The sequence below is a fragment of the Oxyura jamaicensis genome, chromosome 22 (genome assembly GCF_011077185.1).
Source record: "Oxyura jamaicensis isolate SHBP4307 breed ruddy duck chromosome 22, BPBGC_Ojam_1.0, whole genome shotgun sequence".
NCBI classification, from domain to species: Eukaryota; Metazoa; Chordata; class Aves; order Anseriformes; family Anatidae; genus Oxyura; species Oxyura jamaicensis.
In genome coordinates this window covers 3,814,714-3,945,039 of record NC_048914.1, presented here as the reverse complement: position 1 = coordinate 3,945,039, position 130,326 = coordinate 3,814,714, and the positions used below count along the sequence as shown (strand labels likewise).

The 130,326-nt window shown below is 53.5% G+C and overlaps 6 protein-coding genes, 2 long non-coding RNA genes and 1 other non-coding gene across 14 annotated transcripts in view; 5 read left to right on the top strand and 4 right to left on the bottom strand.

The window, feature by feature from the left end:
- The window catches only part of RNF122 (ring finger protein 122), a 7,005-nt gene extending 565 nt beyond the window's left edge, over window positions 1–6,440 (top strand). The window contains exons 2-7 of one of the 2 annotated variants that reach the window (XM_035345158.1): window positions 3,989–4,145; window positions 5,060–5,105; window positions 5,472–5,513; window positions 5,803–5,885; window positions 5,959–6,087; window positions 6,129–6,440. In XM_035345158.1, the coding sequence (XP_035201049.1) occupies window positions 3,989–4,145; window positions 5,060–5,105; window positions 5,472–5,513; window positions 5,803–5,885; window positions 5,959–6,073 (443 nt within the window). In that variant the 3' untranslated portion in view covers window positions 6,074–6,087; window positions 6,129–6,440. Of the gene's footprint in view, window positions 1–3,988; window positions 4,146–5,059; window positions 5,106–5,471; window positions 5,514–5,802; window positions 5,886–5,958; window positions 6,091–6,128 lie in introns of both variants that reach the window. The other variant, XM_035345157.1, reaches the window with a different exon arrangement.
- Window positions 6,441–6,668: 228 nt separating this feature from the next.
- LOC118177544 lies at window positions 6,669–6,763 on the bottom strand. The gene has a single exon (XR_004755843.1). It is a non-coding gene; the product is annotated as a small nucleolar RNA U13 (small nucleolar RNA).
- Window positions 6,764–7,135: 372 nt separating this feature from the next.
- Window positions 7,136–10,281, top strand: TTI2 (TELO2 interacting protein 2). 2 transcript variants are annotated; one of them, XM_035345150.1, is made up of 7 exons: window positions 7,136–7,831; window positions 8,111–8,297; window positions 8,493–8,585; window positions 8,903–9,084; window positions 9,169–9,283; window positions 9,746–9,910; window positions 10,144–10,281. In XM_035345150.1, the coding sequence occupies exons 1-7, from the start codon at window positions 7,209–7,211 to the stop codon at window positions 10,222–10,224; spliced, it is 1,446 nt and encodes a 481-aa protein (XP_035201041.1). In that variant the 5' UTR covers window positions 7,136–7,208; the 3' UTR covers window positions 10,225–10,281. The 2 variants fall into 2 exon arrangements, with proteins under 2 accessions (XP_035201041.1, XP_035201040.1); XM_035345149.1 differs by having other exon boundaries at window positions 9,169–9,312; window positions 9,748–9,910.
- Window positions 10,255–13,486, bottom strand: MAK16 (MAK16 homolog). Of its 2 annotated transcripts, none has more exons than XM_035345152.1 (10): window positions 13,400–13,486; window positions 13,143–13,192; window positions 12,811–12,920; window positions 12,634–12,698; window positions 12,338–12,489; window positions 11,991–12,045; window positions 11,834–11,908; window positions 11,388–11,506; window positions 11,142–11,189; window positions 10,255–10,877 (listed from the first exon to the last, which is right to left on the bottom strand). In XM_035345152.1, the coding sequence occupies exons 1-10, from the start codon at window positions 13,412–13,414 to the stop codon at window positions 10,778–10,780; spliced, it is 789 nt and encodes a 262-aa protein (XP_035201043.1). In that variant the 5' UTR covers window positions 13,415–13,486; the 3' UTR covers window positions 10,255–10,777. The 2 variants fall into 2 exon arrangements, with proteins under 2 accessions (XP_035201043.1, XP_035201042.1); XM_035345151.1 differs by having other exon boundaries at window positions 11,399–11,506.
- Window positions 13,487–14,522: 1,036 nt separating this feature from the next.
- On the bottom strand, window positions 14,523–22,330 carry SLC18A1 (solute carrier family 18 member A1). 2 transcript variants are annotated; one of them, XM_035345147.1, is made up of 16 exons: window positions 22,053–22,330; window positions 20,955–21,149; window positions 20,414–20,774; window positions 20,176–20,234; window positions 19,802–19,885; window positions 19,604–19,696; window positions 19,376–19,465; window positions 18,378–18,421; window positions 18,208–18,268; window positions 18,022–18,117; window positions 16,395–16,473; window positions 16,239–16,290; window positions 15,947–16,010; window positions 15,750–15,869; window positions 15,420–15,553; window positions 14,523–15,138 (listed from the first exon to the last, which is right to left on the bottom strand). In XM_035345147.1, exons 2-16 carry the CDS (start codon window positions 21,076–21,078, stop codon window positions 15,025–15,027), a joined length of 1,575 nt encoding a protein of 524 aa, XP_035201038.1. In that variant the 5' UTR covers window positions 21,079–21,149; window positions 22,053–22,330; the 3' UTR covers window positions 14,523–15,024. The 2 variants fall into 2 exon arrangements, with proteins under 2 accessions (XP_035201038.1, XP_035201039.1); XM_035345148.1 differs by lacking the exon at window positions 22,053–22,330 and having other exon boundaries at window positions 20,955–21,414.
- A 2,869-nt stretch (window positions 22,331–25,199) lies between these two features.
- Window positions 25,200–34,133, top strand: ATP6V1B2 (ATPase H+ transporting V1 subunit B2). The gene is made up of 14 exons (XM_035345101.1): window positions 25,200–25,355; window positions 27,381–27,436; window positions 27,789–27,887; window positions 28,537–28,630; window positions 28,729–28,806; window positions 29,309–29,448; window positions 29,569–29,670; window positions 30,032–30,129; window positions 30,376–30,499; window positions 30,930–31,080; window positions 31,447–31,529; window positions 31,625–31,729; window positions 32,205–32,334; window positions 32,457–34,133. Exons 1-14 carry the CDS (start codon window positions 25,238–25,240, stop codon window positions 32,597–32,599), a joined length of 1,521 nt encoding a protein of 506 aa, XP_035200992.1. The 5' UTR covers window positions 25,200–25,237; the 3' UTR covers window positions 32,600–34,133.
- A 5,047-nt stretch (window positions 34,134–39,180) lies between these two features.
- LZTS1 (leucine zipper tumor suppressor 1) lies at window positions 39,181–54,879 on the bottom strand. The gene is made up of 4 exons (XM_035345105.1): window positions 54,715–54,879; window positions 43,582–44,072; window positions 42,546–43,367; window positions 39,181–41,638 (listed from the first exon to the last, which is right to left on the bottom strand). Exons 2-4 carry the CDS (start codon window positions 43,930–43,932, stop codon window positions 40,970–40,972), a joined length of 1,842 nt encoding a protein of 613 aa, XP_035200996.1. The 5' UTR covers window positions 43,933–44,072; window positions 54,715–54,879; the 3' UTR covers window positions 39,181–40,969.
- Window positions 54,880–64,598: 9,719 nt separating this feature from the next.
- On the top strand, window positions 64,599–72,774 carry LOC118177427. 2 transcript variants are annotated; one of them, XR_004755793.1, is made up of 3 exons: window positions 64,599–64,698; window positions 66,773–66,881; window positions 72,607–72,774. It is a non-coding gene; the product is annotated as an uncharacterized LOC118177427 (long non-coding RNA). The 2 variants fall into 2 exon arrangements; XR_004755794.1 differs by lacking the exon at window positions 72,607–72,774 and adding an exon at window positions 67,968–68,379.
- A 31,264-nt stretch (window positions 72,775–104,038) lies between these two features.
- On the top strand, window positions 104,039–108,261 carry LOC118177428. Its single transcript, XR_004755795.1, has 2 exons — window positions 104,039–104,199; window positions 107,797–108,261. It is a non-coding gene; the product is annotated as an uncharacterized LOC118177428 (long non-coding RNA).
- The last annotated feature ends 22,065 nt before the right edge of the window (window positions 108,262–130,326 follow it).

The window sequence follows — 130,326 nt, the reverse complement described above, 5'->3', positions numbered from 1 at the left end:
CCCCCCCACCCCCGTGTCCATGTCAGCAGTGTGGGCATCGCTCCACGAGCCCCCAGACAGGGCCCTGGCCCCCTGCTCTCCTGCCAGCCCCCCAAAATTCCCGGGAACGTGGTGCTGAGCTCGCCCGTGGCAGGGGGCGAATTCAGACAAGCCTGTCTGAGTTTAAGAAGAGGTCGGGCTGTGCACTTCGGCACACGGTCTAAACTTTTGGGTAGAGCTGTGCGGGGCCAGGAGTTGGACTTGCTGATCCTTGTGGGTCCCTCCCAGCTCGGGATATGCCACGGTTCTGAGTCTAGTTGGGTGGCTGGGCACGAAGTGGATCGCTGTCTGAGCAAGGAGCTGGGAAGCTGTGCTGGGAATTCCACCGTCAAAGCCCTGCCTCAGCAACAAAGGCCGGGTTATTTTAATTTGCGAAAGGGTTGCAGCCTTTGAAGCTCAGCGTGCAACCAGTGGCTCCCTCTCCTGCAACGCGCACCTCGGATGCTCTCGTGCGGCCTGGGGGGCGAGCAGCAGTTAGCCTGGCCTCGTGGGGAGGGCAGGGGGTTCCTTCGGTGCTGTAAACGCTCCTCAGCAGAAATTGGCAGTGTAAAGGAAACATCCCCGGTAAGAGCTGGGGGCTCTTAGAGTGGCTGCAGCTCTCCCCGGGTCCCCAGGGCTCGGAGGACAGAGCCCGCCCTTGTGCGGAGTCCAAGGCGTGGGTTTGGGAGGCCGGCCGTGGGCATCTGGCTCGGGCGTCTTGGCTTCGAGCCCTGACCTCACAAGTCTTCAAATCAGCGGAGTGCAGCAAAATCGCTTATCTGCCTGCTGCTGAGGACCCTTGCAAGAACAGGGGCCGCTGGTGTGAGTAACTCCGATACCCAGTAAAGAAATGAAATTTTCGCCATTAATAGGAACGTTCCAAACGTCTGAACAGAAGGAACGCGCTGTGCTGGCATGGAATTGCAGCTCCTTGCACATCACAACTCCTCCTGTTGCTCAGCTGTAGTTTGGGGCGCTTTGCAGGTAACTTGGTCTGGTGGGGACCTGGTTATCCCCCGCCGTGAGCCGCTTGGCGCAGGGGAGACTTTTTGCAGGAAGCCCATTCCTGCATCACAGCAAAAACGACATGGAAGCTGCATTCAATTTTGTGATGCAAAGCCCACGGCTTTTGTGTGGGAGTGGAAAGAATTGTTTTATTTAATGACCTGCTGAGTTTTCCATTCGTGGTATTGAACAAGAATTGGGGTGAGGGAGAAGCTCTGCTCAGCAAAAACCCTGTGCCTGCGCGGAGCTTGTGTCTGTCCTGGTTTAAAACCCTGCACGCTGCTGTGTCGCGGTGGTCGAAGGTGTGCTGTTCGACCCCGAATGCTGCAGGGCCTCCTGCCTTCAGCCTGGCACTTGGCAGGACACGGAGCTGGATGTGCGGGGCATTTTTTGGACCATGCATCCATTCTTTGGTTGTTTGGGGGCAGAAATGACCCCCAGGGCTCTCAGGCGCATTCCCGGTGGCGTTGCAGCATCAGGGCTGTAATCGGACAGGGGCGCAGTTAGGCGTCTGGTTTTCCTCTGTAGTTTTCCTCCAGGCCCGTGAGACATCGCTGGGACCTTGAGAAGTGTCACCGCTCCCGGCTGCGTGTCCCAGAGGAGTTAATCCAGGCTGGGGGAGCAGGATGGGGCCACCCCTCGCTGGCCCCAGCACCGGGTGCTGTTATTTGGGCCAGCTCCGCACCGAAATCCGCCGGGCAGCCTAAATCTGCCGGCGTCTGCAGGGGTTGGAGGAGGAGGTGGCGCAACCCCAGTGCCCCGACAGGTCGGACTGCACCTTCCCTGCTTGCACCGGGGAGCTTTTGCTGCTGGCGTGAGAAAACACCCTGCTGGCAGGGCGCAGCGCCTTCCTGAGCGTCCTTCTCGCAGCGAGAAGGGTGGAGAAAGTCAGCGTGCATCGGCAGCCCTTCTGCAGATGTCCAGCCATCTCTCTTCTCCTTTTTCAACTAAATCATTGTTGCAGCATGCCACTCTTAAGGCTCCTGGCTCCAGGTGCAAAACCGGCCCCGGGTGGACTTAGGCTGGTGACAGGGGTTGTTTCGGTGTGGGTTTGGTGCCCCTCAGGCCTTCATTGGATTAAAACCAGCTTCGCTCTGTTCCTCCCGAGCTAAAAATATGAAAGCCTTTGTCAGAAGGGGGTTGTGCTAATTCAAACCATAGCCGAGCCAGCACCCACCCTGCTGCCAAAATCTCGCTGGGGGGAGCTGGAAGGGGCCGGCCAGGGTCGGGAGGACCTGGATTAGGGGAGGGGGTCGCATCTCCCCCCTGGGACCCGCTGCTCAAGGGCTTCCCCTGGCAGCAGCTTCGCCTCCCAGCCCGTGGCTCTGCCCGGGGGCCGTGCTGCCTGGAGTTCGTGAGGGCTGGAAAGCTTCTTCAGCAGGAATGAGCCTCGCTGAGCTGGTGAGCCTAAAATTAGCCTTGCCAGCTGTGTTGCGGCTGGCGGGGACGTGTTAGACCAGCTCCTCTTCGGTACAGGGCCAGGACTTGTTGCTTCTCTTCTTCCACCTCGCCTTTTCCCCCTGCTGCTGCTTTTGCTGCCCCTCGGGTGCCTGTGCAAGGGGCTTTTAGGCACAGCTACAGCCACCAGTGGGGGACGTGGCCGTGAAACAGAGCAGGGTGCAGGCACACATACAGGGCACGAGGTCTGGGTGCGATGCTCAGGGGTTGCCACCTCCGTCCCACCACGCACACCAGCATTACCTCATTGACTTGTTTTTTTTTTTTCTATTTCTATTTTCCGAGCATTTCCCAATCATTTCCAGTAGGGAAATGGAAAAAACAAAACAAAACTTTCTTATTGTCCTCCTCTGCACCAGGTGGTCTCGAGAGCAGAAGGCTGGGAGAGCAGGACCCGACAAACAAATCCTCCCTTTCCCGCTGGGTGGGTGGGTGAGGAGGCAGATGTGGCGTGTCCAGCGATGACAGGAGGCCAGCAAGCGGCTCCGCGCAGGAAAACCCCATTTCCTACAGCCCAGACGCTTGCCTGCTGCCTGCGCCGGCCGCACAGCAACAAAGCGTGGCTCCCAGAGCCTCTCTCCAGCCATGCAGGGTTTGGCCAACACACCACGTGTAAATTCCGAGTAAATTCAACGTGCACGAGGAAGCAGGCACTCGGCAAAAGCCCAGCCGGGAGCACCACGGGGCTGGGGGCATCGGTGTGCACCACCAGCCTCCACTGCTCCCCTGGGACCTCGCTGCTCGTGCAGAGCTTTCTAAAGCTGTGCCGGGCTCCCTTCCTGTCTCTGCTCTCCCGGTGGAAAACAATTTTCATCCTCTCATGAGAAACAGGCGGAGGGTTTTAGCGGGCTGTAATTAAAGCCAGAAGTGTTTCTGTAGGAGCTTTTTGATGAGCTCGCCTGGCACCCTCTGTTCCTGCACTGCGCATCAAGGGCAGATGCTCCGCAGAGCACAGCCGGGGCCTCCGCTCTCCTTTGAAGTCCCGTGTGAGCAAGATCTGATGGGAAATCAAAGCTCCGGCTTTTGTGGGGTCAGCACAATTTGGAAACAAGCAGCAGCGCTCACTCGGTGCCAGACTTTGCATCAGCTGCCAGGAGCGGCAGGGGCAGTGGGCTTGGTGCTTCCCCGTGCCCGTGTCCCCCTTTGCTGGGTGGGCACCCTGCTGCTCTCCCCGTGCTGCCACCACCCCTCTGCCACCCTCCTGCTTGATTTGGTCGCTGTGCCACCCAGCACAGCCCCAGCACTTCTCCAGGGGCTGCTCCGGCTTTGCCAGCTCCGTCCCTCCCTAAATCCCCTCCTGGCTCCCCCGTATCTGTATGGGGATGGAGACGTGGGGCCGGGGCCTCCTTTCCTTCCAGACACCGGGACTCTGCCTCGCGTTGGTGCTGCTGGAGAAGGGTTTTGTGACCGTGGAAGCGCAGAGGTGGCTGCAGCCAGTGCTGGTGCTGCTGCAAGGGGCTCTCCTCCTCTTCCATTCTAACCGCTGACTTCTCTTTCCTCCCCCAAGGGTGCTCCTGCGGTCTGGGGCTGATTTATACCAGTAAACCCTGCACGATGCCCCCCATCACGTTCCAGGACCTGCCACTCAACATCTACATGGTCATTTTTGGCACCGGCATCTTCGTCTTTGTGCTCAGCCTCATCTTCTGCTGCTACTTCATCAGGTGAGCGGGGCACCCACCATGGGGCCGTGGCAGCGGGTTGGTGTCCCCGGGGCCATCCCCGTCCCGTCGGTGCCTCCACCTTGGGCTGCCTCACCCCGGGGACACCCCCAGCCCTTCCCCGCGCCCCATTGTTCTGCCCCACACCACAGGAGCCTCTCGCCACGAGGATCTGACCCCGGAGCGGGGCCAGGCGCGATCGCAGCCCCCGTGGTCCCCGCAGTGGAGCAGGGCAGGAAGCGCAGGAAGGGGCTCCTGTTTTGCAGGGGACCTGTGTGGAGGGACGCATTGTGTCGGGCAGGGGGAGGAGCGGCGCCGCACGGCGGAGGATGTCTTTCCATTGCCCTCCCTGCTCAGGCAGGGCTATTTTTAAACTCGGAGGCAGCAGCTGGCGTTTCTGTGGGCCTCGAGTCCTTCGCTGCGGGATGCCCCAGCTCTCTGCTGCCATCCCCGGCATCTCCCAGCCGTTCTGGGGGCTGCAGGAGGATGTCTCGGTGCCTGGCGTGGAGGAGAAGTGAACGCAGCGAGCGAGTGGGCCCCTGCCCCCTGTGCCTTGCCAGGTCTCTGGCTTTCCCCAGCACCCTCGCCTCGGCCAAGGTCGCGGCAAGGCTGGGAGCTGCCGGCGGGCGAGCGCTGGAAATAGAGCGCTTCCTGCGCCACCAACGACTTCCTAAGGCAAACAATCGGGGCCGCCGGCTGTTATCGCTCCCTGCTGCCGAGTCCTGCCGGCTCCCCAGCGCTGCGGGACCGGGTCCTGCCCAGCACGGCTCATCCCCAAATCCCATCCCTGGGCCGAGGAGGCTGGGCAGGGCTGCGCCGCCCTGGTGCCTCTGGAAACGTCAGGGTCGTGCTGCTCGGAGGTGGCTCTTGAGGGTGCTGTAAAGCTCACGGTGCCTTTTTCTCTCTTCCCTCTTTAGCAAACTGCGGCACCAGGCTCAGAGCGAGAGATTTGGGTACAAGGAGGTAAAGTTGTGGCTGTTTCCTACACACACCCGCAGTGATGTGGGGCCGAGTGGGAGGTGGGGATGAAGCAGGGAGTGGTGCTTCTCGTCCTCAGCTGACCTGAGATATTCAAAGGCAGCATGACGGGACACACTGCTGCTGTGCTTGAGCTCCACCTGCCCTTGCCTGGCTCATTTTGGCTCCCTTTGGCAAAATCCCGATGGGATCCAGGAGCCCTGCTTGGGGTGGTTGATGAGCAGCCTGGACATGCGGCTGCTGCCCGTCCAGCCTGGACTTTTGCCAGCTCAGTGCTTGCTGCAGTGAAACCCACTGCCCAGATCAGTCCCGGCTGCTCCTGATCCTCATCTGTCTCCTTTTCTCCCACAGGTGGTTTTGAAAGGCGATGCCCGGAGGCTGAACGTGCATGGGGTGAGCGCAGAACCCCCCCCCCCGGGGCTGAGCGGGGGCTCACGGGGATGGTGCTTTGGGTCCCCATTGCTCCACGAGGTGGGACAGGGACGTGCCAGCACCGCATGGCAGCAACAGCATGGGTTGGAAATCAGGAGGGCAACTCCCTGCTAGAAGTACCTGGGAAGAGGCCCCACCGCCCTGGGGTTTCCCTGGCCACAGCACTGTAGCAGGAGTGGGGCTGCAGGTGAGCATTGTATAGGGTCCTGTGTGTTTGCGCCCTCCCTCACCCCCGTCTCGTCTCCCACAGCAGACCTGTGCCGTCTGCTTGGAGGATTTCAAGGTGAAGGAGGAGCTGGGGGTGCTGCCATGCCAGCACGCCTTCCACCGAAAGTGAGTACAGCGGCAGAGGGGAGTGGGGATTTCCTCCCCCGGGGTTTTTCAGCCTCACGTTTCCCCCCTGCAGGTGCCTGGTGAAGTGGCTGGAGGTGCGCTGTGTGTGCCCCATGTGCAACAAGCCCATGGCGGGGCCGGCACAGCCCCGCGCAGGCATCGGCACGCTCCTGGACGAGCTGGTGTGAGCGGCCCCGCTCCCTGCCGGCTGGATCCCACACGTGGCATCGCTTGGCTCCACATTGTGGGGAAATGAACGCTTTGTCTCGAAGGATTCGGGATTTCGGAGCTGGGATTTTTAACTCGCGGGGCATTGCGTTGGTTTTGGGGGGCGGTTGGTTTTTATGCTGCCCCTGGACGTGCTCCGCTGGGACTGCCTGGGCTTGCCCACGGAAGGCAGAGCCCAGGGCATGGGCAGGGCTGCGCCCCCCCTGCTCCCCCTTCGCTGCGCAGAGTATTTTTGTACCTGACCCCCTCCGGACTCTTGAGGCTCCCCGTTTTTGGGAGGGAGCGCACAGCTTTGTGTACAGCAGTGATTAAACACATGGTTTCTCAGCCGGCGTGGGCTGCGGGCACTTGGGGGGGGATCGGGGGCATTTCGGGGGGAGCCTGGGAGGGTGCCTGGGGCAGCTCGGGGTCGGGTACGCGCCCCCCGCGAACAGGGGACCGGGTTGGGTGGGGTCACGCTAAACCCCCTCGGCCTTCCCACGCTCCCCATCAGCCCTTTTTTTGCACCAACAAATCCTAAAATGACGCCATCGCTGACGGTCACGACCCCCCGGCGCTCAGAAGGGACTGTGCCACGTCGTAACGCAGGGCGCACACGTCACGCAGCCGCGTGCCGCTCCCATTCATCATGCGCTATGAACCGGAAGGATCGTGAAGGCCTTTGCCGCGCCTGCACCCGGCACCGCGCCACTGATCTCAGGGTCAGGGCGAGCTGCGGCTCCCCACACCGCTTCCGCTTTTTTCGAGCTCAACCCGGTGCGCACCGGAGCTCCGCGCTCGCTGCTTCTCGTTTTGAGCCTTTTCGGGGCCAAAAAGCCCCGCTATCTCGCCGCTCCGTGCCTCGTTACCCATGCTAATTTATTCATACAGGGCCACGCCTACTTTTATCCGCGCTTACGGCAGTGGGGGGTTTGCGACAGCTGCGTACTTGGCGGCGGCGGCGCGCTTTACGGCGGCGGGTTGTGTGTGAGGGGAACGCTGAGAAGCGTCGCGGCTTGTCCCTGCTGAGGGGCACGGGGGGGGCTTAAAGAGCTCAGGGGGCCCTTAAAGGGTTTGGGGAGCGCTTAAGGGGCTCGGGGAGCTGGGGGAGGGGTCATGGAGCTCCCCGGCTTCGTGCAGCCCCCTCAGCTGTCCGGGGAGCGGCCGCCCCCAGCCCCGCCGCCGGCCGAGCGGGCGCTGCGCCAGCCCGGGCCGCTCACCCCCGAGGGTCCCGGGGCTCTCGGTGAGCTGGGGGCGCTCCTGGAGGCCGCGGGCAGCCGCCGGCTGTTCGGGGACGTGAGCCCCGCCACGCTGGGCGAGCTGGTGGCCTCGCTGAGCCGCTTCGCGGCGCCTCCCGAGCAGCAGCAGGAGGCTGCCGAGCTGCCCGGCAAGGACAGTGCGTACGAGGCTGTCGCTGAGCGAGCAGCAGAGGTGGGCGCCGTGCTCCTGCGCCTCCTCGCCAAGCTGGAGGCTGCTAGGACTGAGGAGACTCTGGGTGACGCCGCGGTGGTTCCGATCCTGCGCCGTGTGGCAGCGCCCGTCTATGTTTTCGCTGTAACGCACGTTGTGGATGGGCCCTGGACGAGTGCGAGGTCTCGGTCGGTGGCCAGGGAGCTGCTGGAGTCACTGGTTCAGGCTGCGGACTGCGGGTCGGTGGCGGAATTTCTGCGGGGGAAGAAGGAGGATGAGGAGGGGAGATTCACAGCGGTGATGGGGCTCCTGAAGCAGGAATTGACCAAGTGAGTAGGAAGGGGAGGGCAGCAGTGGAGCGGGTGGCGTGTTTGGCTGGTCTCCAGGGAGGAAATATGGGAAGCTTTTGAGAAATGTGCTGGTGCAGCTGTGAGTGCACATGTTACAAGCACTAGGTGATAAACGTGGGACCAAGAACTTTACAAACACCCCGATAATAGGGCGGGAGGAAGGGAAATCAGAGCTCACCGTCAGCCTAGAGGTACAAATTGTAGGAAATGAGAATTCTGCAGTCCCAACATTCACTGACCTTGTGTTTGTGTTTCTAGAGACACTTGGAAGCGTAACCCTGCCATGAAGCACGTCTTCTCCTGGACGCTGCCTCACATCACGCGTCCCTGGCTCAGCCACTACCTGGAGAGCGTCCTCCCCCCGTCACTGCTCATCTCGGACGATTACCGTGAGGAGAACAAGATCCTGGGTGTGCGCTGCCTGCATCACATCGTTCTCAACGTGGTAAGGGGCTGGGAAGTCACATCCCTCCGTGGGTGTTGTTTGAAGGAAGGGGGGTTGGGTGCCTGTTGGATCTCTTAACTTCTGTTCCTGGTTCTTATGTTAACCTGGTGACTTTGCCCCATGCTCAATAGCACGAGGCAAGCGTGCAGCGAAGGCGATGCACGGGAATCATGTTGTTGCTCTCTCTTGTTGCAGCCAGGTGCTGATCTGTGCCAGTTCAACAGGGCTCACGTCGTGTACCACGCCCTCTACAACCACCTCTACTCACGAGAGGCCCCCCTCATCCAGGTAGGGCAGCAGAACTTAATTCTTACACGCCTCGCAGTGTTGTGTACCAATCCTACAAGGGACGGGCAGCTGAAGGCATGAGGAGGAGCGCTCATGGGCACTCCAGGTGTAGCTTCAGGCCGTTAACAGCCGATGCCTGCAGCCAGGATTAACTCAGTGGATTGCAGGGACTGCTCAAAGGAGGTGGCAGCCCTGCTGAACAGGGTCTGCCTCAGGGGACGCAGGCTGTAGCAGTCTGCCGGGTCAGCGGTGGGGGCTGGAAGCTGCTGTGGGAGGGCTGCTGAGGACCACCCCTGTCCTGTCCTGTCCTGCCCCAGGCAGTGCTGCTGTGCCTGCTGGACTTGCTGCCGGTCCTGGAGAGAGCGCAGCGGCGGCAGCAGGCCAGAGCTCCCACCCGCTGCGACGAGGTGCTGCAGCTGCTCCTGACCCACATGGAGGCAGAGCACCGCCTGGCGCTGCGGCGCCTGTACGCCAACACCCTGCCTGCCTTTGTGCAGAGGTGAGAGCAGCACCCACAGCCCGCGGGGCTGTGATTTATCCCTGGTGTTTATTCCCCTCCTCAGTTTGTGCTTTGTGGCGGCAGGCTTGGCATCCTGGTGGCGCGGCACCTGAAGAGGCTGGAGCGAGTGATCGTGGGCTACCTGGAGGTCTGCGATGGCCCCGAGGAGGAAGCCAGGCTGGGAATCCTGGAGACACTGAAATGCACCATAGAGCACGCTTGGCCCAGGTACTGGTCTGGGGTGAAAGATGCTTTAAGAAGGGTATCATAAATGGTTCTTTCAGAGCCAAAGTTACTGTTATTTGAGCAGGAGGCCCTTGAGGGGGAGGTCTCTGACAGGGAACAATCATTCGCGTTACCGCTTTCCTGGGAAAACCTTGCCCAGAAGTGCAGCTGGGCCCTCATGCTTCTAGAGCAGGAAAAAGTCCGGTGAAAATAACTTTGGCTAAAAGCTGAATCGACGTTCTCTACACGGAGGAGCTGTGGGATAATCCGTGCTGCTAACTAGGGCCCTGTGCTGGCAGCTGGTGTTATGCCATCTCCATTTCCCTCCCAGCCCAGCTGCAGTTTAGCTTCATGTGGCTGGAACTGCTGAGCAGGGCCGTGCTTTACCCGGCTCACAAAGGATTTACAGGAAGCTGCACGTGCTGATTCCCTTTTCAGGATGCCATGCAGGCTCCCTGTGCTCCTTAAGGCGCTGCTGAGGATGATGTGGGATGTCCACACTGACCAAGGCCCAACGCCGGAGCCAGTGAAAGCTGCCCTGCTGCAGGGGGCCACCGAGTGCCTCATCCTGCTGGATCGGTGCTCCGAGGGGCAGGTGAAGGTGAGCTGGGGGCCTGGCGCTGCTCCATCTCTGCTCTCTGCCCCCTTAAAGGAAGCAGCAGTGCCAGCTTCCACCCCCTCCAAGGTTACTGCCTGACCTAACTGATGGGTGGCATTCTGTATGACAACAGGTACCACGATTTGTATCGCTCCCTGCCAACAGACCACGGGGCGGGGGCGGTAATGCTGCAAACCTCGGTGTGCCAGGGCACTGGCAACTGCTTTCTGTTCCAGATCCTGCTGGAGGGCGTTTACAGCAGCTGCGAGGAGAGCTGCGTGCGGGACTGCCTCAGGAAAGTACGAGAGAACACGTGAGCACGGCCGATCCGGTGCTCACCGGCTTTGTACAGTAAAATATTTTATTTATTTTAAGTTGTCTTTCTCATCTCTGCCCCGTTAGCCTCATACCTGCCCCAAACGAGGCTTGCTTCTGTCTCTCCGAGCTGCTTGTGGGCGCTCCAGCTTCAGAACACAGCAGCAGCGTTCTGAGGGCAGGTTCTTTCCTGGAGCAGCCTGAGCTGAGCCTCACGTGGTTGTGGGGAGTCTTCTTCCTTAAAATTGCACTTGGTGCAGAGCTGTACAAAGTTACTGCAGTTACCTCGGGTCAGGACGGAAACCCTGACATCCTGAAACCCTCACTTCCTTTTAAAAAAAGAAAACTGTTAGTCTAGAACCTTGGAAAAGTAACTTCTGATGGCTGTGCTCAGCGGGGTGAAGCTGGAGGAGTTCTAGAGGGCAGACGTGGCGTGCTGCCATTCAGTAAATGCCAGGCCCAGAGGGAGTCAGGATGCCTTAGTCTTGGCGGCTGGCTCCGTTTCCTTTTCATACTCGATTTCAAGGTGGGGACGTTTTCTTCTGGTTGGTCCTTTCAGGGGAGTTTTTCCCTTAGATTTGGAGTGCGCTTTCTTCTCTGTTTCTTCCTCATCTTCCTGCTCCTCTTCACTGCTTGTCTCCAACTTATCCATGTCCTGAGAAAGGAAGAGGCAGGTGTAGTATCAAAGCACACTCACTAAACCTCCGCTTAGTGCAAAATTATCTTGTGTGTCCGATCCCACTTTGTAGTTCCTGGTCCCAGCTGGTGAGCCAGAGAGGCTGGGGTGCAGCGGAGCAGCCTGACTCGTGTTCCACAAACCCGATTTCACCAGCCCTCAGCCATCACCAGAGGCTCCAGGCTGGTGGAGGTCACTTTCAAACAGCTTCGCCTGACAGCTTGCACCTGGTGCTGCACCTACCTCAAAGTCACTGAGGTCGCTGTCATCTGCTTCCACAAACTCTCTTTCCTGTAAGAAATGAAGTCGGGAGCTAGGACGTGCACGCTGAGCACGGTAACATCGCAGCTCACACCACGGCAGCCCTCGAGGCCCCCGCCTGCGCGCGCACACACGATTTTCCTGAGTTCTGTTCTCCTCCCCCGGTGCCACTCACAGCGAGGTGCTCAGCCCGCAGCTGGCCGTGCACTGCTGCTTCCCCCCCACAGCATCGCCGTTACCTCCTCATCCTCTTCCTTCTCCACCTCGGACTCGCTCTCGCTTTCTGCATCTTGCTGCTGCAGAGCTTTGTCGAAGGCGTGAATGGGGAAGTTGTAAATGTCTCCGTACTGAAAAGGAAAATGCTCTGTAAGGTACTGAGGGGCAACACGCGGCGGTGGTGGGGTCACCTGAGGCCTGCAGGGGTGCTACAAAGCCAGGCTCAACTGGAGGTTCGCCCCTTGCCTAATTCTGAAGTACGCACTGTCATGGAAAAGGTAATTCTCTATTCTAAAAACATTCACACGTCAGGGAAACCAAGGGGCTCTGCGTTTTGGGGAGCAAGTTCTCCGCCCTGCTCCAACCCCACTCCGCAGTCACCCCCTGCCCTCCTCCTGCTGCTGGAGAAGCAGCAGGACAGAGGGCGGTGGGAGCAGTTTTCCGGGGGTGATCCTTACCGTGTCCTGCTTCAGTCTCTCCAGCAATTCCTTCTCGATGGCGTTGTCCAGCTGAGCAGCGACCAGGGCTTTCTCCTAACAGAGCAAAGAGGCCTCGTGTCAGCACGCTCAAAGAACGGAAGGAACAGGAGGAGATCACACGGAAGAGTCACGTTACCTCTCTTCTTTTCTCCCGCCTTTCAATCTTTCTGCTTAGGGGAACGATTTTCCTCCTGCAAGGAAGAAGAACAGCTTGGGGAATCTTTGAGCTTCCTCTGTAGCTGGTGAGCAAATGCTCGCTCGGGGCGACAGCCGGCGGCTGCATCCTCAGAAACGGGGCTGCGACTGGTTCGGGTGCACCTGTAAAAGCACCTCACCCCGCAGTTCCACCAGTTCTCACTGGGTTTGTTTACAAGCCTGCCAAAACCTCCAGCCTGCAAACAGCAAGTGCCTGGAGGTGCGCTAGAGCCAGGAAAGGGGCTCCGCATGCGGAAAACCAACGCGACTGCTTGCAGCAGCGCTTACTGTCGCTTCAGCGTCAGCTTCCGGATGCGGATGAGGTACTGCGTTATCTTGGTGAACCGCTGCTTGCATTTGTGCCGGATGAAGCGGGGCCAGTAGATGAGATTCTCGTCTATCTCCTCCAGCGCTTTCTCATAGTTCTTGCTCAGCAGGACCTGGGAGGAAAAAGGGCCAGGGTTGAAAGCCGGAGCAGGGACACTTCTGTGTTTGGGAGGAGGAGCCCAATCGCCCCCATCTCCTGCTGCCTCTCGGTGCAGGAGGTCAGAGCGCACGCGGCCAGCAGCCTGCTCGCAACTCACCCGCTCCCAGAGACGACTGGGAAAAGGCGCCCGCTCGATCGTCTTCATGTAGAGGTAACAGCGGCCTGGAGGGAAGAGGACGGGAGGAAGGTGACCCCCCTGAACCCCCGACTGCGTGGGGGGACAGAGCCAGGCTCTCACCCCAGGTGAGTCCCCCGAGGCAGGAGCCCAGCTCACCTTTCTCCTCCCTGACGGTGGCGTACTGGCTGTTGGCCAGCGGGCAGGAGGAGCGGTTGCAGAGCCCGGTCAGGTTGTACTCATTGCGGCAGAAGCTCTGCGTCTTCGTCCTGCGAGGGAGAGCCACGAGGCGACCTGAAGCACTGCCCTGTGCTGTGCCACCCGCCACACCGCACAGAGCTGTCACACCTGGCGGTGGCACAGGGACAGGGGAGACACAGCTCACAGCGTGATGGCACCTCGGGGCACCCAAATTCCCCCCCCCCCCCCTCCCCAGACATCAGCCCCTGAGGCCGGCGCTGGGTTCTGCTGCCCGTCCCGCACACGCTCACCTGATCTTGTAGGAGCAGAACTGCTTGTTCCCCAGCGTGTCCCAGACAACCTGCGGGGACAAAACCCCAATCAGGGACCCCCCCCCCGCGGCCCCCCGCCCCCCCCCCCCCCCCCCGCGCCCCCCCCCCCCGGGGGGGGGGGAGGGGGGCGCTGCCCCGGCCGGACGCAGCCGACCCAACGGCGAGGCGGGCGCTGATTGGCTGCGGCGCGCCTGCCTGGCGGCGGCGGACGGGACCGAAGCAAGCGGCGGACTCACGTCGTCCGAGTGCATGCTGCTGCTGCTGCCGCGGCCGCGCGGCCATCACCGGAAGGGGCGGGGCGAGCGGAGTCTCGCGAGAGCGGCTGGAGGTTGCCATGGCGACGGGTGGTGGGCTGTCATGGCGGCGGGTTGCCATGGCGACGGGGCCGGGGCAACACAAAATGGCGGCTGCCGCTGCTGCTGACAGCAAACGCTTTCCTTTTATTCTTGGCAAGGCAGGGAAGCAGGTGGAAGATAAAAATAGACATTTTTGTTTAGCGCAGGCTTAGCCTTAGTCATTTCCAGTCAGCCTAAGAAATACAATTTCATCCCGTAATTGCAAGGCGAGGGTTTCACACTGTGAACGTGGGGTTCCCTGACAATAGCCTTGTGACCTTTGGTAATGAGTCATGAGGCACCAAGTGATGATTAATTGTTATTATCCCGTTGTCCCCTGGCAAGAGCACTGTGCTGCTGGGGCTCCAGAGCTGAGTTAACTGTTCTTTCTGGCAAGTGAAGTCACCTTTCATACACACCTGCTCGTTCAACACAGAAATTAGTTCATAACCTGCCAACCGTGATGCCAGGCAAGTTACAAGTTTCGAGATTTCACTGGCAAAGAAAAGATCATATGAATTCCTTTGATGGGTGTATAATTATTTGGTGACCTTTATTACCTAACTCTCTCTCATTACATCGCTTCCATATTAAAGATTATTATACTTCGTTAGCATAGTAAACAGTACAGCTGTTCCCTTTATAAACTCGGGGCTGGGAAATTGAAAAATGGCAATTAAATCAACTTACTGCACTGCTTGTTGCAATGGATGGGGGTCACAAACAGCACGTTACCCCATCTCACCCACAGAAGTGAGCTAAGTAGCTTTGTTGAATCTTTGATTTTAAAGCTGCTTTCAGCCTTATTTGTACCTGAATTTCTTAAAGAGATCTTAAATGTCATGAATGGTAGAAGGAACACAAAAGAAGCCATAAACAGTACATAAATGGCAAAACACATAAAGCTATGCCGAGACAACAATGAACTTTTTTAGCTGTCTTCAGACGAGCACAGAGCACTTTAACAGTACAAAGATATCTTTATTGGCAGACTGTCAGTGACACAGGTGGAGAATGCCCTGTTGTTACAGAAAGGTTTCACAATGGGAATTGCAGTGGAATTCTGGAGAAAGAAGTGTTGCTGCTGATTTCATTTTGGTTTTCTCTGGTGCTTTTCTTTCAAGAGCAGTAAGCACTTTAAAGATATTTACAAATACCACAGGACTCATTTGGGAGAGGTGTTGATCTTATTCCCCACTACGTGGGCAGACTGTGCCCAGGACAGTGTTGTTTTGCAGGATGATGCAGTTCATTTCATCTTCACAAGTTCTTTACAGATGAGATGTAATTTGGGTGACTTGTCTGGAAGTCACATAGCAAAGGAGCAGCACAGCTAAACAGACAGAGCCTCCAAAGCCTGTGTCCCTGGTCCCTGATGTGGGTTACATGGCCTGGAGAACAGGAGAACAATACAGCCCACGTTTGTCCTGTGTCATTAGTCTTGGGGAGTCGGGGTTATTCCTGGGTGCTATCACATCCATGGCTGTAAACTTAAGCTTCAAACAGGACATGCATCCTTGCTCTTGCTATTCCTCATTTTCTGCCTCCACGTCACTGCCATCTGTGAGAGGGAAATCTCGCAGGGGCTTCTGAGTGGTATAGCTTTTGGTTTGCATGGGGCATTCCTGGTTTAAGATGGCCTGGATGAAGGAGAGAAGTCAAGCTTCAGTAAAAAGGGTGATTAATAATTAATGGGAGCATTACTACTTTTAGAGAAAGCCAACGCAGCCAACACCTTTTGCCCAGGGAGTTAGGAGAAAGACCATAGCTCCAAACCCCTGAGCGTACTGTCCCTTCATTGAGGGCACAGTAGAGCCCAAAAGGGAGGACACAGTCCCTGACAAATTTATTCTGATTTGCCGCAAGCCTCTGGATTATAAAGCCCCTATACTTTAAGGGAATAAAGTATACTTAAACTCACGATCTTCTCCTCCCTGGCAGGAGGGCTGCGCAAGTACCAACAGAGAGGGGCGTAAGCAATGTTGATAACTCCAATGATGACCATCAGCCAGGGAAACCCAATAGCTCGTACAATTGCACCACCCGTGGATGGACCTGCACATTTAAACAGTAAATAAAAAAAAAACCTCAAATGACAGAAAAAGAGTAAAATTTGCCTTTCCGGTTTGGAGGGGGATCTGTAACTGTGGCAGATGGGCTGCAGACTCAGCTGCTGCCAGTGAACAGGGGGCAGAGAGGGGGTGATAAACGGGGGAAGATGCACCCCAAGTGGGTCAGAGTTGGGCCATACCAATTGCAAAGCCCATGCAGAAGGCAACATCAGCTATGGCGTAGACATTGCCGTAGACGGAGGTGTGGCGAAGGTCCACGAGGTAGCCCATAATCGGCATCATGGAGGAGTCCACCATTCCTGCCCAAAGCAAGGACAGCCTCGTCAGTCATCGCCTTCTCCGAGCTGCCTCTGCAGACCGAGCGCTGGCAGCTTACCTATGGCAAAGCCCAGCCCGCCGTTTGGGCCGATCAGCCCGTAAATGCTTTTGGCCAGAGGCACCTTTGAGAAGAAAGAGAGAACCACGTGAATGAGGCCAGAAGGGCTTGAGGGGAGGGGGCATAGCCTGGACCTGTGAAACAGACCCACGGGTGCACGCTCTGGACATCTGGTTGCAGATTATGGGGCTTTGCTGTCCCCTCCCTGCGGAGGGGATCGTCCATGCTCTCCCCCACGCACCCCTGCTGATTCTTCTACAGAACGCTCTCAGAATTGTCTTGTGCTACTCACACAAAGGAGACTGATTCCCACCACGGCCATGCCAATCAGGGAGCACAGCCACCTGCAACGAGGCCGCAGTTAGCACAGCGCGATGCTCTCAATGTCACAGCAGCATGAACAGAGCCCCAAACCAGGGCTGCTCCGAAATCTTCATTTTCCACTTACCGACCCATTTTGTTAGCCAGGACCCCAAAGAGGTTGGTGCCGATGAGGTAGGATATGCTGGCAGGAAGGAACGCCATCCCTAGGAGAGAGAGAGAATAAAAAAGAGCGTGTAATCCTCCAGGAAATACGGGGAACTGGCAAGAATTTGCAAAAGCGTTCCCTTCACTGACTGCCTCTCTCATCTGGGGAACATGATGGGAGCCAGGCATGGCAAAATAGTGCCCGGCACGTGTGCTGTGGTGCTTTCACCATCCTCTGTTGCCATCACCCTTTGTGCCACCCTCTCTGGTGCCCCCGTGAAGCCAGAGGGAAGCACGGGGAGCGCATTTGCCTCCTGCATGGCTGAGGCTCTGTGGCCCACCAAGGTGCCATAAGTCACCCAGATCTGAGACAACCAGCAGCAAAATCAGAACTGTTCAGCCCCCCCCCCCCCAGCTTTCAGCTTTCTCTCCTGTCAGATCTTCTTCCTCTTCCACCTCTCCCCCCTTGCTTCTGCTTTTGGCTCACCAAATACAGAGGAATAAAAGAACTGCTTTAAGTGTAAAGCCCAGTGATCATCATGTAGTCAAAAGTAAATATTTGCTCTGCGAGCTGATTTACCAGTTGTTTATTTTTAATATACTCTCCTGCCGACTAGGAATAAAACCCACCACCTGTATTTCACTAAGACAACTTCCTTATTGGAACACACCGATTTATGTTTAATTTTCTTCCCCCTCTTTAACAGCTACAGAACACAGTTAAACCTGTCACCCCAAAGATTCCCCTCGAGCTCAGCAGCGACGGGAGCAGCCCTGAGCGCGGTTGCCTTGTGCAGTTACCAGCAGCGAGGCTGCAGCTGGCAGCCCTGGGATGCTGCCTTACCCTCGCCCACCCTTGCCCCTCCACTTGCTCAGGCGAAGCATTACGAGCTATATTGGGATGGATGCTCCTGCCCGAGCGGAGAATAACTCGATTAGGAGCTTTCTCGGCCCTGCTGCTCCCAGGCTACAATTCAATTTGGGACCTAAGTGTAGCCCGGGGCATCCCCCAGGTCATTCCCCAGCCAGTTGGGTTTTATAACAATTAGTTTTTATTTTTGTGGCAAAGACAGACAATGCTATCTCCATATCACATTTTCGAGGCAGCTGGCAATTAGCATGTACCATCCTGCCCTCTGTGGGACTCTCGAAATGGCCTTGTTTTACTCAGGACTGCCTCTGCAAAACCCATCTGGCTGCCATGATTCCAGCCCAGCACGCCACGATTATCTGCCCTGCAGAACAGAGGATTCGACAGGCTTCCTGTGCACGAAACTGCCTTTCTTCCACCGTTATTGCTGTTGTGGGGAGTCTGATTCTATACAATTTTTTCAGTAATAGGGAAAAGCACATTGTATAGCTACCACTAAGGACATTTCCAGCTGAAACTGGAGCAGCGCACAGCCTGGGATCGCTCACTGTGTGCAGCTGAGGGTATATGTTTTCTTCTTTTTAAAATGATATAAGAGATTATTCAATCCATCTCGCAGTGCAAAATGATACGTGAGATTATTCAAGCTGTCTCGCAGTGCCAAAGCCAGACCTGCTCTAGCTGAACTCTATCAAACAGCCGTCGAGGAGCGAGGACGGCAAAGCGAGGCGCCTACCGAGCTGCCATTTCGGGGAGCACATGGTTTGCATCATCCAGATGGGCAAGGTGGGTTCGAGCATGGCCACCCCCATGTTGGAGAAGCAGAGGGCTCCTGGTGGGGACAAGAGGGAGAAACGCTCTGCTTCGGGCTGCTCCTGCTGCCGTCCGGGTGCGGAGAGGCGCGCGGTGCCATCGCCCTTACCCGCAGCCACCAGGATGTAGGGGTCCCGCAGCAGGGTGAACACCGGCGTGCCCTGGGTGCTCTGGTGGAGACGGGGGGGTTACAGAAGCCGTGGGCAGCTCGTGCCCCCCCACCCATGCTGCTCATAGCACCTGCCGCGGGATTAGGCACACACACGCGTCTGTACTCACCTCGGGGGAGATCTTGGAGGGCTGCAGAATGCAAAGCTGCAGAGCTGGGAAGGAAACGCTGCTGTTAGCCTAATTCTGGGGGTGGCAGCGCTTCCGGCCACGTCTCCCCCTGCCTGTTCCTTCAGCGGGGTGCTGACCGTCGGCAGAGCCCCCGGGGATGCGGGAGCTGTGCCTGTAGGACACCGTGGGGGGAGCTGGGTGCCAGCCCTGCCCCTGTGGGAGCTCGCATCAGCTGAAGTGGGAGCAGAAGCCAGCGAGCGTGCTACAAGTGGTTTATCCACGCCCGAAACAGATCTGGAAATGCTCACGGTCGGGCCCAGAGCTGCCCACCATCAAGCCACAAATGGAGCACGGCAGAAATTAGACGTGGAAAAGAATAGGATGAAGAAAAAGAAGTTTCAAGTGTGGGGAACCTATACTTCATTTTCCAAAGGCTCTTACATGCTTCATTAAACGTGTCTTACGTTACATCTAGGCAAAGATGGTAACTGTGACTGTAATTTAATTAGCTTAATGCTTTCCACTAAAAATGCACACTTCTGCTATCTCTAACTTTGCTGTTGCACTCTGAATGCTGCCACGGCCTGGATTTATTGTACCTCTGTCTGGGAAAGAACACGGATCCCCGTTCACACTGACAAAGTCCGATCCCTTTGTGGCACGGTGAAGAGGCTGCAGACAGCACCACGTGTGCCTTCTACAGAGCGCACTCCGTTCAGAGAGCTTTACTGAGCGTGCTATTCAAGCCATTAAAGCAATCAAAGGGTTTATTAAGTAATGAGGGACTAATTCTTACTGTACTGCTATGTCATGCATCTGGTGGTAGAAAACATATGATTTAGCAATAATGGAATAACCGGTGCTGATGATAGCAACCATGCTGCATTAATTTGCCTCTGCCTTCACACGAGCCCTGTGAGATCCTTCCCGAGATGGCAGCGTTTGTGTCTGCCAGGGGCTTTGGGTTTTTGGTTGGATTAAACCACTTGGCTCCTCACCTCCATCCAGCAGGGCTAAGAATGCCAGGACCAGGAAGGGAGAGGCTTTCCCCGTGAATTCGTACATCACGCTTCCGAAGGGGGCCCCGACTGCAAGGGAAAGGCTGCGTCACGCAGTGTCAGGCGTCCAGCCCCTGAAGCAGAGGGGCCAGGCATGCCCGTGGGGCTGAGCTGGGGATGCTCAGCCCAACAAAAGCAGTGGTGAAAAGCCCAGCAAAGTGTCCTTACTCAGCACACCCAACGCCAAGCCTCCGAGAGCGATGCCCATGGCGTTGCCCCTCTCGAAGTCGTCCGTGTAGATGCTGGCCAGCATGCCCAAGCCTGGGGGCAGAGAGAACCCGAGACAATCACTCAACCAAAGGGATCTAACGCAGACACTGTGGGCAGGAGCCAAGGCTGGGTGTAGCAGTGAGCTAAAACACTCACCTGCGACTGATGAGAATGAGGAACCGACGCCTTGGAGAGCTCGGGCAATGAACAGCAAGGTGTAGGTGCCGGAGAAGGCAAACACTGCAGAGGAAGGAGAAACAGCATCAGGCAGAGCTGCAGATCCAAAACCCTGCCAAGGGTGACAGCAGCCTCTGCTTGCCCCCCAGCCCGGGTGCCGCTGGGTGCAGGGTGCTGCTCGTCCATTCCTGTCTCCAGTTTCTGAGGCTGCTGCTCTGCTCTCTCTCGTTTCTCATGCATGGGCACACAGCCGGTGCGTTTTCTCCCGTGCTGCTTTTATTTCAGATCAGTAGCTGCGGCAAGGGCCCAGCATCCTGCTGCGTGCGAAGTGCAGACCGGAGGGCAATACTCACTGACTGTGGAGAGGAACATGATGATGAAGCCGATGAACATGGGGATGTGGTATCCTATCCTGGAACGGGAGAAAAGAGGCAGGATCTCACCGAGGATTGCTCTTTTCCTGGTGGAGACCTGGCCTGGCTGCCCAGCCTTACCACGCACGTCTCTGGGGATCTGTAAGCATCTCCTGAACGTGTGGATGGGGAAACAGGCCATCCCCAAAGGGCTGTGCTGAGCAGGTCTCAGACGTACCTGTTGGTCAGGAGACCCACAAAGGGGTTGACCAGCAGCTGGACGAGAGCCTTGGAGGCAAAGAGCAGCCCCACGCGGACGTTTTCGTTGGCAAGGAACTCCTCGCCCTGCAGGCAGCCGCTCGGTGGGGGTGAGGGGCTCGTGGTGGGCTGCAGCGAGTGCCCGCTCGTGGTCCCATTCAGCGGCTCTGCGGTGCTGGAGGAGCCTGAGACGGTCACGGTGCTGTTGTCAAAATAGGAGAACACGGAGGAGAAAGGAGAAGCCTCCACGGCTGAAGGAGCCGACTCAGGCTGGCGAGGGGCAGCAGAGCTGTTAGCACCTTTGTACTCTGTTGTATACAGGAAGGTGGGGATGATCGGTACTGGAAAAAAAAAGCCAGGGAAGGGGGGAGTTAGTGATTTTAGTTGGTTTTGTGGCAGCTGAACTGGATGCTGGCTCGATGCCGGTGCCCTGGCAGCCCCCTCCCCTCCCAGCACAGGCTGGAGGCCAACCGCAGCCGTCCCCACGTGCAAGACCCCCCCGAGGCGGCACGGAGCCCTACCCACGACCGTCAGCAGCATGTTGTCCAGCAGCAGTGCCACGAACACCACCGCCAGCACCAGCCTCCGCGACGCCCTGGCCTCCACCAGCCAGCGCCGGGGCGCGGGGACGGCATCCGGGGGCATCGCCGGGGGTCTCGGTCCTCTGGCTCCTGCCGCAGCCCTCCTGGTGCTCAGGGCTGTGGGTGTCCTGACACCTTAGAAGGAGAAGCGGTGGGTTAGCACCTCCCGAGAGCTCAAGGCTTCTCCCTCTTGCCTAAGATCTCTCAGCATCTGTGCCCTGCGAGTGCCGGTTTTGCTATCAAAAACCATATTTTCATCAATCTCACATTTAAAGTCAAGGCCAAGAGACGCAGCGCTCTATAGCCCCTTTCCACTCTCCTGAGACATCTCGTCCCTGCTTCAAGGCATCACTTAAGTCGTCTTTCAAAGCACAAATCAGGCCAGTAGCTTATCTGTGGTAATCTCTACATCTTTTCTTCCCTGTTTGTTCTTTGGAGATTAAATTAGGTCTCAAAGAAAATTCATTTACCTTGTGTGTCTTTTCATTTGACCTAATTGAAATGTCATGGCAAGATACAGGACTTGAAAGCCTAACATATGTGATTAAGATCAGGGCTTCAGAGGGGCTGAGAGAAGATGACTTGCTCGGTCACACTGAAAACATCAGGCAGAAATCTGTGCTAAACCAACCAACCAATTAGCCCCTTACGCTTTTATAGCTGGTAGCAACTTGAGCAGCTAAGCGGCAAAACGAACAGAGCTGAGCCTGAGCTATCATTCTTTCCAGTACTCCTGTGGTTTCCTGAAATCCCAGGCAATGTTATCTATCAATTTTCAGTAGTAATAAGAATAAAAAAAACAACAGAGCAAAACCTCCAGACCCTCCATCATCTGATCTGAGTGCCGCACGAGTCACTAAGCTGGTAAGAGCAAAAACAAAATGATAGAATGAACGCAAGAGGGTAGGTCTCTGTCTAAAGCAACAGGGAGGGAGAAGGAGTAAGGAAGCACAGAAAATAAAGAGAAGCGGAGTAAAGAAGCCCCCAGATTGCAAGGCACAATCCTGTTGCACGGAGCAGGGCGAAACAACCCCTTACCCCTGGGTGCATCCCGGAGCGAGGAGCTGGCAGCGGCGGGCGGCGGAGTGCTCTGGAGCTGCTGCTCCCGCAGGATTTATCACTGCCTTTTATCAGAAGAGGATATGAGTGTCCCTCTTCCATGGAGATGTAATTAGGACCTCAAACAAGTTTCCTTCAGCCCTGCAGCTCCCCCTGCGTCAGAGCAGGACCGGAGGGACGGGGGGAGAGGCGGCAGCATTTATCTCAGGAGCATTTAGCCAGGCTCTCAGTGATGCTCAGCTCCCTGCCAGCCCGGGGCTGAGCACACTGAGCCCGCTGCCTGGGGACCCTCTGTTCTGTGGGGCAAGCCTGCTCTGCCCCCGTGGGATAGCAGCATGTGGATTCATGGCTGGGAGGAAAGGATAACGTTGTTAAATGGCCCCAGGAAACATTTTTTTTAAAAACAGGTCACAGTCTAGGTCTTGGACTACCCTCCAGTGACTGCTGGCCATTTTCTCACTGCCCAAAGCTGCGAGGTGCATGTGTCCTCTCCCCAGCTTTGGCTTCGTGTTGCATATCCTGGGATAAAGGCAGGCAGATGTCAGCAGCAAGACCTGCTGCACCCTGGGGATTTTGAGCTAATGGTCATCAGTCACTGGGGGAGCCCGATAGGAAGAAAGAGAGGGGTTGCATCCCTTCTCCCCCAGCAGGCAGGTGCTGAAGGAGCCGCACCAGGGTGGGACTCCCTGTGCGGGTGGGAGATGCTTCTGCAGGACACCCAGATGGAAAGGCAGCAGCTGTGGGTTTTGTGGAGGCTTCACAGTGAGCTCTGCTTCGCTTTACAACCTACAAAGGGAGGGAAAAGAGCCGCGTGTCGAACAGTCCCCGCAGCTGCTTGTACAAGAGCTTCTCCTGTGGGAGGTGGTACAAGCAGCTCCCTCCAAGGGATCGCTTCTCAGCTTATTTTTCCCTTTTTCTGCTGAATGTTTTTAACATCAGAAGGAGAATAAACCGAGAGAAAACTCTTCCTCAGAAGGAAGGTAGAAATACCTGGTTCCCTGGCCCTCAGGCTGTGGCTGGTCCTCAAGGCACTGCCAAGCTGCCTTTATCCACAATGCAAATCATTTCAGGATTTCCAAAACTAAAAGTGTGATGGTAAGCGCTCGTAGTGGACGGAAGTACTTTTAAGGCCAGAATCCACTGATCCAGGCCACGATCCCTGGGCAGCTGTGGTCCAAGCAGTTGTGGTCCCTCTGCATCCGATGGATGCTGGCAGCGGCGAGCCCCCAGCACAGCCTTCCCCTGAATTTTCCCCCCCCCCCCCCCGCTTCATCTCCAGGGACAGGAGCCAGCTATTGCTCAGACTAACAAGGCTGATTTCCCGTAAGCAAAGCTGGATGGAAAATTATGTCCATGCATGACTGAGGTACTGCAAATATTATTTAAAATGTTATCTCTTGTCTTCCATCATTTCTATCTTCTTAAACTTTTGACATAAAGCTCCTTCATTTCTTTTTTAAACCCAAACTGAGACCATCATCCATTCAGGATACAGAGATTTACTGCAGGAAAAGAAAATAAATCCCAAACAGATTCACCTTTTCTCTGTTGACATGTAAATCTGCCACCAAAGCTATTTGTCTGGCTTCTGCATGGCCCCAAACGATTGCCAATAACGTGAGAACAGTGCATCCCACCACGGAATTCCCTGGTTGGGCATTACAGCAGAAGCTGACGCCTTCAAATACGTTTTGTGGGCTGAGAGCTGAACATCCAGGCCTGGAAATTACTTCCCAAGTATCTGCAGAGCAGGCAGCGGATGAGCAGTGCACCACCACCATCTACTGAGGGAGCTCAGAACTGCTCGGCTGCACTTGGGCTTTGGGGAGAAAATACTCCAGGCTCTCCTTCGGGTGAAGAGGGGCTTGTGGGGACGTTGTTGTTGTTATCCCATTCTCCTGTGGGCCCCAAGGTCAGGCACCGTCTCGTTTGGCCGATGTCGTGTCGCTTGCTCGGCAGAGCTGGTGGGAAACCTTGCTCAGACGTGCTTTGGACGCATCTCCACGTGCCCGTCAGCTTTTTCCAGGCAGTTCTCTTGGAGTATTTCTTTTTGTAACCATGATGTATGTTTTCCATGATTTTTTTCTTTCAAAAACTGTATGGAAACAAAATGAGTGCGGCCTGAGGTTAAAAAAAAAAGCTTGCAAATAACCCACTATCTTCTTTATTAAAGCAAAGGTCTGGGAGCAAGGCTTTTTTTCTCTAATTCTTCTTTTTCTAGTTATTCTTTCTCTAATTCTCTTTTTTCCTTCTTTCTCTAGTTATTCTTTCTCTAGTTATTCTTTCTTTAATTCTTCTTTTTTCCTTTTTTATATTTTTCTTTATTCTTTCCCTAATTATTCTTTTCCTTTTCCTTTTTTTAATTTCCTTTTCCTCTTCCATTTTTCCCTTTTCCTTTTTTCACTTTCCTCATCCTTTTTTTCTTTCCCTTTTCCTTTTATCCCTTTCATTTTCTTATTTCTCTTCCCTTTCTCTTCCTTTTTTCCTTTTCCTTTCCATTTTTCTTTTTCCCTTTTCCTCTTCCCCTTTTCCTTTTCTTTTTCCCCTTCCTTTTCCTCTTCCTCTCCTTTTTTCCTTGCTCCCCCTTTCCTTTTTCTCTTCACTTTTTCCTTTCCCCTTTTCCTTCCATTTTCCTTTTCCTTTTCCTTTTTCCTTTTTTAAAATTTCCTCTTTTTTATTTCATTTATTTTTTCCTTTATTTCCTTTTCCTTTATATTTTTCCCTTTTTCCTATTTTTATTGCCTTTTATTTTTTCCTTTATTTCTTTTCCCTTTAATTTTTCCTTTTTTTCCCATTTTTCCTTTTTTCCTTTTTTATTTCCTTATATTTTTCCCCTAATTTCCTTTTCCTTATATTTTTCCTTTTCTTCCTTTTTCTCTTTTTAATTTCCTTTTATTTTTTCCTCTATTTCATTTTCCTTTTTATTCTTTTTCCTTTCCCTCTTTTTCATTTCCTTTTATTTTTTTCCTCTCTTTCATTTTCCCTTCTTTCTCCTTTTTCCTTTTCCTCTCTTTCATTTCCTTTTCTTTTTTTTTCCTTGCTTTCCTTTTCTTTCTCCTTATTCCCCTTCCCCCCCCCCCCCCCCCCCCCCGCGGCCGGCCCCTCCCTCCCCTATATGGCCGCATGCGCAGCGCGCGGGGCCCGGGCGGCGCAGGACGCGCAAGATGGCGGCGGTGCGGGCGGCGGCGGCGGGCCGGGGGCTGCCCAACGGCGCCGGGCTCGGCGGGGCCCGCGAGCAGGCGGCGGTCCTGGTGCGGGACTTCGTGAGCCAGCCGCGCCTCAGTGAGTGGTGCACGGCCTTTCAAAGGGGGCCGGGGATCGGGGGTTGGAAGGAAGGAGGGGAGCCGCGGGGCTTGGTAACGTCGCGGGGTGCTGCGGGAGGCGGCTGGGTGCGGGGCGAGCCGGGCCCGTGAACGCTGCGAGCGCTCCCTAGGCCGTGCTGTGTATTTCCTGAACGCTTCCATCTGGTGTAAAATCCAAACTGATCCTCAAATGTCCTTCTCCCGCAAGCCTGCTGCTCTGCTTGTCCCTGCAGTGAAAGCTTCAGTCAGGGCTGGAGCCGCCGTGGCTTCCTGCACGATTCGCGTTTTGTGCTGCAGGTTTGGCTTTTGCCCAAAATGCCGCTGCTTTCGTCCGCATGTGGGAAATGCGGTATTTGGGTGCCTTTTGGGTTGTCATGGTGCGGGTCGGTCCCCCTGGGGGTGGGGGTTTGGAGTCAGCGGCGCGCTGCTCCCAGGGGGGCTCGGTGCTGTTTGGCCTCAGGGGATGTTTTCTCGTGGTCAAAGCAAAGGAAAAGGAGGAAGAAGCGCTCACAAGACCGTCATGGGGTGAGATGTGTTGCTCAAGACAATGCTTCCCACTTCTTGCTGTGCTGACAGCCCTCGCAGGCCATGCAGAGGCCTCTCCTCAGGCTGAAGCCTTTAATTCTCCTTGCTCGGGTGAAGGGAGCAGCCCGTTGTGCTTTTGATTAAAGCAGTTTTTGTAATAAAATCCTGCCAAACAAGCACTAAAACTGAAATGGGGGATTCCAGCCTTGGGCCTCCTTGTGTGCCCCATCACCCGCAGACCTTATCTAAAGCAGCTTTGATTGTTGCACCTAAGAGATTATATTGCAACAGTTCAAGCACTTTGCTTAGGTGTAAATAAGGCTCTGTTGATGGTCAATACAACACGAGGTGTGTGTGCCCAGCCTGGGCAATGCTGCGGGCTGCCTACGGCAGGGAGTTCCTGCAGCTTGGCCTCGGTGGGATTTGGGAATTTTCTGTGGCACCCATTTCCTATGCCTTGTAGCATGACCAGGGGTGGGTGCCGCTGTCTTTCGTGTGCTGTAAATGGCTCCACTTGCTCATTTTTCCCCCCAGGGACGAGTGATTAACAATTGCTCTGGGTCACTGCTCCCTTGTGACCCTGGTAACGCTCTGACTCGGCGGTACTTCTGCCTGGATCAAGTGATGCTGGGGTGCTCGTGTGTCCTTGGAGCAGGGCAGGATTTTTCACTGTTTCCACAGCTTTTCTGCGGTGCTGATAGCAGAGTAATGAATTCTAACTTCTGGGCACACTGCTACCTCAGAAAGCTGCATATAGTGCTTGTACTTGAGCTGCTGATGTTTAAGGCATGAGCCTAACGCTACACCAGTGAGCTGCGGCCTTGTATCCGGTGTCAGTCCTTAAATCAACCCAGAATAGCCCAAGAGTAGGAGGAGTTTGGCTAAAGCAGAGTTCAATTTTTTATGGTATAATCCATTGACCCTTCCTGGGAGACAGAAAAGGTTTCATCTCAGCAGTAATGTTTTCAGTGTGCCAAAAAAAAGTGCAACTTCTATTATAAATTCTGCTGGTCAGTGTTTAAACGCAAGACCTGCTTGCTTGGCTACTCACAGGCTTTCATCTGGGCAATTTCAGCGTCATGGGGCAGGACTCTTCTGTGGTTAAAAAATAAATGTTTCTCTGTTTTAAAATGTCGGCTTTACGTTGTAGTGGTGTTTCTGGTGGCAGGGTGAACTTCAGCAGCGTTCTGGTTATCCCCAGATACAGGCTTGCATCAATGAATTTGTGGCAGATGAGAAAATAGAAGAATCCTGTACCTTAAAGTTACCTCCGCTGCTTTGTGAGTAGTGGCAAAATGCTGGCAACACAGCTCAGCACCGAATCCTTCTTGTGGAGCTCATAATAAGCAGAGAAGCAACGTAGAGCTGGGCCCATAATCTGCAAAACTGTGGCCTGTGATAAGAATGAGACTTTGAGAACTTGATGTGGGCTATTTCCAATGTTTTGAGGAAGTACCTGACTTGTGGCTCTTTCTTCCAGCTTATAAAACTGTTTCGGGTGTGAATGGTCCCCTGGTTATCTTGGATCAAGTTAAGGTAAATACAAAGATTCTTAATGAAGTTGTTGAGGGATATTTTCCAGAATAAGCTGTAAGAGCTTATGCAGACTGTTGTGAAATTTGTGAGCAATTTAAATGCTAGATATGCTTTTGACTGCTGAAATAAAAGAAAATAAGCACGTTGGTATTAAAGCTAAAGAGTTGTCCCAGTGCCAGAAGAAAGGGATGAGTAGCTGAGGCTGTTGAGGAGAAGGAAAGGAAATGTTCCAGTTCTACCAAATTCCCCCATATATAAACATATATAATCACTGTTCTTGATCATTTTGTTATAATGCCATTTAAAAGGGAACTATAAACAGTTTTAATGGATCTTTCTTGCTCATTTTCAGTTTCCTAGATACGCAGAGATTGTCCACTTGACTCTTCCTGATGGCACAAGAAGAAGTGGACAGGTTCTGGAAGTCAGTGGCTCCAAAGCTGTTGTTCAGGTAAGACGTGGGGCTGTATTGTCCCTGAATGCAACAGAAAAATATTTTATTAATCACTGTGTTTGAACTTTGTCAGATGTCTTGGGATGCATTTTTTGTACTGTAAGTAAAAAAATAAAAAAAAAAATCCACTTATTCCAAGTGCAAATGGTATGAATAATTTTAGAAGACTGCAAACTGGAGCGGAGAGTGACATCTTTTTCTGTTTGCACTCCCTCAACATCCGGATTCCCTTGCAGGTAGATTAAGGGAATCACACTATGTTTGTATAGCATTAGGTTCAGGATCAGCTCCTCTGATATGTAGATGCAGGTATGTCTTCTAGGCAGCTGTTTCTTGTTAATAACAATTCTTCTCATCTGAAGAACTTTACCCTGTTGGCAAAGGAAAATACTTGAGATCAAAAGAATGGCACTGGGTTTGTTGGTTGCTGCTGATACACCTCATGAATTTTGTTTAAAGTAGGTTTTTATGTCATGTTTTGTACTAGTGAGCTGCTTCTGAAATCCTCTGCTAGCAGGGGACTGCCTTGCTTTTTTTCCCTCCAGCTGATCAAATTCTCAAGCTGTGAAGCAGCATTCCAGTGCGTTATTTTGTGAAGCACAATACTACTTTTTCTTGTGCTTTCTTTTTCCTGGTACTTTTACAGGTATTTGAGGGAACTTCAGGTATTGATGCTAAGAAAACATCTTGTGAATTTACTGGGGATATTCTTCGAACCCCTGTCTCTGAAGATATGCTTGGTAAGTACTTGTCTTGCTTTGAAGAGTGGACAGACTTACCACCCACTGACTTATTTTTGCAGTAACTTACACTTCTATTTCATTGCTGCTTCTTGTAGGCAGGGTATTTAATGGATCAGGAAAACCTATAGACAGAGGCCCCATTGTTTTGGCTGAAGATTTCCTTGACATAATGGGTATGTTAATCCATTTCTGGTATGAAGTTGCATCTGTTGTTTCTGTTTTCTGAATGTTACAATAGATTTGGGTTTGAACATAGGATCTGAATGTTAGAAGGAGTTTAATCTTTATTTTTCTGTGTGGCATCAAACTCAAATCAAATTCATATAAGTGCAGGTGGTTAGGCTAGAAGAAGGTAACTGTCTTTAGTTATGTCTGAAACCTGTTCAGAGGAGTGCATGTAGACTCTTAACTATATAGCCTCTAGAGATAAAAAGGTAATAACCTGACAGACTCTTCTTCAAAGCACACTTAACGTTCACATGAATGTAGAATGCCAGAGACTTGAGATCAGCAAAAGGCTCAGATTTGACCAGGTACATCTACAGATTTGTGGGCGTAAAGGTGGGGTTTCCAGCTTCTGACTTGAGCCTTAGATCAGTACTGAAAATCAGTGATAGCTTGATCAAGGTTCAAACGTGTATATGGAATAACATGTGTTCTCTGAAAACATAACAGGTCAGCCAATTAATCCCCAGTGTCGAATTTATCCAGAAGAAATGATCCAGACTGGCATTTCTGCTATAGATGGTATGAACAGTATTGCCAGGGGGCAGAAAATCCCAATATTCTCAGCTGCTGGCTTGCCCCACAACGAGGTGGGTATTCAGTGCTGTTCTTAAAACCGCTAAAGCATTTTGCATTTCACAGGGTTTAAAAATAAGCAAGTTAAATCCCGCATCAAATATGCAGATGGACTAATAAGCTTTCTCCTTTAGATTGCAGCTCAGATCTGTCGCCAAGCTGGCTTGGTGAAGAAATCCAAAGATGTGATGGACTACAGTGAAGAAAACTTTGCCATCGTGTTTGCTGCTATGGGTGTAAGTCAATATTATTGGAGGAAAATGATGCTCAAGTAATAAGACAGTGCTGCAAGTAGCTGAACATTACTTTTTTTTGAAAGTGTTCTGGGCAAGTTGTGTGTAACTAAACAATAATAAATTGGCTGAAAGGCTGAAAATCTCAAATAGATGGTAGCGCTGTAACTGAGTGATTCTTGGTCAGAGAAAAATAGTAAACTTTGTCCCTTGGATGGATTTCTGCAGAAATAATTCATGAGTTGGGATTGCAGGGGAGTCTTCGTGGTATAAAGAGCCTTGCTTATGGGTTAGTAATGAGGTGTTTAGACCTGAAGGATGCTAAAATCTGGTCTGGAACTGATGCTTTAATATTATGATTCAGGTGAACATGGAAACTGCTCGGTTCTTCAAATCGGACTTTGAGGAAAACGGGTCCATGGACAATGTGTGCCTGTTCTTGAATTTGGCCAACGATCCAACGTAAGTTACCTGTGTTGGCTGGGAAAAGGCTGAGAAGAACAAATGAACCGGAGGCCAGAGCCTCACTGTTGACCTGCCAGGTGTCACTTAGGTTGACGTTTTGCAGCTAAGTGGAATTTGCAGTGCTGGTGCTCCAGTTGGTGCATGTAGCAGACTTCTCAGGGGGTTTTAATGTATATAGCTTAAAACTGTTACTTTGTGGCCTTAAAGTACCTGTCACAAATAGGCTGTGCTGTTCTGTTTCAGCATTGAACGCATTATCACACCTCGTCTAGCTCTAACAACAGCAGAGTTCTTGGCATATCAGTGTGAGAAGCATGTGCTGGTCATTCTGACAGATATGAGCTCCTATGCTGAAGCTCTGCGAGAGGTATGCATTTATTAACTCGTATGCTGGGTGCCGGCAGAAAGGGCTTGTTGTATAAAGTGAATATTAAATTGTGCTCAAGCTGTTACAATTAGTATTCCTTACAATGTTCTTAAATTAGCCAGTGAGGCTTTTAGTTCCACATTTATTGCCTAGAATTACATTCAGCAGTCAAAAAGCTATTGCTTTTTTCATAGCTAAACTTATTTGACTAGTGGCATTCAGCAGCTTAATAGCTTCTGATTTGCCTTGGCACCTTGTCTTGTCATACACAGCTGGGGTGACATATTTCTCTTAAGAGTGGTTTATGTGGCTGTATTTCAGTATCACCTGTGAGAACAGGTACTTCAAGTGACTAGTATGGATTAATTAGGGGAGATGGCAGGTCTGTGCCAGTGATCTGGCTTCCTCAAATGCTTCTCTTGACTCTCAGGTTTCAGCGGCTAGAGAGGAAGTCCCTGGCCGTCGTGGCTTCCCCGGTTACATGTACACTGACTTGGCTACCATATACGAGCGCGCTGGGCGTGTGGAAGGCAGGAATGGCTCCATTACTCAGATTCCTATTCTTACCATGCCCAATGATGGTGAGTTATTTTCAAATGTTTTCAATAACGAGCACTTTAAAGGATTCCTTTAGACCAGACTGCCCTATTTCTGATGCGCAGTAAGACAGGTCTGTGGCCTTTAGCTTTTCATTTGGGTAGTGCAGTTGTTGGCTGTCTTCTCTGTATGGTTAAGAGAAATACTTTGCCCATTTAAGACTTCAGGACGGTTCTCCAGCTCTGTCAGGAGAACTTACAGCTCTTGCATAAGAGCACTTACTGATATATGGGGGTACTAACGGATGGCATTTTACTTTGGAAGTTATTTGTGTTTGAAAAAGCTGGCACATCACTGCTAGAATGAATATAAAAGGTCTGAAAGCTGTCAAACCATTTTTTTTCCCAAAGATATTACTCATCCTATCCCTGACTTGACTGGATACATCACTGAGGGACAAATCTATGTGGACAGGCAGCTGCACAACAGACAGGTGTGTACCACAGTGGGTGGAACCTGTTTAAGATCACTTCTGTGCTTTTTGAAGTATTACTGATTTTTGAGGGGATGTATTTTTCTCTTTTTCAGATTTACCCACCCATTAATGTCTTGCCCTCCTTGTCTCGACTGATGAAGTCAGCTATTGGAGAGGGCATGACAAGGAAGGATCATGCAGATGTATCCAACCAACTGGTATGTAAAAACCCCTTCAGAGAAGCAGAGGAATATTTCAAATGCATCTCTCACTAAGCAGCCAAACACTTGTGGCCCAGAACACTCCTGGGGCTGCTTTAAAGCACTGAGTGATTAGTGGGACCCTTATTTGGGTTTTGAATAGAAATGTTTGCATGGGTGCTGTGGAACCCTGTGAGTCACCTTCACGAGATTCTCTGCGGCACGAAATGTGTGTGCTGTATGATATGCAGGAACTGCTGAGTGTTTGATGTTGTATAAATTGTTCTTTTCTGAATTAAAAGTAGGTAGATTCAGCCTTAGCGTATTGGTTCCTGTGCAATGTGATAACGATGCTATGTCGGCAGACACAGGAGACTCAGCTATCTGAAGGACCCCAAATGTCATCCTTCCAAATGAGCACCTCTTTTGCTGTCAAACTAAGGATGTAGTTCAGTTATCAAAGTAAAAGCGCTAATGTTTCTTTCCCTTTTAGTACGCCTGCTATGCTATTGGGAAGGATGTACAGGCTATGAAGGCTGTAGTTGGCGAGGAAGCTCTTACCTCAGATGATCTTCTTTATCTGGAGTTTCTGCAGAAATTTGAGAAGAACTTCATTGCTCAGGGTAAGTACCTGCTTCAAGAACATCATGGTCTGCATTAACACCGAGAGGGTCTTGTTTGCAGACCTCCCTGTTGGCGAGATACTTTCCTGCCACATGTTTCAGTCTGTGGTTAATTTCTGTAGGTCCTTACGAAAATCGCACTGTTTACGAGACCTTGGACATTGGATGGCAGCTTTTGCGAATCTTCCCCAAGGAGATGCTGAAGAGAATTCCTCAGACAACACTGGCTGAATTCTATCCTCGAGATTCAACTGCAAAACACTAGCCACAGCTTCATCTCTAGCTCCTTGCTCTGTGAAATGCTGTTTTTCTTTTTTCATGTGTTGGTGTTTACTTGTTGCCCTTACAATTAAAACCAAGAGTAGGTGACATTTGTGCCAGTGTTCCAACGTACACTGATACCAGTTTTTAAAATATCCCTTCTTCCAAAGCCTGGGTCTTCAGGAAAACCTTTAGGCCAGCTCTTACAAATGTGCAATAGCTATCACGAAGCATTTTTTTTTTTGAACTGGACCTTTTCTAGACATTTCAAGGGAATGTCTTGAGGATTACCAGAAACTTCAGATCTTCGCTTTCAGACCAGGAGCGCGTGGTTTAGAAAGCATGAAAGAGCAAATGCGACTTCCTTTGTCCAAAGCATCTGCTCTATCTGATCACATGCAGTTGCCTTGCTGCTGGTAGAGCAGATGGTGCTCTGCTGTCCTGCTGTTGTGCCTGAAGACCATGGTAGTAAGTGGAAAGTGTGGTGCACAACAGTACACCTCTCTGAAAAATGCAAGTCACAGTTTTTTAACTGTGGCTTAAGACTTGTAGAGGTATGCACAAACTAAGGACACTAGTGAGCACACCAGGCGCTTTTCTACTAATAAAGGGTCTTTTTCAGAGGTCACAGGCCAGTGGGTTGCCACCTGAAGGCAGCGTGCTAAGGCTCAGTTGCTGAATTAAAGGTTTTTAATTGATATTTGCAGAGTAAATTTCCTACTTAACCAGTTATTTTTTTTGAATCCTGGACATGCCAGAGATGTATAAGAGCAGCTAAGGCATTCTGAAATCAGTAGTGTCCCAGTGGGCAAGTCTGTAGGTAATTCAAGGCTTCATGCTGCTACCGAAGGGGATTGTGTGATGTGAAAACTCTTGCACCTGACACAGTTGTACTGGGGGGAGGTCAGCTCTTAAAACGTTCATACTAAACAGTGCACCAGGAGAAAGCAACCTAACGTGCGAATGGATATTTTGAATTCTGTTATAAAGCATGCTCTAGGTGGCACTGGGTCCTGAGTCGTGTTTGAAACTGTTGTGGTTTGCACTCCAGGCACAGATTTGGCTAGTCAAAAGAGCTCAGCATTCCCAAACACAGCAGGCTTGGCTAGTCACTTCAGTGTGGTATTTTTATTTTATTTTAAATTGGTTCAGATGAGGCTCAGAGCCCAGTGCTGGCAGGCTTTCGTGCTTTTTCCAGGCATAATGTAGTCTAAGCGCTGGTCTAGCTAACCAAAGCATGTTGCACCTCTCTAAATGCCTTCAGTGCTTGTCTGGGAAGGTGCTAACATGACTTGAATGATAGTGTGCTAATTCCAGCTTTCCCTGATGTTTCCTATGTGCAGTTCTTCCTATGATTTGTTCAGTGTTCTCTGTAACTTGGATGCAATAGCAACTTTATTCCAGTGCATTCCATTCTAAAGCTGTGTCAAGTCTATTTTTCTTGAGGTAGGGATGGGAGGTTGGAAGTGTTGGCATGAGAATACTTTAATGTAGAGAATATCTAAATAAATTAAATATGAAAGGTGTTGAACAAACCAGAAGTTTTTGTGGTTCTGTGGTTAAAAACAACTTGGATTTTTTCTGCAGTGGCCAAGATGTCCTTTTGTCGCTGAGGTTCCTGTTTACACAAATGAAAATATTTAATCTGCTGAAACCCAACATTTTTCAGTTCTGTCTGCAGCGAAGGCCACTTGAGCCACATGCCACGTTGTTACTGGAGCTGGTGGCTTCTGGTGAGCAGGATTTGGCCTTCAGCTTCAGGACTGAATGCTTTGCGCTGGCTGAGTGGGCGGCTGTTGCAATCATGACGTGATCCCAGAGTTTCCACATGAATCTCAATTGGTAGTTTGTGCTGCAGAAGGCTGGGAAACCTTAAAAGAAACCTTAAAAGGCTTCTTGGAAGTGATCTTAGGGGGTATGTTGACTTTACCAAGGGTGAGGGGGAGCTGTGGCCTGGCTTTATTCTGGTGTTCTGTGCAGACAGCTTGGGGCATGACTGCTTAAATCCCTGGTGCGAGTCCCTTTACATGAATTAACTGCCCAAAGTGTTTCCCTGATGGAGGCTGGCAAAGGTGAGAGGCTGAGAGCAGTGTGAAACCAGGAGATCTGGGTTTCTTCCCGATGTACTCCAGAGAGCTGAGGTTAACCCAAGCATCCCTTCCTTTGCTGAACGCTCACACATCAAAAACAGTCTGCATCTGGTCGCTTAAGAAATGAGGCAGGAGTGCCTTTCCTTTCTGCTGATGTTGCCATTCATCTTTCAAGAACTGTGCCCCGACTTCCTGAGCTGTTCTGACACTAGCTCAGTAAACAAGAGTTTGTTCTGACTGATAAAAGCCTGAGGCTGTCTTGGGTCTTCTCTTATTAACTATTCTGCTATGCTACAGCTCAAGCTGCTGCTCGTGTGGCAGTACAAGAAGTCCTTGGGGGTAGATGAAGACATTACCTCTTTTTTAACAAAACCATTTAAATGTCCAAGCTGGTTCTGACAGTAGGTTTTTCACCAGGAGTGATGCCAAGTTACAAATCCCGTGTCCTCACCTTTAATAATGGCCTTGTGATCATCCCGCAGCTTGGAAGACCGTGTTTGTTTAAAGCTGTGGAGGAAGAGGAAGGAGGATGTAGTATGCTACAAACATGTGATGGCTTCAAAAAATAAAAATCAGGACAAATTCTGGATGCTTTCTACCCACTCACCAGCTCAGCTTACAGCCCTCCCTTGGGGGAGCCTGTGGTTGAGGCACGTGAGTAACTTCATTAGCAGGGGGCAGCACTCTGAGCGCTTAGCCCAGGTTTTGAGAACAGGAGGAAGAGGAGAAATTCCAAAGTCCAGTGGATTCCTGAAATCCTTCGGTGGGTGGCGTGTGCTGGGGACAAAGGTTGCGCAGGCATTCCTGAGGGCGGGTAGGCGCAGCAGGCAGCTGCCTCTCACAAGATACCTGCAAGAATGCGTGTGCCAGTAATGGGGCTCCCGGCCCTCGCAAGCATTCAGAGCGAAATGAAAGGGATTTTGCCATTATGTTAATATCCCCTGCAATTACGCCCTGCTAACTCACAGCCTGTGGGAGCACGGGGGAAAGAATGAGAAGCAAGAGGCTCAGCCACGCAGGCAAGCCTGCTCTGCCCGTGGCTCCTTTGGGCCAGATGAAGGTTCGGGTTGGATGTAAATACCACAGTGGCTCTGTGCTGGGGATGAAGTAGCCGCTGTCTGCAGCACGCAGGAGCACTCTGCTCGCCGGGAGAGGCTGCGGTGGAGCGCGGCAGCCACGCAGCGGCACTGCCTGCCCTGCCTGGGCGAGTGGAGAGGGGACGGAGCCAGCTGCTGCCTGCAGCTCCTGCACCAGCCCCGTGACTGCGCTCCCCCGAGCAGGGCAGCTTTGGGTCCTGCATCACCTGGAAATGATGCTTTTTTTTTCTTTTTTTTTTCTTTTTTTTTTTTTTTTTTTTCTATTAGATATTTAGCGGCGCAAGAAGTGCTTCAAAAATTACAAGACCTGCTGGAAGCTGCACTGCACACAGTGATGCTTCTTAGCGGCTGACTGGAAATGCAGAGAGTTTTTGAACAGGCCCGTGTGTACCAGGGCTGGTTCTGGTTTTGTGAGGTCAAGGGTTGTGCTTTCAGACACACACCCAGCCTGCCAGGGCTCTCCAGCTCCTGCCTGTGGGAGCTAATTCAGGTTTGCTCGCTGTTCTCTGTGCCAGGATGGCTGAGCACACCTGAGCCTGCTCCCTGCTGGCTTCTGGAGGCACAAAGCCAGGCAGAGAGCTCCGTCTTCCTCCCAGCTCCAGCTGCTGGAGGAGACGTGGCTGCCAGCATGGGCACAGCATTGCTGCGACCTGTGCTCGCCGGCAGGTCCCTGGGCTTAGGACAGCCTGTCCTGCAGGTAGCAAACAGCCCGAGCCTGGCGCGGGGCCCTGCGAGAGGGGAAGGACAAAAATAGCTTCAGCTAGCATCAGCCAGACGCCCCAGGAGCAGGCTGGGGCTTGCAGCTCAGCTATTTTAGCACGGCGCTGGGAACGTGGCCCTTCCTCCAGCAGAAAGGGAAGGGAAAGCAAAGGGCACTTGGATGCGGCGTCCCTCTGCGAGCCACCATCGGGCTCCTGTTCGAGTGGGGGCAAAGCCTCTCTGGGCACCCTGACCCCCAAGAAAAATAGGGATGAGGGGCTGCAGTTGGTGGCACCAGCTGCAGAAACGAGCATAGAAATGGAGGTGTCCCCCAAAACCTGGCCAGCTCTGGAGCTTCACTTGTCCCCAAAGCGATGCGCTCTGCCAGATCTCCTCCCGCTCGCCCCACCAAGGGCTAGGGAGGAAAGGAGACCCGGGCACGTGGTGATGGTCTAGGATCAGCACATCCCCGGGGGGTGAGAGCTTTAGAAACCCCACGGAGGGAACATGGGTTTGGGCCGTCTGCAGGCGAGGGACGCTGTGCCATGAGGCCACATCCCCCGACACGGCGCTTAGCCGGGTGCTGAGCAAACAGCAATATTTCACCGCACGGAGACAGCAGGTACCGTGCTCAATGGGACGTGCTGGTCTCACAGCTGCCGCCTTGGTGCGTTTACACAGTGTTTGCCTTCTTTTTCTTTTTTTTTTTTTTGTTTTCTGAGTAATGACTAATGAGGACTGCCTGGGGGTCTTATCCCCCCTTCACCGCCTGATTTCAGCCACTTGGGTCCCTCGGAGAAGCACGCGACAGCTCGAGCAGCACGCGACAGCTGTCGTCTGGTTCAGCAAGGGAGGAGAGCAAACATTGGACGCGTTTCCCCCACCCTGCCCCTTGGGTTTTTCAGCCCGCCTGGCAGATGCAAGGCAGGGGCTGGTGGGGAGAGCTGCTGCGGGTTATTTGCACATCAAAAGCAGCTTTGCCTCCGACCCTCCGTCGCCCTGCGTGCGCAAGGTGGCTCGCTTTAATTGCTCTTTCAAAGGCAGCTCCGGTCCTGTCCCTGCTGAGATTTTGGGATGGACTCAGCCCCCTCCCCATGGCCAGAAGCTGGTGCAGTGGCACCGGGGTGTTAAGAGAAGATGCAAATCAGCTTTCCCCTGTCTCCAAGCTTATTTGCATCCGCTGATTAGTTCAACAGCTAATTCAGACTCCTTCTGTTGATGGTTAGGCTGGGGCAGCTGGAGCAGCGCTAACGTAGAGCAGGGAACCCGAGTGCCTGTGGGGCGATGCAGGAGCAATTGGTGCCTCTCTCCCTGTGCCCCCACCTCCTGAGCCAACTGCACCCCGTGCTTGGTGCTCAACTGCCCTATGATTCCCGGCTTGTGTCCAGCAGAACGGGATGGGAAATGGCTTTACCCGTATCACCGGGGCTTTGTGCTCCTTCCTGCACTCCTCCTGGGCGTGCAGCAGCAGAGGTGTCCTGGCCATGGCTCTGTCTGCTTTTGGCTCTCCCTGCAGTCCCACAGCACCTGAACCCCACAGGGCCCTGGTGGGTGCTGCTGCCCCGCTCCTGCTGCCACCTGAGGCAGGGGATGCTCCCAGCCCTCCTGAGGGGTTGGCACATTTTTTTTCTCACCAGCAGCTTCATTAGGGCTGCCCTGGATATTTGAGATCTTCTCTCTCCATCTCTCTCCTGTTCCCCTCTCCCTGCCCTGGCTGCTGGGCTGTCACCGCAGCGGGGACACAGCACCACATCGGGACAAAGGTGGCCCTGTTAAGTCCCTGCTGCGCTGCTCTGTTGTGTCCTCCGTGAGCTGGGGACATTCCCTGCGATAATTCAGGATGAGCTGGGACAGCAGCCGGCCCGGGGGCTCCTCCCTGCTGCTGCCCTAAACCCAAACACGGGATAAGCCCGGCTGAGCCAGTGGCACCCAGAGGTGTTTTGCAGCAGAAGGTGCTGCTCGGGGAAGAGCAGGCTCGCACGCACGGTTTTCTATCTGCTTTCTCCTCGGCAGTTTTCAAAGGCTCTAAAAATAAACCTGCCTCGTGCCCCAGGCAGCGCCAGCGATGCCAAGGTTTCCCTGGAAAGCGGGGCTGGGGCTGGTACCGGCCGCGGTTTTGGGGCACGGAGCAGCCCATGCATGGCTCAGGCCGCGTGGGAGCAGCCTGGCGAGTTGGGACGAGTGGCGCTGTCTGCAGCTGGAGTGCTCCTCTTGTTTTGTGCTCCCAGTTTTGGGTAAAAACAGTGTTAAATAGTCAAAACATGTGCCGGCTTTTGCAAAGGTGTTTTCCCTGTATCTCTCCGTAATTGTTTTCTCTGGCTCCATCGCCGGGGAGGGACAAAAATCGACCCGTCTGCAGCGCTGGGAGGGTGAGGATGGGACGTGGGGGGATTATCTCCTCCTTTCCAGCACCCCCGCGCTCGCTCGCTGCTTTGCCATGCATGGGTTATCCCAGCTGCAAAGCAGAGATAACGCCGCTTGCCCATGCGGGCAGCACTGGAGGGGCTGGAAACGAGCATGGCCAGGTGGAAGGATGTCCCCAAAGGGGACCGTGGTGTGTGCCGTGGTAGATGGGTCATTGATCTGGGGGGTGACGTGCCCTGGAGAGGGGCATGGAGAAATTCGGGTGCTCACCGGTGGCAGAAGCTCTCTGACTGCCACCGAAGCAGGCACTCGGAGAGCACGAGGTAAGTTTTAAAAAATTTATTTATAAATAAAACCATAAAATTACCAGTAGTTTACATCAGTCACCAGAAATAACATCCAAAAAAAAAAAAAAAAAAACAACCGAACAAAAAAAAAACCTGCAGAAAAATAATTATATGTACAGGCTGCGGCCGTGGGGCAGGGCAGCCGCTACTCACACCGGGGAGCGACACATCTGCGATGCATACGGTCACACACAGCGTTGTGCAAAGGCAGCACGGCGACGCCTCCGGGCGATCACATCGTACAGCGCTGGCTGCTGAGGACGCGGGGATGGGGCGATGGGGACGGGGACGGGCAGGAACAGGGCTGGGCGGCCGGGCAGGGCTCTCTGCTCCCGCCTGCGCACGTTTGGCATGGAAAAAACTCGTGGGAGAGGGGCTCTGGTTCGGATGTGGGGTGTGTGGGGGGGGACAGAGCCACTCGGGGCAAGGATATGGCTTGGGTGATGCAGAAAATCCCAGCTGGAGAGGAGCTGGGTGCGGAGCCGGTGCATTAGGCACTGGGAGCCATCCCTCGTCCCCTGCTCTTTTGGCTCTCCAAAACTGGGCACAGGGTGGCCGTCCTGATGCCGTGGCTGTCCCAGCGTGGTGGCCATCCCTGGCCTGCATCTCGAGGGCCAGATTGGGAGTCTGGGGTTTGCTCTTCTCCAGCAAGCCATGGCTTGGGCTCAGCAGGGACGTGCTGGGGCGGTACAGAAGGCACAGACTGGTTTCTGTGTGTTGTGTGTGCCGGCTGGCTGGAGCAGGGCGAGGGGCACTGAGCTGTGTTGTGGGCACGCCGGAGGGTCCCTGCGCTCCACAGCAGGGACTGGGGGGCTTCGGGTGAGGGGGACGTGTGGGTGCACGGTGGTCGTGGGTGGGAGGTGATGCCGAAGTGGGAGTTGGGTGTAAGGGGCTTGGTGCTGGGTGCTGGCTCAGCCTGGGGCAGGAGTGACTGCTGTGACGGGAGAATAGGGGGGAAAAAAATCTGCATTTTTGGTTGCTGCAACTCTAAAAAGATACAGAGAAGGCAGGAAGCATTGAACTCTGGGTTTTCTTTAAAAATAGAAATCCCTGCTGATTTCTGGCTACTTCCACGTTCTGCTCCCTGAAGCTAGAAGGCGTTTTGCTTCCCGAGAGGCACCTCTGGAAACCGGGCACCTCTTGGCAGGTGCCTCGGGTGAGCTGACGGCCGTGAGTCCCTCTGGGAGCTGGTGCTTCCCCCTGTGCACGGGGCACACCGAGGGTGGCTCCCGTCCACGGGTGCAAATCAGTGTGTGCGTGTGTGCAGGGTCCTTCCCGAGGCACTGCAGGAGCTGGAGGACAGGAGGAGGGGGTCAGGGCTTCCAGCCTCAGCTGGGGCACACGGGCTGGCTCCGTGGCTCCCAGCGTGCCCAACATCAGCTGACGAAAGATAAATAACTCAAGAGCAGCTCGGTGCTTTCCCCAGGCTGCGGCGGCGATGTGCTGGGGGCTCTTTCCTCTTGAAGCTGGTGATGTCCCCGTCCCCAGAGCCGTGCCACCACGGGGGTCCTGCATCATTTTGTTACCCGAGCATTTGCTGCCCTGCCCGCCCCCATCACCAGCTTCTCGGTCCTACCGGGGGGCAGGGGGGAGGCGAGGGGGGCTGCTGGCACGTCACCATTGGCACGAGTGGCTTCTTCACCTCTGCAACACGACAGGCAGCGGCGGGCACGCCGCGGGGCGACGCGGGGAGGGAGAGGAGCTGGCCAGGCTGCCAGCTCCGCTAATAAATACATGGCTCATCTCAACTGTACAAGGAGGAGAAGGCAGACCCGGGTCAGATCTCGGTGGCGATGATGTCCTCGTAGGGGACGTCGGTGCCGGGTATGTCCAGCTCGATGGGCTCCTTGCCCTCTTCCCCCGCGGCGAGCTGCTGGAGCATCTTCTCCAGGTTCTGGTTCCTCTTGTACATGTGCAGGTAGCTCTGCTGCAGCTGCTTCTGGTAGTGAATCACCTTCTCCTTCTCCTCCTTCCACGTCTGCCGCTCATGCTGGAAGCCGGAGGTCATCTGCTCGTTGTTGTCCCGCTCGGCCTTCAGCTCGGCCCTCAGCCTCTCCACCTCTCCCTGCAGGGCCTGAGCATCGTCCGCCATGGCCTGGCAGGGCCTAGCCCCATCCCGGGCCTCGCTCAGCTGCTCCTTGAGGACGGCCAGCTCCGTCCGCAGGTCCACGATCTCCTGCTCCAGCAGGTTCACCTTCTCCCTCAGCAGCTCGGACTCGTTCTTCTTGCGCTGGAGCTCGTTCTCGCACACCTCCAGCTCCATGGCTTTGGTGCGCAGGGAGCCCTCCAGGTCCTGGGTCTTCATCTCCAGCCCGTCCATCTTGGCCCTCACCTCCTTCAGCTGAGCCTTCAGGCTGAGGATCTCGGAGGTCTTGGTGTTGAGCTCGGTCTGGGACTCCTTCAGCTGCTGCTTCAGCAGGGAGATCTCCCCCGACTTCTGGCACACCTGCAGGCAGGGAGGCAGCACCCGGGTTAGGGTGCTCGGGGAGCACCCATGGTGGGGCTGAGCCCCACGGGATGGAGCACCCATGGGAGCAAGGCAGGGAAATCCCTCTGAGCTCCCCCATCTACCCCATCAGAGCTGGGACTGATGATCCCAGGGATGGCTTTTGGGCATCAGCATCAGCTGCTCTTGGTGGGACCCCGTGGGTGGGATGATGGTGAGGTTTGTGGGGAGGGGATGGTGATCACATCCTATAACTTGTGGTGTCTTTGCAAGCTCTACGGTAAACCCTTGCCTGAAAGGGAGCCAAGGAGAACACCAAGCTGCTGGACGCACACCGGGCAAGAGCTGCGCAGTCACAGGGAACATACATTGGTGTATTTTATTCCATGAGTGAGCTGACTTTTCAGCTGTTTAATGATCTTTGCTCAATGACACCCAGTCGGTAAGAAAATTAAGCTTTGACATTGGGCGGGAGGTTTTACTGCTTTTTAATAAATGACCACAGCAAGGCCAAGGAGTTCCTGTCTGTCCGTGGGAAGGCAGCCTGGAAATCCCTGCGCTGGAGGTTGGAAGCACTAAGTTATTTTAATGACTGAGTTCTTTATTATTTTTTAACATAGTAGTTGTTTCCTCATGTAATGGGAAGTGCTGAGGGGTTAAAGGGACAGTGAGCCGCAGCTTAGAGCCACCAGGTTACAGTCTGGGGCTCTCCTTGGCTTAAATACCTACCTCCTGGATATGGAGGGTGCATGGGCTGGGTGCGTGCCCCCCCTGCACTGCTCAGCCCCCCCGTGCTGCTAAAGGCGTGGGTATAAAATGGGGAAGAGCTGCTGGTTTGCTGCCGGTGCTGGAGCCATCTCCTCCCCCGTGCACCCTTTGCTTTCAGCCCTGTCCCGGTGCTGCTTACCTCCCACTGAGTCTCCTCCAGCGCTGGGGCGAAGCTGGTCTTCTCCTTCTCGTAGGACCTCAGCTTGGTCTCCAGCAGGTTTTGCTCTTTCATGAGGTTCTCCAGCTCCTCCCGGAGCTGCTTCTTCTCCTGCTGCAGCTGGAACACCTGGAGGTGGAGGACCTGCTGCGTCCGCTGGGTTTTCTGCGAGGTTTGCTTGAGCTTGCTGTTGCACTTCTGCTTGAGGCCCTCCAGCTCCTCCTTGCAGCGCCGCTGCTTCTCCTCGTAGGCCTGGCAGGAGCTGATTTCCTTCTCCTCGAAGCTCAGCTGCAGCTCCTGCAGCTCTCCCTCCCTCTCCAGCAGCTTCTGCTCCAGCTCCTGGATGGTGGACTCGTCCGTGGAGATGGGCGATCGGATGCAGGTGGTCTTCTCGGCGGCGTGGTGGTGGGGGGCTTTGCCGGGGTTGATGATCTTGTTGCCCCCATCGGAGAAGGACATGGCCTTGAGGCTCATCATGTTGCTGTCCTGGATGACGGCGCACTGCATGATGTTGTGCGCCGAGCCCCCGAAGCGGCTGATGGGCCCCAGGGGGGCGACGAGGGGGTCGAGCTGGTAGCTGCTGCTGGTGCTGTGCGTCGGCAGGCTGGACATGGAGTTCCTGCCCGAGTCGGACAGCCCCCCCGAGCACGGCACCGGCTTCAGCTCCTGCTCCTTGCCTTTGTCCGGGGGGTGCAGCTGCTGGGGAAGGTGCCCCCCGTTCTCTGGGGAGGAGTGGAGGATGGCACCGGAGCGGGGCAGCACTGGCTTGAAGGCGGTGGGTCGTGCAGCGGGCTTCTCCGCACCCTGCGGGAAGAGCAGAGCCCATCGGCACAAACCCACGCCACATAAGCATCTTTCCTTCATCCCTTCTGCCTCCCCCACTAGCACAGAGACCCCCCCAGGTGCAGCCTTATTAAAAAACCCATCAGCGACCAGCCCCATGCACTTCCCCACCCCACAATTGCAGCCCCCATGGGGCAGGGACCCGCGCATCTAGGGCACCGTTTCCCCTACTGACCACGTCCAGCTGACCGGGGAAGGGCATCAACTTCTGCGGCGTGGGCGTCCCGAAGTCCACTCCGCTGGTGCCGGCTTGGCCGCCCAGCTCCCCGCTGGCGAGCGAGGTGTAGTCCGGGCGGTGGGAGCCGTGCGCCTTCTGGCTGACCTTGATGTAAAAGAAGTCCTCATTCTTGCTGCTTTTGGAGCCGGATTTGTGGCTGGAGTCCTGCGAGAAGCCGAAGCGGAGCAGCCCGTCCGAGTACCTGTTGAGCTTCTTCAGGTGGGACGACTTGCGGAGCTTGTACTGGGAGGCTCGGCAGTGCTTGCTGTGGAAGCTGTGGCCGGAGATGAGGCTACTGACGCTGCCCATGCTGCTCCCGGGCGGGGGGCACGCGGCGGGGGGAGCGGGGCCCGGCGGGGCGGCGTGCTGGGGGGGCGTCCGGGCGGCGGGCAGAGCCGGCCGCTGCTGCAATCATAGCAAAGATCTCGCTGCGCCCCGGAGCTGAGGTCCTGCGGGGGTAAAGAGAGGGGTGAGCAAAGCAGGGGAGGGAGGACGGGTGGGATTCTGCACCCCCGGGCCAATCCTGCACCCGTGGGCTGAGCAGGATCGGTGCCGACGTGAGTGCACGCGTGTTTGGGTGCAAGCTGGCACGGGCAGCTGGAAGGGCTCGTGTAAAGGGCGCGCGTGCCCCTGGGGTGTGTGCAAAGGGAGAGGGATGCTCGTGGGGCTGCACGGCAAGCTCTGAAAGTAAGGATTTGTAGCGATTTTGGTGCCTGTCAGGCACCGATTTCAACACACGATTGTGCCCTGCTGGATGGATCTGGTCTCCCTACAGCCGCGCTCAGCGCCACTCCTGCAGCAGCCTCTGGCTCCCGGATTTCTCTCCAGTTTCCAGTGCTCCTCTTAACCTGCCTGAAAAGGGATGCTGTGAGGCTTAATTACGCTTAATGCCGGTGCAGCACTTAAGAGGACGAGAGGCGCTGTGTGTGTGCGCTGAGCGTTGTGATTCCGGTTCGGAGGTATGCAGGGCTCTGCGTTCATTCTCTTTGTTAGTGGGGGGAAGAGAAAAAAATCCCAGCTCCTGGTGGCCTGCGCAGTGCTCGGTGTCAGGAAGATAATGGAGATGCACCTTCCATCTGGGTAATTAAAGGGTGAGGTGGGGAGAAGGGGGATGAGCTGCTGGTAGGCAGAAATTAGAGCACAATCAAAGCGAGCTAAATCCAGGTTGCATAGGAAGCCGGGAGAGAAAAGGGGAATTGTTTGGTGGCTGAGTCACTTGGGGAGCGTGAACAATCGGAAACCTCCCTGCTGCCTGCTAACTGCTCAGTGCTGCTGGGCTCTGCACCGGGGTGCTCAGCACCCACAGGATGGGGTCAATGGCACGGGTTGGGTGCTGCCTGCTTGTACCCTGCAGCCGCATCCTGACAGCCCTGGGGAGCTGCTCCCACGTTTCCTCCAATTTCCTCCTGTCCTGACTTTGTGTCTGGATCCTGTGCTGGCTCCTCTGCACCCTGAGCAGGACAACTGCAAACTGTGCTCATCCCTCAGCTTTATTTGTTTTCTTTTCCTCCGTGCCCTGAGGACCCAGATTGATTAAGTGTCAAACAAAAGTCCCAGAAAGACAGAATATCCGCTTTAATCCCTAAATCCATTTTCGAGAGATTAAGAGAAGCGAGCCAGGAGCGGGGTCTGAGCTGCTGCCTGGCTGCTGCTATGTTAAAAGTGATCGATGACTTCGGATTCATTCATTTTTACAGGGTAAGAGGCATAATGTGCGCGGAGGGGGAGGAAGCGCTGCAGGGAACAGGATAATTGGCACAGAAGGCTGCTCCACCGGCGTGTTCCCGACACTGTGCCTGTGTGTATCTGCCTGCCGAAGAAAAAAGGCAGTGTCACAGCACAAAAGCTGCCAGCTCTCGCTGTGGCATCTCGGAGACAGCGTTCAACATGTGTGAGCCAGCGAGGGGAAGGCAGCGGTCTATTCACGCACACCGATGGCGTCGGGGAGCTTCGGTGCCCTACGGCGCAGGTCCTCAGCTCCTGAGCACCTCATGGGTGCTCCTCAGGCTGCTGCCTCCTTGATTTTTTTTTTTATTATTTATTTATTTTATTATATATTTTTTTTTGAGTGCCTGCAGAAGATGGGAGAAACGCTGGGGAGGGAGAGCTGGGACTTTCCAGTCTCTTGGCAGGAGGCGTTTCAATCAATCCCACCCCTCCTACGCATGCCTGGGAGGGCCGGGCATGTCTTTTTCTTCTCCTTCCCTCTTTCGATTTAAAAATGAGCACTTTGAAAGCCGTGGAGGAGTTGGCATTCAACCGCACAGCGTTAGCAGAAAGCAAAAGGTGCTGGAGGCAGTGGGGCTGGGAGCACAGCAGCGCGCCGGGTGAGCAGAGGGCACGGGCTGGTGCTTCCAGAGGGGACTGGATTTGTCCCCTGCCTTGCTCAGCCTCTGTGTGTGCTCGTGGCTTCCCCTGCGTCAAATCTAGTGACCGTGTGACGCTACAGGGAGCCAGATTGGTTTGCCAACCCAACCGAAAACTACTCGTTATATACGTTTAAGCATGTATATATATGCATGGGTGTGTATGCATATGCATAGAGAGAGATATCAAGGGGGTTTGTGTGCTTGGCAGCAGCCCCAGGGTTCAGCTAGGTTAGGCATGCTGCAAAGTGTAAAATGGGGGTGGAAAAAAACAAAAATAGAAGTGATGCAAGTGCCCCGGCAGCGGTGGGTGCCCTGCGTTGTGTGCCCCTGGGTGCAAGCGTGCAGCTGTGGGCAGGGGGCTGCAGGCAGCACAGCACCACGCAGCCCACACGGTGCTGACAAAAGCAGGTCCAGGCTGTCTGGGCAGGGGCAGTTGGGGCTGGCCCCACGCTTGCTTTTTCAGCAAGAGGGGAAAAAAATGAGCGGCGTCCCACATTCCTTCCCAAATCCAATCATGCCTGCCCTGCAATCATGTGCAGGAGAACAACTCTCCCCGTTGCTGCCCTTGTTGCAGGAATTTAATCTTATCTCCTCGCAGCACAGCTCCTTTGAAGCCTTTCCCTCTTCCTCGCAAAGTTTTCGCAGGCAGTTCCTCTCTCTCTGCTCTCCCCAGCCAGGTCACCGTAGTGGGAGCCTTCGTTTCTTTCCCTGCCTGCTGATCCTGTTCTTCTCCCCCTGGTATGTGAGAGCTTCCTTCTCCCCTGCACCCTCTCGCCCACTCCTTTTCCCTCTTGCATTATTATTCATCGTTTCTGTGCAGATGCACCCACACATTTGGGTGTTTGCTGGGAGCTGCACAGATAACACAGAGGCAGCAGCAGCTGCCAAGAGCTGGATCCAGGAGCAGTCTCCTTCCTCTTTCCCTCGATGGCTGCCAGGTGATGTGCCCTTGTTTTGCTCAACGATTTGGGTCTTTGAGACGCTAAGAATGTGGCCCCAGGGGAAAAAATGTGGGCATTTCCATGGTGAAAAGCCATGCACGTGCTACCTGGAGCATCTGACTAAACGATTGCATGAAGAGGCGGCTTAATCCAAAAGTTGGAGAGCAGCAGTCCCACTGAGCCGGGTTTGGGATCTGGAATCAAAACTGGGATTCGCTGGATTAACCAGGACCCCACGTCCTCGATGCTGGCGAACACCAGCCTGGGGAGGGGGGCGGCCCCAGGCTGTGCAAACATCCCCGTGCCTCTGCTCAGGCTCTCCCGCTCAGCCCTCGCTCCCTGTGCCCTCCTCCAAACCTTCTCAGTTCAGTCTCCAAAGAAATGGCATCAATGAGGTTTGGAGAGCCCCATCGGCGGCACCGACCTCGCCCCCACCCCGTAATCTTCGCCCTAATGGCGCTAATGGGAATGAATTCGAACGCCGCCCGGGCAGCCGCCGTCCTCGCGGTGCTCAATTGTGGCTCGGTGCCGGCGCAGGGCCCCATTACAAGGCTTTCATTCACTCCGACTCATTGTCCCCCACTCATTCACTGACATTCATTGGGATCATTTTGATCGGAGGCAGCGGGTGAATTGAATCGGGGCTCACAAAGCGCGCACCATGTGTTCTGCCCTGATTTGCCATTAGCAGAGGGGGACACTCCAGACGAAGAATAACCAGCCTCAATTACATGTTACATCCACTCTAATAGCCCGGGAGTCCATCACACTTAATGTTATTTCAATGAACACTGAGAGAATTCACACCCCTTGGCTGGGGCTTGTTAGAGGAGCCAGCAGTGGGTTTGGCAGAGCTTCGGGTGGGCTCGGTGCCAGTGCGGCAGTCGGAGGCTGTGCCGTGCCTGCCAGTGTCCCCTGGCAGCTGGGCTCTTACCGGGACCCCGCTCGGGCCCTGGAGGTGAAGGTTCAATTGCTCAATGGGGAGAAAAAGCAACAAAAGGGAACGTGTACCCGTTCTGCAACCCAGCAGCAGCACCAAGCGTTGCCTCCTCCTACAGGAGAACGGCTCGGGTGTCCCTTATTCCGCACCCCTAACTCCTGCCAGCCTTGCTGGGAAAGCCAAAATATCATTGCTGAATTCTGCATCTGCTTTGAGAAGAGCTCAAAGGAGCTTCATGCGCCCGTGTCCCATCCGGGCAAGGCATCTGGAGAGGGAGAGCCCGGTCCTGAGCTGGGGCGAGCCGAAAAGTGGCCTTCGTGGGTGAGCAGGGCAAAGCGGCGCTGTGGGGTTGTAGGCACCTGGCTTAAGCTCTGTTTGGGGAAACCAGTGCTAGAATAAGAGGAATTTCTCCAATCGACAATGAATCATGTTGGCAGAGAGAGCTTCGGAGGATATTGACTCAACGCCCGCTGTGCAGAGCTTCCTTTCACGCTGCGCGGGGAAACCGCCGCGTTTCCCTGAGCAGGAGCCCTGGCCAGGCGGGGAGGTTCCTGGCCCTGCCTGGGGACGATTGCACAACCTGCAGAAATTCGGGGCAAGTCAGCAAAACCCCGCGACTTCAAGTGTCCACGTTGCTGCAGAGCCTTGTGCTTCCCCTGCAGCAGATGCGTAGCGGACAGTTGGCCCGAGCACAAAGCAACAGCACAAGCAAACGCACGTCGCTGCCTGCCTAGCCTGAGAGGGACTGAGAAGTGAGATGGAGCAGGCATGGGGACATCGGGGCATGGGGACACTGGGGCATCAGGACATCAGGGCACGGGGACAGCAGGACATCGGGGTATTGGGACATCGGGACATCTCCATGCTGCTCCAGGAGCCTGGTCCTCTGCTCTTGCCACCCAGGGTTGCTCTGTTTCTCTTCTCTGTGCTCCTTGTGCCTTGTATTTCTGCCGGTGACCTTAGGTCCGCCCCAACGTCCCCATCCCTCAGCTCAGACCAGCACCCAAACGTTTCTCACCCTGGTTTAGGTTAAACCCAGAGCCCTCCAGCTCGGGGCTGCGCTGCCTTTCTACATGAGCTTATGGCAGGGAACCAGTTCCCAGCCTTCTCCTGCCTCCACACGAAGGAAAACCACCTGTGGCCCCTGAGCTACCCGGAGCTCCTTGCGGCTCCATCCCGCTCCTCGCGCAGATTTCGGCACCCGTCAGTGATTCAGCAGCCGAGCGCAGCACCCACGCAAGTCAGATCAGTCATGCTCCCGGTACAAAGGGAACACTTGTACGAGACGCGGTTAAATATTCCCGGGCTGGGGAGAAAGATCTTTTCAGCTTACTTCAGAGCATCTGGCTTTTCCCATTAATGAGCAACTAATACTGCAATTAAAGCCCTGCTAATTGGGAACTCGGAAAAGCTCGGGGGGGTTGTCTCCTGCGGGTTTGCTGCTCGCTGTGGGGCACACCTGGGCACGGCCACCTCCTGCGGCCCGGGGGTCAGCACCCTGCCCTCGACAGGACCAGCTCCGCACCGAGGCTCCTGGCAGCACCCTTCTGCTAACGGGGCAGCTTTTGGGGAAGGGTTTTTGCATCCCGGGAGGACCGTGCAGGCGATCGCATCCCTCGCCACCCGTCCCCGCCAGGCTGGCAGGTGGGAAGCGGCCGCTCCATGCCTCGGGGGGGTAGGGGGGGGCTTTGCCTCCCCGCCACGGTGCTGCTTATTTTGGGAACCGTCTGGGGCTGGCAGCTGGTGCCGGGGTGGGTGACAGCTGAGCCCGGCTTTCACTTGGGATCTGCGAGGCCCCTTCTCGCGCGTCTATTTCCGACCCTGTAAAACACAATCTGCCAGGGTGTGAGGATTTGGGGGGGCGGGGGGGGGGCAGCCAAAAAGGATGGTTGTGCAGGGCTGGCTTGCCCGAGGCAGCTCAGAGGCTCTGTGCATCCTGCAGGTGCCTCCGAGCGGGGCTGGGGGCTGCAGGCACCGTCCCCCAAAGCCTGTGGGGTGCCCGAGCTCGTCGATGGGCTGCAGCCCCCGGTGTCCTACACGTCTCCCACGCGCTTTCATCGAGGTCTAGTCGATGCAAAGGGCCCAGCCAAAAATAGCAAGAACTTCACGTAACTCGAGATGTGCCCTAGATACTCCTCCTCCCAGCTTTCCGCTTCCACGGGCTTTGCACGTCCCTTCCCCTGTCCCCGAATTATGGACAGGGCAGTAACGAGGGATGGGGAGCCTGTTCCCCCCAGGTGATGACAAGGTGGAAATGCCACAGGTTTCTTCCACGAGCCAGTCCCCCCCCGGCTGCCAGAAAACACCCCAAGCGAGGCTCTTTCTGCCACAGCCCCCCGGATCACACGGAGGAGAAGCATCCTCTCCGTGCACAGGGGAAAATTTAGAAGTGGAGCTGTGAGCTGCCATGGAGACGGGGCTCCGCTGGCAATCTTCTCGCCTCTTATTGCCTCCCCTCCTCTCCCAGGCGGTCGAGAAGCAGCCAGGAGCTGGCCCTCGTTGCTCCTGCCCTCAGGGTAGGACCTCGATTGAGATGTGCCGCCGAGCTGAACCTCTCCGGGTCAGGTCCGTGCCCGGCTTCACAGCGCCCGAGCTCCAGATGGGAGCCAGGCGATATTTCGGGGCTGTCCTTCCCCGTTTGAGGTACCAGCTGTGCCGCGATGTGCCTAAATGCCGGGTATTTTTGTACCCTGCGCGATGCTCCGCCAAGAGGGAGCTGAGAAAAGGCAACTTCTGCCTGCTGATGAGAAGCCAGGCTCGGTCCCTGCCGTGGAAAGCATCTGCCGTGCTGCCGCTGCCTTCTCATCCTCCCTCACCTCCTTCTCCTGCTCTCCAGAGCGTTACAAGTCCTCAGCCCTGCTCTGCTCAGCCAGGCTTCAGCGCAGCAGCCACAGAAGGGGGAAAAAAAAACCAAAAGGCAAATTCAGTTCTCGCTTCCTATTTCCCTCCTCCTGTTTTTCCAGCCTTGGCCCGTTGTGAACACCACCCCTTTAATGCCTGGCTGCCAAACGGAGCGAGTCGCTCCGAAGAGAAATGTGCATCAGAGTTGGAAGGAATATTCAATTAACCTTTAAACGAGATCATCCATAACTGGCTTATGGAGATGTCACCTAATTGTTTAATAAACACGGGCGCTTGTGTTTCAGGGCAGTTTGTTGGTGAGGTTCTCGTTTTGCTGCTGTTACCACTGGAGTCTCGCTAAAAGGCGATTGAATACCGACAACTTCTGAGCTCCAACCTCTGACATCCTTTCCTTTGCTTGTGCAATATGGCCAGCGGCCACGTTCATCCCTTCTGCGTGTAGGAAAACTCAATAAATTGCCTTAGAAAATGCCGGTGGAGGAGAGGAACTCTGCTTGTCCAGGGAGAGAGGTTCGGCAGAGGAGGATAAATAATTACGGAGCCCCTTTTGCCAGGAGGGGAGCAGGCACACGCAGTGCTACCCTCTGCTGGAAGGAGCCGGCTTGCTCAGAGGCCTGAGGAGGTGAACGAGATCCCCGTCCAGCCCCGGAGGAGAACTCGGTGTGTGAGGAAGAGGAAGAGGAAGGTCCGAACCTTGCTGCTGCCCTGAGGCCCCAGCTGCACAGCGGGGCAGGGATGGGGCTTGCAGACAGCTCTGGTGTAATCCCAGCCCTGCTTGTGCCACGGGGTGCCCCCTGTCCTGGATTTTGCTCTCCAAAACCAGGCAGTGGCCACGCGTGCGCACGTCCGGCACTCCCCAGCACCAGCCCGCCGAGCATCGTGCCCGAGGGGGGGCTCCTCTTAACATCAGTGTGCTCAAAAACCCACCGCCAGCAAACAACCTGTGCAGGAAAGCCTCGGTGACCCACGTGCCAAATCTTTGTGCATTCCCTGCTATTTTTAACTAATCCCTAACGGCAACCATCCACGCAGGTCCTGCCCACCCCTGCCGCACCGCTGCTCGCCGTGCCCCGCTCCGTGCGCCCTGCTGCCCCTCCAGCCCACCGCGCACCCAGGGCAGCCCCGTGAGCACGCACCCGGGAGGTAAATCAGGCGGGGGAGGGCTTGGCCGCCTCCAGGAAAAAATATTTATAAGCACACACGGCGCTCAGGAGGTTGGGAAGCGGCGGTAGCTGCAGCTTGGAGCAGTGCTACTATCTTTTCACACTTGGCCACGCAGCTCCTCGCACCGCGGGGTGTCTGGGGGCGACCGAGCGTCCCGCGGGGAGTGCCTGGAGCTGGGCTCTTGCTGCTGCAGGCGGGGACGGGTTTCTGAATGGTCTCGAGGAAGGTGGGAATGCAAGGCAGCTCTCGGCTGGGTTCTGCTCCCGGCGGCGCTGAGAGCTGCCCACCTCGCCGCGTGCCGCGGATGCCTCACCTGAGCGGGCGCTGAGCATGACTGTACCTGCCCGCGGCAAAAGAAAGGCTCACACAGAGGGGGAAACAGAATTTTAGGGCTAACAATATCATCAGAGGGAGGCACGGGACGGAAGAGCAGCAGCAGCTGGCTGGGGCAGCATCCATGCCTCTGCCCCGCACCTGCACGGGCTGGGCTCCCCCTTTTTCCTCCTCGTGCACCTGAAGTGACCCCCGCTGGGGTCTGTCCCCTGCACTCTCAGCACGGGACGCCTGCCCTGGAAGTCCCCACTCTCTTAGGAGAGCTGGCTTTGCTCGAAACCTCCTTTCCCTGCTCGAGTCTCGCATTCGTTCGCCTCCCACCGCTCCGCAGCGCTGCCTGCCAGGGAAGAGTGACTAAGGGGTGGGTGGCAAGGAACGACTCGGCACCAATTTAGCAGCCTGTGGTGCCAGGAGGAGGGGGTCAGGAGGGGCACGGACACAGCTGGGGGCACGGCAGGGGCTGCCAAACCCCCCCAGCACACAATTTCTCCCGAGTGCTCTTTTGCAGCTGCCATTAATTGCCCCCACCGCTGATGATTTTGCGCTTACAATCCATTGTCCCACTGATTAACGGCCCCGGTGATTAATTGCACGGGGGATACCACAAAATGGGTACTGGGGGGCTCTGCAGACCCTTGGAGGAGCCCGGCCCTTGTGTAGGTGCTGCGGGGCCGGTGTGGGAGGCTGGGTCCAGGCAGGGAGCAGCCGGGCAGGCTCTCCCGTGGCAATTATTTCAAAGGGAGGTTAATCAGCGTCTGGAGCGATGCTATCGGGGAGGGCTGATAGCGGAGACTCGCGAGGGCTCTTTTTCCTGCTTGCACTGCACTCGCCGCAGCCTTTGGAGAGGAAAACAAGCTCTCCGGGCTCTCCGGAGGAATGCGGCCAGGCACGGGAGCTGCTCAGGGAGATGGGCTGGGTGCTGCTCCCGTCGCTGTGAGCACACTGAGGGTGCACAGGCCTCAGCTCACTTCTGAGCACTGCAAGAGGAACTCCTGGCACCGGGGTGCTCCGACAGCCTTGGGAGAGGAGGTGCCCGGGGCACGGCACAGCTGGAAGGGGCTGACACCAGCACCGGGGGTGTTAGCAGAAGGGGACAACAGGAAATCAACTGCAAACACCCAGGGGAAAAGGGGCTTGTAGCAGGGATGCAGCTGGGACTGGGGTGTGTGGGCACGGCCGTGCTTGGTGGGGCCGGGTGGGAGCTGCCGGGGGCTCCTCCACCAGCCTGGGCTGAGCTGCGTGTGTTGGACCCTGCTGGGAAGCTGCACCCGTGGCCAAAAACTCGTGAACCATGAGAAGAAATGAGGTGTTCCCTGCAGGGCCCCTTCGGAGATGGCCAGGTGCAAACCCCCAGCCTGTTGAGTGAAGAGGGGAGCCGTGCTGTGCCGTGCCAAGCTGTGCCGGGGCAGGAGACAGCCACTGCCGGGCTCTGCGGATCTGCCGGCAGCTGTGCGGAGCGGTGAGCAGTGACAGCCCGGAGCTGAGTCCTGCCACAGCCACAGCCCTGCTGGAGAGCTGCTTTCAGAGGCTGAGGTTAATCCCCGGCTTTCCAGGATCCGAGGGCTGTGCGTCCTGCGGGCAGCCCTGACCTCCCCCTCTGTGTTTCCATGTGTGCACGGCCAGGCACGCATCCTGCACACCCGCACCGAGGAAAGCGCTGACACGAGAACCAGCCTGGCCACGCATCCGTGCGCACAAGGAAAGGCTGAAACACGTCCAGCAGAGCGATGCCCAGCTGCACGCTCACACGCAGCCATGCCAGCACCCCAACACACTCAGGGCTTGCACCCAGAGGTGCCCAGCACCCCCAGACCCCAGCCTCGCCAACTCTCTCCCACCCACGCCGCCCACCCGCTCGCTGCCCGTCCTGCCTCGCGCACCCGGGCACCACCGGCAGATAATTCCTGACACGGGCACGCAGTCCCTTTCCCGAGGTGCCAGCAGCACCCCAAAGCCCCCCGCTCCTTTCTTTCCCTCCCCGGAGACTGTGGGCTCTGTGCAAGCAGCAGCAGCCCCAAGCCGGGCGCTGAAGGCGCGGAATTTCCCCGCCGCCTCCAGAAGAAGTTTCCCAGACTTGGCGAGGAGCGAAGGGGCAGAGCCGAGCCCCTGCGGGCCCCGCTCCCCACGGGGCCGCTCAGCCGGAGCCGCGCTCGCTTTGGGATGCTCCGGGGGCACCTCCGGGCCGGGGGACTCCTGTCCTCACCCCCCCAGGGCCATGGGCAGCGGCCCCCGCTCCGGGTGCCCGAGCCCCGAGCGGTGCCACCGGCGGTTCCAGGCGGTGCCCAGCGCTGTGCTGAGCACCCCGGGACCGGCTGCGCCCCGGGTACCCCCTCCCGGTGCCCGGTACCCCCCCCCGGCGAGGCGCTGCGCTCCGTTCCGCGCCCCCGGCCGCCACGGAGCACCGCGGGAGGCAACCACCAGAGCTGTTCCCTTCCTCCCTTGTTCCCCCTTCCCCCCCCCCAAAGCCGCGGGGTTCGCCCACCTCGGGTGCCCGCTGGGTGCCGGGCGCTGCGCTGCGCTCCGCGGGGCTCCCGGTGCGCTCCCGGCCGCAGCATCCCCGGCGCGGCGGCGGCGGCGGCGGCGGCAGAGGAGGAGCCTGGAGTCGGGAGCCCCGCGCATCGGCCCGCCCCGGAGCAGCCCCCGGCCTTTGTGTCCCGGCCGTGCCCCCCCCACCAGCCCCGCCCGCAGCCCCCCCTTCCTTCCCCGGCTGCCGCAAGAAGCGCCCCGCAGCGCGGTGCCGGCCGGCGGGGAGTGGAGGCAGCCCCCCAGCACCACCGGCTGTGGTTTGGGGAAGGGGATTTTCTGCGCTCCCCCGGGTCCGGATCTGGCCACAGATGGGGCTGAAGGAGAACAAGGGGTGCTGTGGGGGACGCTTGACACCATGGAAGAGGAGCCTCTGGTACCCCGCATTGGGGCAGCCACTGGGCTGGGTTGCTCGTCCACACGGCTCGTCCGCACAGCAGAAATAAAGCCACGTTCCCCGGGCCTCCGACCACGGGGAGCTGATCTGCAGGGCCGTGCCCAGAGCTATCCGAAGGGCAGGTGGGGAAACTGAGGCACGGTGCCTGCAGAGCTGGGCCAGCTGCAGAGCCAGCCGAGCTGCTGGCAGCGGGGCAGCCTCGCCGCGCTGAGGCTGATGCTTAGTGAAGCAGCTTTGGCTCTGCAAACAACTCCCCCTCCATCCCCCCTCCCCCCGAGTGCATGGTTTTATCAGCTGGAAAGGCAAATAAACGCAGGGCGCAGGGGAGCTGAGCTTCTGCAGCCTGTGCACGGGCCCGGCAGGAGTTTGTGCACAGCCTGACCTGCAGGTAGCAAAAACCCCCTGAAATGCAGCGGGCTGAGCTCAGCGCAGGCTGCAGACCGCCCATGAGGCTGCAACACGGGGCAGACGTGGTGGGGTGTGCTTCTGCCAGCAGCAGGAGGAAGCCGAGCGGGGACCCACACGCAGTGCTCCCATGTCCCACTGCTCCCAGCTTGGCTGGAGGCGCAGTTACGTTCCCACATCCCTCCCCTGCCCGTACGTCTGCCCCTGGGGAGATCCGTTTGCCTCCTCCTTCCTCGCTTGGTCGTTAATCTCTTCCTACACGGGGGCAGGTTTCCTCCCCGTGCCGAGCAGGCCTGTTTGCAATCGCCAGCTGACGCAGCGCTCAGGAATTCGCAGGGTGGCTGGCAGCACATCGGGACTTGTCCCGCTCGCGGTGCCGCGCGGCCACGTCCCCACCAGGTATGTGGCCAGGGAGGCTGCTCCGGCTCCGGCACACACCTGCACCCTGCGAGGGGGCAGCCGGGGGCTCCCCAGCCCCACAACGGCTCCTGCACCTTCCAGCACCAGCCTGGGGAAGGGGTCGGGGGATTTGGCAGCCGCAGAGCAAGCCGGCACATCGCTGCAGCCTTGGGAACGGGGACCGAACTGGTCTCAAACTGGTTTGCGCACCGCAGCGCCCACCTGCCCGCAGGTCCCCAGGGGAGTGGGCTCGTGTCTCTCCACGGCTGCCTACGGCACGACTCGAGGAGAGCAACACAAGCCAGGCGCCAGGGCTTGCTGTGCCCGGCTCACACGCCGAGCCGGCAGCAGGAGGCTGAGCGGCACCGTGTGAATGCGCGGGGCTGCAAACCAGGTCCGTGCCCTGCCCCACGCCGCCGCGCGAGCAGGGCGTCGGACAGCGAGCACAAAGAGCTGCGCCAGGGTGGAGCAGGGCAGGAGCGAGGTTTCGGCTCTGCTCCGACCGCAGCGCTTTGATTTACGGAGCTGGCGCTCGGCGGACGAGATCCACCCCCCGTCTTTTTTTAATATTGTTTCCTGGCAGCTTAGTTAGTTTCTGTGCTGATTTGAGCAACGCTCCCACAATCCTGCGGGTGCCTTGTTGCCTTGAAAGCAGTCAGCTGGAATTTGCTATTTTAGGACCTAAAAATTGAAGGGAGGAAGAAGAAGAAGGAAGAGAAGGAGGAGGAGAAAGAAAAGGAGAAGGAGAAAGAAACGGAGGACAAAGAGAAGGAGAAGGAGAAAGAGAAGGAAAAGAAGGAAAAGAAGAAAAGTATTCCAGCGAGTGTAGAGGAATGGTTTAAGAGGATTTCACTCAAGGGGAAAAGGCTTTAAGAAAAAAAAAAAATATGATTCATTTTCATTCAAATGGAGCTTCGTGTTTCTATAGTAAGTCATAACAAAACACGGCAGCAAAGCCAAGAAGTTATTTATACCAGATGGGCCAGCGGTTGTATCTGCAGCTTTTCAGGAACTGTCCCGACTTGGGCAGATCTTGCAGGGATGCAGCTCAGGAGCTCAACCACTCCTGGTGGGGACATGGGGCGGTGAGTACCCCAGCCCCGCCGGGTCTCCGTGCTGTCCCCTCCAGCGTGGCCGCCCCAGGGGCCCTGCAGCTCCTCCTCGGCTGAAACTCATCCTCCCCGGCTCATGCATCCCGCGCAAGCCAGCACTCGCCCCGGCTGCCGTGTCCTCGCCCCCTCAAACGAGTCTGACTCGTGGTGTTACCTCGCTCCCCAGTCCCCTGGAAGCTTTCCCAGGCCAGGGTAGCCCCAGAGAAGAACAGCAAAGGGCACTCGCCGAGCTCGTGGAGGAGCTCGGGGTGCACGCCCAGCCCCTGCCTGGCCGCCGGGTGCTGAGCCCTGGTGGAAGACCTCCTGTGTAGGGACCCTGGCACAGCCCTAAGTGGATTTGCATGGGTAGATGGAATAAATTGAATAAGAGCACCATTTTCCTTATATTTGAAAAGAAACTATAAGCAGAAATGACAAAAGTGGGATATTTTTTTCCTTTTTTTTTGCTAACAAATTATTTACAAACGCGCTGAAATTGGATATAGCTTAAACTAAATTCATACCAATTTAAGGGAATTATGGGAGAATCAGACCAGTGCTAAAAGCAAGCAGTGGGTGTTTCTAATGGCTTCCCTCCCTACAGGCCTAGGAAACAGCACTGGAAGTGAGGCAAGCCTGGGAAAAGGAAAGGAACCTGCGGGATGCTCCGGAGCTTTGGAGGGCTCCAACGGCACCGGGGGGAACGGGATGAGGATGCTGCCCAGAAAATACCTTTATTCACCGACCAGACAGCACCTTAATTTTGTCAGTTTTAAATAGCAATGCAGGCACCAGCTGGGAAGCCAGGCTGGGCAGTGCTGGAGGTGCAGGGGACCAGGCTCTGCCCCGGTGCTGGGGCTGGCTCTGCCCGCACACGCCCTGCTCTGCTTCCCCAAACCACAGCTGGGTGTTTCCCGTCCAAAGCAGGAGAAAGAGGCAGCAGGTAAAGCCAGCTGCCCTTCAGCTTTCAAGGGGGGAAATTTGCTCTGTTTTTTCAAGTGGTGGTGCTGGAAATCTGCCCCCGACTGTCACCGGGGGGCTGCTGGAAGTCTGAGCCTTGCTAAAAGGAAGGAGACGAGGGACTCAGGGCTTCATGGACATGCCCTTGTGATGGCCAAGTGCGTGGGAACATCCACCCTCATTTACTGCCCCAAATCAAGTCCTTAGCAAGGCGTGAGCTGAAAATACGGCCCTACAGCCATCACAGGGCCACCTGGGCAGCGTGCAGGGGAGCTCTGCGCGTGGCCGTGCCCAGGGTCTGGAGCTGAAACTCAGCAGCAAAGAGTGAGTGCTTGGTGCTTGATCGGTTCTGCTGGGCAGGCGGATTACAAATGCCAATTAACCTGTGGACCTGCTCAGCATAATTACGGTGGAACTGCAGGGACATGTGCATGCAGGAGAGGAGAGCAGCCTGCTTCACCGTCCTGGGGTGAATAAATAAACACCACGGCAGCGGGGTGCAAGGTAGCACGAGGAGCTTCTCTTTGCAGGCAGGGAGGATCTCGGCCGATGCTCGTGGTGGCTGCTTCTGTGTCAAGGGGACTGTGCAGGGGGAGATGAAAGAAGCCTTTTGCAGCCCCCGTCCCCAGCCGGGCGTTCAGACCCCTCCAGCCCGCTCTCACAGCATCGTGCTGGAGGGTTTCAATCCCAGCTAGTTTAGCAGCAAATAAAAGACAAAAGGTCATGAGAAAAGCACATTGCACCCGAGCTAGCGAAGGCAGGCTGAAATTTCCTCTTCTGGGACTCATCTGCTCCTTTCCCATTAAAATTAATGATGAGAGCATGTCCATTTCTCAGCTCTGTGCTAGCTCTTCAGCCTCTTCCTTTGCTCGACGCTAAAATAGAGACAAGCCCAGACTATGGCCCCAGAGCCTCAAAGCAAAGTTTGCCTTTGCAGCTAAACAAAGCAGCTTCCTCCCTGCCCAGCGGAGTTGCAAAACAGCGATAAGTTTCCGAGAGGTTCTGGGTATTGATCTGTGATGCTAATCTGGGTGTCTGTTAGCTGGACACCCCGGTCACACCGCAAAGGCTTGCTTTTCCAGCCCAGATCATTGCATGCAACCAGGAATCCTCCTAAAGCATCACCCCGGCGTCATTTCACTGCAGGAGCTCTGAGAGCAAACAAAGTTTCTAGTCCTCAGGGTCAGAGAGAAAAGCTGGAAAATGTGACTCCTTGGGGCATGAGACAAAAGGTGAATGCACGCAGACCCTCAGCTACATTATCTGTCAGAGCACCCTGGTCTCCAAACCATGCTTAGGATTTGTGGAAGGAGCTGATCGATGGCATTTGGGGGACATGGGTGGGAACTGAGAGCAGGGGATCCCAGGCTGCAGGTGCGAGCCAGGTGTTTTATTTGGGGTCAGAAACAGAAATATGCTGCAAAACTGAAGCCCCCCATGCCTCTGTGCTGCCCCGACCCTGCAGCTCAGGTGGGGCTTGCAGGGGTTGGAGAGGAGCAGAGGTTTTCCCACCAGCAGCCTCCCCCTCCTGCTCCTCCCCTCCTGGGCGCTGCGCGCTGGGTTGTGCAACGCTTATCTCCTGGCCCTGCACACACCAGCAACCAGTCGGGCAGCAAAAATATTCTGCTGGAGAAAGCTGTGAGGGCAGTTTGTCTTACTCACTCCCAGGACTCACCCTGAAGATTGTGCAGGCTGCTTTTGTAACGCTTATCAAGGGAAAAAAGAAGAAGAAAAAGGAGCCGGCTTTCTCTTGGGACTTATTCACTACGCCGCTCAGCACCGCTCGCTTCTGCTTCATTGGCCTACAAATCCAAATCCCCCTAAATAATTCAGCAGAGCTGCTGCGTTACAGGCCTAAATAATTCATCCAGGATCTTTGCGGAGGGAAACGTGGTTACATCTCCCGTCAGAGCAAAGCTTTGGGGGCTCCCCCCACAAAAACTGGGGGCAGTTTCCCTCTGCTCAGCCCGAGCTTGGCACAGCCAAGACAAGAGGTGGCACTGAGGGCTTAGAGGGGAGAGGGTCCCGTGCCCCCACCTGCAGGGCTGGGGACTCCTGGGTCTCCCTTTGCATTTTTTCCCTGGTCCTCTGTAGCTGGAGAAGCTCAGGGCAAATCCTGACCCCAGGCAGGGTTTCCCAGGAGTGGGGAGCGAAGGCGCACCTCGGCTGCTCCACGCTCCCTTGCTCCTTCCCAAAGGCCCCAAGAGCTGCTGCCCATCTCCGGCAGGCCGAGGGAAAGGAAACGAGAAAGGAAATTATTTGGGTTTGTTTCTGTTTGTTTCCTGTGCTCTGGGGGGGTTTGGAGATAAGGGCGGCTGTGGTCGGAGCCGTGGAGCAGCCGCGTGCGAAATCCCCGGGCTGGGTTCTCAGAGCCCGCCGGATGGAGACGACTTCTCCCACGGGGGATCCTTGAGCAACTCACGGCAGCAGCCGGCTGCTCTCTGGCTGAGCAGACATATGTGCCTGCTTTGCCGAGGGGCTGCTTAAATTAAAAATTCCCAGGGCAAAGCCGCGATGATTAACCCAGACCGGCTGCAAAGGGCGTCTGTGGAAGTGGCTATCCCCCCGCACCTCGGTGCCGTAGCGCACACCGTACGTGTATCGAGCTGAAAGCATTTAGCTTAAATATTTATCAAATCCTTCAAGGCCAGGACTGGGATTCAGACCGGGCTGAAGGTGTCAGCATTTAGCGGGGAGGAAGAGGTGGTGAAAGAGCTGGAGCAAGGAAAAAAACTGATTATACGCAGGTCCTCTTATTTCCCCAACCAGCAATATCCCGCTCTGCAGGCTGCAAAAATCACCTCACCCCCAGCTGCTCCCCTTGTATTTTCCATCCCTTTCTCCCCTGCATCCCTGTGATAACCAGCTGCCACGCGGCCCCTGGCCCCCACCCGCCCCGTCCTCCCCCCAGCGTGGGGCTCCCTTATCTCTGCGCCGAGTAATTTGATTTTCACGGCAGTGGGAGCACTGGCAATTACCACAAGAAAGGAGGAGATTTGCAGCCAGGGCGAGGGGGCTGACAGCACCGGCACCCTCCTCCATAGCTGGGGGGTTCCCCAGCCTCCTGGGCACCTGGGCTCTGCCCTGGGGAATATTCAGCCCCCCAAAAAGACAGGGAAGCTGTGCCCTTTCCGCTCCTGTTGCCCTTTGGCTCTGCACATGAGCCAGGGTGGGACATGCGGCTCCTTTGGGGGTGCTGCCCAAGGCTCCTTCACCCCATGCCATGGCAGGGTGCTTGCTTGGGAAGCCCTTTTGCAAAGGGGTTCAGACATAATCCCCATTTTGGGGTTTTCCCGGCACCACTTGCCCCACGATGGGTATGAGATGCCCTCGTGCTGCTGCCAGGCTCGCTCGCTCCCTCCCAGCCGCCTGGGTTTACGGCGCCCATAAAACCAAACGCACTCTGCAGTTTAGCTTCGTATATTGCAAACTATAATCCAAACCCCATAAAGGAGCGAGTCCTTTGCATAATGATCACATACGGCTCTCTGTTTGCTTTTATAGCGTGCCAGGGCTGTGGTTACAGCAGCTCTCCACCTCGCAGATATGCAATTAGAGCAGCGGGAGCAGCCCAGCAGGGCTCGGACCCACAGAGATGTCAGACCCTCGGCAGGAGGGCGAGCGGGGCCGGGGGCACCCAGCAGCGAGGGGGGGTCTGCCCGGGAGGGACCTGGAGCTGGGAGCTGCATTGGCATGGGGAGGGGGCTTCCCATGCCCTCTGTGTTTGCCCTGCCACGAAATGGAGCTCCAAAGCACCTGGGCTGAGATTTGGGTCGGGACCGGAGGGTGCGGGGTTACTTTGCCACGTGCTGCAGGGAGCCGCTGCCAGGAAGTATTTTTAGAGAAGTTTTTATTTTAAATCGTGACTCAGACCTTGTCTCTGCTCCAGCACAGTCCCGGTTCAGGAGTGCTCAGACCTTAGCAGAGATGAGGCAATAGCAGAGATCGTTCAAGGGGAATAGGAATTCCCCTTGGAGCATTCAAAAGGAATGCTCCTTTGGTGCCCAAATATTCCCCCTTGCCTGCTCCCACTGCTGGACCCCGCGTCCTGCCTTGTGCTGGGCTCCTGGGGGGCTTCACGGCACTTTCTGGGCATCGGTTAACCCCAGCTCTCTGTGCAAGCTCCAGTGCAGGATGTGTGAACTGGGTTAAAAGGCCCCACGGGGACGGTTCGGGGAATTGGCATGGCTGTGCGTGAGAAGCAGGGAGGAGCAGGAGGCAGCACAGGAAATCAGTGTCAGCGTGGTCTAAGAGCCCTCCTCTGCCATTTGCTGATTTATTTTGCCCTGGTGTGAATTACCAATTTGGCTACACTATCGCAGGCTAGAATCCCTTAAACCAACTTAAATCACTTATAAACGCAGGCAGTAATCCAGGGATTTATTGAGGCAAGCCCTGCATAAACACAAATATAAACTGGTTTCACTAAATCAGAACAAGACCCGAAGCAGCTATTCTTCTCTCTCTTTCCTCCAGAGTAGTTTAAACCAGCTTGACGTTGATTTAAGCTAAGCCTGGCTGTGGAGGCAGGCTTTGTACATCCACTGAAGATAACTTTGCCCAAATATTGGTCTCGAGGCCCAACAGGTTGTAAGGAAGGGTCATTTTTCCCCCACGAGCCCACCCCAGCAGTCACAGCAGCATTGGCCTCTGTGTGCGAGCAGCTTTTTGGGAGGGATGCCCCCAAAAGCAGAGACACGGGTGTGTGGGTATCCCAAGGCAAACCTGAAAGGGTTAATTGGGAGCAGAAGGCAATTAGTGGATTCCTGGCACCTAGGGAGCACCTGAGGGTGGTGCAAGCAGGTGGGGGAAGCCCATAAAAGGGTTTCCTAAGGCTCAAAGAGGGTTTTTTGCTGCAGGTGGATGAGCAGGAACCCAAGGGGCTGTGGCAGTCTGCGGACCCAGGTAGGTGCATGCATGCACGGGCGCTGTGTGCTGCTGCTTGGGTTCTCTCCTGGGGTTAGCTGACTGCACTGAATCAGATGGGTAGGATTATTGTGTGCTTTGTGCTTGCTCCTCCTGGGGCAGGACAGAGCGGTCCCCAGGCACAGAGCCACCCGAGGGCTTAGGAAAAGAGAAAAAAATGAAGGAGGAGTGATGCAAACCCTCCTGCTGGCTGCTCCCTAAAGCATGGGGATGGGAGATGTGGGACAGCTGTGTTGCAAGAGGTGGTCTGCAGCCCAGCCTGGAGCCTGGTGGCTGTCTTATTTGTGAGATGGGGGAGAAATGGCCATGCCAAATGCCCTTGGAAAAAGGTCTGCTGCTCTTCTGACTCAGGAGACCGTTTGTTTCTGAAAAGCAAGGGGGGATGTGAGGTTTCTGGAGCAAGAGGGATGCTTGGCCTGCTTGCTTGTGCTTGGCAGCTGTGTGCCTCCAGCTGCTAAATGGTGGGGAAGCCCTGGCAGAGGGCAAAGCTGAGACTTTTGCTAGAAACTGGGCTCAGAGTGGGCATGGCCCCTTGCTGGGCTTGTCCCCATGCTGTGAGGGCACTGCTGGGGCTCCTGAAGCTCCAGGTCTGGGCTTCCTCCATGACCTGATCCTTCTTAAAACCTCCAAATACTGCTCGCCATGCAGCAATCTGTCCTCTCAGAGTGTCTGTCTTTCTTAAAGAGCCGAATTAGGGAGCCAACACTGAGAAGATCATGATGTGGGGTGGTGGAGGTGGGAACAGGCAGGATTTGGCTGGACAGGGAGTGGGATTTAGCAATTCTGTGCTCTCTGTGAAATGAGGGGATTATGCTGCTGGCTTTGGTCCAGTTCTTGGCTTTGGATGGTTTTGGCAAAATATTCCCCCCCCCCCCTTCTCATCTACATAGTCCTTAATGTGCTTGTGGGCCACCTCTCGCTGCGTCTATACTGTACTTAATAAGAGGAGGCAAATTAAAGGCAGTGCTTTGAGCAAGTCCCTGGCAAGCCCCGAGCAGGCTGCGGTGCAGCTGGTTTCAGTGGTCCGTGCTGAGAGATAACATCACGGCTGTGCCTGAGCAGCAGACACCAGAGGGGAAAATGGGATTCCTGACAAGATCGCCTGCCTTATCTGCACCGAGTGACTTAAATCAGTGCTCAGCTGAGGCAGTGCAGCAGGGAGGGAGGGGGCTTGTCGGAAAGCTGCTGTCATTGCTTAGTCACCAGGTGATTTTGTCAGGTGAAGCCCTTCTAATGCAAGGTCTCTCACGTGTAATTCCCGGTTAATTGTATCACATCTGTGCGCTGAGCATGATGTAGTCATCCCGCGGATGGTTCATGATGTAGTCATCCTGTGAACTCTGTTAGCTCTGTACCTTTATTTTTATTCGTTTTATCTTACACCTGGAGCTGAGGGCACCGCCTTTCCCTGCCCAAACCTTCCCTGTCTGTCCTGGGTTGGATCCCTGCAGGCAGCCCCGGCTCCTGCTGCAGGACTCGCCGTGCCCACAAGAGGCTGCTGGTGCTGTTTGGAAGCGTCCCTATACTGCCACTTTTTTCATTTTTTTTAAAGAAATAATCTCACTCTATAAAAATAACAATAAAAATAAATATAGGAAGAAGCTGTTTGCCCCCAGCTGCGGGAGGGGCTGTGCCCTTTCCGGCTGGGTGGGCACTGGGGTAGGCAGGGACAGCCCCCAGGGGGGAAATGCTTCAGGCCGTGGGGAAAAAGCCAAAATGCTCCTGTACAGAGGGAATTGGCTGTGGGATGAGCAAACAGGAGCAGGTATGTGCTTAGGTCTGAATGATGGTGCTGGCCTTCCCATCCTGCTCTGATTTTTGTAGAGTTTTGGGGATCTGGGACCTATGTTCCTATAGGGAGCACTGCAAGGGAGGGGAGGAAAGTCCCTTCTGAAACCCTGAGCAGCTGGGAAAGGCTCGATTTTAGCCAGGGGAAAGGGAGGTCCTATGGATGGTGGGCACAGATGGGGCTCTGTGAGCAGCCCAGTCAGCTCCCTTCTGCCCATCCTGGTCCTCTCCTTGAGTGGTTGTGTTCCTACTTCTCGTGCATACTAAAATTTATGTTTACCGTGTGTGTTATTGCACATCAACAAACCTCATTCTGTGCCAGGGGGCCTGCTGAGAGCCACCTGAGAGCAGTGCTGCTAATAGCCCGAGCTCTCCTGCATTTTGCATGTGCATGGTTTGGGCTTGGTGCTCGTAAAGCAGCACCGTGCCAGGCTCTGCTCTCTGCTTTTCTCCTGCCAACCCATGGCCAGCAGCTCCTTGGAGCTTGTCCTTCACATTAGCTCAGAAACGATGGCACGTAAAAGGGGATCATCCAGCCTTAAACTACAGTGGCATCTCTTTTCTCCTACAATCTGCTCGGGATGTTTTCTGTGCTCTCCCAGTGCTGGGCCAGGGCCTGTTGGTCCTCAGACCCGTGTCCTCCTGTAATCAGCAGGCAGGCTGCCCCTCAGTGTTGTTGCTGCCCTGCTCATCTCATTTCATCCAGGAAACGTGGTGTGCCTGGCCTGTGAAATCCCCCTGGATGCTTTTAAGTCGCCGTGGATGTGCCTGCACATTGGAGCAGAGAGGGAACGGAGACAAACGGAATGAGCATCCGAGGCTCAGCATCCCCTTTGTGTGGCTGTACATGAACACAAAGGCGGTGCCGCATGCGATAATCCTTCGGTGCCTTCAGAAAAGGCTCGCTGCTATCGAGAGGCTTTCTTCAGAAAGCCTGGATGGCCCTTCAGTGGCACGTGGCTGGTGCTGCACCGAGCAGGGGGCTCCCTGGTGCTCCTGTGTGGCTCGGGACCCCTCACTCTGTGGCCAGCAGCACCCCAGGCAGGTGTTTGGGTGCTGGGTGCCCACAGCAGCCCCCCACGAGCCCCCAGGGAGGAAAAGCTCTCATGGTTTCCCAGGAGATTCCAGCACGCAACAGGTGATTTAATTACTTTAATAAGAACAGTTGAAGGAATTGATTCATAACTCTACTTGCATTTTGCAAACTTCAAATGTCATTTTCTTTTTTTAATGCTGCTGCATATTAAAGTAATTAGGTTATTAGCAAAAAGCCTTGCTATTCCTGGGAACTTGAGCCTGCCTCGGATGAAACACCTCTGACGCTGGGGCAGGTTTTACTCCTGACTTTGGCCAAATCTGTGGGCTGGCATTCAGCAGGGCAGGCTGTGCTGCCTGCTGCTCCTGATTCCTTGTGGGCCATGTCACTTAGTCTTTGTTCCTCCGTTTTCCAGCCTCAGGCTGCAGGATGGATGCTGTGCCTTCCTCCTTCTTGGGAGGGACCCCTCATCTTTCCATGGTCGTGCCTTGGTTCTGCCACCCTCATCCTCTCCTAGGGACACTCCTCAGTGCCTGAGGCTGCAGGATGGCTTTGTTCAGAACAAAAAGTTGGCTTCTTGCTGCTGTGTCACTTCGGTCACCGAGGGGAAGCCAGGAGCAGAGCTCAGGCCATCTGCCCCAGCTCTGAGCTTCCAACCCCTGGCACGATGTTGGGGGGGAGGCTACAGCCAGCAGGGTCCCCCCAGCAGTGGTGCCTGAAGGCCCCTCTAATTTCCTTGCATCTCATTGTGTATTGATGGCCGTGGATGTCGGGTAACCATGGCAACTCATTGATTAGCATCCAGCCCCTGTGAAACGAAGAACATGCAGCCATAAGAATTACAAATGATGCTGTATTGTCTGCTGCCAATAGGCTGATTACTGCCATTTTCTGCCAGGTAGACCAGCTTTTACAGGCAACCCGGTGGTGTGTAATTACCATGCTGTGAGTGATGCATTGCTATAGTTACTATCTGCTATGTTCCCTGACTAATAGTTTTTAAATTCCTCTTCAGATGGAAATGCATTGCCTGTAAATGGGAGAGACAGAGGTCTGCAGAGCCAGGAGCCTCACCCTGCGAGGAGCCCGGCTGGGTGTGAAAAAGGGTCTCAGTGCAAGCTGAGGTAGGCAAATGTGCGAATTGCTCCATCAAACCACTGGTGGGTGGGGGATAAACCCGGCTGTGAGCTGAGGGGGCACAGGCAGCAGGAGTGTCTCTGCAGGCCTGAAACATCGGTCACCTGTTGATAGCACGAGGTTGTCTTAAAAATGACTGGAGCTTACCCTGAGTATTGGATCCCATCCCATTTCTTATGTGTACGGAGGTCTCTGGGATCTGGCATCCTGCAACCCAGGGAGAGCAGGGATTTACTTATTTTTTAACCCCTGGAGATGCAGCCCGTGTAGTGGGCTTTAAAAAGAGACTCAAAATATCGGTGGTGCTTACATTTGTCATCCTGCAGTGGCCAGGAGGAGTGTGCAAGGGGTGTGGGTGGTCTGCAGAAGCCTGTCTTTTCTTCCCGGAGAGTGGAAATGAATCCATCCCAGCTGTGCTGGCAGCAGGGCTGCTGGTGAGTGATGTTCAGACCTCAATGCTCCCAGTCTGTCCTGGGAAGGGACCTGGTGAACCCTGGCTCAGACCTGGAGGACTCACAGACGGCCTCTGCCTCTCCTGGGGCGAGGATGCCAAGCGGTGCTGCAGGCCTTTCCTGTCCTCTTCTCTCCCCCGTGCATTGCCTCTGGTGTTTAGATGTTCACATAACCTGCACAAAGTTAAAAGGGGGTTTTTCTCTTCAGACTGAGTGCAGCCAGGGTAATTTAGTAGAAAAATGTCATGCTAATGCAATTCAAAGTTCAAATGATCTTTCATTTTGAGGGAGAGGAGAATGTGTGTGCAGTCAGAATGTTAAAACCCACTACTTGCCCTGCAATTCAAATAGAAATATGAGCTTCAGGGGATACATAAGTCACATGAAGTACTGTGAGTGAAACACACAAAATGAATAAAAATGATCCGGAAGCCATTATTAGCATCGCTGGGGGGCAGAACCAGCTCAGAACAAGTGTAGAGGCAGGCAGGAGCGGTGTTGGTGAGAAGTTTACGTGAAATTACACTAACATGGAAATAATGAGAAAGTTACCAGTATGACATTCCTTGTATTAATATCTCAATGTTGCGTTCTGGGTGCTCCTACACCTCTCCTTTCCAGCCCCATCAATCTGTCAGCACTCGGATGAGTGCTCGGTTGAAGCAGCACGTGGCAGTGGAGCTCTGCTTCTGCTCGGGCTGTGCCTGGGAGCCTGGCGGTAGCTGCTGGGACAGGGACGAGCTCTGCTCGGTGGCTGAAGGATGCTTTGGGCTCAAATCCCTGGGATGGCTTTCTGTGCAGTGCTGGCTGCCCCCTCACGTTTGTGTGGCATGCTGAAATCCTGGGGCAAAGGTTTGAAGTCTCGGGGCTGCTGCAGTTTGAGCGTTATCCTCCCAAAAAGCATGAAAGGGTTTGGGAAGTGTAACCGAAACCGGGCAGAACAATTTCTGTAGGAAAAAGGCTGGGCTCCAGCAACAGCTACTAGTGGGCAGCCGTCCTCTGAAAGGGAGGCCGAGTCCCTGCTTGGTGAACATCAGCAGCCTGCCCTCTCCCTCCCTTTGGAAAGCAGAGGAAGGGGGAAAGACGTGTGGCAGAGGGAGGCTGTTTCTAAACACAGTTGTTCAGGCACCTCCAGGAGGCAATAGCAGCCCTTTTAATCCAGAAGAAACCAGCAGAGCCTCCCCTCCTGCCTGGGAGGCTGACCAAGGGAGCTCCCGGAGGCAGAAGTCCTCTCTCTTCTGCAAAGCTCGGGGAAGTTCCCTGCCAGTCACCAGAGACAGTCGGAGTTTCCATCGTCTTTATCTTCAGTCTGCTGTCCTCTGGGTCTGCCCAGCCCTCCCTCCTCTGTACTGACCCCCCAGTGGCAAATAGCTCCGACTCCCTGGTTTTGCGAACAGTGATGGAAGTTTAACACCCACAAGGGCTTTCATTTCCACTATTGGCATTGAATCACAGGTCTTGTTCACTGGCCTGCTTAGGAAAAAGAAGGCAGAACAGCAGGAAAATGCATCTCCCAAGCAAAGTGGCTGCTGTTGTGCCAGGGATGCTTGGTCAGCGCACCTGCAGCTGTGCTCGGGGCAGGGTTGTGGTGCCCAGCTGGGTCCTGCCACTGAGGCAGGAGGGGGATGCGTGGGAAGGAACTGCAGCATGTTTTACAGCAGTGAGGGACTCAAATAGGCTCGGAGTTAGTTAAAATAATGCTCGGTAAAACCCTCCTACCTGGCAATGCAAGCAAACTCCATCTGGTGAGAAAACATTTAAGACTTGTGCTTAAAATGCACGTTGCTACCAAAGTCCTGAAATAGAATTGTCTTTACCTACTCGCAGCGCTGTATGACTTTAAGGCTTAAGAAACAGTTAAATGTGTGTCCAGAGGAAAGGTATTACCAGGGTAATTGGGCTATAAACCAGAACATAGACACGGAGGGATTCTGTCTGGCAATACCACGGTAATCTGGAGAGCAGAATTTGATTCTCTGTAATCCTGGACTGCGTGTGTTGCTGCATTAAAAAATTTCTCAGCGGCGTTGTACATGCCTGAAAAGAAATGTAATATTTTAACAAGAAATTTCTCTTATTACAACCCTGCGTTTAGCATAGCTCTTTCCCGAGTCCTCCGGATGATAGTTTGCAAGTATCTGATTGTCAGGAAGAAAAGGTAATTGTGGAAGGAAAATAAGAGACTTGAGAAAACTATTTTGGAAGTTGAGCAGAATTGTGGCACGAGCGGCAGCACGGCTGATTGCCTATAGTTGATGACAATTATTTGCATATTGCACTTTTTATCGCTGCATTTGGCATTTGCCTGCTTCTCACCAGCATGTGAAAGGCCTGGGAGCTCTCTGCCTGTCTCCATGTGCAGACCAGGGTTTTTGCAAATCCAAGTTTTTTTTTTTTTTACAAAAGCATACGGCCGTGGGGGTTGCTGCCCCATGTCGGAGCAGTGGCTGATGTCTTGGACCATCTCCACCAGTGGCCAGAGCTGGGGACAGGACCCGGTCCTTCCCCTGTGCACTGTAACGCACCTGACACCAGCACAGTTGGGCAGGGAGATATTAATTCCCATTCCAGATAGGCTTTTATGGCCTGGAACATGAAAATCAATACCCTAGTGATTTTTAATCCACTGTGTTTTGTGTCTGTGTATGTATAACTGACGTGTTTGAGCTGGGTGCTCTGTGTAAAACAGCGCTGTGCCATTAAAATAGATCCCTGTTTCCAACAGCTGACAAAGTCTCCCTTAGTGTAATCCATAGCTCCGGTGCATCTGCCATGGCCGTTCCCTTCCTGTGACCTCCAAAAAGTGCCTGCACCAGCCAGGGGACGACAACCTCAGCTTGCACGCTGCCGTGTTCAAGCACTGCTGCAGAGCCTTGCACCATTTTGAGTTCTCAGTAATCCACCAGGGCAAGACTGCACATAAAGACAAAGCAATTCTTGATCTCCAGCTCAGGATCAGCTTTAAATTCAGGCATTGAAGCATGGCAGTTCTTGATCTTGAGCTCAGGATCAGCTTTAAAGGAGGTATTTAAGCAGCCTGCCCCTCCTGGAAGCAATGGGGGGAGGCTCCTCCCTTTGCACAATCTGGTCCCTGCAGATGGGCCAGGCAAGGACTTTCTTAATGTGCGGTTGGGGAGCAGATACATGAGGAAAAAAAAAAAAAAAGCACGATGCTCCTTGACAGCAGCCACGTAGGTGGCTGTTGCAGCCCCCTGCTCGAGCCTCTCTTTCCCTGCTGTAAAACTGAGCTGTAGCCGTGTGGTGGGGGAGCGCGGAGGGAGCTGGATTCAGTAGCGTGCGCTGGGAAGCTCTTCTTGCTAATCCTGCATCAGGTTTTTCTCTTTTGGGGCTTGGCAAACTGCTTAAATGCTTCTGGGACTCGCGCTCCCTTTCTGCAGGAGGAAGATAATATTTACTGATCTTTGCTATCGTTCATCTTATTGTGGCTGCTATGATAGGGCTGTCATACACATAAGTGATATTAACTGAGCTAAGACAGGATGTTTCTCACCTGGTAGCACATATATTACTGTTTTTTTCCGCTTTTCATCATCATAGAGCTTATTATACCGTGGGGTTTAAGCACAATATGGTCTTTTGTTTTGGCTCTGTCTCTAAAAAGACAGAACGAGGGAATCTTCTCATCCACGGGACGCGGGGAGCCGCGGCTCTTGGGGAGATCACAGTGCACAGCGGGGCCGGCGGTCCTGCTGCGTCCTGCAGCTCGCTAGGACAGCCTTTGTAGTGCTGTGACAGTGCTTCTCGCAGGTGAAGGCAAAGGAAGATGCCCAGCTGGGATCTGTAAAGGGCCTGCTGAGCCTCAGCTCACCTCTGGAAAGCTCCACAAGTACCCAGCTGTGCACGCAGGCGTGCGAGGAGGGCTGTGCTCAAATAGCTGTCGAGGCGCTCGCTGGCTGGGAAAATGTCCCAATAAAATGATGGCATTGGTACCCTCAGGGACCTGCATCCAGAGGTGCCTGAGGAAAATGGTGCTTGATGAGCATCAGTCTGGGAAAGGAGTGTTGCTGTAGAGACAGAACTCCTTCGGCCACTGGGTGCATCTGTGCTGGTGGTGGAGCAGTGATTTTTTTCATATAACTATGGGTGTGTTGGGGATATGCAGTCTGCAACTGCCCCAGATGGAGAAAAAGAGAAGAAAAACGCCGATTTGGGTTGAAATGGGGTGCAGGACAGGGCTCTGCTTTGGGATGTATTCCTGTGTGCTCATCCACGTGGGGGCAGGTTTAGGTGCACCCATGGCTCGGGATGTTTGCTGGGTGTGAAATGTTTGTTGGGTGGGTAACACAGGCTGCTCAGCAGCAGCTGACTGAACGCCGGCAGCGCTGCTGATGCCATTAGTGCCCCCAGAGGATTAATTACGGCAATGTATACCCCTGATTCAGATGTCTCGAGTGTGTGGCGTTTGTAAACCGAGTGGTTGCTGAGGGCAACTTCCTCCAAGGCTTTTTGCCAAAGAAAGGAGGAGAAAACACAGCACCGAAACGCAGGGGCTGGTCCCTGCTCCGGAGGTAGGGACAGTGGGGCTGTGTCACCCATGGTAGATTCGGGCCTGAAAGGGCTTGAAAAAGTAGTAACTTCTGCTAAATCTCACTGAAAAATAAAGAAACTTAATAGCTTAGCTCTGCTGGTAACAGATCCTAAAGCACTTTGTAGTGAGCGCTGTAGGTTCCGCTCTCATATCAGCATAAATCCTGACTAACTCCTCGGAATTGATGATTAGATCACCTACAGAGGCATGGCTTCATTTTTTTTTTTTTTTTAACTGGAGTGGAAAGAGTAGTTTTGCTGGGATCAAAGGCTCTGTGAAGATGCCTCAGTATTGATGACTTTTCAGTAAGTGATTGCTTAGAGAAAAAGAGGGCTTTAACAGCTTCCTCTTTTTTTTTTTTTTTTCTTTTTCTTTTTTTTTTTTTTTTTGGCCACAAGTCTGAGATATTTGGAATTAGATAACTTCCACCAGCAAAATTATCTCAAGTACAAGACAAAATTTCTGAGATAAGGTGTCATGCCGACTTCAAACAGGCTGCGGCTCTGGGTAATCCCTGGTGACACCTGAAGCAGTTTGTCATTGCTGTGCAAGGTCATCGCTCAGCTCCCTCTCCCAGCCCAGACCTGGATCCCCCAGAGGCCCTCCAGCACCATGGGAAACAGCTCCTGCCTTTGATATGCGTTCATTTATTTGTGGAGGGAGGAAGGATTCCTGCTAATGACCCCCCTTTAATTCCTTCCCTCCATCCAGGTAGGCTGCACGTTGCCGTCTTGCTTTAACTTAATGACTCTCATCCATGGAGGAAGTTCCCAGGCAGAATTCACAAGTGGTGATATTATGAATTCCTCCTGCCTGACGATAACTTTTTATGAGCTTTTTATTCTTTAGATAATATATTAAAACCATATTTTTGCCAGGTTTGCTCTCACTTATTCCTTGCCCTTGAATTCCCCCCCCTTCCCCTCCCCTTTTTCACCTGAGTGGCATTTTCACTGGAGATGTTTAATACAGCTCTAATCCCCTGATTCCCCGAGGTATGCGAAAGCAGCTTTACGAACCCATAAATCCAGAAAGTGCATTTTTTATTAGTTGTGTTGCCATGAAAGTATGAAAAAAGTAGTCTAATATGAACCAGTCAATAACAAATTTGCCTAATAGTTCTGCTTATCGCAGCGAAAGCACTCGGAGAAACGCTCTGCCAAGGTGGCAGCGGTGGGGAGCAAGGAGGGAAGGAGCCGAGCAGCACAGAGCACGGGTTGGGAGCTTCATGGGGGGATTAGAGGGGTGCAGGGGTGCAGCCCCCTGTCCCGGTGAGCATGGTTCTCCAACGTGTCTCTGGGTGATGCGTTGCAGATGAGGGACCGATGGATTTACATGGTTAGAGGAAGGGGTGTCTGGGTGGGTTTGGGGTGGATGGGGAGAGGTGAGCGGACCTGTAGGGTTTGAGGATGGGAGGTGGATGGGGGCTGCAGCCAACAAGCCCACAGAGCTGGAGCTGTGCCCATGAAAAGGGGGCACTGAAGGGGGGCAGGAGTGTGCAGGGTCCTCCCCACTCCGGGTCTGTGACCTCCCTGGTCCCAGCCCCACATAAGGGCTCTTATGGGGTGAGCAGAAACTGGGGTCCTGCCTCGGGGGCTGGTGTCTGGCTTTCCTCCAGGCACATCTTGCCCCCACATCAAACGAGCACCCGGGTCAGGACAGCCCCTGCCTTCGGGTCGCATCCTGCAGCATCCAGAGACAGAGCCCCTGTTCTCCATCCCCCAGTACAACATCACTTCACATCGGCACAAAGACCCCCTGCCTCCGACCTCTGCCCCCCCCTGCCTGACCTCCCTGGCCTCCTCGGAGGCTTTTTCCTCCAAGCCCCGACCCGAGGCGTTTCTCCCCATTTTTCTCCCTTCTCCTCGGGGGCTGCAGCAGCGCTAGGGGGCAGGAGTCGGTCGTGCAGGAGCCTCCCTCTGCCTGGGGAATCCTTCAGGGGCGAAATTGGCTCCTCCATCCTTATTTTGGGACTGTTCCCATCCTTCCCGAAATCCAGAGGTGCCCAGCTTGAGGATGGAGGGGTTTGGCAAGGCTCGGCGAGGGATGGATTTATTCGTCTGGTGAATCTCGGCTCGGGTTTTGGATGTGCTCAGGGTGCTGGCTTGGATGTGGCATTGTCGCATGGTTTGGGTGTCTGTGATTGCTTTTGGTGGAAGATGGGGCCAGGCACCAGTGCCTCTGCCTCACTTGGGGTCACTGGGGTGGTCCTGAGCTGAAATAACCCCAGGTTTCCCTGCAGCTTTTGGCAGGGGGATACCACTGCGTGCTTCTTGTTAATAAGATTAAATCCAGCGTGGGCACAGACGTGCACATCCCCATTCTCTATTTAAATATCATCTTGAGCCACCCACTGGACTTAGCCTCTTGCAGTTCTGCCCAAGGAGAGGAGCAGGAGGAGCTGCTGTCTGCCTGGGCAGCGCTGCGGATCAGCACACCCAGCTGTAGGAACCAGGAGCTCAGCGTTGCTGCCTTGCTCCGAGCCTTGTAACTTTTATCTCGCTGTGGCTCTGCTGCTGGAGATGCTCCGGGTGGCAGGCAGCAGCTGCAGGCAGCAGGAAGGCAGCAGCTGTCACGTCCCGCTCCCTAATGGTGTTTCCTATCGAGCACTGCTGTAACCCGTCTGTAGTTTGTGCCGTGGTATTATAGGGCCAGAAACCCGAGCGAGAGACGGGTGATGCAGAAATCAATCTCTGGAGCACCTGAAAGAGAAGATTGGTGCCAAGCGTAGCTACAACAAAAGAAACGCTTTCTTCCTCACATTCTTTGCCTTTGAGGATTCCTACTGGGATGGAGATGAAGAGCTGCTTTGCTTCTTTAGGTAGAAGTAAATAAGGGGAGGAATAACACCAGGCTGTGGCTCGGCACGCAGGAGTCTGGGGGCAGAGAGGCTGCTTGGGGCTGCTCTGTGCTGGGGGCACGGAGCTGAGCGGAGCAGCCTGTCCCCTGCTCCTGGTGCTCAGGAGGAGTCAGGCACTGATTACTTTCATCACGGCACAATTAGAGAGCGCTGCTAATGATCCGATTGTTCCTCTCATCCCGGCCCTAAGAACCGAGAGGAGATAACCCACTGGTACTAATCCGGGCTTCAAAGGCTCGCTCTGCCAAGTGATCCCCTCTAATGCTGCCTGATCTTTGTCAGCCAGTGATGGTGGAACAAGATGTTCCCAGCACCCGTGTCAGAGGCATGCACAGAGCTTCCAGCCAGCAGGGCTGATCTTCCCATTGCCCTGCATCCTGCCAAACAGCCCGGGGTTTATACAAGCCATCACCTCCTGCCTCACCCAGCCCCTTGCTTAAAGCTTGCAACCTCCCCAGAAGCCTTCTCTGTGCAGATGGACCCACCAAAAAGCAAAGCCAGAGCTGTGCAGGAGTTTGCAGACATCCTGTGCTGGGGAGGAGGCACATGTGAGCTGCGTGGTGCCTGAGGAATGAGATTAAGCCCGATAGGAATCACATTGCAGGACACAGGCTTCTATCAGCTGCTGATGTGCTGTTTATTTCAGCGAGGCACATGTTTCCTCTGGGAAGGAATTAGCCGCAGAGTAATCTCTAAACCTGATGCTTCCCTGGGAGGTTGGGAGCTCTGCGAACCGCTCCGGGTCCAGGAGAGGAGGTTGTGCATGGGGCACAGCCAGACCTGTTGCATTTTTTTTGTGGCCTTTCCTCTTGCAATAACCCTCAGTTATAAGGGTCCTTACTGCCTAGAGGTTGCCAGGTTTGAGGCTGTCCCATGTGCATTCGCTGTGGGGATGCACAGAGCGTGGTTGCATCCTGGCTGGGGGCTGGTCCTTGCCGGAGGGGATTGGCAAACCCCTGGGCAGAGGCAACCTGTGCAGATAATTGCTTTCTGCCCAAATACCTCTCCCTTGCAGGCATCCCCTTGGATCCAGAGATGTCCAGGCAAAAAACCCACTTGTAGTCAATGCTCTGATGCTTTTCCCCCCTCTCTGACCGCATCTTGAGCCCCTTAAATTGGGATGCATTGCTTGCAGGCTGTTATCCAGCTGCGTTTTTCCATTCCTGGTTAGAAAACAAGGTGACAAAGCAGCTTTTGTGAAAGACAGCCAGCCTCGTGTCCCCCCCCCCACCACCTCCTGCCATGAGCTGGGTTTGGCAGTCTCTGGAAGCCTCGTGCAGTTTGGGCAGTGCTGGCACTGACCTTTCCGTAAAGAGGGAAGGAGCAAGCAGGGAAGCAGCTGTCTCACGCTCTGTTCCCTGAAGCAGGGGGAAAGCAGACGCCTCCACAGAGCATCTCAGCCTGAATGGGAGAGCCAAAGCCTGGGGTTAATCATCCAGGCTGGGCATTGACGGAGCATCTCTATGCACGTAAGAGCTCTTCAGGAGCAGCATAATTTCTCTGCATGTGCACCACTCACAAGAAAACAGCTCCCCGGAGCTGGTTGCAATAACAGGATTGTCTTCTGAAGAGAAATCAGAAAGCCAGAGGGCTTTGGAAAGGGCAGTGCAGAGGCTTTTAATGTTTGTCTTCCTTCTAAAATGAAGATGATGTTTACCACTTGCCTCCTTTTCCCTCGCCCATGCAAAACAGATGTTGCCGAGCAAAAGGCGACCGCACCGAGCTAATTACGCTTGTGCGTGCGGTGAATGCTCGGGGAGGGGGGCGCTGGGGAGGGCAGCATCCCAGCACGGTGCTGGGCTTCTGCAGGGTGAGCTCTGGGGCACCCCAATAGTGTGGAAATAGGGCTGTGGGCACCGTTCCCATCTGTAGCTACATCTCTGGCTCACCTAAGGGACCGGGGAGGTGCTGTGGGAGTGCTGGCACGGTGGATAAAAAAAGGAAATTAACGATGAGAAATAGCAAGGGGAAGGCAAGAAGCAGTGGGCAGGGATGAAGGCAAGTGTTGCTAATGTTTGGCAAGGTCTCCGGGGTTATCCCGGGATTGGGGATGATTAATGTGCCCGAGGACTCCTCTCTCTGTGGTCGGCTGGCTGGGCGATCCGTCACTGCCTCGTGATGGACTGCCTGGCTCCCACGCGTCACCGTTTTAAGGTGGGTTATTGATGGCCCGCCTTTACAAACCATTCCTCCTAATTACTTTTGGCCCGGGGAACAGCCGCCGGAGCTGGCTGGAGAGAGGGTAAAGGGCTGCGGCTACAGCAGAGGCTGTCAGGAGAAGGCTGAAAGCCTTGGCCCTGGGAGCCTGTGCCCCCCACCCCAGGGACAGCAGCTCCAGCCCTGCTGGGATGCTTTTCTGAAGGTGTTTAATCCCTGAAGGAAGGTGCTGTGTACTCAAATGCTCCCCACCAGATTGAGTACAGAGGTGAATTATTTGGATTTGTCTTCATAAACCTGGTCTCGGCAAACCCTGTAATCAGCTGGTGAGCGGGGAGCGTGCTGCGTTCTCCTGCCTTCCCCATCTGCTGAGTGATTTGTTACCCGTGCCAGGCCTTTCATCCGCGATGGGCAGAGCTGCTGGAGGATCCCTCCCTGCCCTTTTGCCCTTTATTTGCTTGCTTTGTGCTGAGTTCAGCTGAGCTGAGTAAGAGCTTCTGCAGGTTTGATTGACTCCCGGATCAATTAAAGCAGCGTGCAGACAGATGGAGGGCTCGGATCCTGAGTTTTACCCCCTTCTCCTTCTTCCTCAGTCCCCTGGGGACCCTTCAGGTTAATTGCCCTGATCTCTCGCTGCCTTTTCCTGCCGGCCCCGAAGGTCTCCGCCTAATGTTGTCCTACGTGGCTGATGCTGCAAAGAGCCCAGGCTGGGAGGGAGGCAGAGAATTGATTTGCTCCACCAGGCAGCAGCTGCAGTTGCTGCCGCTGTTTAATTCTCAGTTCAAGCCCCGTGGAGAATGCAAACAGCTCCGCTCCTCAGCCAATTTACAGCTGCTGACAAGCTGCTAAACAACATCTCTGTTATGTGCACGTGCGAGTCTGTGGGCTCCTCTCCGGGTGACAGCATGATGCACAGGTAAGGAGCGCGGATGCCGCCGCTCTTCCTAATGAGCCCGCTTGCTGCAGGCCACCCCGAGCTCCGCTTGTGCTCGCCAGGCCCCGTCTGCATTCAGAGGGGGGCCTGGTGCTGCCTTCAGTGGGTTTTTGGAGGCGGCCTGATGGATGAAAGCCGGCCAGAGCTGAAGCTGGGACCTTCGGCGTGGGCTGCCTTCGAGAGGCGGTGATGGATGAGGGCGCTGATGGCTGAGTGCGTGGAGCTGGTGCTGCGGGCACGGGCTGCCTGCACAGCACGAACCTGCAGAATCCGAGTCAAGCAAAGCTGTATGAAACTTGAAGGATTCATTTTTCTATTATTTGGAGTTGCAAGGACTGTCCTGGAGCAAGACAGATGCTCAGGTTGATGCTCAGAGGAGGATGCTTCTGCACAGTGACCCAGGGGTGAAGAGGAAGGATGTGTTGAACCACTCCGGGGGCTGAATCCCCTGCACTTTGGGCTCCAGGATCATCACTTTTCCCCACCAGGCCTGTTGGTCTGAGCCTTGCACCGTCCTTGACCTGCTCCCAGTGCTCAGTCCCCACTGATGATCCGAGTGTCCTAACCTGAGCTGGGACTGGCAGCCCCATACTGCGGGGGGGCCTGCTTGCATCCGAGTAAATTATCCCTTTAATAATGACAAATCAATTCAGGGCTGCTTCCAAGGAGAATGCTTTGGTCTACCTTCTTCAGAAAGCAATAAACCTGTACACTCTTGCTGCCAAAAATTAGCTGCAGCCAAAATAATAAGGAATAATCCAACCATACAGACATCAAGTTAATGAATTATCCTCTTTCAATTGGAGGTACTCAAAGGCAGCACAGAAATATACCCAGAAACCTTGTTGGCTTGATTAAGATATTTTAGCTATTTTTTTTTAATTTGTTTTCCTTTCTAAGAGAGGAAAAAAAAGCTAAGAGTATTCCTGTAGGATTAAAGGAGTTAAATGGGAATCTGTCTGCTGTGGAAAGTGTAGGGAGGAAGGGGAGAATTTTGGTGTTTTTACTTCAAGGGCTGGAGTTTACCCAGAGAAAGGTGATTTTGCTGCACTTGTGCAGTGACCCCTGGGGCTGGTGGGGGTCTCCTCTCACCTCTGCTGTCCCCCAGCACCCTGCATGGTGCCAGCAGCCCCTTAGGAGCACCCCTGCCACATGGGTGGCTCGTGGGTATCTGCTCTTGAGCGGCGTTATTCGCGTTGGCAGGATTGATGGGACGTTTCATCAAGCAATTAGAAATAAAAAAAAAAAAAAAGCCCAACTTGTTCCAAAATACAAAGGCAGCAGCCGGCATAAATTAATGTGTGTAGTTTTTAAGTGTTTACTACAGTGCTGTTTTCTTCCATCTTCCCACAGGAGATAATTAAGAACAAGGCTGTTCCTCTGCTACCGTTAGGTACCGGGATGCGTTGCCATATCCCCTTAACTCCAAAGAACCTCCTCAGAAGTGACAGATGATCAATTTAGCATATCGAGAAGAAGAGGTTTCTTTCTTTTCCACTTTAAGTCCAGGCATTATTGTTTCCCTGAGTGGATTGATTCATATTTGCTTGGCTTCATTAGCTGAAATGTGCCATAGACCAAATTAGCAGTGAGCCTTCGGAGATCAAGAAGGATGGAGCGGTTTGTTCTTATCAGTAATTGATCACGGGACTATTAATGGATGCAAATGTATTTGCTCACTCGGCTTTGATAAATAATGGCTCGCTGCTCCCCTGTGACATGATGTGAGCTCGCGTTTCCACTTTGCTGTGCAGTCCCCAGGCCACGGGCAGAAGCAGCTGGCTGAGAGGAGATGGATCTCCTGGCTCAATTTTCTCCTGCTCTGTTATTGATGGGCAGACTTCCCCAGCTGATTCATCCTGGTGGTTTGCTCCAACTTTCAGCAAGCTGCTACGGCTTCTGCGGTCAGAAAGCTGCTTCCCGTTTGCGATGTGGGTAGGTTTTAGTTCTGGTATTAACCTTCAGGAGCTGCGCCCACGAGCTGAGAGCTGCTGAGCCGTAGGTGCTCCCGCAGCCTGGGTTGTGCATCCCCGAGGTGTGGGCACCCGGCAGACCCCGACCCTGTGTTTGGCCCTGGTGCTGAATGCTGATTTCTGGGTGAAATCCTTGCTGGAGGTTGGCCAAAATAAGTGGCTCTGCCTCCCTACCTGCTTCTCAGGGGGTGTCTGAACCCCCTGGGGCAGACGCTGAGGACATTTCAAGGATCAGTGGTGTGGGTGATGCTTGGGGCTGGAAGCAATCCTGCTCAGGAGTATTGGGCATGGCTGGGAGGCTGCACTGTGCGATGTGCAGCCCCCTAACTGCCTTTTAGCAGCTCTTTGAAGCAGCTTGCCCCTTGCGAATGCCTGCGCAGCACTCAGCCCACCGGGGCTCTGGTCTCCAGCAGGGCTTCCTGGCACCGCTCCGGTGTGCAAATCATAAGGGACGAGGAAGAGGTAGTTTGTGAGGACACCTTGCTACCTTTTGCTACATATAAATCTTGATAATGTTTTTTTTTTTTTTCCTCTTCATTATGGTAATGGCATCATTTTTGTGCATGGCAATTCTCAGACACAAATAGCACTAAATCACCTTCCTCTTCTACGGTAACTACACTAATATTATTAATACCCTGCATTCATAAAACAATTTTCAGCATCTCAACGCACTCTGCACACATTAATTTAGCCTTACAACCTTCCGCTGGGAGAATTGCCAGTATGAGTCACATTTTATAGCAGGGTAGAGGGTAGCTCTGAAGAGGAGAACCAAGTTCTCTTCATATTTACACCAGCGCGGGCGCAGGATAAGTGCACTCATGCTGATGGCAGATGCACTTGTGAGCGCGCACAGGATTTGACTCACACTGGGGGGAAGGACTCTCCTCGAGGTCACTCACTGAATCATTTGCAGGGCCATAAATAGAGCCTGAAGACTTCTCAGCATCCCCAGCTCCACGCGAGGGACTGTTCGTAGCCTGGGTGAAAAATGAGAGCAGGGAGGATTTTAGGGAGCCAGGGGTTGCAGGACGCGAAGGCTGGGGGTTCATGGGGTGGGCTCTACCTCCTCGTGGTCCTTGCAGGAATTTGGGTGGGAGGTCTGCTGGCAGGGAAGGGCTCCTTGTTCCTCTGCCAGCCCCGTGTGAGTGCAGTCCTTGTCCTGCAGCCAAGCCCCAAAGTAACTCTGCTTCCAGCTGTGAGCGCCTGCAGGTATCACCTATGCTGGAGAAATCCTATCTGAAGGGTTAAATCTTGAAGTGCGACAGCTGAGGCATCAGATGAATGCAGCAAGCCCACTGGCTCTCAGGATTTTTATTTTTTTTTTAATTAGTCTTCTGCCACTTTTTAATTTGAGGCATCAAAGACAGAGAAAAATGCGAATCTGGCGTGTACCTGCAGCGGAAGGCTGTCTGTCTGTCATCTCAGCTCCTTTGCTGGGGACAAACAAACCCTTTCCGCTTTGTTCTGTGGCGGCGTTTTGTTCCATGCATTAATTTCTTTTCTAAAACTAAAAACTAAAAAATAAAAAAAAATCCTAGAGATTTGGCACATTGCAGAAGGGGAAAATGCTGTTTAGGGGATTAAAAAAGAAAATAACTCTTTTCTTTCAAATAAATTACAAAGCACTCTTGCTGATTTGTACCTGAGAAACCTGTAGGAAAATAGCAGTTTATTTTTAGTGCCAGCTTGGATGGGGAGATGAAATAACTGTCTTCTTCAAAAGCCACCAAAGATGAACCGGTGCCAAGGAAGTGAGGTTGGAAAGTGTTGTAATTTTTTGTTATTTTTCTGTCCGGACTAGTTTGACATTCAGCTTGTTTTATCCTCGGTCCTGATCAGAGACCGAGCACTGCACGTCTCGGGGAGGGAGGCCGAAATGAAGGGCAGGACCACCAGTCGCACCTGATGCCCATCTCCTCCATGGGCACGCTCTGGGGTTGATGGTTTGTTAAATCCTGGGCTTATTTCCAACCCTGCTTCCCAGCACGGGGCAGGCGAGTGTTGCAGCAGAGCCCGTGGGGTGGCCGCGCGGTGCCGGAGGGGTGCAGGTGCTTGCTCGCGGTGCTTCCCCGTCTCCCGCATCCTGCAGGGAGAGCGGCGGTGGAGGAACAAGATGTGCAGGTGAAGCTCTCCGAGCGTTGGCATGGATCATCTTTATTGCTGTCAGGGTGCTCGTAACTACCTCCATCCATCACTCCCTCAACGCTGGGGTGAAATTAGCTGAGCGCTCATCGGAGCCGTGTGCCGAAGTGCCCATCTCCCCCCAAAGTGCTAAGCTGTCCTCTGCTAAAAGTCTCATCATTTTCCTTCCCTCAATTTCCTCCCTCCTTTTTTTTTTTTTTTTTTTTTACTGCCTCATTAATGATCTGTCATTTTCATAGTGGAACGATGGAGTCCTTTGGCCAATTCCGCTGCATTTCAGGTGTGAGAGCATCGCGTCCTGACATGGGGTGGGCAGCGGTTGAGCTCCAGTGCTCGCTCACCTCCTGCAACAGTAAATGGCCAAGTTCTACTTTTGTCAAAGTGCTGAGGACAACTCTGGCAATAAACCAGATTGCATCTTAAGTGGATGGGTCCATAAAGCTCGCTCCTGCAGCTGCTGCACGCTGTTGCCTGCGAGGAGGTGTTTTGGGGAGGAAAGGAAGGATTTGAGTTCCTCTGGGGCATTGTGCTTAACACATACCTGGGATGTTCGTGCTGGCAGAGGGTGTCATTTCTTTTTTTCAGGCTGTGTTTCTGTGCCAGCAGAGCTCCTCATGTGCAGTGCTGCTGTGCGTGTACCTTGGTTTGTTCGGAGGAATGAGGCTGCGGTGGCGGTAATGGTTTTGTGTCTCGGTAAATGCGTGCTAAGAGTCACTTTCTGGGGTCTGAACAGCTGAGCAAAAGGTCTGACCGCCAGAAGAAAGCTTACATGGAACATCTGCACTTTTTCAGCATTAAATTCATATCCAAGCAAGGTCAGTTCCTTGCTTGTAAAGCCAACACACCGGCCTCTTTCTATAGAGTAAATCTTCTGAAGGCAATCGCTGCAGGACCCGCTCGGCAGAGCCAGTTCCCCGCTCCTGCTTGCGGAGGATGTTATTGCTTGATATTCACAGGGCCTGGGTGTGAACAGAATGCTGAAAACCTGAGCTCATGTCTGTGTGTGTCTGCTTGGGGAGCTGGCCTGGCTCCCAGCAGGGGCTTTGGCCATTGCTCGATGCAGTGAGGCTCCAAGACAGTGCCTCATCCTCATTTTTTTTTTCGGTATTTCTGCCCGTTTCCTCTGGAAATCTTGGTCAGGCTGGAATTCAGATGGATGCAAATTCACGCTTCGGCTCCTACCCGTCTTCCCTTCTGGTGAGGCTTCCTTCACCCTGGGTCTTCTGCCCTTACCCGGGGCCGCCTGCTCTCGCCGCGAGCAGAAGCGTCCCCGTGTTTGACAAGCAGTCGGCGTCTTCTCGGGGGTTGGCGTGTGCCGAGCAGCCTCGTGTCACGGAGCCTGCAAGTTATTACAGATGCTAAATGCAGAGCGTCTCCTGACAGCTGAACACCTCAGATCTCCTAGCCATCAAACTCAGAGTGTTGCTTCTGAGTGAACTTAATCATCTCATAAGGAGTGATGGAGAGGACGGGGGGAAGTAAAGCACGGAAATCACTCATGTACCACCACACCTCTGCTTCGCCCTTTCTTCTTTCGTGTCTTGACTGATTTGTTTTGATCACTCCGAGCCTTCACCGCTGAGTTTGTTTGAATCCCAGTCACCGGGATTTCATTTCAATGACGACCCCACTAACGAGCCTCACGCTGCGGTGGGGGGGAGTGGGGTGGGATGCTGTGCTCTGCAGCCCCATACTGGTGCAGACAGGGCCTCCTCCTGTCCCCCAGGCAGGGACAAGGCTCAGCAGACATCGAAAATACCCCCTACTGTGAACAATTCATTGGATCATCAGACTTTTCTGGGAGAAAAATCATTTGGTGTCTTGATGTATGACTGTGTGGATGTTTAATATCATGATTGTGATAAAACCAAGTGGGAATGCCATTTGTCTAACTACCGAGCTACTCCAGAAGGAGAGCTTCAGCAGGAACCAAGCAATTATTTTAATTCATTTTGTTATAATAAAGCTGGGGCTAATTTAGCTCAGGCACCACTACCTCAGGCCTTATGTCTGTGTATGGCACCAACAGGAGCTCGAAAGCTTCCAGCCAAGAAAAAGGTGGGAAAAAAGAAAACCGACTGCCTTACAGAAAGATAAATCAGCACCAAACTTGGAGTGCGATTTATTTATTTTTTTTCTTTCCTGAGGGCACTGTCCAAAGTCAAATAGGTAAGGGGTAATTAAATTCCTATTTTTATGCATTAGTCCATTATTTCTAATGCAGAAGCATCTTCGCTCCCTTTTGGGCTTTTTCCCCCTTCCTGCTCTGAATAACTGGCTGGCTGCGTGACCATCGGTATGCCGAAAGGTAAGGGAGAGCTCAGCCTTGCACAAGCTCAGCTGATCTGCTTCTGGACCACTTTTTCCAATGCTTAGTGTAGAAAAAAAAACAACAGGGCACCTACCTCTGCTGAAAAGCACGTTTTTGGACGTGTCCAGACTGGTGTCCTTCTGTCCCAAAGTTTTGCTGCAGATGTTTTCAATTTCTCACCAATTCATTGTAATTGTTTTGATTAGCGTTTCTGCCAAAACGATAGTAAAAACTCAATTTTCCTGAGGAAAATTAACAGAATGCATTCATGGCTGGTGCAACCTGTTTGTTTAGCCGTGGCAGGAATTGACTGCAGCTGTGGAACGGGAGATGATTAAAGTCCGGGGGCTGCTCCCAGGTACCAGGTTTCCAAGCGTTGCTGTGCTGCAGGTACAGGAGTTTTTGTGGCTGACAGCCCGATCTGTCAGCTGGGATCAGGTCCGTATGGACCTGCAGAGAGGTAAGGGCTGACTTGTGTTTCTGTACATCATCCTTTACCCGGTCATCTCCAGAAACTGGAAAGGAAATGGGGTATTTTTTTCCCCTCCCCAGGATATCAGCAACAATCTTTTCTCCTTTTTCTTGGGATTTTAGAGCAAAGCTATGAGACTTTTCTCTTTCAAAGCATTCCTCTCTGCATCGGGGCAGGAGGCAGCATGTCCTGGTGGGTTTGCAGCTGACAGAAACAGCTTGGGCACATCAGCCCTGAGGGGGTCCCTTGGCTCTGACCCTTCCCATTTGCACCCGTGGGGACCCCGCAGCCGAAAGCCTGGGGAGGAGGCAGGGGCACGCGGGCTGACCCCGCATCTAATCATCGCTCCTCTCTGAAGTGTCGGCAATTCATTCTCGGCTCTGTCGCTGCCTCCGGACCTCGGGGGTCACGGCTTGTTCTTTGCAATAAGCAAACAGGCTGGCACTGTATCCTTGACACTCGGGTTTAATAAAGAGATATTTAACTCTGCCCTGCCGCAGCCCTTTCACAAAGGCAGGGATCTCCATGGCAGCTGGAAAGTCTCAGGCTGGTCAAGAGGCAATTTTCTGATTAAACAGTTTTGCATGATGTCTGGCAAGTCTTTTGTGCTGTCGTTTAATCCGCTGATCCTGTGCTGGAGCAGTGAGAGAGGCCAGGAGGTGTGCTCAGCCCCATTCCTCCCTCCCTTTCACCTCTGCTTCAGCTTCAGAGGTGAAGCCAAACCATCAGCAGGAGGATTATGAAGAATTACCGTGGTCACCTCGGCTCTGGGCTCTTTTCTCCCTCTTCTTCTGTGCGTATATTCCAGGGCTGAACGCGCCTTGTGCTGCTTCTGCTGGTGGTGCTGGCCCATCGATAGGTCATCATTGCCCAGCAGCTCGAGGCTTCGACCTCAGAGCAAGGCTGCCTCTTGCCTGGGGAAGTATTTTCCCTCTGCAAATTGCTGCAGGAGCTGCTGACCTCTTGGGTTTGGGGTTTCCAGCTGCATCTTCAGGCTCCTGTGTGCAGGGAGCATGAGAGTGCATTACAGGCTCTTGATACAGCTGTTGTTCTGGCTGTTATAAAATCACTTTCCAAAACCATGGGCAAGTCAAAAAATCACTTGGAGAGGGTTTGGAGATCCCTGACCGAAGCAGCAGATCTAAATCATCCTTGACTGCACCAGCTGTCCTTCTAGATGGATGCTGTCCCTAATTTTGCTCAGGGACAAAAGGGGTCGGGGTGGAGGCACAGCACCAGAGCTGGCACTTGCTCAGGTTTTAGGTGCCACATCGCAGGGGACAGTCTGAGAGCTGTCAGATTTGGGAAATAACTCACATCTTGGCTTTTTTAAATTATTATTATTCTTTCTAGTTAACTACAAACTGTTGTGTGGCTTCCTGAGTGAGGCAGGGTCCCTGCAAATCGCACGCCGCTAATTTTCTCCTGTTGTTGTTGCCCAAACGCATGGAGCAGCCAGAAATGAGACCAAGAGGCAATGTGGTGTGAGCGAGCTGATTTTGGCCAGCACCCAAAAAGCTCTTTCCTGCTCCCGGCCGCGTGATGGACACGAGCCACGTGTGGCCATCGGGAAGGGCTCTGGGGGGGACCCTCGGGGTTTTGCTTTTCCCTGCCAGCATCCAACCCTGCATTTCTGCTGTGCTGTGACCTGGGGGTGGGTCACACAGGCCAGGGTGGGGGCTGAAACACAACTGCTATTTTCCATTAAGGTCTCCAAACAGTCAATTAATTTGGATTTTACCAGACAGCTATTTGTTTGTTAAATTAAAACCAGCTGGTTATTGAAAGAAACATATTTATTGGGAATTAGCAGCCATGTGCTGGATGGATATTTGCTACCTAGTTGTCAAAGCTTGAATTCTGTGTTTAATAATCATTTTTTTTCCTTTCAATTAATGTAGGGGGAAAAAAAATCATCCCATTAATTCTGAATTAAGCAAGCGTTTGGAAAACTTCAATTCCGAGTGCTGCTGTCGGGTTGAAGCCTGGCTGTGATGGAGCTGTGCACGGGGATGTGCGGCCCCTTGCCCAGGTCCAAACCCAACCCCAGGGGGTTTGAGTCCTGCAGAGCATCACTTCTGAGCTTTCCCAGCTAAAATGGGTGTCTTGGGGCTGTATCTACCCCTCACCCTGGGTTACTCCCTATCTGAAAGCAGGGTTGGTGCAAGGGGCACTGAGTGAAATCTAAAGGGAAACCCACTCCCATCCTCCCCCCAGGGCCTGGCCAGCCAAAACTTTCAAATATTTCAAGGGTTAGAATAAAATGTTAATTGGGCCTTCCTGGGATAGGCAGGGAGGGAGATGAATTATTTATAGGAAGGTGGATGGCAGTCAGAGAGCTCCTGCGCTTCTTTCTTCCCGAGCTCACCGTGTGCTGAAACATTTATTGCCCATCACCAGCAGTTTCTTTGGCTGCCCGGTGCCCACCTGGGCCATGCTTGGCTTTTATCAGTGTGGTGAAGAAATTTTGTTTATCCAAACAGGGCTGTGAGTATGGGGAATAATGCCTTATGGCTCAGGGCCAGGTGCTGGTACTCAGCATCTTGTTAATTGTGCTCAGCATCTCAGGGATCTTGGTGCTCAGCATCTTGGGCAGCTGCTTCCCAAAACATGGGGGGCATCAGCTCGGGGGCGAGCAGGGGCTGTCGGAGGTGAGGGGAGCTGCTGCGACGTGGTGCATCTCTTCCAGAGCCTGTGGGAGGCTGCCCTCGGTGATCGTAGCTGAAAGGAGGCAGAGCGGGGAGATGCTAACGTAGAAAGCCATTTGTGAAGGCCGTAGAGATGGAGAGAAGCAAAACTGTCTGAGTAATTGCTTCCAACCCAGTGCTTCCAACTCTTGCAGCCGGGGTGAGCGCTCCAGGGCCGCTCGGAGGCGGTGGGATGGGATGGGATGTAGCACAGGCAGGGCTGGATCCGTCCCTGCCCCAGCAAACCCACCCTTGGTCTGCGGGGATGTGGTGTAAAACATGCAGGGGGAGCGAGCGATGGGACACACAGGATTTATCAGTCACTGTAAATAATGTAAGTAATGTAAATAATATGCAGTGAGCCCCACGGGGATGGATCAGGCGGGCAGGGGCTGCACACAATACTTTTCTGCTCCTGTTTTTTTTCCTCTGGAGAGCTCACACTCGCTGCCTTGCACCCGATCCATGCTTCCCTCGCTCTGCCTGTGGCCGCCGTCCCCATCGCTCCCCTCCTCTGGAGACTGGAGTCTCCTCTCCTCAGAGGAAGCCTGCTCCCACTGCCACCGTTATTCTCTGGCTGGCCAGCAGATGCACCAAATCCTCTCTTTTTCCCTCGCAGGGACAATCGTCGCTAATTGTTTTCATGCCTTTGGCTGTTTCTTTACACTCTGCAAGTGGCTCTGGCTTCCGGTGTCATTGAAAAACTCCTGCATGGTTCAAAGGGACTCCGGTACCTTGTTGCCATTTAGCTTGACTCTTTTTTTTCCCCACTTTTAATTGCTTTCCTCCTTTCCCAAGGCCTGCGCCTGCTGACACAGTGCCTGTGCTGAGATGAAGGGCTTGAATCCGCTTGATGTGCCGGGAGTCAGAGCTGTGGGGTCAATCCCTGGGCTGGGGAGCGGAGCAGGCTCATTTTGGGGTCTGTATCCCCTCCGTGCCATTGGTTCCCCATCTGCATGTAGCAGCGGGTCACCTGTATGGGAGGTGATTTGTAGGGTCAGGCTCATATTTAGCACATCAAGCACCAAAATATCCCCCCACCCTGCACCCCCTGCCCACCCTCCTGCGGGTGCGCTCTTATCTCTGATACCCAAGTAGCCAGAGGTAAATACCAGGGCTGAGCTAATCTGGCTCTGTCCTCTCGCTGTCCTCCCCCTAAGGACATTTTCTCCCCCCTGCTGCCAGCCCCGAGCCCCCCCATTTCCCGGGGGGTGGGCAGACCCCTTGGCATTGGGGAGTGTGGCAGGGCGATGCTCTGCACGCCGGTTGCCTTCCTCTCCTGGCACGCTCGGGCACGAAATGCCTTCATCAAGGGGAGCAATTAGATTTGAGAAGAACAACAAATAGAGATCGATGCGCACGCTGCGATATCTGCTGGAGGCATTTATGATCTCTCGGCTGGATTAGGCTGCCTGGCCCCGAAATGCAGCACTCCTGCGGGCCGGGATCAATTGCGGCGCTTTGCCTCTCCCCTAGCCCTGGTGTGTCCCCTGCCCTCCGCCCCGCTGCTGCTGTTTCACAGATAGGAGCTCCTAGGGAACACATCGTCCTTGCTCGCACCTTTTAACAACTTCACAGCTTTGTGGCTTGATGGAAATCCTGTAATGGGGGGGAGAGAGAGGTTGGGTACAGCCCCGTCCCCCTGCCCTTCTTTCGGGCTGGTGCCAGCTCCTGCTGCCGTGGCATTAGATACAGGAGAAGAGTGAAGCAGTATAAAGTTTAGAGCCTGTGGCAGGGGCTTTTTTTCTCTCATTTCAGGCAAGGGGAAAGGATATAAAACGAAAAGCAAGCAATCAATAAAAGGAGAAAGTTGTATATCCGAAAAAATAAAAAGACACGGCTGCCTGGGCTTTTATCCGAGGCCTCAGCACGAGAATAATGAACGCAAAGCAGTTGGAAAGTCCCGAGGTGGTGCTACAGCCCCTTATCTCTCCCAGTCTACAAAAAAATCCCCAGCGGGACGGGTTCTTCCCTCCCCTAGGGCTGCACAAACCTGGGGTCGTGGCGCTGCCCTCCGCGAGGAGGTTTTGTGGGGGCTGCAGCGAGGGCAAGGCTCAGCCCCGCTGCCCTAAATCAGCGCGGTCCTGATGGGACGGACTCTGCCTTTCTGTGACACCGCTCCTGTCCCAGATGGGGACCGTCACCTCTCATCTCCGCTGGGTTACGGGAACACAAATAAATCACCAGCTCGAGCTTCGGATAAAACCCCAGGAGCCGCCGACCACTTTGTGCCTCTGCCCTTCCTTCCCCCCCCCCCCCCCCCCCCAGCACTTTACAACCAAAATGGGCATAAAACTGTAAAAAAAGCAAACCTGTGCTTCTGTGAGCGCCAGGGGTGTGCAACAGACCGCTCTGATTTAACGGCCATCCAGTCATTCGGTTGTTAACAAATCGATATTTTCCTACGAAACGCTACGGCCTGCCATAAATATCTTCGTAGTTATATGAACCTTGGCCGTGTAATTCATGCGCTGCGGGGGCCATAATGAGCTACATGATGGCTGTGTCAGGGGGGACATTTATTAGGAGATAATGGTGTCTGGATGGCCTGTAACAGGTTAAAAAGAGAAATAAGAAGGAGAAAAAAAAAAAAAGGAAAGCCGCAGCCCTGTTCATAATTCTTGTTCCTCGCAGTGCATATTGCTTTGAAGTGTACCTGCTCGTTGTTGACTAAATCAAAGAGTATTGGGTAATACATGGAATTTATTTGCACTTGCAGCGTATAATCTAAAACATATAAATTTACAACTAAATGGAAGCTCTCCTGAGCTCTGGAGTAGAATTGATGCGGCGGTGATGGAGCGGGGTGGTCGGTGTGTGCCACCTCCAGAAATCCCTCGTGGTTTCTGCCTGCTTTTGGCTGCCCTCGTTGCAGGGAAGGGGTCGGGCAGGGGCTGGGGCCGGATCCTGGCTCAAACTGGGTAAGCTGGTGTAGCCTCGAGGGCTACCAGGGCTCAAACCCCATCGCCCAGCTTGGCCCGACGTCCTGTGCAGGCTGCTGTCTCCCTCGTGGGAAACCTTCATGGAAAACGTGCTGAGAATATATCTCCTAGGGAGGAAATGAGCGATGCTCACACGGCAAGCGAACATCCCTATCATGCAATTACTTCTAAACATGTTATTTTATGGTCCTTCCAAAAAATAAAAAAAAAAAAAAACACCCCAAAAAAACAAACCCCACCGAACACCGACAACAAAACCCCCGCAGAATAAGAGAGGAGGAGGAAAAGTGAGCAATCAGGGAATCATTCCCGGCTTCAGTTGCCCTCAGGAAACGAAATGTGTCAGGGAGGATTGAAGGATGGTGTTATCCTGAGAGAGGGCGAGGGACAAACAAACCGAGGCAGCGAGGCTGTCTGCCACGAGATGGAGAGGATGGGGGAGAGCCGGGGGCGGCGGGGGGCTCGGGGGGCTCTGGTCAGCCCTGGTCACGCTTCGTGGAGGACAGGTTTATAAATAGCAGGCGAAGGGTGTGTAAAAGCTGAGGGGTTGCTTTAATGGGGAATTAATTGCCGGAGAAGCCAACAGCTCAATGAACTGGTGCTTTGCAGCCTTCAGGGCTTTTTTTTTTGTCACCTCTCAACAGCTTCTGTCCCCTTAGCTGCCTGCGCCGCCCCGCTCCTGCTTCCAGCGTGCTTGGCATGTCTGTGCAGGGCTGGTTATGCCTTTATAGCTCATTTTTCAGTGACCTGTCATCAAAACGGGCAATTAAACTTCTGACCCAGGGCTGGACCTGCCCGTGGCTCGTCCCGAAACCATTCCCCAGGACTTTTCCCCCAAGCCCCCATGATATCCACTTGGCAACAGGAACATCCTTGGGGTTTCCAATTTTCCCGTGAATTACCTGCTTCCTGTGTCTGTAATTACACGGAGCCACAGCAGCTGTGCCTCTGCCTTTGATTAGCACATAAAATCCACTTCAGAAAAAAGTGGTCCTGGATTACCCCCGTTTTCTGGTGGCTTTGCTCAATTGGCTCTTTCCCGGCTGTTTAGCACTCCAAGCAGCTTCTAATTTAGCAGCCTCCAGCATCCCACCACCCTTTTCCATGGGCTTTATGCAATTAGCAGCATCTCCACTCCACCTTCGCTGCTGTCTCTTAACGAGCACCAGGCTCGGATCGCTGAGAAGTAGCTGGCGAGCGGCACTCGGAGGGAGAAGTGCTTGGGGACGCGGGTGCTGACCCTGTGCAGAGCCGTGTCCCCGGAGCCTGCCAGGCTGTGCCTCTTTTTGGGGACCTGATAACCTGCAGCTCGGCGGCTTTTGGCACCTCGTTTCATTGCTGCTTCTCTTTTCCCTCTGCATCTTTGCCTTTCTTCTCTGTTCATGCAATATTTCTTGTGGGACGAGAGGTTTCATTTATTTATTCATATTTATATATATTTTTTTTGTCTCATGTCAAAAGGGCTCTGGGCAGCCACCTCAGGGGGAAGGTGGAGATCCCTTCTTTCATCAGACCTCCCATCACTGTTCCCACCGCGATGACAAGGCAGAAGGTCCCCGCGGTTCCCCTTGTCCCCGTGTGGCCGTGACACATCTCAGGGATGCTTGTGATCGGGTAAAGCCCCTGGCAGGGGGTGCTCAGCACGGTGCTGTGCGGATCCGGCCCTCGGTGCTGCTCCGGCACCGTGGTGGGGATGGTTTCACTCATTAATAATCTCGCCCGAGTGCCACTTTCATAAAATGCATGGTGCAAAATATTGGAAAGGCGGTGGATCAGATTTGCCTGTCAGCTGTGAACATCAGCGGTATCACTTGTGACTTCAGAAATATTACACGGGGCCTTTATTTGGAGGAAAAGGAAAGCAAAAATTTGGGCCATTGATCTCAATTGAGTTACCCTTCAATGGATTTACCCCCGTGTAATTCAGAGCAGAGATTTACCCATAACGATTTCACCCATGACTGAGTAACTTTCCCTTCGCCGTGCCGGTAACACACAGGAGAAACCCGGCAATCAAATCACTCATGTGCACCGAAACAGCGCGGCCGGCTGCGCTGCAAGCATCGCTCCCGCGCCACCAGCGTGCGCCGAGGAGACAAGATGATTTAAGATGTGTGTTGGAGTCCTGCGCCGACTTACATCTGTTTTATCTCCCGTCAGCCGAGATGAATAATCAAGGGGAGGGCGTGCTAGGGCAGGGGAAAAGGTGGAGGCTCCTGTTAGCACCGCGGAAAGCAAGGCGTGTGGCATCTGCTGCAGGCAAAACTCAGCTCTCCGCTCTTTTTCCTCTTTCTAATCCTTAGGTGGCGAGAGGAGAGGAGACGCGTGGGTCTGGTGTGGTTTTGTGAACGGTACTGGGGGGGGATTAAATCCCCTCCTGTGCGTCCTGTGCCCTCCCTTGAGCATCAGGACAAGGCTCCGGATGGCTCCTGCTCCTTGCAGGGTCCTTCCCTTACAACCAGCGGGGACGTTCTGCTGGTGCTGGAAGCTCTCCCTGGGAATTACGCTGCTGAATTTGACACTGGCGTTCGGAGCGGGACCAAAGCGGCGTAAATCAGCGCCGGCTCCCACCAGCACAGCTCTTGGATCATGACCAAGGTCGTATTTCCAGGAAAAGCTGGGCTGTGCCAGCAGTGCCCATGCTGAAATGCCATGATACAGCCCCAAAACCATCCCGGACCCCAAAGCTGTGAGCCCGAGAACTGGGCACGAAGCTGCTCGGGGAGCTTGCCACGAGCCGAGGCAGAGCGTTGGGTCTGCCCGCGGAGGCTGCCGACCGAGGATATTAATGGTTTCCCTAAGGGCAATGTTCAGGCAAACAGGTTTGTCATTTATTTTGCAGATTTACTGGAGTATTATTAATTTTCCGGGACAAACTCTATCAGGAGAACGCATTCGTTTCTAAAATATAACTTATTCGCAGTGCCCAGACCCACTCCTCAGACAGGGATTCCATCGGTTAAGACTTATTCAAATATTGATCTGGACATTTCTAATTAAATTTGCCCATACATTATTATGCATATGCACAAAAATGGATTTTTGCCTTCCCAGTAATTAGATTTAATACCTGAGGTAACATATATTTATGTGTTTAATTATTAGATTCATTAGCAATTTTAATAAATGCTATCGGCTCGGGAATTAACCACCACACTTGACACTTGTTGACTTTTCCACTTGCTGGTGAGGTAAGTGTGTAATCAGAGCAGGAGGGAGAAAAGATTTCCTTCAGACTGCCTTGGAAGCAATTATCATGCTCTGTCTAATTATTAATACATTCTTCCTGACTGCAGCGTGTTAGTTTCTGAAACCAAGGCTGTTTGTGATAAAGTCAATCACGGGATCCCGGGACTGGCTGAGGGGCGCATCCTGCGGAGGGTGCGGGGGGAAGGACCAGGCTGATGTGGTGGGCGAGGAAGGGGGCCGAGCGGCGTTTGGGTGATAAAGTGGACCCAAGCAGGGCTGCCCGTCACAGTATCATGACAGATATCACAAAATCGGTGTTCAGGGGAGCCTGAACACCAGGCTAAAGAAGCCTGGATGATGTAGCGTTGAGCCCAGCAAGCGTCCCAGTTCAAACTGGGATACAGTTTTATTTTGGCACTGCAAAAAGCCGCCTTTCCCCGCCATCCAGGGAGATTTGCTGGATCCGAAGCGCACCCCCGTGTGTCTGTCTTCACCCCAGGGGCTCGACATGGGGATGGGATGGGTGGCAGGGGGACGGTGGCACCTCCTGGGACCTGCAGCATCCCCGGCTCCCACCCAGCACTCCCTGGCCTCACGCTCGCGTTGCAATTTGGTGCCGGGGCCGCAGGGAAATTGCCGGCAATTTGGGCTAAAAGCGGTTGGCAAATTGCAGTGTTTAGGCCCACGAAATTGCAGAGGAGGCGGCTGGAAAGGCGGGCGGGTGTTCGGTGGGCGAGGGGTGCCCCCCCAGGCAGCAGGTATTGGTAAACACACGGGTCAATGGAGCGAAAGGAGCCGTCTCTGCGGGAAGCAGGGGAAGGCAGAGGCATAGGGAGATGGGGAAGGCAGCTGGGAGCCCAGCACGGACCTGCCTCTGCTGCCACGGGCAAAAATTTACCCCTGAGATTCAGAGCTTGTGGCACAGAGCTGCTCGGGGGGTTGTAGCAATGCACATCTCTTTTGGGAGAGGCTGCTTGCTGGTGGTTTATAGATCTCCTCCACAAATTTGCCCCATAAACTTCCCAGCTAGCTGCGGTTATTTATGTCCCGGTGCAGCTCAGGGCGAGCAAGAAAGCCTTTTTTTTTCTCTCTTTTTTTTTTTTTTTTCTATTTTTTCTTCATGCAGTTTAAGGAAAAGGCCCCTCGCAGGCCTGAGTGAGAGGTGGGATGCTTCCTCAGAAAGAGCTCGGGGTGCCCAGGACCAGGCACTGCTGACCCCTTGCAGGCACAGCACCAACAAGGCAGCAGCACGATAAACCAGCCCCCAGCAGCATTTATTGATCGGTAAAAGCCTCCCGAAACAGATTGACATTTCTGCCCGTCCTCCGAGGATTTGTGCTCCTCCTGCTGTGACAACAGGGAGAAGAACATTTTATCGGAGACGGATGGGATTCGTGCTCGGGGATCACCCCGCTGCTGCTGGTGGATACGCATTGCCCTGATACATGGGCACGGGGCCGCCTCCACCTTTGGTCTTCATTTTCTGGGCTGCAAAACCCCCAAATGGGTGCCAGCCCTGCTCCACGAGGCTTTTTGGGGTGACTTACCTACAGCAGTGCCGCGGCTGCATCAAACTGGGAAGGAAAACCAGGCACACAGAGGTGCTGTGCATGCACCGTGCTGCAGCTCACCTCTTCCTGAAATTATTCTGATTTTTTTTCCCCCACTTCCCTCTTTTCCCTTTCCCTCCTCCCAAGCTCAGGAGCCCTGCGAGGTCCATGTTACGCGAGGCACTTTGCCTTCAACCTAGAATCCTCGTTAAAGACCTGTGTGTGCATGGGGGGGGGGGGGGGGGGGGGATCAAACCATTGATCAAATCCGACAAATTCCCTAAGCCTGGTTTACACAGCCAGAATGAGATGCTAATTAATAAACAGCAAAAAGCAGCCGGGCTCCAATTTGCATAAATGTGCTTTGTCAAACCGTTAGGAAAACAAAAGCCCAGGAGTGGCAGCCCAGGACGGATTCACTGCACGGCGATCCCAGCGAGGCTGTTCGGTGGGGATTACAGCCCCTGTGATTTTATTATTTTTTTGCTTAATTTCCCTCTCTTGTCTCCAGTTAGGATTCAATTCGACGCCTATAATCAGCTGCAGACAGAAAGCCCTGATGTAAAGGCTTGACACAAATAATGGCAAAAAAAAAAAGGAGCCATCTCCTTTTGTGTCCCTTCCCCGTGCACACACACGTGTGTGTGGGGACTGTAAATAAAAAACCAGGGGTTTGATAGGTGCGGATGAGAAGGAATAGGGTAAATTCCTTATAATCCTTCTTAATTACAGCTGCCTGGGGTAGTTGGTGGTTCTGAGCAGCGGGAGCTGAGGCCGGGAGGTCAGCCTGCGTGGCTGCCGGGGGGGATTGCACACATGGGGTAAGGGGATGCCTCGAGCTCAGAGGTGAGGGTGAGATTTGGGGCAGAAACCCACTTTTTTCTCCAGAGACCCCACCGGCAGAGCCTTCCCTTTGCTCTCCTGCCCCTGGTTAAGATCTCAGCTTTCCTTGGCAGGTTTTCCCTCTGTCTACTTATCTGCTATGGAAGAGTTGTGAGAGCTTTGGGGCAGGGACAGAGCCCGTAAAACAACCACAAAAACCCTCCCAACAGCTAATTGAGATTCCTCCTGGCTAGCAGATAGTTAGATGGATGGACAGATAGAATTGAGAAATTATGATAGTTTATTATTCGCTCTTGGTACTTTTCTTTGATGCTCTCTGCGCCATTTATTCTACCACATTAGCTGATTTTTATTTTGATAATGTAATTTTCATTTTGGCGAAAGCACCCACAGGAACTGAATGGGAACTCATCAGCATAAACTGAAAGGAAGAAATAACTTATATTAAACATAATAATATTTTTTCTTAAATAAGAGGAGAAACCAAAATGATGTGCAGACACGGACACACAACCCAATGCAATCAAGCTGTTGCAGCTTGGGCCACAAAACCCCGTCGTTTCTCTGCTGTTAACCCAAAAGTGTGATGCTCTGCTTGGCCAGGGTTGGCCTCAGCAGAATCTCAGCGTGGCGCTGAGTGCGTGTGATGCAGGTCCACCCTAAAAAAAGTGTAGCAAAAAGAAAGGGATTTTTCCTTTTCCTATTTGCCACACCACAGAGGGAGCCAAATCCCTGAATAAGAGCTCCCCAGGCCCACGATTGCTCCGCGGGGTGATGCCCAGGATGGGAAGAGCTCGCCAAACATTTCCCCAAGCCCGATTTCAGCACACCCCAGCTGCAGAGCACCGTGGAAGCGGGGAGCTCTCTGCTCAGGAAATCGTGTCTGCTCTCCATCTGAGAATCAGGAGAGCCGTATATCAGCGCGAGCAACCGCAGCAGATGCTTTATGGTACCAATTACTGCAGCGCAGCTCCGAGCGGCTGCGGTTCCTCCAGTTATGGACAGAGCTGGGCAGGTCAGGACTGAAAGCGTTTGTGTTTCAGGGGGCAGCAAGGAGCTATAAACTGGGCCAGAGCACCTTGTTTTGAGCCTCTCCTGATCTGCCGACCTTTTCATGCCTTCGCCGGAGGTTTTGGGCTCAAAGTGTAAAATTAAAAAAAAAAAAAAAAAAAAGCGTTTGGCTGAATCGGAGAAAAAATGGGTAGCAGGTCTCTGGAAGGTTTCCTGAAGCCAAGGAGATAGCTTGGAAAATTGGAAGATTGCATTGCATCCTTAGGTGCGCTGCTTTCATCCCGGCTCAGCAGCTGGCTGCCACTACAGAGGAGCTTCCAGCACACAGAGCGGCCGGTTGGCTTCGGCTGACCACTCGAGGGCTTAAGGGCTTTGCTGAGTTAGGGCTTTCCGGCGGCTTTTTTCAAGTGGCATGGTTATTATTTAGATTTTCCGCTGATGTTTATTCTGTACAGATCTCCAGGCCTTTTTTTTTTTTTTTTTCACAAGCTTGCTATTGCCGTTGCTGTTTATTTATTTATTTATTATACTGCAAGGATTAAGCATAAATCATTCTCCCCCAGCGCACCCTTTCCCAGACACAGACCTCTCCAGGCACGGTGCTGAGCCCCGAGCTCTGCTCCTTCAGGACCACCCCACAGGTGACCTTAGCCGGGGCCCCGGTGGCTCCTTTCCAGACCCCCCCCAGTGCTCACCAGGCTTTGCAACGGGGGATTTGTAAGAGATTTAATTTCTTCCTGCTCCCCGGGGCTCCGTGCCAGCTCAGGGTTAAGCAGACCCGAACTGTGGGATGTGGGGGGGGGGGATGCTTCGTGCAGGGAAACGCTGCAAAAAGGGATCGAGGGCAGCTCCACCGGGCTCAGGCCCCAGAGAGTTAAAAGGACAAGTGGGGGGGGATGAAGAGAGATTAAAAAGCATGAATCACACCACTCCTTGAAGGGCTTCCAAAAGAACATGAGAAAGGAGGTAAGCGCTGGACGGGCTCCTCGTGTGCTCTAATCCCCCCTCCTTCCCTTGGCAGAGATTTGTGAGACGCAGATGAGAGATTTCCTGCTTTGCAGGGAGGGGGGGAGCTGCAGATTAAATCAACCTGCTCGTCGCCACGCTGCCAACGCCGTTTGAAAGATGCTTAAATATTTATCTAACAAGGAGTTGGGGTGGGGGGGAGAAGAGAAAGAGAGGGATACATAAAATTAAAATGTTCATTATCTCACAATTCATATTTAATAAATCGCCGTTACAGCTGGGTAATGGATTTCCTGCCATAAATGCCTCCCATATTTTGAGGGCCCAACCTGGGTGGGGGTGCCTGGCACTGGGGAAGGCACGGTCAGTGCTGAGATGTGGGAGAGGAGCAGCGCCGAGGCCTGAAACACCCCAAAATCCACCAAAATCTCGCTGTTCTGAGACTATTTCACCTTGCACTCAGGAGCAATGGGGGTATTCTGCCTGAGTGCAATCCCTGAGCTGCTGCTCTGCGTTTGGGGCCAGCCCAGACTTTTTTGGGGTGCTTGTGTGAGGCAGGGGAAGCCCGGGGAGGTTTTTTAGGGCTGCTGCTCGAGGCCATGTGCCGCTTTTCCCAGGGTCTGCCCCTGTTGACTCCTCAGATTTGCCCTGAAACAAAAGCAAAATCCCAGATCCGTTGGCCCCAAGAAGGCCGAGTCCAAGCGCTGTTAAATATTAGCGTGCCAACAACATCAGGAAAATCCGATGGAACTGAAGTGACTCTGAATGCGAAGTGCTGATTAACTGCTGCAGGGGATTATTGAGGAGGTAAATGGAAAGAAACGCAGGGAATTGCCTAATGTGGATTGATCAGAGGCTCCCTTTGGACCAGGAAGGGCTTGTTAGCCACTACCTGATGCTGCTGGTTAGAAGCTGAGCTCCTTTGGCTCTTTCTATCAGCTTATTAGAAACCCCTGGGTAGTGCGATATCTCCAAATAGGATGAAGCTGTATTTACTAATTCGGGAGGATTAGTGGGAGTAGAATTATTAAGATCCCTATCGGAGGCCATTGAGGTCTGTGGCTGCTTTTGTCCTGTCCCCGTCTTGGGGAGAGCTGCAGCAATGGACTCGGATCCCCCAGCGGGCCCAGCCTGGGAAAGGGACTCCAAATTGCCGTCGGATTTCCCTGAAATTTTAGTTGAAGCCTCAAGAAGCAAGAAAAAGCTCCCTGAAAAGAAAACGAGAGAGGCTAATGCCCCTCTCTGCTGGTGCTCCAAGGGTTTCTGCATCTCTGGGGGCAGCCTGTGCCCACCTCTCATGGGACCCCCGTGCTGAAGGGGTGCAAGGGGCCGGGAGGATGCTCGGGGTGAGATGCTCCAGCCACCTCCCGGGAGCCTTTCCTTGGCCCAGGTTGATGCCAGGGCAGGGATGGAAAGGGGAAGGATTGCACCAGCGTTATAATAAATGTTGCTGGCAGGGACAGGTGGCTTTATTAACTCCATTTGTCTTCCGTGGCCACACGAATGGTGGCGATAAATCACCCAATCACCGGCACAGTCACAGGGATGGCACAGCCCCTGTCCCTGTCCCTGCTTATCCGTGCTCCCGTCTGGGCTCTGCAAAGTGGGGGAAATGGGTTTGTCGCTAGGAGTGAAGTGGTGATAAGTTGGGAAACGTCAGTGTGGGAGGATGCTGTGCCTGGTAGGATGCCTGGTAGGATGCCTGGTAGGATGCTCTTGCCGTGGCAGGAGGGATCTGGCAGCAAACCCCCCCTTTCCTGCGGGGTTAGCAGGAAGACCATCTCTCCCTCTCCTCTGTCAACCTGATTTTTGTTTTACTTTACTTTATTTCATTCCATGTCTCTTTCCTCCTCCTTGACAAATTACACTTCCTCAGCTACCATAGTTCAAAGTGCCTCTTCATAGTTTGTTTGGGATCGGTGAAGAATAGCTTTTCCCAAAGAGCAAAAAAAAACACCCCCTGCCTCCAAAATGCATTTTTTTTTGTGTGTTTGCTTTAATCGAAGAGTCTTGTCTTATTGATTTCGATCCCCATGCCGACACAGATGTGTGCAGCATCAGAAGATGGATTGGAGAAATCGATGGGGTTCCCAGGGTGCTGCTGCCAGCGTGGGTGGGTTATGGGGTTCCTTGCTGGTGCCATCCCACACCCGACCCCACTGCCGTCCTCCTCCAGCCCACGACAGAGACAAGGCATGATCCATCCTGTCCAGTGAGGTTCAATGGCTTAAAAGCCTGGGGACAGAAGTAATAGAAAACTAAAAATGTATTTTTTTTTCAACTTTCTGGCTTCAATTCATTCTCTTTCAACTCCTGTCTGATAGAGGAATATAGATTTGGTGTCAGGTTGACTGTTCATATTTAATGCTGTTACATCAGCAGAAGGGACGTGGTTTTTTTGGCTTCTCAGGAAAGCCTGGAAGCGGAGCGAGGATTTCAAATCTGCCGTAGAAAATCTGAGTTTGTTTTGAATGGGGACAGAGGTGCAAACGCCAACATTTCCCATCTCAGTTTTCCACCACCCTGCATTCAAGAGCATCCATTTCCTGGAGAACTTTATGGATCTCCCTCGTTTCAGTGTGAAGCCAGATAATAAGCTGGAATATCAGCGTTTCCTCTAGAATAGAGATCTGTTTGCATCCCAGGCTGCTGGGGCTCCTTACACAGCCCAGCATGAAGCTGCCCCCCTGGGTTTGCCCCTTGGGCCACCCCATTACCCCCACCCCCAGACCCTCAGTCAGAGCACGATGCTCATGACGTCTCAAGTCAGCAATCCTCCAAAACCCTGCTTGTCATAGATCCCTGGCTGTTCTTTAGTGCTGCTTTTGGGGTGATGGATAACGGGAAACGTGCGGGGAGCTGGCACAGCGCCTGTATGATAAACCTCAGCGTGACCCAGGGAAGGGAGGGAGGCAGAGCAGGCGCCTTATCTATCTATTTATCTATCCGCTCTTGTGGCCAAGGAAGCCCTGATTTAGGTGGCAAGGATCCACCTTTTTTAGATCTGGATGAATGAGGCTTCAAGGGAGGATTTTATTCCATCTGTATTTCTTTTATTACTTTGCCAAATCATACCCCTGTCCCTTCCGCGGCATTAATCATCCTCGTTCTTCCTCCGAGAACTCTTTCTGATTCCCTGATGTCTTCTTCAGGCTGCAGAGCCACGAACACGGGCATAATGCAGATCGAGGGACTGCAGCAGGCAGGTTGCCACTGCTCAGCCCTGCCGAATTCTGCCTTTGGTTGCTGCTGCCGGCGGTCCCCAGCTCCCGGCGCTGAGCGGAGGAGCCGCAGGGGAGGGTTCAGGAGCTGCCCCTTTCTTTGCAGACGTGTCTGTGCAGTGCTCTGGGGATGCTGCGGCGTCCCGGCGGGCGTTTGTGGGTTCCTGCCCCTGGAAAATGCAATCTGCCATGGCCACGTCCCGTAAGAACAAAGACCCTCCCGCGAGGTTTGGCTGACGTGGGAAGGGGACGCTGCCAGCTCCGCGGGGACGGCTCTTCTCAAAGGCTTACACAGATGACTTGCCTCGCAAGCTGTGAGCACCAACAATGGATTTTGTTTTACACTGGGTTTTATTAGTACCCATTCAGCTCCGGAGCTGAAGATCCCCTGGATCAAAGCGCACGCGGCAGGTTCGGCTCTTCCCCCCCCCAATTAAAGTTGGAGGCAGCGATCCGTACGGCTGAGCCTTCCCAGGGCTCCTGCCCGAGAAGCAGCCTTGCCATCCCCGCCCTTCCTAAGTTTAAAAATAAAACCTGTCATCGCCGAGAACTGCAACTTTTCCCCGAAACACAAACAAGTGAGATGAGACGATGCTCTCAGCCCTTGCCACATATCACAGAGCTCCTTACACATCAGGCTCTTAAAAGAGGTTTTCCACCAGGGCTGACACGAACACATACGGCCTCCTGCTGCTCTGCTCTCCTTGTCCCATCACTCCCCAGCGTTGGCTTGTGATTTTTTTTTCTCTTCCCTCCAGCCAGGGCTTTTTAAACTTGTTTCTTTAGGAGAAGATGCTTTTCCTTGCGAGCCCCTTGGGATCCTGATGCCGTGGCCCTGGGGTGCTCCCGCGGCTCCGCGTGCTCCTCTCCCGGGGCGTTCCTCTCGGAGCAATCACGCTTGAAAAACGTCTTACATGCAGAGCTCTGCTGAATGGGAAAATGGTGAGTGGGTGGATTCAGGGGGAAATAAAGGGGTTTATTCTCGGTGCCAGTTAATGAAATTAGAAAACGGAGAAGAGCTTGCCTAATACACAGGGAAAGATAAAATATGTTTCAGAAAAAAAAAAAAAAAAAAAAAAAAAAAAAGAAAGAAATCACAATGCTGCAGTACTCTCTAAATGTCAAAATATTACATTTTGGGGATGATAAAGATGGAAGAAATAGCTGGGTTTCAATTACAGGTGCCACATCATATCGCTTCCCCTCTATAATTTTTATTAAAATGTGAATGTTCCAGGAAGTCATTATGCCGTCTTTATTATGTTTGCATTGGAAATAATGAGTTTATTTGAGGAAAGTGCGTAGTAAGGAGGCACGCGTGTGTCATCTTGGGGGGAGAGTGGGGCGGGCCCTGACCCCTCTGTCTGCTGTCCTCCTGGGTGCTGGATGTCCCCGCGGGGAGGTGACAAAACCAGGACCCCGAGCAAGGCGCGGGGTGCGGAGCATCCTCTGCTGCAGCCCCTGCCCCACGGGCCGGATCCTGAACTTCTCTTACTCCTCCAGCCCAGGCATGGAGCTTGATTTGCTTCCACCGAGGCTGCCTGGAGCCACTCGCTGGTGGCTGTAAGGTGGGGATTGAAATCCAGCACGGCAGGAAGGGTTTTTTCTCCACGTGAGGAGAGGGTCTCGGTGCTGCCAGCCTGCTCTGGGCCTGCCCGAGCACCCAGGGAGTGGTGCCTTGGCATCCTCCTCCACCAGCCTTTATCTCCATGCCTTAACACCCATCCTTCTGCTCCCCTGTGCAATTGCACTCTGGTTTTTCTTTTCCCACTGTCTCTCTCTAAGGGGAAGCGACGGAGCAGCGAGCTCCACCTGCTCCCCTTCCCAGCCATCTGCTCCCACGCTCGGGCTGGGGCAGGAGATGCTGTTGCACACCAGGGCTGGAGGCTTGTCCCAGGCTCCCATGCATTTTCTCCTTTATTTTTCATTTCCCATGCATTTTTGCCTTTAACTTGCATATTTTGTGCTGCAGAGAGGATCAGCAGCAAGGGAGAGTGAGCAAGCTCAGACCCATCCTGACCCCAAGAAGAAGTAAAAGCACAGAGGTTTTCCTTTTTTATTTTTCTTAGTTTACATCTTTGGATGAGTATGCAGATGTTTTTGCTGCGCTTTTTATTTTTTTTTGTCCACGTTTGTGGGAAATAAACTCGTTCAGCAAGATGACTTGGCTTTTTCAAACTTGCTGAAGGCGAGGCGAGGGGAAGCGCGGTGCGCTCGTGCTGCCGATGCTCTGCTGATGCTCCTGGGTCTCTGCTGACCTCGGGCAGTGCCACGGGTGAGGCAGACACCACGGCTTCTTCACTGCTTGCTTCACCTTCCCCCTTTCCATCAGAAAAATGAAGTGTTGAGACCCCGAGGTTGCCCGACAAAGGGCATTGGGACAGGAAATAAAACATCTAGCAACTGGCTCACCTGAGAAGTGAGGTCCGTTTGAGGTTTTTATTGCAGGGAGGGTGATGGATTGGCTCAACCCCCCCAGCAGGTGGGAGGTGTCCTCCACATCAAGGCAAGGTCCGTGGAAAGGTCACCTTTGCCAAGGACACCCCATTAAGCTGAGATGAAATCCGTGGCCCGGAGAGCCAGGGAAACTCAGCCCGTAGGTGCTGCCCTTCCCTGGGTGCTGCCCTTCCTGTCTGGCTTAAAAGAGGAGTCAGTGGATGTCACTAATGGGCACTAATTTTCTGCAGATTCCCAACGCCTGAGAGTTGGCGGGTTTGGAGAGGAGGTGGATGGATTTCAAACCCCACTGTCTCCAATCCTGCTCCTTCTGACCCTCTTTTGGCAGCTGCAGCTTGGAGGGCAAACAGCAGACGAGCTCGGCGTGCCCACGACGCCCACTTGCAGCCACTTGTGAGCAATTAAAAGAGGCCTGGAGACTCGAATTATTGCAGCTGCCAGCTCGGATAGCGGGGTGAGAGCTCCCTGCTGCCAGCCGGGGATGGGGACGGGGATGCTCAGCCGCAGCCACCGACTGCCCTTTGTGCAGCGCCTGCAAAACAAGGCTGAGAATAAAAGGCTGGCTGCACAATGGAGCACGTCGGTGGGTGTTTGGAGGGGAAGCCAGGGAAGCTGAGCTGTGCAAAGACCTGATAAATTCCCGTACATCGTGTCGTGTGCTTCCAAGCACGTGGCCTGATGCTGTGTGCGTGGCAGGGGCTGAGCCGTGCTGGTTTTTGCACGGTGGGCAGGGAACTGGTGCCTCCAGGTGGGAGCGTGGAGTGGGGGCACCCCATGGCGGGCACAGATCCCTAATTGCCTTTCCTGATAATGGGAAAACCCTTCGGTGGAAGTATCTGTGGGTATCGGCCATGCTAATAAACGCGAGTGGACAGTTGGCTGCTGACAAACCACGGTATAAATCCTCGAGTCTGCTAGCTGCAATATTGGCTTTTACGTTTAATAGCATTTGGAAATAAGTCGTGTGTTTCTATGAGATTCACTCGCACAATTAGAAGCCTGGAGGGATATAATTTTGTTTTAAAAGTCAAAGTGTTGTCATAAAAGCCTTTGGAAGAAGAGGGAGAAATGGCAATGTTTTAGCTCTCTTTTTCAGTTCCGAAATAAAAGTCTTTGCACGGGATCATTTTGGAGCAAACTTTCCCATATGAAGGAGCCCAGGTGCAGCCGGAGAGGTGACCGTGAGTCCTGTATACCCAGCTTTAATAGATCCTGGCCTCATCCGCTGCAGAGTGAATAACGTTCTCTCTGCCCCTAACACAGACACAACCTGTGCCCTGGCATCCTGCAGCCAGCTCTGGAGCTGTTCCCAGCCCCCCCGTCTCGGAAAATTAGCCGTAATTAGCTTTTTTGTGGCATTGCACCTCCGGGGAGCGGGGCTAATTCTGTGAAGGGAGAGGGAACAGCCTGGTTTCGTGGAGTAAGCTGAGGCAGCGTGCGGGGTAAGGGCTGGATAGTCCCGAATTCAGGGCAGGCTTCTGTAAAGCAGGAATGTCCTGGGGGGGTGCTGCTGCCCCCTCAAATCCAGGCTGAGGACCACGAGCTGTTATCCCCAGGGACTGAGAGGGGATGGAGGGGAGGCTCTGCTTCCCCTCGAACTACCAGGGAACTGATGGCTGAGGATAAGGAGAGCTGTAAAAGAGAGGCAGAGCATCCACAGCAGGAAATTAACCATGATTTGGGCCAAAATCTGGCTAAATCAGCCCCACCGGGTGTCCTACAAGGGACAAGAGGGGGTTGGGGTCTTGCCTGCCCCAGGGGCATGGAGGATGCTCAGTATGATGAACGCTTTAAAAGGAACAAAATCCTTCCTTGGAACACGGTTACTGAAGAAAAAATACATTTCTTCCTGTGGCCTTACCCTTACCCTTGCTTGCATTAAACAAATCAGGCTGGATTTGTGCTTCACTTGCTGGGGTATGGAACAGGAGAGGCACAAACAAGGCTGGGTGTCTGAGAGGGGATGATTTCTCCAAGGCCTGGCTTTTCAAGGGCTTCCTTAGCAGGAAAAGCCCCAAATCTCCCAGCGATACCAGGTTTCTGTATTTTTTATCCCAGGTTTACTCTAATGATGCTTCTCTCCTCATCCTGGGGTCTGAGGGAGGGCAGCGAGAGAAGCTTTTCAGAGGCGATGCTAAGCCCCGGATCCCAGGCAGGAATATGAAACATTAAGGAGCAGCTAACGAGAGGGGAATTGAAAGGAGGCTTTTCCCAGAAGAGATGAGTGGGTTTGTGAGAGAAGCCCAGAGGCGCTTAGGAAGGAACCAGCAGGCAGGAGACGCGCACGGCGCGGGTCGCATCCTTCCTCCGCCTTGCCAGCTCCTGGCAAAGCCCAGGGGCTAGCCATGGGGTCAGGTTTGGGAAGGGCTTATAAAGAAGAGGCTGGCAGGGCTGTGGAGCAGGGAGATGTGTAGAAACCTGAACTCCATGAATAACTTTTGCCTTGATTTTTCATCGTTTTGGTAACCCAGTAATAGGCTTCATCTAATCAGGGCTGCGGAGCATGGCGCGGCATCCTCAAAGCATCAATGAATAAAAAGCAATTAAAGGTCCCAAACCTGCTGATCTGTACTCAGCCTGCTCCCCTCCCACCCTTTCTTTTGTACGCCTGGCCCATTAAAGGAATTAATTGCTTTCTTTTCACGTCTGGAGAACAGCCGAGGTCAGACCTGAGCGGAAGGCTCCGATCCTCTGACTCCTCTGCCTTTGTATCAGAGCAGACCCAAATTAGTTTTCTCAATGAGGCTTCCCCTCTTGCCAGGCCAGTGAAAAGAAGAGGAACCAGGCCCTGGCGGAGGAAAAAAAATGCCTCCCCCAGACAAACCGGGCAAGGGCAGAGCCCTGGCAGCAGGAGGGTACTGAGCCCCTGCCTGCGCGGGAGCTGGGCAGGGCTCACCATGGTAAATTTTTAATCAAAGGTGGCATTGCTGATGTCCTGGGGTTTGCAGCACGCTTTTATCTCTGCTGAAACGCTTCAAGCTGGAAGGATGCCCTCCACCAGGTCGGTATGATTTATACATCTGTAGGCAGGGAGCAGCCCAGGTGCGAGCATCGCTGGAGCTGGGGTCCCCCCGCCTCGAAATGTCGCTGCCCACATCCACTCCTCGCCACTGTCCTCACACCCTCTTCTTCCCATTTTTTCCCCATTCTCCTGCTCTGTCTCAGACACCAATTTCCTTGCTTTTCCTCTCGTTTTGCCTCCTCTGCCGTGGTAGGGTTTGCTTGGCTGGGAGGCCCGGCTGGTGGAAGGGAATGAAGCGTGAGAAATCGAGGCTTTATCACCCATAAAAACATTTGCTTTAGCATTCCAGGCTTGAAGCGTTCTGAAGTTGCTAAAAGTTGAATGTTTTATTTTCCCCTGTATTTCCATGTTAAAGCAAACACAGATGTTTCTTGCAGGAAGCAGTCCCACTTAATGAAGGGGGGAAAAAGGGAAAAAAATAAATAAATAATAGCTTTAAAACTTGCTAAAGGCATCCTGAGGTCTCTGGGGGCCTGAGCATCCCGGCTGTCCCTGGTGCAATCCTGAGAGCATCCCTCAGCCGGGACTCTGGTCCCCATGCTTTTGGGGCCGTTTTTTGCATTGGTTAATTGCCATCTATAAAAACGTGTGCTTTGTTTCCTGTTTGAATTTATTGAGCTACTTGTTCTTGCCATGCCTTTCTCCGCCAGATTAAACGGTCCTTCAGCACCCCTTAGCATGCTTGCTTCCCTTCCCAAAACAGCTCCTTTTCCACCCAAAACACCCCTGTGCCGAGACGGCTTATTTCGCTCTCAAATGCAGCCAAACACCCAGCCATCGTTTGCTCCCTTCTTACAACCCCTTGAGCCAATAAAGACCAAGCAGCAGCTTTTATTTAATTTTTTACCTCTTTAAAAGCAAGGATATTTTTTCCCGTGGAGGTGGCAGCACAGGCGGGCCAGTGCTGTGCTGGGAATGTATAAATAGCCCGGGCTGGGAGCAGAGCACAATAGCTGTCACTCGACCGCAGCAGAATGGGGCCATGAGTGGTAGCAGATGAATTTCCTAAGCAACAAAGATCCTGTTTTCATGCAAATATCTCTTAGTAATAAAATCCAGGAGAAAAGAAAGACAGATAATGTGTTATATAAGCACAATTATCCTGGCACAGAATGCTTCTTTCAAGGATTTTTTATTTATTTTTTTATTTTTTTGGAGACATCAGCAGCCTTTCAGCAGCTTGATTTGGGCTGCGAGCGAGAGCAGCGGTGAATGATGTGCAGCGGGGAAAGTGCTTTAGCAGCCTACAAAGCGCCGTATGAATTTAACACGAGCAGCAGCTAATGCGAATAAAACTGGGGAAAAGATTCCTTGCCACGATAACACGGCCTTCCCTTCCCCGTAGGAGTTCTGAGTACTTTGCAAGCATCCATTAATTAAGCCTCAAAGGAGTTCCCATCCCCAGTTTTACAGCCGGGGTGAGATGAAGTGCTTTGCTCTAGTGCAACGCGCGTGGCATGGGGATGCACCAGAGCCAGGAGCCGAGCTCTCCCCACCGTGTTCCCTCTGTCTGCTGCTAATTCAGCTGCCGGCCCGAGGAGTTTTTAACTTCCCAGCTCCTGACCTTGTTGGGCTGCTCAGAGGCTGGTGCCCTGCGTCCTTCTTGGGGTGTTTCCAGCCCTGGTGTCAGCAGGGAGCTCTCAGCGATGCCCCTCCGTGCTGCATGGAGGCGATTCATTCCCAAGCACCTCTGCTATTTCTCCTTCTATTTTTTTTTCAAGCTTTTATGCATTTTCAGGGGGATCTGCAACACAACAGCTCCATCTATAAAAGTGCGTTCAGTGCCACGAGCTTGTACCGGTGACCTGCTCCGCATTGTGCACAGTGACTTCTGCAAATAGGTTTGCTGGGGCGAAATAGAGAGAAAACCCACAGAAATCAGACATGTCAACGTGCTGCTGAGCCCGATGCCATGCATCAGAGCCCCCCGCACCTGAAGCTCTCGGGCATGCTTTATTTTATGGTGGTGCCCATGAGGGCACCTGCTTGCGTATTACCTATTTTAACTTAAATACGCGCAGAGAGAATAATAATGGCTCAAGGCCAAGCCAATAGGCTGAGGAAGAGGCCAGCCACGGAAGCAAGAGATAATGCACGAGACGGGTGTTATCGCTTGTGGCCCTGCTCGGAAACGTGCCCCGTGCATTGGCACACGCGCACCCTGCGCCATCTGTCTGTATTTATCACAGAGTGCTTGGATCGCCGCGCTCGCTCCCCTCGTCCCGACACACGTGTTGCAGGAACTCGCCTCGGTCTGTCAGGATAATTTAATGTAAAAACCGATTGAGATGGTGGCTTTCGAATGGAGCACTGCATAAATTTGGCGTTCGGGTCCAAAAAACCTAAATTGCAAACCCTGGAGGGACGCTTGAAACGCAAACCTGCCTCTAGATCCAAAGCCCAGGTCCGTTTGCTTTTGAAGTCTGGCATTTGGAAGCTGGACCCTGATTTCTGAGTGTTGAGCATCCAAGTGAAATTAATCTGGAAGCACCGATCTTGCTTGAATTTAAACAACCCCCAAGCCCCTCGGAGCTGGGAGGCCAAAAGCACTCGGTGGCAGCCATTCCTCCTGCTGCTTTCTGTAATTAAGCTCTAGAACTGTAGGCTCTGCAGGTATTTATTTAGTTCCATGGCCTTTTCCTGCCGAAATCACATCCTGAGCTCTTCCACCTTTCCCACCAGCGACTGAGCCGCTCGGGCTCTCTCCAGAGGAGTCAGCAGGGAGACGGCGAGCATCCGGCTCTCCTCCTTCGGTCGTCCCCCCGCTTATTAACACACTTGGCTCCGATGGCTTGTTTTCCTTCTTGGAGCCCTCAGGAGCTATCGCCGGGGCTGTTAATGGAGCTGAGAGGTCTCCTGGGTGTTCCTCGGAAACACGCGGCTCCTTCCTGCTGCACGAGGGCCTCCGAGCGGCCGCCAGCAGGCAGATGGAGTCGGTCTGTTCCCTGCAGGAAGAGGTTATTTCTCCTTACTAATAAGTGCAAGTTTGGGGCAGAATTTATATGTATATAATATATTTTTTTTCTTTCTCCTGGTGCTGGTCTCTTATTTGTGCTTGGCTGGTGGAGGTGCAGAGGTGATGCTCTGTCTGTCTGCAGGTCAGGACTCGTCTCTGCGTCGCTTTTGGTGGGAATTACCCAGCTTCTTCAATCACGAGCACACAGACACTCTGCTGCAACAGGAGTGGCTTCTTTAGGGACTAGTGCTGAGTGTCCATACGTGACCACGAGATAATCCAAAGGCATGGCCATGGGGCAGAAGGAGGCCCCTTGGAGACCTTGGCCGTAGCCTGTGGCCGGGTGAAGGAGGAAGGAAATGGATGGCAGAGGAGAGCAGGAGCCTCCAGCGGCAGGGAAGTGATGCTGCCGGTATCACAGTCGTCGTGGAGGAGGTTGTCATGGTGACTCGAGGTGTCAAGAGATGGCTCCGGAGCCTGCTGTGCCGGGAGCAGGGGAGCGAGACAGTCGTGGAGAGGGGCGAGGAGGGGAGAGCATCCGAAGGAGTGGAGAGAGGAAAAGGCGACGGGGTGGGGAAGATATGGAGAAGAGTTGCATTCACCTGGGAGGTTGGCACTTGATTCCCTTGTGTTGTGCCTGGATGTGATGGGGGGAGCAGTGGCTGTGGCTATCCATGGCTCTGCGCCCCAGTGCCCTTCGCCATGGCCCCCTGCCCACTGTTGTTCCCCCCTAGCACTCCCAAGCTTGAAATGGAGATGTTGGTTCCCACCCAAAGCGCTTCAGCTCTCCACAGCCGCCCTGGCGGGCAGATCTTTGTAGGGACGTGCCGCCGAGCCCCCTCCATGCCCCCTTCCACCAGCTCTAAATCTGCCAAGCAAACCCCAGTGAGAGCACTTTCCAAAGGCTGCCGGCTATGACAGATGTTATTTTATGGAACACGGCACCAGAGATGTGAAATACATAGTTCATAAATGTCAGGAGGAAGGAAGCAATATCCTGGATTGAGGTCATTTGACTCTTTTTTTCCTCTCTTGCAAAAGCATCCCTCCAAGTAAACAGCCATCCCCGCCCGCAGGGAGAAGACAGCGGCACCTGGGGGGGAAGCGTGGCTGGAGGTGCAGCTCAGCCCAACGTGAGCGGGACCTTTTTGAACCCCACATCTGAGTTTTTGGCTGAGAAAGTGTCAGGGGATGGAGCTGAGACCTTACTTCATCGAGGTCTCCAGGGAGGAGGGCATTGCACATGTGCATCTCTAGGAAGAGAATACATATGTGTGTGTCTATATGTATTTAATAGGTATGCACTTATGGAACTGCAATTAATTATGATAGTAACAAGCTAGCAGGGTTTCCACCATCCCCCTAATGTCTAACTCTCAAGTACAGCTTCCAGTCCTCTGGATGCTCTCATGATCTGTGCCTGTGCTCAGCTTCATTCGTGCCCGGCCCTCCCGAGCTCCCCGAGGCGATGAGCTCCCTGAGCAAGCAGTGCCCCTGCCCCTGCCCCTGCCAGGCGGGCTATTTCCAGAACCAGAGTTGACAAATCCCCCCCTGGAGCCAGCAGTTTTTAATACAAGTGTCAGAAAGCGTTACCGAAAGGCCGGAGCGGCTCGGGGAGGCGCTGGAGAGGGCATGGGGACAGCCTGATGTCAGTCACATCTGCCCGCTTGTCTTTGCCAAGCATCCCCTGCCTGGTGAGCTGCGTTTCGAGCCCGGCACACTCTGAAGTGAGCAGATGTGGCATTTAAAGCTAATCCCCAGCGACCGGCCGCCCGCGGCTCCCCGCACCATCACGTCTGCTCTGGCTGGGACTGCGCTGGGCGCTAGCTGCTGCACCACGGCCGTGTCCCCTTTCTCGTGGTCAGGAAGGTGTGAGATGCCATGGGGAGGGTGCTTGGGGCTGGCGTTAGCAGGGGACGGAGCTGGGGTTGTGCTGGGGTTGTTCTAGGGTAATGGTAGCTCCCACCCAAACCATTCTCCTGCTCCGTGGGGCCTGAGCGAGCGCATCCTTGTCCTGTGGCCCTGCAGCGAGCAAAGACGGCATCCTAGGAAAAGGATAGGGGATCAAATCCAGGCTTGCAGGCTGGCAAAGGACCTGTGTGTTTTCCCGTGCTGCTGGGAGGTTTGTGCTGTGGGGCAGCTGATGTTTAGGTCTTTGGTTGGGGCTGAACACGCAATAAGCTTGCACAAACCCAGCAGGCAGCTCCCATCCCTTCTCCTTCCTCTTGGCTTCAGGAGACGTTGCACCCCTGTGATTCTGGGGTGCTGGTGGCGCTGTGCAGAACTGTGGGGAAAAGTCAGTTTTCTTGTTTCAAAGGAGGGAGGAAAAATCTTAAATTTCCCTGTGTTCTCTCAGCAAAGCTACTTTTGTCTGGAAAATAGGCCAATTTCCACCTTATCTAATGCCTCCAGCTGTGATGTGAAAGGCTCGGAGGAAAAACCGCATCTCTCACGTTATCTCCTCACTGCAAAGTTTAATTATCCTCAGCTGTTCCACCGGAATGTGCCCGTGTCCGGGCCCCAGGAACTGTCTTTCCCCTGCAAACCTCTGGGAGAAAAGCATCCATCCCGCACAGCCCCATTCCCATCTCCTGTATGTGGGCCCTTTGTGGGTATGCCAAAGCTGGGCAGGAAAACCTCGATTTTATTGCTTGGGGAAGGATGGGGCAGGCAGGAATATTCTCCTTTCTCCTTCCCGAGTTCCTGTGATGGGGAGCCCAAATTTCCTCTCTTGTTCCCCAGGCTCTGCGCGTTCCGTGCCCACATGCACAGAAACCTGTGTGGGATCTGCGCGCAGCGGAGACGTCCATCAATTATTTATAGAAGGAATATTTCCATTGCGTTCTTAATTTATTCGCCAATAGCTTCGTGGTAAGTAGAGGGAGATAAAAAAAGGGGAGATGTATAGATGTGGATGGAGATACTGAATAACTCCACAGAAATAAATCCGCCGAGGAGGGGGAAAATGTTAGAGAATGTGGTAGGGAGGAGATGAGAGAGTTAGAAGAAATAAAAAGCTTTAATCTAAGCAGGGCTTAAATACACTTGCAAATGTCAGCTCCTTAATAGCTTGTCCTAAGTCTCAGCATGTTAGAAAATATAAATGATGGAGAGATCCTTCTCTTCTTCCCATTAGCTAACATCGGTAGCTTTATATGTCTACATCTGTTCTCCGTGATTACAGCTGGCCTCTTAGGTGGTTGGTTTTGATTATGTTTAATTCATTAATTTCTGTTTGGGTGAGGCTTCCTTCTTCCGCTCTGTTCTTCTTGCTCCCAAGTCCTCTGATTTCCCGTTAAGAAATCGAATTCTCGTAGCCGATGCATTGGGAAGAGCAGGGGAGCGATAAGGTCTGATGTGATTTCATTTTTTAGCAATCCGCTCTGCTTTGGCACCACACAACATTGCGTTAATGAAATATTAAATACGAGGAAACGGGAGGAATTTTGCACCTAGGATTCAGCTCAGCCAGCCCCGCTGCCTGACAAACGAGGGCAGTGCTCCTAGAGCCTGGGAGACCTGCTCCAACCCCACACGGGGAGCCCTGGATGGGGATGAAAGGACGATAAACGTCCCGGTGCAGGCAGGGAAAAGCCGTGGGCTTTAGTTGATCTGATGCAGTGGTGTTAGGTTGGCTTTTTTTTTTCTTTTCCCCCATTGCAGACTAATATTTTCTCCCTGGCTCTGTGTTATTTTCTGTGTATTTGTCAAGGACACCAGTGTTTAGGAAAAAAACACCCGCCGAACCCTAAATACACAACACTTGAAAGACTGAAAGATCAAGATCTCTGTCATCTAAAGGAGTAAACTAACAGTGTGATTGCAAAAAGCCCCCGTGAGGATCCTATCTGTCATATCGCTGTCAGCTTTGTACTAAACATCCATTAAAGAGCATTTACATGAAAAACAGGCAATCTCCTCTCCAATCAGAAAGTAACCTAATCCTGCCAACAAATTGAAGGTGACATCTCAGGCGAATCTGTCCCTTTGCAGTGCGACAGGCCCTTTTCTTCCCCAAAGTGCCAGAGTGGGAGCTGCAGGCACCCACGGGGTCTTCTGTCCCTGTTCCTGCTGGGGTCCCCCCCTCCTCAAATTGTCCCTCTCCCAGTTGCTCCCAGTTGGGTGAGGCTCTGCCAGTCCTTTACACCAGTCCGGCTTCTCATCCCCCACAGGGTTCTTCTCTGGATCCCAAATCTCCTCCGGGTGCAGCCAACAGGCCAAGAGGGATGCTCTGTGGGATTTCTGAAATTAAAGGACATCATTAAATTAACAGGGGTCCGGAAAAGCTCAGCAGAAACCCTTGAAGGAAGCAAACATCCCGGGTAGGTGAGGGTCTGTGCTCAGTGCCCAGCTGGGTGGGATTTTAAAGCCACGCAGACGGAGCAATGCCCAGTGTCTGCTGGCTGAAGTCAACCAAGTGTGATTGGAATTAAATCCACGCTTTTGGCTGGCCGGGTAATTAAATCGTGGGATCGATCACCGAAGGTCAGGCGCCTGTATTTTAAAAGCACGGGCTGCAGGCCGTTGTACCCGAGGTGGGAAATTCGGGGTGAATTTCTATGGCCCTCATTAAGCAGGACGTCAGGTGCGGCGTGGGTAGCAGTGTCTTCTGGCCTTCAAAGTGACAAATGTGTGAAATCCACGACAATTATCCACAAGTTCAATCTGAGCTCTGTCCACTTCAGCCCAGGCGTTGCCGTTCCTTGTCCCTCCCAGTTTCTTACGGGAAAGGGGCAGAAAAAAAAAAAAAAAAAAAAAAAAAAAAAAAAAACAAGCAATTGCAGACCCCGAGCAGCAGAACCCGCCTTGGTGTTTCTTGCACCCGATGCCAGAAAGGCTTAAAAACACGAGGCAGGGCAGCGCCGGGTGCCAGGGGATGCGATCCTGCACCGCACGGAGTTAGAAACAGCTCAGGAGAGGAGGTTTGGGTTTCCCACGTGGCTCCCACATGCGGAGAAAAGCAAATCCATGCTCGGCACCGGCTCCTGCCCGCTGCTACCAGCTGTGGTCCAGAGCAGCTGGCTCCCGCGTCTGACCCCACGCTGCTGCCGTGCAGCTTGTGGAGAGAGCGAGCTCCGAAGCTGGGAGTCATTAGAGGGAATAAATCAGCCGCTAACGAAAATAGTCACAGCCGTAAACGAGGTTAATGCGCGCGCTGCCGACAGGCGCTGGCGCGGGGCTGAGCTATTTGCTGTGAAATATCGGAAGATCGCCGTCCACCTCTCCCTTCCCAGCAGGACGGGGAGAGGTTCCCACCTCGCTAACGAACACCAGGCCTTTCTGTGGCGTGGAAATTATCCCAGGTGGCTGTTGTGTAGTCATGATGACATACGCGGGAACGCATTTCCAGTATGATGGGAGGCTGGAGGGGAAGTGCACAGGAAGCTCTTCCCCGGAGGAGATGTTCTGAAAAAACTTGCCGTGAAAAATCTGCCGTGAATTGGGGCGAGGATGTGGCCAAATCCAGCCCAAATCCGTTGCTTCTGGGGCTGCTCGGGGCAGCGCCAGCCTTGGAGACGACCTGCTTAGCAGGGCAGTGCCTCTGGGTTAGCAGGGAAAGGTGAATGAGCAAATTGGAGGGGAAAAAATAGAAAAACAGCAGATTTTCTAAATAGAAAGGGAATAAAAATAGAAAATTAGCAAATTTTCTAAATAGAAATAGAATAAAATAGAAAATTTTAAAATAGAAAATTTGCATTTATTTTTAGAAAATTAGCAAATAGAAAATTAGAGAAAAGGAGAATTAGCAAATTAGAAAGGGTAATTAGCAAATTAGGCTGGAACACCGGAGGACCTCTGCTTTTAGCATTGTAATGCCTCAGATTCATCAACCCCTCTGGGGAGAGGAGGCTGAGATACAGTTCCTACCATCAAAATACCGGCCTTACACGCAATTCCTTTCCTTTTCCCTTCTTGTTTTAAAGCTGCCCCTCTCCAAATAGCACCTTTTGAAACACAGCGAGCGGTCCTGCCTCTTACTCTGTAAAACTTTTAAAGGCGTTAAACTTGCTTTCTTGGACAAATCCAATTGAAAATCATCCAAACGAGTTTTCTTGACTCGCGCGCTGCGAGGAGGGCTCATCATTTCACCACATCTGGGATGTTTTCACAGCAGCTTTTCTCGGGGCTGGAAACCAGCGATTAAATCCCCAAAGCCTCGCGTGGGGAGGAAGCTGGGGCGGGGGGGGGGGGGGGTGCTGGGCTGCTCTCCCTGCTGCGAGCTCCGGAGTCGGGAATTACACAGCTGCGCCACGGAAAATGGGGGATTTCTTCCAGCGCCCCGCTGCTCCTGGCAGCTTACTGGGAAATGCTGAACAAGCGCCACGAGCACTGACTGAGAGCAGGCTTGGACTGCTTGTTCCCTTCCCTCACCCCTCTCCCAGTTTCCTATGTCTTGAGCTCCCCCTCTGCCCAGCTGCGCCATAGACAGGGAGCAAGTTCTGCCTGGTGCAGGCCTGGGTCTGGGTTCTTTTGTAAAAAAAAAAAAGAGAAGGAGAAAAGGAAAAGGACCGAATATTTTGATGGATGTGACAAAACTTAGCCAAACAAGCAGTGTATAGCAAATTTTCCCCGTATTTTTCTGGGTGCTGCAAGTGGGATGCTCGTGGTTCGGCTGTGGGTCCCTGGGGACATCCTGTGTCACCTCCCCGTTGCTTCTCCTCCCCTCAGGTCTTCCCCCAGCATGACACCAGGCGTTGTGAGGTCTCTCTCCAGCAGGGATGGAGGACAAGGGTGCCAGCAGCTGTCCCTGGAGCAATATGCCTGCAGCACTTGCTGCAGAGCTGGGCATCAGGAGAGGCCACCAAGCCCAGCCCGGCTCCTGGCGAGGCATCCCCTTCCCACCCTGGGGACACATCGTCCCCCAGACCCTCCAAGGCTTTGGCTTTATCTTTATAATTCCCCCCTTTACCTTTTTATCTTCATAATTCCCCCTCTTTATCCTTTTATCTCTGTAATTCCCCTTCTAAACGTCTGCCCCAGAGCTGTGGGTTTACCTGCTGGGCTTTGCTCGGGGACGTCGCTCTCGTTTTATCTCCTTTCCCTTGCAGCCTCGTGCTCGTTTTTCACCTGGTGGGCAGACTGAGAAAGGGACCAGACGTGGAGGAAAGCTGGTCGGGGCAGAGAGGCTGCTGTCTTTTTAGAACAGATCAATGCTTTTTAGTCCTGCCGTGCCGTTAAGACACTTCCCTCCCTCCGCAGCTCTCCGAGGGATGCGGCTGGGTCAGAGATGAGCCGAAATTTCCTCAGGCACGGATTCAGCAGAAGTATTTAAGGAAACGTTTCCGTGCCGTGGGTGAGGATGCTCAGCACACGCGTGGCTCCTTGCGGGGTCGGGGGGGATGCTGCAGCACTGCAAGAGCAGCTGCCTGTTTGCATCAGGCCTCCTCGGCACACCAGGATGTTAATGTTCAACATTTGGCGTTGGATTTTCTTCGCTGCACATGCTCAGGAGAAAAAAAAAACCACCACAACACAACAACCATCCTTTCTCTGTGTGTGCAATCAGGGAAACTCTTCTCTGATTAACGTACAGTATCCTTGGGGAGAGGGGAAAAAAAAAAGAGAAAGAAAACAAACAGAAATTGGACCCAAGATCTTTGCACATAGTGCTCAAGGCAAACAAATAAAGGATGATAGATAACCAAATACAAGGGAGGAAATTGTGCTCTTCTCTCCTCTAACGGCACCACAAAAGGCCCATCTCTCTGGTTTCCTGGTAATTACCAGCCTCTCTGTCAGTGGGTTACCTTATATTAATTAACATTATTTATTGCTGTTGGCAGAGTGACTGCTACAGTAAATCAAGCAATTAGCAGCCTCGCATATTGCACTGGGAAGAGAAGTAACCAGGTGCCAGAAAGGATTTACTTTCTCCTTCATGTTTTATTCAGGCTCTCCACTTCGCCTTGCGTTTCCCCGTCGCAGCCACCGGTTGCTCCAGGAGAGGCGGCGGAGGGCAGGGATGGAGGGGGGGGACCTTCAGCAGCTGGCCCTGGTGCCCCCACTTGGGCCAAGGAAAGCTCAGGGTGGCACAGAACAAGGGTTTTCTGTCCTCGATGGAGGAGAAGAAGTTCCCAAGTTTTCCTGCCGTTGGTACTTAGGCTTGATTTTGGTGGCTTGCATTAAATTGGAAGCGAAACTTGGATGAAAGGCTTGGACCAGCAGCACCCATCCGCCTTGCTGGGGTGCTCAGTGTGGGGATCAGCTGCAGCACGGCCTCAGCTCTGTCAGGATTTGGGTCCCTGTCTCTGGGCTGACCCCGTGAGATGGGGAGAGTCAGGGTCTGGGTGCCGTGGTGCTGCCCTGAGCGGCTGCCTGCTTTCGTGCTGGGGGCTCGGAGAGAAAATGCAGAGAAAAGAAAGGGGAAAACCCATGCAGGCATCTAAAGGAGGCTCTTGGCTCGTTAAGGCAAGGCCATTGCAGCTTGCTGTTAATTACAGGAAAAAAATATAGCAATCCTTGGAGGAGATGGCAACAGAGGGACTCATAAAAACTACAATAGGAGTGTGAAACATTTTCTGCTTTTCATTTTCTTTCTTTCACGCTTTTCTTTCATTTCCTATATTTATACTTCCCTGCCACATGAAAATCCTCTGTGGGCTTTGACTTCTGTTCGCTTTGGCTCCCAGGAGCAGGGCACAGCAGCAACAACCTGCGCCACTTTTAGGTGGTCCCGTAAGCGCTGAGCACTGCATTAATACATGGAGCATCAAATAAAGAAGCCTAGCTTTTGGCCAGGGCATGCTAAGCCCATCGCAGACCCCCAGATCCTCACTGCCTTCCTCCCCTGCCGAGGGATGTGGCCATGCTGCAGGTGAGAAACGTGCTGTCCCCAGCCAAACGCCTGCCCTCGTGCCTTTTTTTGAGAGGTTTCCTGAACGCTTCTCCAAGAAGCCCCGCAATGAAAGGAGTGGTTTCCCTTGGCTCCCTTCCCAGACCTGCCCAAACAGAAGGATGTTGACCTAAGGCTGTTAAACACTTTGATGTATGGCCGTGTCTCCTTAAGTAGAAGATCCATATTCTTAAGCTAAGCTGCCATGACACGGGGACATTATGAACTCCCGGAACCGACCGAATCCTACAAATGAGCCATTAGTTGGCTGCACGGCGCATTGGCTCCGAGCGCCCGAGGGGGCTCCCGTTAAATAAGATAATCGTTGCTGTCCATGTGCCCCGCGGGCTGCTGCGTGTTCGTTTTAATGCAATTTGTCTTGCACCCCCCCCACCCCCTTTCCAAACACGCTGGCCAGAAAATCCCCACGCAGCCCCGTGAAAAATGGAAGCAAAATAGAGGAAAATCTCAGCCTTGTGCCAGCGCCCATCAAAACCTGACTGTTGTTAGCAGTGATGGCAAATGCCCCGTCCTGCTCGCCGTGTCCATGCCCGATGTGTCTGATGGGGGGACCAGTGTGGTCCTGAGGAGGTGTGCTGGGGTCCTTTGAGATCCCAAATGTCCTCAGAGCAGCAAAAAGACCCCTTTTTTTGTGCTCATGGCTCTGTGCTCGGATGAGCCACGAGGCAGATATTGAGGAGAGCATCGCAGAGAGGTGCCCTGGGGAAAGGAGCAGCGGGGAGTCTTAGCCTAAAAAAGAATAATAAAAAAAAAAAAAATCAGAAAGAAAGCTAGAAGAGAAAAAATACCGAGCAAAGCGTAAAAATGACAAAATTCATCATATAAAGGTAAAATCTCCTGCAGGAAGCCCAGCACGCAGCAGGTGCCCCGGAGGGGATTTGCACACCCGCCGTGTTCGGGCAGAGCTCCTTGCCTCTCCGCCGCGCGCCTCTCTCCGTGCTCCGAACATCTCTGCTCCCCTGGCAGATCTCATCTCTCTTGCAGCATTGTCTGCATGCAGGAGTGAGAAAGGGAGCCCGGCACCGCAGAGAGGAAAAACTTGGGGGTAATTTATTGCCTGGCAAGGAAGGGAGAAGGAATCCAGCTCCTGAGAGCGGCGTAATTATGGTTTACTCCGTGACCTCCTCTGGAGACAGCTCTTAGCAGCCTCCTTCGAGGAAACTTGGGTCGTTTGTAAATGGAAGCAAAATATTTGCTCTGAATGATTGTTCTTTAAGGGGCTGTCACTGCAGCCTTAGCGATGAGAGCTCCAAGAAGGAGGTCCTCTGTCTGAACACATCGAGATGCACAAGATACGTGGCCGCGGGGCATCCATCAACCACTGCTTAGTGTGTTTGCTTTTCACCTAAAAGGGAACTTTTTGCCACCGTTTTCTTTTGGCTTTCAGGGGTGCTGCTCTATGCTCCAAGGCCAGAAGGCCAAAAAGCAAAATGACCCAAAATGGGCCAGAAAAGGTTGTGCTGGGTGATGCAGTGAGAAGCTCCCAGCTTCTGCTCATGTTCCTGCCTCTCCCAGGAGGGCAAGGAAGCAAGGAAGACCCCCGACAGGCTGAGAATTTGCCTTGATTTTATTCTCATTTATTTGTTGCCAGGATTCCTAAAATATATGCTCGCACAGCAATTAAATTACATTTAATTTGATTAGATTGAAGCTGAGGGTAGCACTCCTCTCCCTCCCTGATGGAAGGAAAAGAGAAATGAAACCTCACAAGAAAAAAAACAAAAACAAAAAACAAAAAACATGACTTGGGCTCAGAAATGCAAAACCCCCAAATTTATCTAGATGAAGAAAAGGAAATGTAATGAACTTAAATTGAGCAGGAAGCCTAGAGAGAGAATCAAAAGTTTGGGGGATTCATCGGAGGACATAATTGCAACATGTATATTGATTTTCCAGAGATAAGAAAACAAATGTTTGTGGAGATTGGATTAGTTTATTACATTTATTTCCCCACGGAGTTGACGTTTCTCCATTAGGAAAAAAATGCCATGTTCTTAAACGCATTGTTTTTCTTCAGAGACGCTTGTTAAGTTATTGCCTGATCCCACTGGCTCTATCTCCTTGAAAATTGGTTTGTCTGGAAGGACGTTACACTTCAGGCAGCTCAGGAAGCATCCTTTTTTTCCCCTCTTTTTTTGCCTTAATTTTTTGCTTGAGAGGGCTGGCATCACGTCTCACCGGGAGGAAAATCCTTTCCTTCAACTCGTGCCCAAACCTCTCGTCTGACGAGGAGAGAAACTGGGGCGAATCAGCCCCGGGACAACCTCATCCGAGAGGTGAAGGCTTCCTTTTATCCTCCAGCGTGATGGCTTTGGCCGTGTAAATTATTCAGCGTTAATCCTGCGTGCTCCTAAGTCTCCTGGTAGCTGCTCCGAGCTCGCTAATACTGCTGCTTAATCACAGCTCAGGCACTGCTTTACGTGTCAGCGAAACAACACCTCCAGCTCTGACTGATTGGGGTTTAAGTTCTGATTTCTCTCCGAGCATAATCAGCCCTGAATGGGAGATTTTTACAGTGACAATTAAAATAATGAAAGTGAACTTTAAATGACATTCAAACGCCGTCACCTGCTCCCGGCTCTGCTCTCTCCCCCCCTGCATCCTGGGAGCTGCAATTTTAAGCATCATTCACTGCGGGGCGATTACAGCTGCAGCTATTCAGCGAGCGGAGCCCCGATCCTGCAGCAGGCTCAAAGGAAGCGTTTTCAGGTGTCAGGACCTGCCGCCGCGCCCGGATTCCAGGAAAGCTCAATATTTGGAGTGCACGATGGGGCCTGAACACTTCCAGAGAGCTGGAACGGATTCTGAGTTAGTTTTCTCTCTGTGGCATTTACAGATGGTAATGAATACGTGTTATGTTTGCGGCGTATGATAGTAAGGGGTTTATTGATTTGCAGATCATTATTTTTACTGTACATCCAGATAACGGCAACCCGTGGAATTACTCATGCAGCCAGGGTCAGGGGCCGATCCAAAGCCTCTTTTTATCTATTCTGTTCAAATTTGGGTCTGGGCAAACCAAAGCCCAGCACGAACATGCTGGATGTAAAGGAAAAAGGCTCCAGGAGGCCGGTAAGCACACGGAGAATTTTGGAAGTGAAAGGTGTGCACAGAGCAGCCTGGTGCCACCCAGGCACTGACATCCCTCTGCAACACCCGTGGAACACTTTTAGATACCCTGTGCATTGGGTTGGGGGTCAAAATCATGCCAAGAACAAAAAGAAGGTTGTCCCTAAAAGAAAATGTGAAGAAACCACTTTGCAGACACTATTTTTTTTTTTCCATGGGAGAAGGCAATTGATTTTTTTAATCCAATGGGCTAGTTACACAGCTTCATTTCTGTAAACAAGTCTTCTGTTCTTCTTCTTTCCTATCTCCTGTTATAATGAAGATAAAAGAATCAGGAGGGAGGGGAAGGTTCCCCATCGGTATTTTGGTTCCCCATCGGTATTTCGAAATGGAAATGTACTACAAAAGTTGAGAAATTAGGGGAAAAAAAGCTAAGTTTAGGGAACATGTGCTGAGAAAAAATCATTCTGATGGCAGAAATTACAGGAAGGTGGTGGAAATCCCCAGTTCACCCCAGTTTAGCAGCCGAGGCTGAGAGGTGGAGCAAGGAGCCCCAGAGCAGGGCGAGCTGAGGTTGCTGCGTGGCTGCTTGGCTCCTGCTTGCTGCTCTGGCTCCATGAAATCAGCTTTCAGGCTGATGTTCCCAGCCCTCTGTTTGCTCAGGGAATGGAAACCAAATCCTCCCCCCCTGCCCCGCCGCTCTGAACCCTGCAGTGATGCACAGAGCGAGAGGTTTTCCTCTGCCTCCTTCCTGACGTCGGGGCGTGCGCCTGGCTGATAAGGAGGGGTTGGAGCAGTGTCTGCAGCAGCTTTCCCCAGCCAAGGAGCCGTGCCAGGAGGGATGGGCAGCATGCACGGGAGCTGGCAGCCAAAGCAACCCAAGTCCTGAGCCCCTGCTGGGTGGGCATGAGGAGCCTGGCGCCGTGGGCTACCAAAAGGAATGGTAAAATGCAAGTTAGGGAGGAAGATGCTGGTGGAGTGGTGAGGCGGCACCTTCACGTCTGTCTCCCAGGTATTCCCAGCAGAATCAGGAAACCAAACCCCGACTCGAGAGTGATCCAAGAACAGCAGCAGATTCCTGAGACACGGGCGGGAGGGATGTCTTGGCGCTGAGCTCTTACCTCGTGTCTCTGCCCCCTTCCCATGCGGAGCTGCTGCCACCGCCTTTATCTTCGGCTCAGCAGGAGGGGAGCTAGGTGGAGAGGGCTGCCAGGCAGGAGCCTGGCTGGGCTCCCTGGGAATCTCCCATCAATCTGCTGGCTGCAGGCGATAAAGCCTCTGCTTGGATGTTTCTAGCATGGTTCTGTTGTGCTCTGGGAGCTGCAAGGATCTGAAAACCCTTGCTGCTGCCAGGTGCGGTGATTTGCGGGGTGTTTGGCTGAGGGGTCTGGGGTGAGCCCAAGGGCTCAGGGGGCTCCTGGCAGCACAGCACCATTGTGGCTTTGCCCCTGCTCTGGCTTGCAGCTGCTGGGGCCACACGCTCCCCGTGGCACCTCGCCTCCCCCTGCATTAGGATTCCTCTCCGAGCCCTGCCTGCGCCTTTGATTTTGGTGCTCGCGCCTCGCTGGGGACGACACGCTGTTCTGTTCATTTGTTTTCTGATAATCTCCACTGGTCTCCGAGGCTTCCTCACCCCCCGCCACAACTGCTGGCTGCTAATTTCCATCCAAATCAAGTGCGGCACGTGGCTGCTCAGCGCTCAGGCCCAGCTTTTCAGCGGTTAGCACGGATTGCCTTCCCCAGAGCCAGCAGGCTGCTTGCTGGAGGGCAGGTCCAGAGACCTCCTGCCTGCCGGAGGCCCTGGCTGGGACATCCAGAGATGTCCCCATAAAAATCAGAGGATCAGCGGAGTCCCAGCCCAGGAGTCTCAGCATCCCATCCGTTTGCTCGGGGGCTGAGGGATTTTGTCTGTTACGAAGCTGTTTTGTCTAGACATACCTGAGTATCTTGTTTTCGTGCACCCATAATCACATTTCCCAGTCTCGGTTTCTTCTCTTAAGGATCTTTTCCCCACCATTAGGCTGCCTTGATGCCAGGTTTGTGCTGGGAGCTGGAACCCCGGTGGCTTGCAAAGCCTCGGGGAGCCGCAGGGTGCAGACGCTCACATGGAGGTTCCCAAACCACTGCGGGGAGGGAGAGGCACGAGCAGTGCAGGATGTGCCTGGCAGAACAGACCCAAAAGCACGTCTTTAAATAGGATGTGGGGCATTTAAAGGCCATGGCCTTCACTGGGGTGGGACTGCATGAGGATACAGGGCAAAGGCCGGGCACGCCGCATGTCTTGGGGATGCGATGGAAAGATGAGGGCTGGCAACGCAATCTGTTGCAGGCATCAGAAATCAAGGCAGCACCATTGCCGTGGCTTCCTATCTTCCCTTCTAATTACCCACGGATAATAAGTGAATACAATAGTGAGGGATATTAGAATAATTTACTGTTCATCAAAGAAAAAAAGATTGGAATCGTTTGCCTTCAGTATATCCACTTCTGGGGCGAGGATCCTACCCCAGAGACCTTCCAATCAGCCCCTTCTGACAACTCCTGCCAAAAACCCGTTACAGCTATTAGCAACAAAGTTATTAGCTGGTAATTAACTCTGTAATTAACTTGAAGTGACTTTGGCAATCAACGCCGGGATCTGGTGTGAACGTGTCGTTTCATCAAGTGCTGTTAAGGCTCGGGGAGGTCTCTGCGTGATGGCAGCGGCAGGAGGACGCGGTTCCTCGCCCCGGATCATCCTGCCCGGGGCAGGGATGCGATGGGATTTTGGGTGAGTGAAATCCCCACGCGAGGCTTTCCTGAGCACCTCGTGCTTCCCAACTCTGCAGCCGCCAAAGCGCAGCCCAACGTCTCTTGGTGAGGCTTTGAACCCCAAATCCTCACGACCGGATTCTTTGCACGAAGCATTGAATCGCGTCTTCGTCTTTAACAAAGGCATTGTCACCTCCTGATCTTCAGGCCGATTTTCTCTCCAGTCTGCCTTTCAGCGTAACCAGGCACTCCAGCTCGAGTGGGTTTTATCCCCGAGTTTCTGTCCTCCCCTTCCCGTCCCCTTCCCTCTCCACCCACTCGCTCTGCGACGCACTCGAGGCCGCCACAATCGCGGTGCGTTAGCGCAGCCCGCCAGAGTTCTTCTGTCTCATCACGGATACGGAGGGAAAGGGAACGGATTCGGCATTTAATAGAGCTATCCTCAAGGACACCGAGGCAGCTATTCAGGAACGATCAAATGACAGGTTTGAATATCAAACAGCAGCCCTGACAGCCAGGGAATCAGACATCTCTTGCCGTACACCTGATATCCTAATCTGAAATGAGAATCTCGGGGGAGGCGCGTCCTTTTCAAAGGGTGCTTTTTAAAAAAGGGGAAAAAAATAATAATGGTAACTTTCCCTTTTGCCTTCAGAAGTTTAACAGAAGTGCATCCATTCAGAGAAATCATTTATCTGCAGTGGCAATCAGCTTAAATACGTCCCATTATCAAGCTGCCTGCTACTGTACATCAGCGGGCGCTGTTACGACATGCGGCTGAGTGGGGATAACATGCTCGTAATTACTCGTCTTTGCAAAATAACCTCAGCTGACGAGAGGAGGGGCAAGACGGGAAAGCAGCTAAAGCCAGGGGAGGCAGGGAGCAGCCAGGAAGGGGCTCACCCGCCTCTACCTGGTGGCTTTGGCTGCTGTGGTCCCTTGGGTCGCGCACGGACAGCATCGCCCCAACGCCATCCCTCCACTCCTCTGCCCTTGGCACAGGCACCAATTATCTTCAGCCCACGTCTGAGCAGCCACAACCTTCTCATTTCGGAAAAAAAAAAACATGTAAGCAGGGCTGTATCTCTATATCCTATATGTATATTCCTTGATATATAACTTAATAAAAGTTTATGGACCCAGGATAAGGAATCCACGCTGAATAGATGAACCGGGATTGAAATATGGTCCAATTAAGCCTGTAACGGGGCTGGCTTTACTTTGAACATCCTCCAACTTGAAATGAAATCTCCACCGAAGGAGATAAATCAGCCGGCATAAAAGGCAGCCCCCTTCTCACCGCAGCAGCTCCCGCACGAGCCGGGATCGGCTGCGGCGGGTCGGGAAGAGCGATTCCTACGGGAGCGCGTAGACCTCTCCATCACTTGGGATGCTCTTCCCCGGCTTTTCCTGCCCTGAGGAGCCCGATCTGGGCAGGAATGGGGCTCACCCAAGCTCCCACAGCAACGAGGGCAGGAGCAACCCAGACTGGTGCTGAGCGCCCCTCCTGCGGTGCTCAGCAGCTCCGCCAGACCCCCGGCGCTTCCCCGCAGCACAAAACAGCAAATTGTTTTGCTGTTCCCACAGCTGCAATTAGCACATTCATGCATTAGTTTTTATTTCCCCTTATTCGGCGGCCTCTTTTTTTTATTATTTTTTTTTCTCCTCTGCCGCTGCTTGAAGAAAAGGAGATTATTTTTAATTACAGTTTTACGCTCGATTAATGAACATCAACAATGTGCTAATGAACGGGACTGCGGCGCGTGGACACAATGCGCCTGCACGGCTTTGGAAAGGTTTCTGGAGGCATCGTTTTTTATCCCCAGGCTGCCCCATGGAGACTTGGAGATGGGGAAGGACTAGGAAGGCAAACAGCAGTGGGGAATTCGGGACACAGCCACACGAAACGCCCCACGCTTTGACCTGGCCTCATCCTGGGATGCATCTGAGCCTCCCTTGGGCTCCGGTGTTGGTAACAGCAATTTTCTACACGTGCCAATGAAAGTTGCATCCTGATGTCATTCTGCATAGTTAAAAAAAAACACAAACCACAGCACTACTGTAATTTTCTGGTTCACGGTGATATCACCCGCGGAGTTTGAGGCTTTGTTTTTCATCAAAAGCAGCTTTGCGCTCTCCCCCCAAATACAAGAAAATGTATGGGTTTTCTGCATGCAGAAAAGGTCACTCCATCATCAAAACCTGTCACCTGACTCGCTGTTTTTATTGAGGTGAAAGGCAGAAGTATTGAAATCCTGCCAAGCCAAATGAAAAGGGAAAGCGAGCTCTCCAAAACAAATAGCAGCCCTCCAGAAAAACCAGAACAAAAACCCCGCGTGCACGTTTCTGCGGGGCAGAGCTGCGGGTTCCCAAACCTCCCCCGCTGTGCCATCTTTGCCGGCTTTCCGTGCCTCTGAGGGGGTAAATCCTGATGGGGAGCACCCCGTGGGCATCCCTGCTGCCGCACAGCCTCTGTCCGTCCTTCGTGCCGGCCTTTCCTCCTTAAATCCTCCTGGGAAGGCTCCTGCGCCTCCTTAGCTCGCGGCTCTCGAGCTCTGGGTGATCCCGAGCGTGAAGGACGCCGCGGGGATGCAGCCGGGCTGCAGGAGGATGCGGGGCAGGGACGGGGACCGCAGCACCCTGACGGCACCCCCTGCCCTCTGTGCACTGAAACGTTGGTGTTAGGCAGCACGTTCGACCTGTCCTTTCCTTGTAAAAGCAGCTATTTTGTGCTTATTGCTGCTGGTATATATTTATTATGTGGTTGGCGTAGTAATGATATACCCTGCTCTTCCCTCCTTCACGAAGTAAGAGCCAGCCCTGCATGAGGAGGGGATTTGGGGGCAATTTGGGAGATTTGGGGTCAGCGTTTGCACCAATTGCTCAGAGCGAGGAACCCAAGACAAACGCTGGTTGTGGTGGCCTCCAGGGCTCCAGATGGAGGGGGCTGGAGCAGTTTTGGTGTCACATCTGCAAGCACAGCACCATAAACTTTGAGCTTAAACAGGAGCTGGGATCCTCATAACCCTGCAGAAACGGCTGGGAGGGCTTTAAAAAGCTCGGAGCTATCACAGGACTCTTGATGAAACTGTAAAAGTACCCAACGTCTCCCTCACCCCCCTCCCCTTGAACTGAGGCAGCATCCATCCATCCACCCAGCCGCCTCCTTATCTGTCCGTCCATCCATCCATTTAACCAAGCACCTATGACCTTGCTCTGCATGCAGCACACAAAAGCAAAGCATTAAAACAATTTGCCCCCCCCCCCTTTTTTTTTTATCTTTTTCTGACATTTCTGAGGAATGCAGGTGAGGATTTTTCATCCTGTCTTTAAAAAGAACCACACGCCATGGTTTGCTGGTGCATTTTTTACAGTGCCTGTAAGGAAGGGATTTATAGAATTCCTGAAGTCGCTGAGCCCAAACCAGTAAATGCTGACAGGCTGGACAGATTCCTCCAGCCTCCCCCCCCCAGAAAAACAGAAAAAGAAAATGCAACCCAAAGGAAAAGGAAAAAGCAAATGCAAACGGTGTATATCTGTGTGCCTCCTGCAGAAGGGACCTCCACTCATCCTATCTACAAGGCTCAATGTGCACATGTCCCCGGCATGATAAGGCTCCTTTGAAACCATTTTCAATCCCCGTGCTCCGCCACCATTGGCTGCCTTGTCACCGAAAATTTACCATGAAAGGAAAGGGGAAAAAAAAAGAAAAACAACCTAAAAAAGATTCTGGCCTGAATCAAATCTGTTCGCTCTTCATTCCTGGCGCCTTTTCCCTCCCCGCGCCGCTGTCCCGGCATGATGGGCACTGTGTCCCTGTCACCCACGGGGGCAGACCCACCACAAACCCCCCCCAAAAATTCCTGCCTCGATTCTCAGCCAGGGCTTGGGGGGCGTGCAGGGGATGGGACGAGCTGGGGAGCCCGGGGGGACAACCCGAGGCGGAGATAAAGCTGCGCTTGTCAGTCACTTTCTTATTTATGAGCCTGGAAGCCTTTTATGCCAGGAATGTGGTTTGATCCCTCAGCTAGAAAGAAGAAAGTATCGGATGCTGTCTAACCCTCTGATGCTGTCTAACCCTTTCCCGTTTCGTTGGAGAGCGGGCTGAGTTTGCCGACATTTCTGTTTTCATGTGCGATAATTGCTTAATGGTGACGATTAAGCTTGGCAACGCTCTGCAAACTGTCACTCTTCGAAGGGCTTGTGATTTTTTCCCTATTTCGGCTGCTTGCGAGATTTTCTTCCTGCCTTTATTTATTTATTTTTTTAAAAAAGATTCCTTTTCTTCCAGTGGCTCAAAGAGAAATAATTAGGCTCCGGTTCTGGGAGAAGGGCTGGTGACCTTGGTCCCGAACTGTGACCTTCAGGGGGACTTCTGGGCACAGCACACAGAGCGGGCACTGTGCACATTTGGCAGCTGGTGTAAATCAGGAATAACATGAATATCTTCATCTCTGGGGGGTTAAACCTGCGCGTCTGTATCTGCCGGGAACCTGGGCTGGGAAATCCTCTGTACTTGGATTTTTGGGTGACGGCAGTCAAGCCTGGCATACAGCCTGGGGACGTTAAATCCCCAGCAAGGCATTTTGCTCATCTCGACATCACTTAAATAATTATCTCGTGGTAACATTTGCTTTTTTTATATTATTTTTTTTCGGTGTGTGTGCATGTTATAAGGTATATTAATTATGAACAGGCTCCGGAATTGAATTCCCAGGCTTTAATGGGCCGCTTCCCTCCTCCAGCAGCTGTGAGCTGGCTCCGTTTATGGCCACCCCGTTGCTGAAAATGTTCCGCTTTAGCGAAAGGGGCAAACGGCCCGTGTCACCCCGGAACGTTCCCAGCATCGTTGGGAAACGCGGCGAGATGAAACACTAAAACACCACGTAAAACCTAAGTGCTTCATCACCATAACTAATGAAAATATATGATTGCCTAATAAAAAGCCCGACGAACGGGTCGCGCCTGGCGGCCTCGCTTTTATGAGCACTTGTTAACAGCCGAGCGGTGGCGGTGGTGACAGACGGTCCCCTGGGGGGTGCCATCGCCCCTGGGCAGGATTTGGGCACAGAGGATCCCTGTCAGGGCATTTTGAGGACTGCTGCTAGGGCATCGTGCGTCAAATCTCCTGCAAAGCTTTGCATTTTGGGTTGTACTGAATTTTGTGATTTTATTGAATTCGCCTCTCAGGTTTTGGCACTGTTGGTGTGCAGGTGAGGAGCTGCTCCCTGAGCAGGGGTCCTGCAGCTCCAGCAGCCTCTCCTCCTCCTGCTGAACAGAAATAACCAGCGGCGCTTTGGAGAAAGAGGGTTTTTACTTTAAAAAAAGAAATAATTTAAAAAAAACCCACACCACTCCTCATTTTATTCATAGTAGTTAATTCCATTAATTATGTTATGATGCAATTAAGCATTTCATTTCCTAGCTATTAAAGCTTAAATTATTTATTAATAATTACAGATCATTAGCTGATAATGTTCGCTCGGCAGCTCAGGAGCTGAATAATTCATCTGCTTTGACGGAGCATTTCCCTCTCCCTCTGTGATATTTGTCCCCCACCTTTTCCCGTGTGCTCAGGTATTTGTTCCACGGCTCGGGGGACGAACGTGACCCCAGGAACTCAGTTTCACGTCCTGCAGAAATCCCTGCAGGACTTTGGCCCAACTTACCGAGGGAAAATCAAAGCCAGGCTGTGGGTGCTGCTCCCAGCTCTCCATCCTCCCGGCCAGGGAAATGGGCACGCGTTAAAACCCAGCTTGGGGCGCACGAAGCCGCGAGAAGAGGCGGGGAGGAGCTGGGATGGAGCCCCCCCTTCCCCTGCGCCTCGGGGGAACAAATAAAAGGCACTTCACTGTAACTCAATTAATTAGTTAACGCTTGTACGGCACTTCGGAGATGTAAAGAGTGAGGTAAGAGCCTGGCTTTATTGCTGCGAGCTCCGATGAGCAGCTCGGTGTGCTAGATGTGCTCAGAGCCACAAACGTGCCCCGCGGCGGAGGCGGGGAGGGGGATGCTCCCTCCTCGTGCTTCGCCGAAAAAAAGGGAGAAGGGAAAAAAA

What these genes read in the sequence shown, in the direction of transcription:
- ATP6V1B2 (XM_035345101.1), top strand. Translation starts at nt 25,238, where the DNA reads ATGGCGGCGGTGCGGGCGGCGGCGGCGGGCCGGGGGCTGCCCAACGGC. An exon ending in CTGGCTTGCCCCACAACGAG is followed by an intron (nt 29,449 to 29,568) that starts GTGGGTATTCAG and finishes TTTCTCCTTTAG; the next exon opens with ATTGCAGCTCAGATCTGTCG. An exon ending in TCTTACCATGCCCAATGATG is followed by an intron (nt 31,081 to 31,446) that starts GTGAGTTATTTT and finishes TTTTTCCCAAAG; the next exon opens with ATATTACTCATCCTATCCCT.
- TTI2 (XM_035345149.1), top strand. Translation starts at nt 7,209, where the DNA reads ATGGAGCTCCCCGGCTTCGTGCAGCCCCCTCAGCTGTCCGGGGAGCGG. An exon ending in CTGAAGCAGGAATTGACCAA is followed by an intron (nt 7,832 to 8,110) that starts GTGAGTAGGAAG and finishes TTGTGTTTCTAG; the next exon opens with AGACACTTGGAAGCGTAACC. An exon ending in ATAGAGCACGCTTGGCCCAG is followed by an intron (nt 9,313 to 9,747) that starts GTACTGGTCTGG and finishes TTCCCTTTTCAG; the next exon opens with GATGCCATGCAGGCTCCCTG.
- LZTS1 (XM_035345105.1), bottom strand. Translation starts at nt 43,932, where the DNA reads ATGGGCAGCGTCAGTAGCCTCATCTCCGGCCACAGCTTCCACAGCAAG. An exon ending in TCCCCGGTCAGCTGGACGTG is followed by an intron (nt 43,368 to 43,581) that starts GTCAGTAGGGGA and finishes CTCTTCCCGCAG; the next exon opens with GGTGCGGAGAAGCCCGCTGC. An exon ending in TGGAGGAGACTCAGTGGGAG is followed by an intron (nt 41,639 to 42,545) that starts GTAAGCAGCACC and finishes CCCTGCCTGCAG; the next exon opens with GTGTGCCAGAAGTCGGGGGA.
- SLC18A1 (XM_035345147.1), bottom strand. Translation starts at nt 21,078, where the DNA reads ATGCCCCCGGATGCCGTCCCCGCGCCCCGGCGCTGGCTGGTGGAGGCC. An exon ending in CATGTTCCTCTCCACAGTCA is followed by an intron (nt 19,886 to 20,175) that starts GTGAGTATTGCC and finishes CTTCCTCTGCAG; the next exon opens with TGTTTGCCTTCTCCGGCACC. An exon ending in CTCATTCTCATCAGTCGCAG is followed by an intron (nt 19,697 to 19,801) that starts GTGAGTGTTTTA and finishes CTCTGCCCCCAG; the next exon opens with GCTTGGGCATGCTGGCCAGC.
- MAK16 (XM_035345151.1), bottom strand. An exon ending in TTCTGCTCCTACAAGATCAG is followed by an intron (nt 12,921 to 13,142) that starts GTGAGCGTGTGC and finishes TCTCCCTCGCAG; the next exon opens with GACGAAGACGCAGAGCTTCT. An exon ending in GGCGGGAGAAAAGAAGAGAG is followed by an intron (nt 11,909 to 11,990) that starts GTAACGTGACTC and finishes TTGCTCTGTTAG; the next exon opens with GAGAAAGCCCTGGTCGCTGC.